The sequence below is a fragment of the Pelobates fuscus genome, chromosome 11 (genome assembly GCF_036172605.1).
Source record: "Pelobates fuscus isolate aPelFus1 chromosome 11, aPelFus1.pri, whole genome shotgun sequence".
NCBI classification, from domain to species: domain Eukaryota; kingdom Metazoa; phylum Chordata; class Amphibia; order Anura; family Pelobatidae; genus Pelobates; species Pelobates fuscus.
In genome coordinates, this window is record NC_086327.1 from 32,623,917 (window position 1) to 32,768,095 (window position 144,179).

At 43.9% G+C, this 144,179-nt stretch overlaps 1 protein-coding gene and 2 pseudogenes across 1 annotated transcript; all 3 read right to left on the reverse strand.

Moving 5' to 3' along the window:
• Positions 1–11,055: 11,055 nt before the first annotated feature.
• LOC134577329 (puromycin-sensitive aminopeptidase-like) lies at positions 11,056–13,402 on the reverse strand (annotated as a pseudogene).
• Positions 13,403–16,081: 2,679 nt separating this feature from the next.
• On the reverse strand, positions 16,082–18,428 carry LOC134577804 (puromycin-sensitive aminopeptidase-like; annotated as a pseudogene).
• A 12,720-nt stretch (positions 18,429–31,148) lies between these two features.
• CBLC (Cbl proto-oncogene C) lies at positions 31,149–101,471 on the reverse strand. Its single transcript, XM_063436884.1, has 9 exons — positions 100,901–101,471; positions 51,995–52,141; positions 51,663–51,819; positions 47,876–47,997; positions 44,610–44,747; positions 44,178–44,265; positions 42,114–42,245; positions 38,780–38,869; positions 31,149–31,594 (listed from the first exon to the last, which is right to left on the reverse strand). The coding sequence occupies exons 1-9, from the start codon at positions 101,212–101,214 to the stop codon at positions 31,226–31,228; spliced, it is 1,557 nt and encodes a 518-aa protein (XP_063292954.1). The 5' UTR covers positions 101,215–101,471; the 3' UTR covers positions 31,149–31,225.
• Between the last annotated feature and the right edge of the window lie 42,708 nt (positions 101,472–144,179).

Here is a 144,179-nt window from a genome sequence, read left to right on the forward strand (position 1 = left end):
TGAGCACATGTGCAACTCTGGTATTCTTTCCATAGTGTCATATTTGCATGGGGTGTGCTTTGGGTGGATAAATGTAAATTGAAAAGAAAAATAAAATATTGAGAATTTAAAAATAGATAGCACAATCCCTTGCTAATATTGAAGACAGTTTTGCTGGAATCAAAATATATTTTAACCAGACAAAGCATATGGCCATGACAAGTTACTTATTAAACAATATTTAATTAAGGGCAACAGTCAATAAATAAAACGACATGAAGCTGATGGACAAATTCCAACGTGAAACAGCAGAACTATCCGTCAAACATTAATCATTAGCGACCAGTAAAACATGTTTTAATTCATGCAAACAAGCTAAAAAAATTAAAAAGCATGTGCAAGATAAAATAAAATAAATCATTCCCTTCATGACATGGGATTAGACAAATCTCATGGCAGTTCTGGCAAGTCGTCAATCATGAAGGGGTTAAGTTGATTTTTCTTTGATGTGCTTAAATACTTTTTCTAGTAAGAATTAACTATTGGTGCTCTGGAAAACAGTGATTACTCCACAAATTATGTTATGTGTAATAAAGGGAGAAAAAAACCTAATGCAAATAATTCATATGCAAAAACCAAGTCCTGCAAAATCTTCTGAGCAGAGACTGGGCCCCTTAAAACAGCATTAACACCCAGCACTCCCAAGCAACCAAGTCCTGCAAAATCTTCTGAGCAGAGGTATCATCTCTGGAAGATCTACTCAAGAATACCTGTATTCCTGTTTCCTTTAAACTCTTATTTCAAAATTTGTGTTCTATTCCATCTCCCTCCCTATACTATCACTTCTTAATTGATAACTAAATCTCCCATCCTGATCTTCTGTTTTTGTTTTTCTTAAAGCTGGTATGATCATGTCATTTTATGTTCATTCCCTAAGACTTGTTGTTAATTGTTTGTTTAGCTAGTGTTACTACTCTCACTGATAATCTAGTAAATTTATGTTCATGTTTTATGACTTTCACCTATCTGATCCTTCCTATCTTTTTATCCCAAATGTTCTCTCCTTTTAGTTTTTCATCTCTAATTAATTACCTCAATAGCCCCATGTCTCCCCACCCATAATAGTGTGTTTTTTTTTTTTCTTTTTTCTAACCTCAGACTTATATTTCAGACTGGGCCCCTTAAAACAGCATTAACACCCAGCACTCCCAAGCAACCAAGTCCTGCTGAATCTTCAGAGCAGAGGTATCATCTCTGGAAGATTGCCCACCCCATGGTCAACAACTTACTTATAGATAGTGCACATCAGCTGGTTTCCTTAACACACCAATCAAGTTACCAAACCTCTCCTCACCTGAATTCATTTAACACACTGCATACTTACACTGGTTTAAACACTCATTGATATTTGTGTGTGTTTGTATATATGATCTACATATCTATATAATACACATTTTCTCTAATGTTCTCCCTTCTATTTTTCACTTTAACACTAACTTCTCTGATCACTAAAATATCCCTATCCTTTCAGTCACCTGTCCCTGGCAACACAATCCTCATTACGTCCACCTTACTCCCCTCCCCTCTCTATTCATCCCATGCACTCTACACATACCTTTCCAGCCTATCTCCACCAACTCCTCCCAAATCTACATACATACCCTCCTACAAAACTTTCAAATCCTACTCCCACCTTCACTTCCTTTCTATCCTTCTGCTCCTAGCAGCTGGTGATGTATCTCCAAACCCCGGCCCCCTCTAAACAAACACAGCACATACTAACCCAAGGACCCACACTAATCTCATACCCATCTCATGTTCCTCTAGATCCTCCTTCAATACTGCCCTCTGGAACGCACGCTCTGTTTGCAATATAACTAAATCCACTGCTGTCCATGACTTCTTTATCTCTCGTTCAATAGATTTACTAGCCTTAACAGAAACCTGGCTCTCCCCCTCTGACACTGCCACCCCTGCATCTTTGTCCTTCGGTGGTCTCCAACTTACCCACAACTAAAGAAACTCTGAATGTAAAGGTGGTGGTGTTGGATTTCTCCTCTACCCTCACTGCTCTTTTAAACCTCTTCCCAACCCCCCTTCCCTCTCTTTCCCGTCATTTGAAATACACTCAATTCGCCTTTTCAAACCCATCTCCACTAACATTGCTGTTATATACCGTCCCCCTGGTTCCCCTCTTCTCTTCCTTGACCACTTTGCTGCCTGGCTACCCTATTTCCTCTCTTCTAACATTCCATCCCTAATTCTCGGGGACTTCAATATTCCTATAAACCCACCTTTGACCTCTGCAGCCACTAAACTACTTTCAATGACTTCCTCCCTCGGGCTATCGCAGTGGGCAAATTCTCCCACCCATGTAGCTGGCAATGCCCTTGACCTAATCTTCACTTATGCATTTACAGTAACTAATATCTGCAACACTCCATATCCACTCTCTGATCACCACCTCTTATCATTTGCTCTTGCGTACCCCCTCACCCAACAACCTCAGCCTAACCCCCCTCAACTCAGGAGGGACCTTAATTCTCTGGATCTCCAACAGTTGTCAGCTGACATTGATTCACAACTGCTGTCCATCCCTTCCCTCTCCTGTCCTTCACTGGCCATCTCCATATATAACTCTACTCTTACATCTGCCTTGAACACTGCAGCGCCACTCCAAACAAGCACCTCAAGGAGGACCCGCCCCCAACCATGGCATACTAAATCAACGTGCTACCTGCAAAGATGCTCCCGTTGTGCTGAACGCTCCTGGAGGAAGTCTCGTACCCAATCAGACTTTCTCCATTATAGATTCATATTGTGTTCATACAGTGCAGCCCTTGCCCTTGCCAAACAGTCCTATTTTTCCTCTCTCATTAGTTCATGTTCCCGCAACCCCAGGCGTCTCTTTGACACCTCTAATTCTCTTCTTCGCCCTAATGTGGCCACCCCCAAAACTAACCTTACTTCTGATAACTTTGCATGTTACTTCACTGACAAGATTGAACAGCTAAGGAAAGAATTCTCCCCTCCTTGCCTTTCTGTTTCTCAATCACACATAGATCATGCCTTTCCTACCCTTCAGACATTCTCCCCAGCTACTGACCAAGAAGTGGCTGCTCTTCTTTGCTCCTCTCGCCCCACCACTTGCCCGCTCGATCCTGTCCCATCTCACCTTATCAGATCTCTCTCCACTTGTCTCGTGCCTTCTCTAACACACATCTTCAACTGCTCGCTCTCTTCTGGCATCGTCCCTGCTGACCTTAAACATGCCACTGTAGTACCTATACTAAAAAAAACATCCCTCGACTCATCCACCCTCTCTAACTACCGTCCCATATCCCTGCTCCCTTTTTCCTCAAAGCTTCTGGAAAGGCTTGTCTTTACCCGTGTGTCTCATTTCCTCAATTCCAACTCTCTCCTTGACCCCCTTCAATCTGGCTTCCGCCCTCTCCACTCTACAGAGACTGCCCTTATCAAAGTCACTAACGACCTAATCGCAGCTAAATCCAAAGGCCACTACTCCATACTAATTCTTCTTGACCTCTCAGCGGCCTTTGACACCGTTGATCATGCTCTCCTTCTTCAAACTCTTCAATCACTTGGTCTCTGTGACTCTGTCCTCTCGTGGTTTTCCTCTTATCTCTCCCAACGCTCATTCAGTGTCTCCTTTTCTAATGATACCTCCTCCCCTCGCCCTGTCTCGGTTGGAGTTCCCCAAGGCTCCGTCCTTGGTCCACTTCTATTTTCTCTTTATACTGCCTCTCTTGGCAAACTTATTACCTCTTTTGGATTCCACTACCACCTGTACGCTGATGACACCCAGCTATATCTCTCCTCCCCGGACCTCTCCCCTGCCGTCCTGCAACGTGTCACTGCTTGCCTTTCTTCCATCTCTGACTGGATGTCCTCCCGCTTTCTGAAACTCAATCTCTCAAAAACTGAGCTCCTTGTCTTTCCTCCTCCTAATACTGATCCTCCTCTTTCGCTCTCCCTTCAAGTTTGTGGTACCAACATCAGTCCATCCTTGCAAGCGCGCTGTCTTGGCGTCATACTTGACTCTGGTCTCACCTTTGAGCCTCACATCCAGCATGTTGCCAAATCCTGTAGATTCCATCTTAAAAACATAGCCCGCATCCGCCCCTTTCTTGCACCAGATACTACCAAGGAGCTTGTCCATGCTCTGGTAATCTCCCGCATGGATTACTGTAACCCTCTCCTGATTGGTCTTCCCAAAAGCCGTACTGCACCTCTACAGTCCATAATGAACGCTGCTGCTAGACTGATTTTCCTCTCTAGTCGTTTCTCTCACACCTCACCCCTCTGCCAGTCCTTACATTGGCTTCCTGTATGCTATAGGAGTCAATTCAAGGTACTAACTCACACCTATAAAGCACTGAACAACTCTAGCCCCTCTTATATCTCCTCACAGATCCATAGGTATGTCCCTTCTCGGTCTCTCCGCTCTGCCCGTGACCACCTCCTGTCCGTTGTCCGCACTCGTACGGCCAACTCGCGCTTGCAGGACTTCTCGCGGGCGGCTCCCTTCCTATGGAATAGCCTGCCTACCGCCATCAGACTCTCCCCTAGTCTTGCATCTTTTAAGAAGTGCCTTAAAACTCATCTCTTTAGGAAAGCATATGGCCTCCAAGACTAACCCTTACCTCACATACCTGTCTCTTGCCCTCTCCTAAAGGGCAGTCCACCTTATTTGATTGCAAATTCCTGTCCTAATGTGTTTTACACCCACCTCCTATAGAATGTAAGCTCGATCGAGCAGGGTCCTCTTCAACCTATTGTTCCTGTAAGTTTATTTGTAATTGTCCTATCTATAGTTAAATCCCTTCTCATAATATTGTAAAGCGCTACGGAATCTGTTGGCGCTATATAAATTGCAATAATAATAATAATAATAAAAAACGTACTGCTTGAGTTGACACTTAGCTGCTACTTTATGGTGGCTCCTAATAAGTTCCTTACAGAAGACTGCAACAAAGGAACAAGAAATAAACAGAAACCTATAAAACAGAAAGAGGGATCGGGAACAATACAAATTCTCAAAGAATTGTCAGACTACGAATGCCACTGATGACATAAGGCAGTGTTCTGCTGACATAGGACAAGGATGTGTCCATGTTCTGTGTCCATCAGGACAATAGAAGACCATAAATAAAGAATTGTTGCTCCCGGCTCTACAAGAAGCTGTGCCTGGCTGACCCTAGGTAAGTTGTTAAACTATCCGTAAACATTGTGACTACTTATCCTGGCAGGGTTCCATGGCACTTCTGGCACCATAACCACAACACTGAGTTTAACCCCAAAAAAGTAAGATGGGACCACTGCTGGATTACTCTCCCCCAGTTTCCCATTACTTCCTACCATTATACATGAGCTGAGATAGGTGGGAGATTTCCATTTACTAACCAAATCAATCTAAAACAGAGATGGTTTGGGTGGGGTAAATATTCTTGTACATGAGTCCCCATGTGCAGGACTTTGTTGGTCAAGTGGCCAGGCATTAATTTAAAAAATTGTCTTGAAGGATAAGGAACAATTTGCTCTTCTATATAAAGTGTAGATAGTGATAAAGTATTCATGGAACAACGGGAAAAAAAAAGAACAAGAAAAAAGATTTCTATGGGATTGTAATTGAATCAACAAGGGATTACAGTGAAGATAAAAAGTATTCTTAACAAATTTATGGATACAACAATCTAAGAAGAATTTTATCTAGGTCATGGAAGGGCCAAATAAAGCAAATGTGATCAAATAACTGAGTAATAAATAAATATATTCTGAAGGATCAAGCAATGACTAAAATCAGCTGAAACCAAATCTATAAATAGTTATGTTTTACAAACTATTATATCTATAACAAAGTTATCACCAAGCACAACCAACCCTTACTCATAGAAGTTACAGTATAGTATGTCTGACTAACCTATTCTGGTTATACATTGAGGTTAAAGGTATACTGTAGGCTTTAAAACAACTTCAGTTTATTGAAGCAGTTTTGATGTACAGTATTTCACAAACGTGAGTACACCCCTCACATTTTTGCAAATATTTTATTATATCGTTTCATGTGAAAACACTGAAGAAATTACAATCTGCTACAATGTAAAGTGTACAGCCTGTATAACAGTGTACATTTGCTGTCCTCTCACGGGCATGGGCCACCCGATGGGCCCCCATAGTTTGCGGGCAGAGGGCAAACGGAGCAGCTGTCTCTGGCCCCCCAGCAGGGACATTCTACAAAAAGTGCTGATTTCTATAGAAAGTGATACTTTTATAAATTAACCTTGTCACACCCCCGTGGCTGTCAATCAGGCAACTGGTCCTGTTACTTCCTGGTTGTTTAGCTCAGTGAAGCTAAACTCATGAGGCAGGCAATTGCTCTGACCTGTAGGCTTTGCAAGCTGTTTTTAGATATTCCCCCAATAAAAAAATACATAATTAAATGTTTTCATTGGGTTTTTATTTAGTATATTTGCTAGTGTTGGGTTTTTATAGAGGTGGAGTGTCCCTTTAAGATTAAGGAAAAGGTTAGCTATACCAAAATGATGAGTCCGGAATAACTTCTAAGATCCCTTACAGTATATGCAATTTATTGTGTATCTCTCAGTGAGTACTGCACTCCTTTGTGCAATAAAAACTCTGTAGAGCTGCAATAGCCTGGCACCAACACCCACCCAGAGTGAAGATAAATCGCCTTAATGTAATGCAGAGGTCTCTGACACTGTCAAAATGTTTTACATTGTTTTAAACTACACCAAATTCCTGCAGCTGATTAATACAAGTAATACGATACAATTCTAAAGAGATGTATTAACATGCCATCAAATAACCACAGAGTGATCCTGCAACGCAGTCTACCCGCCACAACTATTCATTAAAAAAAAAAAAAAAACCTGAGTGCCAAGAAGCTAGCTCGTTATTGTAACAAAGCTAATTATGCTTTCAGTAAGTAGATGAACTTGTTTATGCATGTTTTTAGTTAAAGGGCTACAGTCATTCCTCTGGAATTTATACAGTTGAACAAAATATTGAAAATCACCTATAACTCGTGTTAACTTTTCATGATCTTTTTTTCCTTTTAAATTTATTTAAAAAATAATCAGCTCAGTGTAGGCACAGGCTGTGCAATAATTACAGATAAAAAAAGTAGAAATAGATAATGGACAGAGTTTGTAACAATGATTTTCTGTGTACCAAGATGGAGGTGCCCAATGCCCATATGTAGGATAAAAAGATGTGTATTTCTACATTTTATTTTATTTTTCACACTTCACTCATTTGTACTTGGCTGTAGAAAGAGATAAGTAAACATAATACTAAAATTCCAGGGTCATAACCGTTCCCGTTTAAATAAGGGAGTTTTCAGAATAAATTGACCCATATCTCCTTTATTTAGCATAAATATCTGTCTGTATGGTGTGTTAACTTTTTTTGTTTGTTTGTTTTTTTTAAACGGCTTAAGAATATTAAAGATGCTTTTGTTACAATACGTTTTAATATACCACAGGATGTTCTTTAGTAACAGCTGGAAAAATGCTTGTTGACTATCTCCCTGGCAGAGAAGAATGTAAGAACCAGTTGGCCAACCTACTCTCGTGGTCACTTTATTACATGCATCTGTTTGTTGATATAGAAAGTCAATCACTGTCAATCATGTGGTTGCAACAAGCTATACAGAAAATGCAGACATAGTCGAAAGATTTAGTTGTCATTCGGCCAAACAGTATAACAAGAACAATATATGGTCCAAGCAAGTTTGACATGACCCTCAGTGGCTCCAGTATCTCAGACAGTTGACCTCTTACAATTTTACGCTCCCTGGTTTTTACAATTTACAGAGCATGGTTTAATAAATAAAAAAAACAACCAATGACTGTCAATTTAGAGGCTTAAAAACACAGTGTCAGTGATAAAAGGTCAGAGGGTACCAGAAAGACTCATTCAAGTTGACATAAAGGCTACAAATTAACGAGTGAAGATTGTAAAAATGGCACCTGTTTTAAAAAAAACCTGTGACTTCTGTTGACACATTCAAGTGTAATGTCAAAGGCCAAAATAATCTGTGGTTCCATCCTACTTCACTTCTCTGGTATAGTTTTGGTGGTATAATGAGGAGGGTAGTATTTATTTGCAATGCATTAGACTTAATCTCTTTTAAGTTAACAGTGTACCTAAGTATTGCTGAAACCGTTATACATGCCTCTATGACCACAATTTAGTCATTTTGTGAGCACCATGATTATAGGACAACCCCATTGGAAAGCATTGAGTCGATGCTTTCCTTTTGGGTTTTAGCTGACGCTGGATGCCCTCATGCAGAGCGTGAGGACTTCCAGCGTCAGTTAGGCGACTAAAAGTTTCCCAACGACCCAGAAGTGCCTATAGTGGCTGTCTGGTAAGGTAAGCATTATTCATTCCTATGGAGTTGTTATGATACCCAGAGAGTTCCATAAAAAAAAAAAAACAATCATCATGGAAAATAAATCAATATAAATTAAATAACCAAAGAGGTCACAATAACCAAAGGGATATTTCCGGATATCTACGTTAATATTTTGTCTGCTCCCTACTTGATGGACTAAGAGAATGCAGTGCTTCACTTCACTTTGAATGCCATTTTTTTGTAGCTGGAAGATGCACTGGGAGTTAGGACAGATGACCACCTAATACTTACCTTTGATCCTGGAGACTGAGGTCTTGATGCTTTGTCTCCAGATTTTTTCACTGGCAGATTTCAGGTTCCTTCATTTCCAGTTTTTGTGTGGGGCCCAAAGAAGAATGATCTCCCATGCTGGTATAGAATGCTGGCATCTATGGCAGAGCAGTTGTTTGACTTGGATAAGTCGGCAACCGGAGAGACATTTGGAGTCCGCTATTATGTTGTAAGGGTACTTTGTTGGACTGGTGGAGGCAGTGCCGGTGCAAGGACCCCACTCCAAAAATGCGTCTTCACCTGTGTGTCCCTTAATTCCGCTTTTGAATTTATTACCCCTTTTTGTTATCTCTTTCTCCCCTTCCCCATCTCCTCTGTCTTTTTCTCTCAAGAGCTCCTCTGTGTCTCATTGTCCCCCCAGCCAATGTTTGTATCTTTTATCACTTCCCTAGCCCCTGTCTGTCTCTTTTGCCCCTTCCCCAGACCATCTGTATTTTTTTGTATCCCCCTGATCCCCAGACTGTCCCAGGCCCAATTTTACAGCCCCAAGAGACTTGATCGCTCGCTTCCAGGCTGGACAGGGCATGGCCGCATTGCTGGGCTCTCTCAGGGGACCATTTTGAGAACTCTCTTCTCACCTTCTATGCGGACCTCTCAGGTAGCACCCTAGCATGGCGGAAAATGATGCAGCCCTTCACCAAGTTTCTGTGAGCGCAGGGTATCACATACAGATGGAAAATGGCTCACACACTGATGGAAACCCAGAACGGTGCCTCCTACCCAGTCCACGACATCGAAGAAGAAGAGGCGACGCTGGTGAAGTCCTACAGGACTCACTCACAAACAGGCCAAAGCTTGTGGTGGCCCAACCCCACATCTGGGACCCAGCTGGCACAGCCCCATTCATACCCAGGAGGCCCCCAACGCGGCGGTCACCACGTGAACTCCCACTGCAGGTCTACAGCGCTAGACCATTCATACTATACTTACTATTAACTGGTTCCAGCTGAAGCCTCACTGGACATTGTTCTGTATTCCCTAAAGTTGATAACAAGATTATTTCAGTTTATGTTCTTTTGTTCAGCTAATATGTACACACTTGTATCCTGCGAATAACAAAAAAACAAGTAGAAAATGGCGCTGGCGTAATATATGCAGTACAATATAAATGAAATCTAAAGCAGCACTATATACTGTGAAAAAGCTCCACTCACATAAGATACAAAAACAAAACTAAAGTGCGCTGTTGCTTTAAGACCAAAAGCAATTGACAAATAGCCTATACAAGTGGATAATAATCATATAAACATCAAAAACTAAAGTGCACTGTGCATTTAAATCAATAGCTAAATAATATGACTATCACATACATGTATAATAGCAAACGTGACTAGTGCCAATACAAAAACAAAAGTGTTACAGTGCACTAGTGATATAACCCCCCCATAGATATGTGCAAAATAGGGTCAAAATATTAATACCTCACTTTTGAGAAAATTCTTGAAATTGCTTCTGCCAGAAGTTCTCAAAAGAAAAACAAAACAAAAAATTCATAGGGCAATATGCATAAACAATAAATATTGTGAATATAGATTATAAACACTCACAAGAGTAGAGCAATTAAGTCTGCTCTGGACTGTGTTGGCATCTCAGATAATGTATATAGAGGCTTGAGGCTGCGATGAAAATACAAATCCTTTATTAGACACTCCAATAATTAAAAGCAGTTGTCAGGCTTGTAAGTCCTCTTCACAATATGTACACACTTGTATCCTGCGCCTCACCACTAGACCTCTCACTCACACGGCTGCCACCACGGAGGGGATAGGGCAGGGGATGCGGGCACAGAGTTCGGGCCACATGTACCCAACCTAGTGCTCTCCACGCACACTACCCCCCCCCCACCAGAGGGACACGATTTATACATCAAGGGCAGCGCTCTTACGGGACAGGGGATAACTGGTCCTATATTAATAATCTGATGCATGAGCTCCCAGAAACCATACTGCCCTCCCCCACACTTTAGCCACACCATAACTTCACATTAGACATCCAACCAACAGCTCTTGCCAGCCCTCCTCACCACCCTTCCCCTCCCCTGAGACATACACCAGGGCCGGAACCTACACCTCCACCGCTGGTCGGTCAGAGACCACACAAACTAGTCGCTGATTGAGTAACCACACGCAGCTTATCTATTGAAACCCATTACCACGCACGTCAGGCACAAAGCTTTTGTTTAACCACAATATCTTGAACATTGTGCAACTGTTCATAGAAATACCTCTGACAATGTTTTTTTTTTTGTTTTTTTTTTTACATTACACACTCACATTGGTTTTATTAACACCAACTGGTTTGTTTTTTCCCAATTTTTACAAGTTGTATTTTTTTTTTCTTTTCTTCTTTTCATTTTCTTAAAAAAAATAGCACAAAAGAAGACTCTGATGAGCAAGTCTGCTTACCTAGGGCAACGGGCCCTCCCACTATGCCATTAGACTGCACAAACCCAGAATCTGGCTAACCTAGAAATTAATCTCGAACTAGGGTTGACGGGAAGGGAACTTTAATACAGCAGAACAATTTCAACATTTCTCTTCTTGTCTGTGTTGAAGAGGCGTGATCTACAGTAAAAGTTAGCCTTTCAGAACTAGACAGACTTCAAATAACAAGCCTTTTCAGTAATGATGGGGCTCTAGCTCAGGACATTTAAAGATACATAGTAACGAGGGAAGGAAGGTTAAGTGAGTACACATACGTGCAAACTTGTGTTGCGTTTAAGTTAAAATTATTCCAGAACAAGGGGTTAAACTCCCAAAACAACAGGCAACAAATGGTTACAGTATTCTAATGGTGGGAAAAACAGAAGAATAAGAATATTCTGGCTCAACTCAGCCATCCACTTACATGGCTAAATAACATACAAAGGAACTGTCTTGTTACTGCCCCCTTATCTATGGATAACCCTCTGCTCTGGTACCTTGGCCTCACAGGAACCAATAGGCAGTACAGCCCCTGGGGTACTCTCAGGAGTTCCTGCAGCTGAGGAGATTCAGTTTGCAGCTGTATGCTACAGCTATAAATCATATGTACACATTAGCTTAGCAATGGAATAAAATCCCTAAAGAGCTGACTGGAGATGTTAGGAACTGATAAGACGCGGCCCCACTTTCTTTTGTTGTACCTGCTCCCCAGTGGGTGCAGTTGGTTGGGTTAGGGAAGTAGAAAGAATGGGTACATAGCCTCCTTTACTGGAGACCTAAGGTCTAGCCTTTCAGGGTGGGGAGACAGCAGGTGGGGGACAGCTGTAGCTGTGCACAATCACACTGTCGAAGAGGGAGCATTGCGCAACAGTAGATATTGGTTTATGGCATCTGCATCACGTTTCAGCCAGGCAGAGTTGAGCAGGATGTTCTCGCAGCACAGTACGCTCTGCCGATGGAGCTGGATGAGCATCAAAAAAGGCCTTAATTTCTGTAGCCATTTTCTCACTTGCAAAGCCTTCAACTGACACCTTTACGAGCCTGGAAATGAGGAAGCCACCTTGGTAGCGGTTAAATAATTCCTCCCAGTTCTCCTTTACAAATTCCCAGGCAGATTTCCTCCCTGTTTTACTCCCACCAGCAACTCCACCAATTACTGAAACCGTGTCCTGAGGACGCACATCATCTGAAAGGGAGAAGGTCAGCACTTTTTGGATAAGTTCCTGGGAAGGAATGGGTCCTAAGACCTGTTCAATGCGATTCTTCTCTTCTTGCATGTCTGCTTGCTTATGGAGCTTAAGCATGGTGTCCAAAGTTGAGCTGTCACCGTGCTTCAAAATAGTCACATAAACAGGGCTTCTTAAGTCTGCATTCAATGTGTTCTTCCCATCCACATGGTCCTTGAACCATCATCTAGCTTCCTCAAGGGTGGGTTTGTGCCCAGCTTTACCCAGCTTTCCTAAAACCAGACCGCGAAGTAGAGCATCCAGATGTCCTTCCCCAGGCTTTGGGTCCCAGCCCAGCCGCTCACCAATAGGGAAAAATATATCTCTGATAAAGCCCTGGATCTCTTCATGGAAGTCTGTGTGGGAGAGAAGGGTGGACAGGACTCCTATGTTGCTGCTCAAGTCATTCCACACAGTATAATTAGGTTCATTCACAAAGGCCTCCATGACTTTCAATACTTCAACTGTGCTGGTCATCCCTGCATGGGCTAAGGAAAATAAATCATTCTGTAACCCCAGCCTATCCACAGGCTGCAAGGAGAGGTCTCTGATACCAGGTAACAGGCTTTTCAGCATGGTAGGGCTGTACTGAGTTCGATAAAATCCAACAGTGCCAGGATTAATCTTTACCCACTGGTCTGGTCTCACGCCCTCCAATACTATGGTCGTCTCTGGCTTGTCCATCAGGATCTTTAGTTTGGAAGAGGATGGGGCTTCACAGGTGCAGATATTGATCGGTACCATCCATTGTGGACAGTCCTCACAAGGTGCGGGCCACTGCCACAAAACTTCTTTTGAGACAATTTGAGTACTCTGGAGTCTTCATTCTGCTCTGAATCCACATATATTAGTGGGAATCCCATCTGCTTGGTCCAGGTGCTCATCACAGCAGCAAATGGCTTCCCACTGGCTTGCTCTAGAGACTCCCACAGGTCCTCTGTAGAAGCGTACTTTTCTTGGAATTTGGTGAGGTATTGGTTCATGCCCTTCCGGAAATCCTCATCACCAATATAATCGTGCAACATTCTGATCACAGAAGCTTCTTTGCTGACAATGTTTTTTTAAGCAATGACTTACTCTGCATACTGTTTATATACGTACCCAGAGAGTTCCATAAAAAAAAAAAAACAATCATCATGGAAAATAAATCAATATAAATTAAATAACCAAAGAGGTCACAATAACCAAAGGGATATTTCCGGATATCTACGTTAATATTTTGTCTGCTCCCTACTTGATGGACTAAGAGAATGCAGTGCTTCACTTCACTTTGAATGCCATTTTTTTGTAGCTGGAAGATGCACTGGGAGTTAGGACAGATGACCACCTAATACTTACCTTTGATCCTGGAGACTGAGGTCTTGATGCTTTGTCTCCAGATTTTTTCACTGGCAGATTTCAGGTTCCTTCATTTCCAGTTTTTGTGTGGGGCCCAAAGAAGAATGATCTCCCATGCTGGTATAGAATGCTGGCATCTATGGCAGAGCAGTTGTTTGACTTGGATAAGTCGGCAACCGGAGAGACATTTGGAGTCCGCTATTATGTTGTAAGGGTACTTTGTTGGACTGGTGGAGGCAGTGCCGGTGCAAGGACCCCACTCCAAAAATGCGTCTTCACCTGTGTGTCCCTTAATTCCGCTTTTGAATTTATTACCCCTTTTTGTTATCTCTTTCTCCCCTTCCCCATCTCCTCTGTCTTTTTCTCTCAAGAGCTCCTCTGTGTCTCATTGTCCCCCCAGCCAATGTTTGTATCTTTTATCACTTCCCTAGCCCCTGTCTGTCTCTTTTGCCCCTTCCCCAGACCATCTGTATTTTTTTGTATCCCCCTGATCCCCAGACTGTCCCAGGCCCAATTTTACAGCCCCAAGAGACTTGATCGCTCGCTTCCAGGCTGGACAGGGCATGGCCGCATTGCTGGGCTCTCTCAGGGGACCATTTTGAGAACTCTCTTCTCACCTTCTATGCGGACCTCTCAGGTAGCACCCTAGCATGGCGGAAAATGATGCAGCCCTTCACCAAGTTTCTGTGAGCGCAGGGTATCACATACAGATGGAAAATGGCTCACACACTGATGGAAACCCAGAACGGTGCCTCCTACCCAGTCCACGACATCGAAGAAGAAGAGGCGACGCTGGTGAAGTCCTACAGGACTCACTCACAAACAGGCCAAAGCTTGTGGTGGCCCAACCCCACATCTGGGACCCAGCTGGCACAGCCCCATTCATACCCAGGAGGCCCCCAACGCGGCGGTCACCACGTGAACTCCCACTGCAGGTCTACAGCGCTAGACCATTCATACTATACTTACTATTAACTGGTTCCAGCTGAAGCCTCACTGGACATTGTTCTGTATTCCCTAAAGTTGATAACAAGATTATTTCAGTTTATGTTCTTTTGTTCAGCTAATATGTACACACTTGTATCCTGCGAATAACAAAAAAACAAGTAGAAAATGGCGCTGGCGTAATATATGCAGTACAATATAAATGAAATCTAAAGCAGCACTATATACTGTGAAAAAGCTCCACTCACATAAGATACAAAAACAAAACTAAAGTGCGCTGTTGCTTTAAGACCAAAAGCAATTGACAAATAGCCTATACAAGTGGATAATAATCATATAAACATCAAAAACTAAAGTGCACTGTGCATTTAAATCAATAGCTAAATAATATGACTATCACATACATGTATAATAGCAAACGTGACTAGTGCCAATACAAAAACAAAAGTGTTACAGTGCACTAGTGATATAACCCCCCCATAGATATGTGCAAAATAGGGTCAAAATATTAATACCTCACTTTTGAGAAAATTCTTGAAATTGCTTCTGCCAGAAGTTCTCAAAAGAAAAACAAAACAAAAAATTCATAGGGCAATATGCATAAACAATAAATATTGTGAATATAGATTATAAACACTCACAAGAGTAGAGCAATTAAGTCTGCTCTGGACTGTGTTGGCATCTCAGATAATGTATATAGAGGCTTGAGGCTGCGATGAAAATACAAATCCTTTATTAGACACTCCAATAATTAAAAGCAGTTGTCAGGCTTGTAAGTCCTCTTCACAATATGTACACACTTGTATCCTGCGCCTCACCACTAGACCTCTCACTCACACGGCTGCCACCACGGAGGGGATAGGGCAGGGGATGCGGGCACAGAGTTCGGGCCACATGTACCCAACCTAGTGCTCTCCACGCACACTACCCCCCCCCCACCAGAGGGACACGATTTATACATCAAGGGCAGCGCTCTTACGGGACAGGGGATAACTGGTCCTATATTAATAATCTGATGCATGAGCTCCCAGAAACCATACTGCCCTCCCCCACACTTTAGCCACACCATAACTTCACATTAGACATCCAACCAACAGCTCTTGCCAGCCCTCCTCACCACCCTTCCCCTCCCCTGAGACATACACCAGGGCCGGAACCTACACCTCCACCGCTGGTCGGTCAGAGACCACACAAACTAGTCGCTGATTGAGTAACCACACGCAGCTTATCTATTGAAACCCATTACCACGCACGTCAGGCACAAAGCTTTTGTTTAACCACAATATCTTGAACATTGTGCAACTGTTCATAGAAATACCTCTGACAATGTTTTTTTTTTTGTTTTTTTTTTTACATTACACACTCACATTGGTTTTATTAACACCAACTGGTTTGTTTTTTCCCAATTTTTACAAGTTGTATTTTTTTTTTCTTTTCTTCTTTTCATTTTCTTAAAAAAAATAGCACAAAAGAAGACTCTGATGAGCAAGTCTGCTTACCTAGGGCAACGGGCCCTCCCACTATGCCATTAGACTGCACAAACCCAGAATCTGGCTAACCTAGAAATTAATCTCGAACTAGGGTTGACGGGAAGGGAACTTTAATACAGCAGAACAATTTCAACATTTCTCTTCTTGTCTGTGTTGAAGAGGCGTGATCTACAGTAAAAGTTAGCCTTTCAGAACTAGACAGACTTCAAATAACAAGCCTTTTCAGTAATGATGGGGCTCTAGCTCAGGACATTTAAAGATACATAGTAACGAGGGAAGGAAGGTTAAGTGAGTACACATACGTGCAAACTTGTGTTGCGTTTAAGTTAAAATTATTCCAGAACAAGGGGTTAAACTCCCAAAACAACAGGCAACAAATGGTTACAGTATTCTAATGGTGGGAAAAACAGAAGAATAAGAATATTCTGGCTCAACTCAGCCATCCACTTACATGGCTAAATAACATACAAAGGAACTGTCTTGTTACTGCCCCCTTATCTATGGATAACCCTCTGCTCTGGTACCTTGGCCTCACAGGAACCAATAGGCAGTACAGCCCCTGGGGTACTCTCAGGAGTTCCTGCAGCTGAGGAGATTCAGTTTGCAGCTGTATGCTACAGCTATAAATCATATGTACACATTAGCTTAGCAATGGAATAAAATCCCTAAAGAGCTGACTGGAGATGTTAGGAACTGATAAGACGCGGCCCCACTTTCTTTTGTTGTACCTGCTCCCCAGTGGGTGCAGTTGGTTGGGTTAGGGAAGTAGAAAGAATGGGTACATAGCCTCCTTTACTGGAGACCTAAGGTCTAGCCTTTCAGGGTGGGGAGACAGCAGGTGGGGGACAGCTGTAGCTGTGCACAATCACACTGTCGAAGAGGGAGCATTGCGCAACAGTAGATATTGGTTTATGGCATCTGCATCACGTTTCAGCCAGGCAGAGTTGAGCAGGATGTTCTCGCAGCACAGTACGCTCTGCCGATGGAGCTGGATGAGCATCAAAAAAGGCCTTAATTTCTGTAGCCATTTTCTCACTTGCAAAGCCTTCAACTGACACCTTTACGAGCCTGGAAATGAGGAAGCCACCTTGGTAGCGGTTAAATAATTCCTCCCAGTTCTCCTTTACAAATTCCCAGGCAGATTTCCTCCCTGTTTTACTCCCACCAGCAACTCCACCAATTACTGAAACCGTGTCCTGAGGACGCACATCATCTGAAAGGGAGAAGGTCAGCACTTTTTGGATAAGTTCCTGGGAAGGAATGGGTCCTAAGACCTGTTCAATGCGATTCTTCTCTTCTTGCATGTCTGCTTGCTTATGGAGCTTAAGCATGGTGTCCAAAGTTGAGCTGTCACCGTGCTTCAAAATAGTCACATAAACAGGGCTTCTTAAGTCTGCATTCAATGTGTTCTTCCCATCCACATGGTCCTTGAACCATCATCTAGCTTCCTCAAGGGTGGGTTTGTGCCCAGCTTTACCCAGCTTTCCTAAAACCAGACCGCGAAGTAGAGCATCCAGATGTCCTTCCCCAGGCTTTGGGTCCCAGCCCAGCCGCTCACCAATAGGGAAAAATATATCTCTGATAAAGCCCTGGATCTCTTCATGGAAGTCTGTGTGGGAGAGAAGGGTGGACAGGACTCCTATGTTGCTGCTCAAGTCATTCCACACAGTATAATTAGGTTCATTCACAAAGGCCTCCATGACTTTCAATACTTCAACTGTGCTGGTCATCCCTGCATGGGCTAAGGAAAATAAATCATTCTGTAACCCCAGCCTATCCACAGGCTGCAAGGAGAGGTCTCTGATACCAGGTAACAGGCTTTTCAGCATGGTAGGGCTGTACTGAGTTCGATAAAATCCAACAGTGCCAGGATTAATCTTTACCCACTGGTCTGGTCTCACGCCCTCCAATACTATGGTCGTCTCTGGCTTGTCCATCAGGATCTTTAGTTTGGAAGAGGATGGGGCTTCACAGGTGCAGATATTGATCGGTACCATCCATTGTGGACAGTCCTCACAAGGTGCGGGCCACTGCCACAAAACTTCTTTTGAGACAATTTGAGTACTCTGGAGTCTTCATTCTGCTCTGAATCCACATATATTAGTGGGAATCCCATCTGCTTGGTCCAGGTGCTCATCACAGCAGCAAATGGCTTCCCACTGGCTTGCTCTAGAGACTCCCACAGGTCCTCTGTAGAAGCGTACTTTTCTTGGAATTTGGTGAGGTATTGGTTCATGCCCTTCCGGAAATCCTCATCACCAATATAATCGTGCAACATTCTGATCACAGAAGCTTCTTTGCTGACAATGTTTTTTTAAGCAATGACTTACTCTGCATACTGTTTATATACGATGAGAAAATTGCTACATTATCTTGTTTTCAAAAATAAAAATAAAAATGTGCAACAAAATGTCACTGCATCAACTCATGTAACCTGTCATATGTCTTACCTCCAACATGCATCTGACAATGCGCTTCAAAAATAAAGAATAAAATAAATAAATAAAAAATAAATAAATGAGTGGCTGTATTCAGAACAAAATATGATAAAATGCTACATTGGGCAGATGTTCCTAATAAAAGTCTCAAAAGAAGTTTTGTGGCAGTGGCCCGCACCTTGTGAGGACTGTCCACAATGGATGGTACCGATCAATATCTGCACCTGTGAAGCCCCATCCTCTTCCAAACTAAAGATCCTGATGGACAAGCCAGAGACGACCATAGTATTGGAGGGCGTGAGAAATTGACGCTATTATGTTATAGTGTAAAATTAACAAATAGGTAAGAAAATGAACACTATTCTGGAAGGGATTATCCATCCATTTCTTCACCTGTGTGTTTAACCCCAAATAATTGCCTTTGTAAAAAATACTTTACTGTCGATCTCATTCATCCATAAACTGCAAAATTACTTTGTGTGTCATATGCAATAAATCATAGCCCATAACCTATAGCTTTCATATGTTTATTAGGTAGAGATACTCTTTTGCATTTGGAATTAGATTTTCTTGAATCTGTTCCTTATCCGTCCCCTTGAGATTTTTTTTTTTTTTTTTACTTGGTTGAATCAGACTTTCCATGCGGATTAATTGCTAGGCTAAAAGAAATCTAAATGCTAAATATACCAAAAAAAAAAAAACAAAAAAAAAAAAAAAAGGATAAACTTGTCTAAAAATAGATCTCAGGAATTCTAAAATGAAAGAAAAGTAAGTGACCGAAGTTTGGAAAAGTTGTAGTTTGCATTGCTGTTACAACCAGATACTGACCTGGATAAATCACCTTCAGTGGGCTGTCAACATGGAGTTGCAAAAACAAAAAGATTTCTGTATACACTTTACAAATTCTTTAATATAGTGAGATTGTTTTTATGTACAATATATTTTGTTTTTATGTATGATATATTTTGTGATATTTTTGGGGTAATGCATGTGAAAGGCTGCATGTGGGGTTGTGTGCATGTATGTGGATTGTTAGTGGTGTTGAGTTTGTGCGGAATGTGTGTATGTTTGTGTGTGGGCTGTTCGTATTATTTGTATGAGGGGAGGGTTATTCTGCATTTCTGTGTATACCTAGCAGTGGCCCTAGCAGCCTTAAATGCTGTGCAAAGACACCTCGAGTGCCATGCATGGCACACGTGCCATAGGCTGTCTACCCCTGAACTAGAGCCACTACTTTAATGGGAGACTATAGGCACCCAGACCACTCCAGCTCATTAAAGTGTCCCTCTCCCACTTAGTCCTGCAATGTAAACCATTTAAAGACTGCCTTCAGTGGCTGGCAGAAACAGTATACCCTGCAAGTTCCGCATGAATGCTCTGGCCTTCCACCAAAGAGGCGCTCCGTGTAAGGAATGGACACTGCTTGAGTGCAGGGTATACGGTTTCTGCCTTCAGTGTTTGTCTACCAGACACTGAGGTGCTACTGGGAGTTTACCAGTCTCTGGGTCGCCTAAATGACGCTGGACAATGCTTTCCTATGGGGAGGGTCTAATACACACACTATGCATGTGCATTTGGTCTCCCCGTCGAGAACGCAGCGCTTGAAGAGGCAGAGCTCCGAGGGATATCAGCGCTGGAATCTGGCAGGTAAATAAAAATGATGTTTAACCATTTATGTGCAATGGGGCTAGGGGGCGGAACCCCAGGGCACTATAGTAATAGGAATGCAGATTTGTTTTCCTAACACTATAGATATCCAATTAAACTATAGTGGTTCTGGTGACTATAGTGTTTCTTTAAACCAAGCATGTCAAACTCACGGCCCATGGACCGCATGCAACCCGCAATGAATATCTCTGCGGCCCGGTGAGCCGCGAGTTTGACATGCTTACTAAGGCAGAGTAAGCACCTGCTCTCCCCACATTGCAGGTGCCTACTCTGCTAAACCTTACCTGGCCGGGAAAGAGAGGTTGCTGGCGGCAGCGAGGGAGCTCAGTCATCCTACTCCTCACTGCGCGTGCGCCCTCTGTAGTGATGCCGGGTGCCAAAATATGACGTTATTCTGGCACCAGACATCGCGTGAGGGAGCAGTGAGTAGCCGGAAGACTGACCTCCCGAGAGAAGATCCCCACTTGACCCCAGGGAGAGGCCCCACACAGGCTCCCAAAGGTAGGGAGCAATAAAAAAAATTATTTGAGTATGTGCAAGAATGTGGAAATGTGTGTGTGTGTCAGTGAGTTGCCTGTCAGTGTGTGTGTGTCTGTCAGAGTGAGTGTGTGTGTGTGTGTGTCTGTCGGTGTCTGTGTTGGTCAGTGTTGTGATGGCCGTGGCTGGACAGTGGAGGAGCTGGAGGTACACAACGCCACGCCACGTCACATTCCGATGTGGCGTCAACGTGCTCCACCGTCACAGGTTTTCAAGGAGTAGCGGGAGGATCCGCTTTGGCACAGGGTGCGGACAGCGCCTTTTGTTTACACTGCAAAAAAAAAAAAAGTTGCAGAGGAGCTGAACTCAATGTTTTATTCCACGTCTTCTATTTTGATCTAAATTTCGCAGTTCAGTTGTCAATCTTCTACTCTTCTCTGTTTACTGAATCACTTTTAAAATTTTATTGTGAATTAATGTGCTTACAGTATTCCATTGTGGACAACAAGACACGTTCCACTCATTTTGGCCACATCATTATGTTATCTTCAATTTGCTATTAGTGAATTAATTGCTTTTCTACAACGTACAAACTGATTGTGTGGTGAGAGCTATTATTTTTACAGACATTTAGTGGACTGATCTAATGGCGTAAAGATGTTTTCTACTAATAAACGCAAACACATTTTGATATATCCATTAAAAGTGTTCAGTGCTACTTATGAACCCTTTGAGGGCCAGCACATTGGTTTGCAAAGCATTGGGCATGGATCCGGCAAAGTGTTAAAGCATCTATTGCACTTGTTTGCTTAAGTCATAAATCTTGAGAGCCTAGTGGGGGTTGCAGCAATCTAAAAGAGGGATTCATACATCTCAGAGAGTGAACATAAGTCACCAGATCCCACAAGTCTAAAGTTTCGTCCTTATTCCTGTCATTCTACAGCACAACTCTGTAAAGGTAAGACATGGGCCTAACAATAATACTAGATTACTAAAAAAAATAGTTATCGCCTGCCCCATATTGGATACACTCTTGCCTCTTCTTGATAAACTACTTACCCCTGATTCCTAATAGGACTATTTGTAGGTTTGAAAAAAGATGATCAAGTCAAAAAAATAATTTGGATAAAATCTTAATGTAAAAAACAACAACATAAAAACAAACAGAACAGTTACTGCTAAAAAGAAACTTGCGCGCCCGCAGTGACCGGCCGCCCAGCAGCACCACTGGACCCCAGGGAATCCCCTCAGCACTCCCAAAGGTAGAGAGGATGGGGGATGCAATAATAAAAAAAAAATATATATGAGTGTGTGTGTGTATATGTGTGTTAGTGGGTATGTGTTAATTTTTGTGTCAGTGAGTGTGTGTCTGTTACTGAGTGTGTGTCTGTTAGTGAATCTGTTTGGTGTCTGTTAGTGTGTGTTTGTCAGTGAGTGTATGTTTTGTAAGTGAGTGTGTATATGTGTCTGTCAGTGAGTGTGTATGTATGTCACTGAGTGTGTGTCTGTTAGCTAGTGTGTATGCGCGTGTTCGTGAGAGTGTGTGTGGTCAAAACCTCTTCAGCACTTACCTTTCTCCAGCGCCAGTGGGTTCATGGGGGAGTTTTAAAAATGTTATTGTATTAACACTTATCAGCAAGCATCTAACACATTACCAACAGGGCCGGCGCATCCTATAGACGACTTAGGCATTGCCTAGGGTGCCCAGGGCCGGGTTGGCGCAAGATTTGATTGACCCGGTAGCAGGGCCAGCGCATCCTATAGGCGACTAAGGCAGTCGCCTAGGGCGCCCCAGCCCAGGGGGGGCAAGATTTAAATGACCCAGCCTGAGGAAAGCACAATGCGCTCCCTCCTGCCAGTCACTAAGTGTAGCGTGACCAGGCGGCATGGGCCGCGGTACAGGAGCATCTGTTTCCTGTAACCAGCCAAAGTGAGCACTTCCTCTCAGTTTGGCCTGGTACAGGAAACAGAAGCCCCGCAACGCCCGGCCACGCTACAAAGAGGTAGGAGGCGGCACAGGGGGTGAGTGGGGGGCAAAAAGCCTTGCACCAGCCCTAATGATTAGTCCTAATGATGAAAAACCATATATGTGACTTTTACACTGGTGATCTTGTAATCTTTGGTTTCAATTTGGAATCATCTAGTTATAGTCTGACCTATCAAGTAACCATTCTGCATGTTAATTTAATGGTATTCCCACGACCCTGCCAAAAACCACATTCATCAATGTTTGGGAAGAGGAGAGACCACTAAGGGACAGATATGGGGGGAGAGAGACCACTGAGCGAAAGATGGGGGTGGGGGAGGGGAGAACTCTAAGGAACAGGGGGAGGGGCACTAAGGGTCAAGGGGCTGGGGAGAGCATTAAAAAGGGTCACTGGAGAGCATTGAGGGATAGGGAGAGCACTGAGGAACAAGAGGGGGCAGGGGAGAGCACTAAGGGACAAAGGGGCAGGGGAGAGCACTAAGGGACAGGGGGCAGGGGAGATCACTAAGGGGAAGGAGAGATCACTAAGGGACAGGAGGGGATGAGAGAGCACTAATGGATAGGAGGGTATGGGAGATCACTAAGGGATAGGAGGGGAGGGGAGACCTCCAAGGGACAGGAGGGGAGAAGAGGGGAAGAGACCACTAAGGGATAGGGTGAGTGAAAGAGATCATTAAGGGTCTCACACACAGACACACCGAAACATACAATGCATCCTACACTCACACAGAAACACACAATTCATCCCTTACATATACACAATGTATACCTCACACACACACACACAGCTTAATGTAGTGGTTCTGGTGTCTATAGCATGTCCCTGCAGGATTTTTAATGAAAAGACACTGTGTGCAGCACTGGCGTTTGGCTCATATGGCAGATCATATAGGTGGACATTGTGATGTCACATGGTGGGCAGAGCATATAGGGGGCGGCAAATTTTTGTTTGCCTCGGGTGGCAAAAATCCTTGCACCAGCCCTGATTACCAAGATTGGCTGCTAGAATTTCTGTTCGCATTAAAACTAGTTACAATTTGAAAAATAATACCAGCTGAAACTAATTGATATTTATTGACCATTTACAGCTGACAAAATGGAATCAAGGCCAGATTTTGATCATTTGAAAAGTTTCTGCAAAAGTATTGAGCTATATTTGAGAAATGGAAGGTAAGTCAGCCCTACTTACCCAACTTTGTTAGGTTTTTTTTACACCAGGTATCCGACTCCTGTAGATGAATCTACCTTCTGCATCTACTGAGGATTTTGCATCTGGACATGCACCTCCTGTTGATCCTGCAGGTGGACCTGCAACTTGTATGGAACCTGCAGCTGGTCTTGTACTTCATGGAGAAGTCTTGCTCTTCATGGAGAACCTACATCTGATCTTACACCTTATAGGAAACTGAAGTTGGTTGTAGACAAAAGTACATAAGCAGCGTATAGCAATTATGGGAGTTATGAGCAGGGCTATCTTGTGGTCTCCATAGCATTACCCTTTACCCCTCAGCACATAAGGAGAAGGATAGGGTAAGGTCCCCACATTTTTTTCCTTTGTTTTAATGTCCATTAATGAGCATGCCAGAGCACTCAAACATCAGTCCCGATCAAGTTGACACTCACATTATTGAAAATTTCTATTTTATAGTATGATTCACTTTCCTAGTAACTGGTCTAAAAACACAAAAGGATAGACCTTTCTCTAAATGCCTCATTGTAATCTTGCAAAAATACATTTAGAACACATATATGGTACTTTGAGTCCTGTTAATTCAGGACTAAAATATCCCTCTTTGTACTAGTGACAGGGAGTAAAAGGAAACATTTTTTACTGAAACTGAACAATATTTTCCTTTCCCAGTGATTGGCCATGGCAGCATTACTCAAGGGGAAGCTCCATCCCACGACTCCCATTGGACAGAAAAACATAAATAATCTATAAATACTTCCTCTCTGTGCCAGGCCACCCCAGTTCAGAACTAGCCACACGAATGGAGGGGGCATTGTGCAGTCATGGCCCATCACCAGGAAAGGAAAAAATTGGTAAGTATGAGGCAAATGTTCTCCTTTCCTGGCCAGATTCGATCTGCGAGGTGGAACCAGTGGGTGTGGTCGAACAGGTGGGAGTGGTGGTGGTGATGACTTTGAAACCCACAGCACTCTAGTTGACACTGGGTCAGCAGGAGCTGAGGGTTGTGAAGAAGTGGTCATGGAGGTACTCCCAGAAGGGGCTGAAAGGGATCTTCTTCTAATCCACTCTTCCTCCTCTATATCAACAGTACAGGGAGTGCAGAATTATTAGGCAAGTTGTATTTTTGAGGATTAATTTTATTATTGAACAACAACCATGTTCTCAATGAAACCAAAAAACTCAATATCAAAGCTGAATATTTTTGGAAGTAGTTTTTAGTTTGTTTTTAGTTATAGCTATTTTAGGGGGATATCTGTGTGTGCAGGTGACTATTACTGTGCATAATTAATAGGCAACTTAACAAAAAACAAATATATACCCATTTCAATTATTTATTTTTACCAGTGAAACCAATATAACATCTCAACATTCACAAATATACATTTCTGGCATTCAAAAAGAAAACAAAAACAAATCAGTGACCAATATAGCCACCTTTCTTTGCAAGGACACTCAAAAGCCTGCCATCCATGGATTCTGTCAGTGTTTTGATCTGTTCACCATCAACATTGCGTGCAGAAGCAACCACAGCCTCCCAGACACTGTTCAGAGAGGTGTACTGTTTTCCCTCCTTGTAAATCTCACATTTGATGATGGACCACAGGTTCTCAATGGGGTTCAGATCAGGTGAACAAGGAGGCCATGTCATTAGATTTTCTTCTTTTATACCCTTTCTTGCCAGCCACGCTGTGGAGTACTTGGACGCGTGTGATGGAGTAATGTCCTGCATGAAAATCATGCTTTTCTTGAAGGATGCAGACTTCTTCCTGTACCACTGCTTGAAGAAGGTGTCTTCCAGAAACTGGCAGTAGGACTGGGAGTTGAGCTTGACTCCATCCTCAACCCGAAAAGGCCCCACAAGCTCATCTTTGATGATACCAGCCAGGGCCGGTGCCACCTGTAAGGCGACCTAGGCAGCTGCCTAGGGCGCAACTTACCAGGGGGCGCCGGATCCCTGTCCCCGCTGCACCTCCTCATGCTGCGTCGCCTGAGCGCTTTAACAAGCCCCAGGCGGCGCAGCACTGCTGCATGGAGGGCGGCCGGGTTTCAGTGACTGGCATGAGGGAAGCACAGAGCGCTCCCTCCTGCCGGTCTCTCCATGTAGCGTGGCCGGGCGGCGCGGAACGCTGTACAGGAACCTCTGTTTCCTGTACCCGGCCGCCAGCGGACTGAAGGGAAGCGCTCACTGAGTGAGCACTTCCTGTCAGTCCGCCGGGTACAGGAAACAGAGGTTCCTGTCCCGGGTTCCGCGCCGCCCGGCCACGCTACATGGGCAGGATGGGAGGGTAAGGACCACTATGGGAGGGGGGGGATAACGGACCACTAGGGGAGTGGGGGGGGATAACGGACCACTAGGGGAGAGGGGGGGGAATAACGGACCACTAGGGGAGAGGGGGGGGAATAACGGACCACTAGGGGAGAGGGGGGGGGGGAATAACGGACCACTAGGGGAGAGGGGGGGGGAATAACGGACCACTAGGGGAGAGGGGGGGGGAATAACGGACCACTAGGGGAGAGGGGGGGGAATAACGGACCACTAGGGGAGAGGGGGGGGGAATAACGGACCACTAGGGGAGAGGGGGGGGGGAATAACGGACCACTAGGGGAGAGGGGGGGGGAATAACGGACCACTAGGGGAGAGGGGGGGGGAATAACGGACCACTAGGGGAGAGGGGGGGAATAACGGACCACTAGGGGAGGGGGGGGGGAATAACGGACCACTAGGGGAGGGGGGGGGAATAACGGACCACTAGGGGAGGGGGGAAAATAACGGACCACTAGGGGGGGGGAACAACGGACCACTAGGGGAGGGGGGGATAACGGACCACTAGGGGGGATAAGGACCACTGGGGGTGGGTAAGGACCACTGGGTTGTGGGTAACGACCACTGGGGGGTGGGTAACGACCACTGGGGGGTGGGTAACGACCACTGGGGGGGTAAGGACCACTAGGGGAGGGAGGGGGGGATAAGGACCACTAGGGGAGGGAGGGAGAGGGGGGGATAAGGACCACTAGGGGAGGGAGGGGGTGGATAAGGACCACTGGGGTGGGTAAGGACCACTGGGGGGGGGGGTAAGGACCATGAGGGGGCAGTAAGGACCACTAGCGGAGGGGAGGGAGGATAAGGACCACTAGGGGAGAGAGGGGGTGGATAAGGACCACTGGGGGTGGGTAAGGACCAGGGGGTAAGAACCACTGGGGGGAGGGGGGTAAGGACCACTAGGGGAGGGGAGAGTAAGGACCTCTAGAGGAGGGGGAGGAAGGACCACTAGGGGAGGGGAGGTTGGGTAAGGACTACTAGGGGAGGGGAGGAGGGAGGAAGGACCACTAGGGGAGGGGTGAGTCAGGACCACTGGGGGAGGGGGGTGAAGGAACACAGGGGGAACGGGGGTGGGAAGGTAAGGGCCACTGAGGGAGGAGGAGGGGAGGTCCACTGGGTGTTTGGGAGAGGGAGGACCACTAAGGGGGGGAAGGACCACCAAAGGGGGGTAAGGAGGGAGGACTACTAAGGAGAGGGAAGGAGGGTAAGGACCACTAAGGGGGTGGTGGGAGTAGGGGAAGGTCTACTAAGGGGTTTGGGAGAGGGAGGACCACTAAGGGGTTTGGGAGAGGGAGGACCACTAAGGGGGGAGAGGGGAGTGAGAAGACCACCAAGGGGGGACTGCAGAGGGACAGGGGGCCAAGGGAGAGCACTAAGTGACACACACACACACACAGAAACATACAATGCATTCCTACTCACACACAATACATCCCTTACGTTCTCTTACATAATTAATGCACCCCTTACAGACACACACTGCATTCAATTACATACACAGAAACAAACCTTGCACCCCTTACACACACACACACACAAATATACAATGCATTCCTTACACGCAAACACACACTACATCCCATATAAACACACTACATCCCTTACACAAATTGCACACATAAAAAATCACCAACTCATGGATGGGCCACGTAGGTGGATTTATGGGTGGGCATTGTAGGCGTATGCCCCCCTGGGGGCCCAGACCTTGAGCTGTGTAAGGGGCCCTAAAAAATTGAGCTGCTTCCTGTTCGTTAATTGTTGTGAGCACTGTTAAAAACAGTCTCCAGAGAGCCTCTTCTACACCAGACCTGTGGAGCCAGACTGAGCCCATCATCAGCCTCTTGTCCTCATCTGGTGGGAAGTAGGCAATCCAATATATTATTAGTGGCACTAATCTCTAATTTACCTCACATTAAATGGATACTATAGTCACCAGAAGCACTACAACATAATGTAGTGGTTCTGGTGTCTATAGCCTGTGCCTGTAGGCTTTTTAATGTAAACACACTGTCTTTTCAGATAAAATACACTTTGTGAAGACTGGCGTTGGCCCATATGGCAGAGCATATGGGCAGGGCATTATGATGTCACATGGTGGGCAGGACATGTGGGGGGGGGGGGCGCAATTTTTTTTTGCCTAGGGCGGCAAAAATCCTTGCACCGGCCCTGATACCAGCCCAAACCAGTACTCCACCTCCACCTTGCTGGCGTCTGAGTCGGACTGGAGCTCTCTGCCCTTTACCAATCCATCCATCTGGCCCATCAAGACTCACTCTCATTTCATCAGTCCATAAAACCTTAGAAAAATCAGTCTTGAGAGATTTCTTGGCCCAGTCTTGACGTTTCAGCTTGTGTGTCTTGTTCAGTGGTGGTCGTCTTTCAGCCTCTCTTACCTTGGCCATGTCTCTGAGTATTGCACACCTTGTGCTTTTGGGCACTCCAGTGATGTTGCAGCTCTGAAATATGGCCAAACTGGTGGCAAGTGGCATCTTGGCAGCTGCACGCTTGACTTTTCTCAGTTCATGGGCAGTTATTTTGCGCCTTGGTTTCTCCACACGCTTCTTGCGACCCTGTTGACTATTTTGAATGAAACGCTTGATTGTTCGATGATCACGCTTCAGAAGCTTTGCAATTTTAAGAGTGCTGCATCCCTCTGCAAGATATCTCACTATATTTGACTTTTCTGAGCCCGTCAAGTCCTTCTTTTGACCCATTTTGCCAAAGGAAAGGAAGTTGCCTAATAATTATGCACACCTGATATAGGGTGTTGATGTCATTAGACCACACCCCTTCTCATTACAGAGATGCACATCACCTAATATGCTTAATTGGTAGTAGGCTTTCGAGCCTATACAGCTTGGAGTAAGACAACATGCATAAAGAGGATGATGTGGTCAAAATACTCATTTGCCTAATAATTCTGCACTCCCTGTATGACTCAACTGCTGAGTGTCTGAACCACTTAAATTGTGATGAAGACGATGCTGATGATGTTGGTTGCTGGATAAAGGCAATGATAATGTGAGTGATATACAACTTGGTTCAGTGCAAGAGAGTAAGGGACAACAACCTCTACTAGACAGAAATGGATCAGCAAAGAAGCTAATTACTCCAGGGTCAGACCAAAGCTAACTCAACACAGGAAGGCAAAAGGGAAAAGAAACACGCACAACACTGTAACCCGAAAAACATTTCAAAACAGCAAGTGGAAAGTACTCATTCCCCACACTGTGAATCCCTTGAGGATCTAACTTCCTGTTGCCACTACCTACCAGCGATTTTAAGTTCTAAAACTGCCAAGCATAAGTTGTTGCAATGGCAACTGTCCGATAGCCGGAAGTACAACAGCCATGCGTCTACAGAGCACCAAATGCTGTCAAAGTGAAGACTGCACAAATCAGAAGCCAAACAACACTAAAATATGTAAGATCATAGCTGTCCAGACTTCTAATGCCTCTAATCATAAGGAACAAGCAATTCCCACACAGCAGGTACCTTATAAGTATTTACCCTTCACATAGGCTCTCAGCTACTACCCCAGGGTCACAGCAACACTCACCCCTGGTCGCTAAGGGGATACTGCAGGTGGTCATCCTTGGGGAGGTGTCATATACTCCAGCCTCGAGGGGAAGAAAGGCTGAACTCCCCCCAGGATTACTAAAAATCCCAAGCAGGCCATAAAATAAAAGTAAGCCATGAAAACATACAAATACAGTATTTAGCAGCCAACATTCAAAAGGTTCCGGGAAATATGAAACCTTTTTTTTTTATTAATAGGTAATAGCTTAGCTTTAAGACTATAATAGAATATATATTCATTGATTACTACATTAATTTATCTATTTTTAATATATTTATGAATTCAGGTTTCTTTTATACTCATAGTAATAGAGTCTTTATAAGAAACCATAATACTGAAATAATACTTTATTGGTGTCCTTGTGATAAAAAGGTCTGAGACCATATGTTAACCTCTTTGCCTAATCTAAAGGAAGTTCAGTGTGGATTATGGTCACATAAATTGTCCTGCAAAGAAAGCAACAATGAATTAAACATTACCAATCAATGCCACATGGGACCTTAATGGAGACTGTATTGCTCCTGACCTCCTGTAACACCAAATAATTTGTTTTGTATATTCGTTTGCATGCCTACTTCTTTAGCGAGCATTTCATTTATTCTACTCACACGCCCTCTTGTGGCTTATAGTAGGTACTGATTGATTTTTGTTTAAGGAACAGTTATACAGAGATAATAGAAGTGGCTTATGCGCTGTGATAGCATGTGCCTGCTTTCCTCCCTTCTCAATGAGCTGTGATACAAAAAAATCTGAATGAAAAAAATTTAGGCTACAATAATGGATTTAGAGACATTCGACAACTTGGTTACAGTCACTGCTTAGCATGGTTTGATTACATTGCGATTTCAGTTCACTAGAGTTTGGATTTTAGTGAACTACCCTGTAAGAACAGTTCTCCAATTCACATATAGTCACAGCTTGGCTACTTTTACCTAAAGTTGGCAATTTGCTTGAGGATATCCACCATATGCTTGAGGACATCCCGCATCATGTAAAGCCCAACAGGAAAGAATTACACATGCCGGAAGAGGGAGGAACGGTGGCGGACCCTGCACCATGGTGGATGGAAGTGGGGGGCACTATAGGGAGCTATAGTGCCAGGAATACATCTTTATTTTTCTGGCACAGAAGTTTTCCCTTTAATGAATAAACCTTGTAAGAGCATTACAACAGGAGGTCAGACACACTACAACACCAGTTCTTGTTTTAAAAATGAAAAGATTTATCATTGCTCAAGTACCAAATAGAATATGTAGCCAGGTACGCAAATATACATTGAAAAGTATAAATTCCATTTAATCATGAAAATTAGCTATTAATACATAACCAACAGCAATACACTTAGAGCAGAATGTGAAAGAGCAAAGTAGATTTTAATGATATATGTTGCTCATATTGTGGTTGTCCCTTACAGGACGGCAGTGAACCTTTCTATTGTGCCCACTGGGTTCTGTTTGATACTTGAACACCACTTGCAAAGCGTTGAGTCTCTTGGTTGGAACGGATTAAATCAGATGCTTGTAGATTCGATCTGCGAGGTGGAACTGGTGGAACCAGTGGGTGTGGTGGAACAGGTGGGAGTGGTGGTGGTGATGACTTTGAAACCCACAGAACTCTAGTTGACACTGGATCAGCAGGAGCTGAGGGTTGTGAAGAAGTGGTCATCGAGGTACTCCCAGGAGGGGCTGGAAGGGGTCTTCTTCTAATCCACTCTTCCTCCTCTATATCAACAGTATGACTCAACTGCTGAGTGTCTGAACCACTTGATTGTGCGGAAGACGATGCTGATAATGTTTGTTGCTGGATAAAAGCAATGATAATGTGAGTGATAGACAACTTGGTTCAGTGCAAGAGAGTAAGGGACAACAACCTCTACTAGACAGACATGGATCAGCAAAGAAGCTAATATAGAGGTAATCAGTCTTCAGGAGGACAAATACAATATTTCTAACATGACATATGACATTTTTTTTGGCCTTTAATTGGCAAGTCCTCTGTTCATTTTTTATTATTATTATTATTATTTTTTTTTAACTCCTGGTTTATTAATACAATAATATTGATAAAAATAAACTACAAAACAGATTGGCAAAATAGTTTAATTGTTTTATTCCATTGCCATTGGTGCTCACTTATTGCATCATGCTAGTTTTATCTCCTTAGTATCAATTTATGTGACATTTGACTATATAAACACCTCAATGACTTATTATTTATAATTTATTTCTCCACAATAGTCCAACTTTGAAACTGGGTGGATAAATAAAATAAAAGTTGTGATCAGTACCCCTTATTGACAATCTCAGAGTGCATACTCTGCTCAGTCATTGAGAGAACAATGTGAACAAAGTTGCTGACATGACTACACCCCACAGATAATGAGAATTTTTTTATTTTTCCAACAGTCATTGGTGGTATGTAGACTGCCTTGGCAATGAATCTTACAGAAATGTTTGAGGATCATCACACGATCCACTGGCGTACATATCGCAGACGCAGGGGTCGCAGTTGCGACCAGGCCCAGCCCACCAGGGGGCCCGGCTGCCCTGCGACCGGGTATGTAAGCCAGTTTGCCAGCCTCTTCTCCTGGGGGGCCCAGGAGCTGGTCACCTTTAGGGCCCCCTGAGGCTGGCAGTGCTGTCAACAGGCGCGCGCAGGAGCATTCTCCCCTGAGCGCTCTCTGCCCAACTACCTCGCACGTATCGCACTGATGCTGGAGCCGGAATGACGTCATTCCTGTTTCGGCATCAGCAAGCGAGGGAGCTGGGCAGAGAGCGCTCAGGGGAGAGGGCTCCCTTGCGTGCCCGCAGTGACCGGCTGCCCAACAGCACCACTGGACCCCAGGGAATCCCCTCAGCACTCCCAAAGGTAGGGTGGCTGGGGATGCAATTAAAAAAAAAAAAAAGTGTGTGTATATATATGTGTTAATTTTCGTGTTACTGAGTGTGTGTCTGATAGTGAGGGTCAGTGTGTGTTAGTGTGTGTCTGTGTCTGTTAGTGAGTCTGTTTGGTGTCTGTTAGTGAGAGTGTATGTATGTGTCACTGAGTGTGTGTTTGTCAGTAAACGTGTGTGTCTGTTAGCTAGTGTGTATGCGCCTGTTCGTGAGAGTGTGTGTGTGGTCAAAACCCCTTCAGCACTTACCTTTCTCCAGCGCCGGACTCCCTTGGCACTGGGGATCTCTCCACCCGATCCGCCTCTCAGCTCCGAATGTGCATTTGTGTGGCAAGAGCTGCGCGAGCATTCAAACCGCTCATAGGAAAGCATTACTCAATGCTTTCCTATGGACGTCCAGCATCTTCTCACTGTGATTATGTGAGATATGTGTTGTATTGTAAAGCGCTACGGAATTTGTTGGATAATAATAATAATAATAATAATAATAATAATAATAATAATAATAATGTTTGGCAGGTATGTGTGTATCAGAGCACCACACAGCAATTTAAAAAAAAAACTAATATTTTTTACTTACCGTAAATTTCTTTTTCCAGAAGATTAGAGGCAGTGCTTTACGACTGGGATATCACCTGGAGGGAAAAAACAGGCAGGCAATCTCCAAAACTTTTCAAGAACCTCCCCCAATTAAACGTTGGCCTTATAAATTGCTTCCTACCCAAGACATCCCCAGAAATTACAAAAGCCGAATAACCGTACCACTCAGACTATGAAAAAATTAGGGGGGGGGGGGGGGTGGAAAGTAAGCACTGCCTCTAATCTTTTACGGTAAGTAAAAGTTTTAGTTTTTCCCTTCAGATTAGAGGCAGTGCTTTGCGACTGGGATCTCCAATAGCAATCCCATAGGGCGGGACTCAAGTCTCACTGCAACAAATCTGCAACCAAAGTTGAATCTTCCGATATCAACAGACCAATGTGAGAGAAGAGATCACCTCGTGGCTGTTATGAAATAGAGAGAATGTATAGCAGAAGCCCTCAGGCAACCGATCTGAACATAACTGATCGAAGGAGCTTCAATGGAGATAGGTGTTAGTTGAGAAAAACTCTAACGAATGCAGACCTTTAAGGTAACGTAGACGAGAACTAAACGCCCAGGCAGTGGAATTAGAATTCCAAGACCCTAGAACTCTGTTGGGAAAAGTTAGAAAAATAACGTTAGATGGAAGGTTGAGAAGAATTAAAGAATCCAACTTAACTCCACTTTCTCCTGTTGAAAAACAGAAACTTGAAGTCCTTTCCAAAATATTTTGGGCGACTACCCCCAAAGACCTAGACTGAAGACTCAGATCAGCAGAGTAAAAAAAAAAAAAAAAAAAAAAACAACCCAAAAGAAGATTCCCTGACGAAAAGATTCCCTGAAGATAGTAACTAACCATGAAGGAGCCTAGCAGATTCTGGTGATTTGGAGACAAACCTCTGAAAATCAACTGACAACCGAAATTTGACCTTGAGGATCTCTGGCTTTAAACCAACCGCAAAGCCCATCCGAAGAAAAAAAATAAGAAGAGGTTAAAACTTTGAAGCGGATGCCTGTTTTTCTAAGAACCAATATCTTGAAAAACAACACCTTCCATACTTGGAATAAATCTTGGAACAAGATCCATTTATAGTAAAAGAAATTGTCAATAATTTCCTGAGACAAAACATTATCCTTCAGTATCTGGTATACAAAAACCAAGCCCTCAGCTTGAATTACAACAAATTTGAGAAGCGGTACCCTTGAGAATTCCAGGATGCCTATTTACAGTTAAGGTCGCCAAAGATTCCTCCGGAAAATGTTTGATGAACGGTGAAACAGCTACTTGCCACCAAGGGAGGAAGACTATCAATCTCACCTTTTCCCATCCTATAGGATCTTGGGGAATAGGGAACAAGGAGGAAACTATAGGTTAGACTGGAATTCCCAAGAAAGAAAAGGAAACCAAAGCTTATGGCTCTGTCCAAGCTTGTCCAATGAAACACTTCATGCTGTTTGATCTAGAAGTCCCAGTTCCATAACTGGAAAAATCAAACTCTTACTATCGTTTGGTTGAAGATAAAGGAGTATGAACCAATCTGCTTTGTATTAAATGTTGACTACTCAATGCTAAAGCTAAACAGAGGAATATTAAGTTCTATGCATAAGAGAAAAGACCTAAGAAAAACTAACCCAAGCAAATCCTGGAACAAGATTTTTTAAACAAGATGACCTTGTTTGTACATAATTGCTACCGATGTAGAACTATCTGACCAGATCTGGATAAGATAAAACTTTATCTGAAAGGCAAAGAGCTATCCAGATAGCCTTCGGTCCTATGTAGTTGGATACGTTTTTACAATTTATCTCAGCTAATTTCCCTTCATCCCTATGAGAACCTAGCTGAGACCTGAAGCATCAGTCGTAAAATTCTGAACGATCAATTTGAGAACTAGAACAAAAAGTAAGAACCGTCTGGCATCCTTTATTTCTGCCTGGTTCAGAAAGGAATGACCGAAGTATAGGATTTAACTGCAAAATCTTATTAGCAACTGTATCTGGCCACTGAAGGACCTGTAAACAGTGCTATACTTAAAGAAGCTGAAGAGACCAAGCAGGTTCTTACAAGACGGGAACCAATATAATTTCCAAAGTATCTTGTCTACTGAAGTAGAAGAGAGATTTCAGGTGATAATGACAGAGAGAACCACACATTTTTCTTCAGGGAATTACCATTCTCTGAGAGTCAAAAACCCTTGTCAAAATATTTACACCTGAACTGTTCCTTGACAAACATCAGAACTGCACACTCCCTGTAAAGGGAATTCTTTATCAGAAGATTGATTAGCATCCACCTGTATGCTGTAGAAACACCCTAACCTTTAGGGGCTGGTGTATAAAATATAATTAGATGCCCCTGAGGAAGCAGAATTGTAGAGATTCAACAAATTTATGGATGGCAATATTTTGCAAAGTGAGAGAATCTCAAGCGGCAATTGCCATAAGCATTTTCCTAAAAGAAAACTGCAGACAAACCTAGGCAGTAAACCATCCCAGGCATATCGTATCTATTCGCAGGAAACAAACCGAACCTGGTGGAATTACACCATGATCAATAGGCTTGCAGCTGTACTAGAATTTGCTTCAAGCCCAGTAACATGAGGAAGATATAATTTTCCATGAAGACTAGTTCATACAGATTACCATCTTTATTGGCAGAAGCGAGACTGACTACATAGATATACAGTCAGCATAAGACAATACCCATGATCCAGGCCTTCCTTAGCCGTATTTGGGAAGCAGAGGCTAGAGCAGACAGAATATCTGCAAACTGCATTTCAAAAACCTGTTTGATGCAGACTCTGCAGGAATCAATAGCAAAAGTAATTCCAACCAACAGCCTTACCTGCTATAGGCTTTCACTAGCCATATTTGGGAAGCAGAGGCTAGAGCAGACAAAATATCTGCATTGCAAAACCTGTTTGATGCGGACTCTGCCGGAATCAATATCCGAAGCAATTCTTTAAAATTGCAATTCCAACCAACAGCCTTACCTGATAGAGGCTTTCCTTAGCTGTATATAGGAAGCAGAGGCTAGAGCAGACAGAATATCTGCAACTGCATTACAAAACCTGTTTGATGCAAACTCTGCTGGAATCAATAGCAGAAGTAATTCTTAAAATTGAAATTCCAACTAACAGCCTTACCTGATAGAGGCTTTCCTTAGCCGTATTTGGGAAACAGAGGCTAGAGCAGACAGAATAGCTGCAACTGCATTTAAAACCGGTTTGATGCAAACTCTGCAGGATCCAAATTTAGGAAGCATTATCTTGAATTTTCCATTCCAACAGTCAGTTAGCGCAAACCTGACAACATAGGACTTGGAATTTAAGATAAAACATAAAATGTGCAACCATGGAGTGAAGCACAGGAAAAGTTCTGCCCCAGCTGAAAAACAGGCTGCCTTTTTAGAAACTGATATCAGGTGAAACTAGTTGAGGTGGTGAGAATGCTAATTGCAACATAGCTTTGTCTACAGCAATTGCTAAAAGCCTACTGCATGTTTAATAAAAGAAAAAAACAGCAGCTAGGATCCTGGCATTTAAAGAATCCATCTGCTACAACCGTATATTAACTTAACCAAAACCAGATTTTAAATATCAGCCTCCTAAGCATAACATACCGAGGATAATCCTCCAATAGTCATACGGGTCATACTCTTGTGAATATATTCCACCAAACACTTCACTTTAATTGCTGACCCTGTTGCAGCAATTAGTGATTATTGAAACCCATATTAACTAATCACCGAGTAGCAGCTAATTTGAGCCAGAAGGGAAACTTAAAGTTTCCCAATAGAATTATGTAAACGTAAATGCTAATACCCTTTATAGGCTTTACTCAAAGAATAATCTATTTTGGACCCGATCTACTAAGTGATTACCCCTTCAAAGCACTATATGTTTTAAGACTTTAGTAATAATCCTTAAAGGGAAACTCCAGTGCCAGGAAAACGATCCGTTTTCCTGGCACTGGAGGGTCCCTCTCCCTCCCACCCCCCAATCCCCGGTTACTGAAGGGGTGAAAACCTCTTCAGTGACTTACCTGAGGCGGCGGCGATGTCCCTCGCCGCTGTCTCCGCCTCTTCATTGCGTCGGCCGGTGGGCGAGACTGATCTCGCCCACCGGCCGAGGGGGCCTAATGCGCATGCGCGGCAATGCCGCGCATGCGCATTACGTCTCCCCATAGGAAAGGATTGAAAAATCATTTCAATGCTTTCCTATGGGGTTTTGGGCGACGCTGGAGGTCCTCACACAGCGTGAGGATGTCCAGCGACGCTCTAGCACAGGTTTCCTGTGCTAGAACCCAGGAAGTGACCTCTAGTGGCTGTCTAATAGACAGCCACTAGAGGTGGAGTTAACCCTGCAATGTAATTATTGCAGTTTATAAAAAAACTGCAATAATTACACTTGCAGGGTTAAGAGTAGTGGGAGTTGGCACCCAGACCACTCGAATGAGCAGAAGTGGTCTGGGTGCCTAGAGTGTCCCTTTAACCCCTGAAGGACACATGCCATGTCATGATTCCCTTTTATTCCAGAAGTTTGGTCCTTAAGGGGTTAAGTGAAGATAAGTTAAAAACTCTCCTACTTAGAAACATTTGTTATCTACCTTTAACTTATTCAGGCTAGAGTAATTTAAGATAAATCAAAAAGGCTTACCTTAAATGTCATCAGAGTGTGTTGGAGGTTGGTGAGAGCACACGTGCAACAGATTCTGAGTGCACCTGGCAACAGTTAGTTGCTGCTGGGTAAACAGCCTCTCTAAGTCCTGGAAACCAATATCTTGACCCCGGAGAGAAAACACAAAGATATTGGCGCCTGAATTTAAAATCACATTACGCATGTCCTGCATTTCGCGATTTCACGGTGGAAATAAACATAACCTGTACGAGTGTTCCACCGCCAGGACTTCCCGGCTCGTGCCCAAATGCGCACTATTGTCTGCCCGGCACCTGGCTCGGTATAGACGGAATTAATACAACCCGGGGAGATACAGCCGTCTGGAGTATTAACCCTGGCTGATCTCTGAAAAATGTATTTAAAAGAAGTAGAGCCTCCAGAGCCTCCAGAGCCTCAGCCCTCTCACCATACTTCTAGGAGAAAACCTGACCTCTGCCGGAGAAAACACCCTCCTCTGCCGGAGGCAGGCAAAGAACGGGGGATGTCTTGGGTAGGAAGCAATTTATAAGGCCAAAGGTTAATTGGGGGAGGTTCTTGAAAAAAGTTTTGGAGATTGCCTGCCTGTTTTTTCCCTCTAGGTGATATCCCAGTGGTAAAGCACTGCCTCTAATCTGAAGGGAAAAAATGACATTGATATTTCTAATTGATGTGCTATCCCTCTTTTTAGCGTATATTGCTTGTTCAGCCATATCTGCTATTTCTGTTTTTGTATTTCTAATTAGTATCTGCAGAAATGAAACTCACGATAATGTGGATTTCCACTGCTGTGTGTATATATAAATATTTGCCTAATTAGCATTTGGAAATGTTCAAATGTATATAGTAGTACCTACCTCTACAGGCTCTTCTTTGGGAGTAATGCGTATGTCTTCTTTGCCTTTGATTTCACAGCGACAAAAAGGACAGGTGAGACCATCAGATTTCTGCAGTGAAAATGTTTTTACAATAAATGAAACACTTTAGTTTCGTGCAAAGCAAATTTAGTCCATTTGCTCGTTCGTTTTAGGACAAAATTCAGCCATTATTTTTGTTTTGGAAGTTTATTCAGATGATTCTGATCCGTGCTGCAGTTGCATCTTGCAGCGGTTTAGCAGATAACTCCCTAAATTGGTAGCCTTGTGCGATGACCATATTTAAGAATACCAAATTAGGGAGCTGTTCAGTAGACAGATCCTTTTTAATATCCTTATGGCAATCCCACATGAGGATTAGATAGCCATCTACTAAGAAGCTGAAAGTCCCAAATTACAAAAAGCCCTTCCTTTTTTTAATTTTGGTATTTCAGCCAATTTTATAAATACTAAGTAAAAAATACTTGGTATTCGTAAATAAGAGAGATAACATCCTCTCTCATGCCCCTACCAGCTATGCCGAAAGTCTGGGCATGTCTACTAAACAGCACACAGCCAGGGGCTGCTCAATGTTATAAAAAAAGACCCTCAACCAATAAAGGGGGACCTAACACATGTCCCTATTGAGTGGTACCTAATAAATTAACTGGGGGGATAGAGTGTCCCCCCAGACTGCAACCAGTGGTGGCACCCCTAAGGGGGAGGTGGATCTATAGACCCCCCTCCCCCACAGTCCCCATCCATTGACTTAAGTCAACCTATCACAGCACTCTGACCCAAAGTAAACGCCATGGGAAATTCTTTATAAAGTCTGCATAGAGTCCTTGATGGGTGAAGATGGTGTTTTTTTTCATTGTGTTTTTTTTTTTGCAATCAGGTCCTTTTTATATTTTAAAATTTTGATGCCACCTTATGGATTTTTATTTTGCCTTTTTGGGGACTGAAGAAATAAAGAAAACATCTAATGGCAAGTAAGATTTATTTTTTTAATTTTACAGGTATTTAGTTTATTGGCCTCCCTTACTAGTATTAGGGTTAGGGGGTTAGGTGTTGGCCTTGGGGTCCCCTAGTCCCTGGAAGGGGGGCAGGGGGGGGGGGATTATTTTTATTACTAGCACCCACCACAGACAATGGGTGGTGGCTGGGGGGGACAAGAGACAGTGTAGTCCCTTAATATTTAGGGCCACAACCCACTACTAATGGGTCGTGGCTGTGGGGGAGACTAGGTCTCTACCACCCACATTTAATTTAATAGATTTGTTGCTAGTCTTTTTGTAGGACAGCGAGCAGTCTGCTCAGTATACATGCCCCTACTAGCTGCCCAGCGGGTCTGTGCAGAAGGAAGGATTTTATCTCACTCATACTAACATGGGGTTCATATCTACCCCTGTAAGACTATACTGAAGGGGGGCATAAAAAGATTTCCGATTCCTATTTTTAAATATTACAAGGAGGGAACTGCATGCTGGTAGCTCCATCCTTGTACTAACTAAAACAAACAAAAGAATGAATTGCACAAACAAAATTTTGTCCAACAAGCAAATTATACTTTGTTTAATTCGTAGGAAATTGCATTCGTCCTTTTGAAGAATGGACAAATTGCTGAATAAACAAAAATGTTTTCGTCCACGTCTAATAGGCAACAAGGCCACCATCATACTCCCACTGTGCCTATATATAGTAAGTACCGCAATATATATATATATATATATATATGTCCCTGAGGCACTGCTGGCATGCATAGTGAAGAGGGAGGCCAGGAGACCCCGGCTTACAAATCTGGGAGGTCCCTACACAAGTCCCGAAAGTGACCGAATTGCCATAGGTTACCACAGCAACTCTCCGACACACATGCAGGGGCTTGTGAGAGAGGGAGGGGCCTGCCGCCTGCCAGTGGTGCAAGCTGGAGTTTCCCGGGCCCGATCTTCACTGTGCAAGCAAGCTGAACTTGAACAGTGCCACTGGACCACCAGGGAATTTAGTGCCCCCCCCCCCCTGTTCAATTAATATAATTAAAACAAAAAATTAGATTTAAAAAAACAAAAAAAAAGGCTCACCCCTGGCCCCCATCTTACCACACATATTTACACATAAACAGACACCGCCTGCATTCACTGTACACACACACACTCTGCACCCACTATACACACACACACACACACACTCTTTATCCATTACACTCTGCATCCATTACACACACACACACACACACACTCTGCATCCATTACACACACACACTGCATCCATTACACACACACTGCATCCATTACACACACACTGCATCCATTACACACACTCTGCATCCATTACACACACACACACTCTGCATCCATTACACACACACACACTTTGCATCCATTACACACACACACACTTTGCATCCATTACACACACACACACTTTGCATCCATTACACACACACACACTTTGCATCCATTACACACACACTCTGCATCCATTACACACACACTCTGCATCCATTACACACACACTCTGCATCCATTACACACACACTCTGCATCCATTACACACACACTCTGCATCCATTACACACACACTCTGCATCCATTACACACACACTCTGCATCCATTACACACACACTCTGCATCCATTACACACACACTCTGCATCCATTACACACACACACACACACACACACACTTTGCATCCTTGTAGGTGGACTCTGGAGTGGGCCCTGTGGGCAGGCAGGCCTTTAGTTGTGTAAGAGGCTCCAAAAGTTTGGTTGGCAACCCTGGCGGGCAAACACTGTACACATGGTTGCATGAGCATTGGAATGTATACGTTTATTCCTGTGAATTTTTGAAAACCCACATTGTGTAGTAATACCCAATCACATGATGTCAGAAAGATTTATTTTCTTTCTTTTCAATGAACTTGCAATAAACATATAAAATGTTTTTAGTGTTGGTATTGATTCTTAATCCATTAAGGGCTGTTTATAGTCTTTGCTACAACCATACTCCGGCCCTTAGAAAGTCAGTGGAATTTAGGATATTCTCCAAATGTAGAATGTTGGCAGGGTTCTAGGCTAAATAGGTGGACATTCCATGCTGTACAAGGTAATTAAAGACTAAATTACTACAGTGGTGGCATAGAAGATCTAAATATAAATATATTTTGTCTCATGTTTAGCATGTCTTAGTTGTAAAATGTTCTCTATTACTGGGCATATTCTAGTTACTAAGCAAAATTAAAGAGATATCTATAAGACTTTCGTTTTTTTTTTTTTGGGGGGGCCCGAAAGGGGTGGGGAAGAGTTCTTCTCCTTGTGTCTACTAGCAATGTATCACGTACCTGCCAAGCAGACAGACATTGGTCACACATTAAATGCCCGCATGGCTGTAACCGAACATTCTTCTCGTTGTCTGCACAGATTTTGCACATTTCAAATGTGGAATCCATGTCGGAATATAACTCCCATTGCTCCTGCAATAAGGAAAAGGAAAGACAGAAAATGAGACAAAACAAGACAAAAGAAAGGGTATAAAACAATAAAAAGTATGTTAACCAAAAGCATAAAAAAATTAAATGCAATAAAAAATGATTTCTCCTTATATTTTGTAATCATCTTTCTTACAAGGACTCTCCAGCCAAGCCTTTTTACTCACCTGATTCCAGTGCCGGGAGCCTCGTGAAGCCACGCCCCCTATTTCGGCAAAATGACGAAATAGGCGGGCGCGAGCAGTGAGCAGACACTTCTATTTGGAAGCGTCATTGCTCCCTTGTGCGCATGCGCAGCTTCGCCACACATGCGCACATACTTCATAGGGCGGCATGAATGAAGTCCTGAGCGCACTACCGCGCATGTGCGCAGCCACAAGCTGAGCTGACTGACAGCTCAGCTCGCGGTCTTTGCCCGCCCCCTCTCCTCTCTGACAGGCTGGAGAGAGAAGGCGCGCACACAGTGCCTTCTCTCTCCTGCACACGTCAGACGTAATTTAATACATTTTTAGGGCCCTGCATGATAGGAAGTCCCTCTGGTGGCTGTCTGAGTGACGGCCACTGGAGGTATTCCTATCAATGTAAACACTGTTTTTCTCTGAAAATACAGTGTTTACATTAGATTGCCTGCAGGGAGCTATAGATCTTACCTGAACAATTACATTAAGCTATAGTTGTTCAGGTGACTATAGTGATCCCTTCTTGATCTTAATAAGATTCTTGATCCATAAATTTAGCACCAAATGTAGCTATATTAGTCTACCGTTAATCTTTTTTCCCAATATGTTAATCTATACAGGATGTAGCAGGACTGTCAAGAAGGGATTAACCAACTGAATAAAAGTACCGTACTTGGAATCAGTTCTCAAAATCCAAGAACATTTTCAGGCAGTTACCTAAACGATACTAAATAATAATCCATTTGTTTTCACCAGTACCAATTTACATCAGAAAATTGAGCATCACCAACTAACTATTTTTCAATCCTCAAACAATGTCTCTTATTATCTATGCATATCTTTGTTGTGTCTCTTTTCCCTTCTTTTACATTGCCCGGTGATTGATTAAATAATACAATATGGTAGCATACTCAAGTGGTTTGTAAAGTAGTATGTTAGCTGGACAGAAATGTGATCTGAAATCAACATGTGACGTACTGAGAGCACTTGTTGCTCCTCTTCAAATGTGCACAAGATCTGGTTTCTGTCAGTACATCTTGCTCGTACCTTATATGTGACTAAGATGACTCATGTGCATTGTATGTAACTCTAAGAATAATTTAGAAACCTTCTAAGCCATGCTAATGCAGGTGCAGTCACTGCAAGGGAATGGAGAATGAGGAAAATGATGATGTGGACAAGTAGATTGAAAGCTCACAGACAATCCTGCTAAGCACTCTGTATAAAAGCGCTTCAATGGCTAGATATCAGCTTATTGGCAGGGTTCTCTCTACCTTTTGTATTTGTCTGTGTATATAGTACGTCCTTCACTAATTGTACAGCGCTGCGGAATCTGTTGCCGCTTTATAAATACCAGTAATAAATAAATAAGTAAACCTGGCCAGCACCTGAGTTCTGTAACAAAATTACTCTAAACACCTACATCTCTAACGTCCAGTCAACAATCAACATACAAAAGTCTTTGGTAACGACGTATCATTGATTCCGATCAGCTTTGATCTATCGCTCTATAGATGAGTAATTCAGCTTTCACTTCTTTCCCCCAAACATGCACAAATACATGTTTCTTTAAAGAGTCTCATCCCCCAGAAGCCTTTGCACTTTTAAAGGCAAAACATACATTTAAGAGAAGGGTGATGACAAATGCTGTACAACACTACCAAAATTAAATACAGCACAGAAAGACCAGCCGAACAGATAAAAGCAATAGTTATGTCGTTGTGCGGAAGGTACACACCTGTGTCACCTGAATTGCTATGTTTGGTGATGGGTTGGAGAGCTGGGATAAATCAGGGTTTGTGGTCAAGCCATTAGGGTACAGGTATCTGAAATCAGAAATTCACTGTGGTTATTAAATGCAGCAGATATGCCATTATTCACACGGTCTTAGCTTACTTGAAGAAAAAATATTTTGTATATATGTTACATAGCATAAATATAGCACATACCTATTCTCTCATTCTGGTAGGTATGCCTAGAACCTCTGATACACACTGATCATCAGCTGTTTTCAACTGTTTGGATTTCTGGATTTTTCCAGAAGGATTCTCATTTTCAGACATAAGAGTGGCTAAATGGATTTGTTTTTGTTTTTTTCTATTCTATTATTTTGTCAAGGTACATCAGTTATCAGTATTGAAATTCTTGTAGTATTTTCCATAACACTTACAGTCCTTCTTTCTCTCCTTCTTGCAGTGCTTGATATAGGGATTTGTTATGTGGAATGGTTTGAAGAATGGTGCCACTAGATGTCACATAGCCAATTGCCCATTGTCCAAGATGTGTGCAGCTCAACCTGAAAATATAACTACAAGAAAAAATAATAATGATAGAGTGCATGATAAAAATATTATGAAAAATGTGTATATGTAAAATTAATATTTATATCATGGTGTATATCAGTAAACTCTCTTTTTATTTTTATAGCGAACGTTTCATGTGACCAATGGCAGAACGGTTGCAGCTGCGACCGGGCCAGTCACTTCAGGGGGCCTGACCACCCTGCAACCGCGGTGCCTGCTGAGATTGTGGTTCGGTCCCGGCCGCGTGCAATAACTGCGGGGGGTGCATTGAAGGGGCCCATCGGATGGCCCATGCTCTTTGGGCCACCCGATGGCAATAAATTACCTGGGGCCCTGGTCAACACTGGGGAGCTTTCATAGCGCGAACGTGCCCCAGTGATGATGTCAGAGTGCCTACTGGGGCTGGGAGAAAGCAGTCACTTCCTCTCAGCTAAGAGTTTATGGAGAGCACCGGGGAGGAGAGGAGGGAGTCAGAGTGGGAGCTCTAATTCCCATCAGCCGAAGACAGCCACTGGACCTAAAGGTAGGAAACAGGAAGGCGACTAAAATTTATATCAGTTTGTGTGTGTGTGTGTGTGTGTGTGAATGTCTGCATGTGTGTATGTCTTTGTCTGCATGTGTGTCTATATGTGTATCATTGTCTGTATCTGTCTGTATGTGTATATGTTTGTAAGTATGGATATAAGAATGTCTGTATGTGTATCGGTTTGCATGTGCGTCAGTGTGTGCCCATAGGTATCTGTATGTGCGTCATTCTGTGTATCTGAATGTTTGTCAATAAGTGTGTGTATCTGCATTTGTGTCTGCATGTTCTGTATGTCTGTATGTGTATATGTTTGTCTGCACGTGTCTGTATGTGTATCTGTTTGTCTGCATATGTGTCTGTATGTGTATCTTTTTCTGCATGTGTCTGTATGTGTATCGGTTTGTCTGCACGAGTGTCAGTGTGTGCCCCTAAGTATCTGTTCAAGATAATGCAGTTGATTCTAGAGCTATCATCCATCATTTATTATTTAACCGCTTAAAGACCAATGATGGTTTATCTTGTATAACAAATTGTTATTTAAAAGATCATCCAAAACTGAAACATCAGCTCAATAAAATAATGCAGGTCTGTGTGTAGCCATCAATGTTCAGTAAGTTGGGCAGTGGGCATACCATGTGGGCATCACTTATTACCAGACTAAGATAACTTAGAGGTCCAATTCCAAAGATAGTAAACAAAGTAGTGACTGATACCACTTCTGGGGTACATTGGAAGGGATTTTTAGTCCATTAGGAGTATTCAAAACCCAAAGGCTTCACAATGTGGTGCAATATAATAGTTTAAATTGGGATCGGTAGAACAAAATAATATACAATGTTTTGGCCTCAAGCCTTAGTCATGTATACAGAGTAATATACAATAGAAAAATATATAAACACCTGTGCCCAAACATCTGTATCAATATGGTCATATGATGGGAGGGCTCATGGTGTAATAGGTTGTCATAGAAACCAGACAACAACTTCAAAATAGTCATGTGCAGCAGACTAAAACACAATGGTATACCCAGTAACACAAAGTAAGGAAAGTGTTAATACTGTTCAAAGGAAGAGATAATATATACTCACAATGAAACTAGAGGCAGCTGGCCTTTAGTCAGAAGATCTGCGTAATTGCTCACAGGGCAGACCTTGCACAAAACACTTTTTCAATGGTTCCTGCAGGGCCTTAGTGCCTCAAACATAATGCAAGCACTCATGCTATGATTGTTGGGGACAGTTCCCTGATGTCCCCAGAAGCACGACAATAGAAAACTAAGGCGGGACAGAATCTAAAAATCGGGACTGTTGGAAGGCATGATAGAAAGTTATTCACACAAGCAAATTCAAAGTGAATTTCAAATTTAAAGTCAAAACAGCTGTGCTTTCAATTTGGCTACTCTGGCCTTAAATTTGAAGTTCTCTTTGAATTCTCACTTTAGTGAAGAACTCTGATAGAGTTGTATTGACCAGAGAAGCAACCAACCATTCTCCAAAATAAACTCAAGCATACCCTTCACACATTTCCAACCTCCTGTAACAGCACCTAGAGTAGTAGTTTTCAACCAGTGTTCCCAGGGTCACCTCAAAGTGTTCCATGACCATATTGCCTTTAGGGCTGTAGTAGTCTGAATGCAATTCCTTAAATGTTTTTTTTTTGTTTTGTTTTTTGTTTTTTGTTTTTTGGGGGGGGGTTCAGACAGGTGTCAGCATTGAAAGGCCTATCCTCACCTGGCAATCAATTAAAGCTGATAAGTCAGTTCGGCTAGAGATATGCGTATCTTTCTAATAAGGTTTCAATAAATGTGATATTTATGAAATGGCAATATCCTGGAACTGTCCATCTCTTTGAAGTGTCCCGTGGTGAAAATAAAAAAAAATAAAAAGTTTGGAAACCACAGATCTAGAACAGGAATCTCATTTACCAGATGGAAGCTAGCATCAGTCTGACTCATGGTTTCATCAAGTCTATAAATGATCCAGATGGGTGGCTCCAAACCAATAAATAAATACAGAGTAATCTGTCCATGTGATGTGTGTCATGTACGCTGTTCCTTTACAGAAACTCTGCGTTTGGGTTTCCCAAAACAATCAAGAAGATACACCTAACCTACCAGAATTACAGGTTCTATCTAATGCAGCAATTGATTCCATAAGGTTTAAAGACATGCACCAAAAGGTCAGATGAGTAACTGAAGATTAACAAAGGTGAAACTATTAACATTCAAACATCGACTATATAACTAGGACTAGGTGGTTTGTGGCATTTACACGTATGGCACCAAATAGTCACACTTTATAGATGAACATCAATTCACTCCTTATACATGCAATGAGACTTTGATGACTGCATATATCATCGGGGGTTTTAAGTATGAAATATGTCTTAATAAAATAAAAATAAAAAAACGTCTGTTTAGCAATGAAAAATTAGAAAAAGGTATAACTAAAACACAAGAAAGGTGATAACAGTACATACAACCAAACATAGTGCAGTATTGCTTGGCATTCTGGCTTGTTTTTTAGGTCTTCATCGATACATTTTCCCTACAATGAAATAATTGTCACAATTGAAATAATTTAATATAGTTAACAATAAAAAACATACCTCCCAGGTTTATGTATGCTTCCTTGCAGGTGATCTCTAACCTCATCATATGTTTGGAAGGCCATATATCCAGGGTGTGTGACTGCCAGCAACATCCAATTCTGCAATAAAGTGTCCCAAGGCTGGGTACAAAAAAAAAAAATAAATTAAGGGAAAGGGGCGTTGAATCATAGATGGGAAATCAATGAATGAGTACTATTACTAGATGTATCTAGCTGTAGGGTTTAAGTTAAACTTCAGCTTAATTAAGTACTTTTTGTGTATAGGACGTGCCTCTGCAGTCTCACTGCTTAATTCTCCACCATTTAGAAGTTAAATCACTATAGTTTCTGATTATGCCATCCTAGCCACACCTCCCATGGCTGTGATTGACACAGCCACTTGAAAAAAAAAAAGAGAGGTTAACTTGCTTTTGAAGTTTTAATCTCTGTAGTTTTAATCTCTTTAAGCTCTGTAGACTGAATTTTAATCACGCACAGCAGGCTCCTCCAGAGTCTAGCATGCTATTAATGGTGCAGGAGATAAGAAATTCTAAATTAAACAGACTGTGCAATAAAGGAAGTTTAAACACTAGATCGCTCTTTACAGGAAGTGTTTAGGAATGCTTATGAAAGTCACATGCATGGAGGGGTTAGTAGGGCTGTATAAACAAAGTGATTTAACTCCTTAATGACAGATAATTTAGCAGTGAGACTGCAGGGGCATGATCTATACATCAAAACTTCTTCATTAAGCAAAACTTGTTTTGATCCCAGATCAGAAAAATCAGTATGTTTTCATTACATTAAACATGACCCTAAAATACTGTAGGATATGAGAGAGTCAGCTCCAGACTCTGTGACCCTGAGAATATGATCAATTATCATTAGATAATGAGCTTGGGGTAAACCATGAAATCCAGATTCACGTGTTGAAAATTCCTTCATATGGGCATAACAAAATTAAAACTTTCTACCTTAATCAGATATAAATAACTAAAATAATCACTATGACTTCAATATATAATGAAGCTGAACCAGTTTTATCCCAAGTTATGTCAAGTTTGGTTGGAACACAGCACAGACAAAGAAGGAGAAATTTTGTGAGTATTTTAGATCCACAAAACATAGGTCTTCAGAGAGCTGGACCGAATAGAGCTTTATTTAAAAATGATCATTTTATGGGTTTAACAACAACTGGTGTTTCGAAGACATAGGGTTTTCAATTACGATACCATTGTAACAACGTATGTAAAGAGCCAGTGGGTTCACACGCATCCCAGTTGTTCAAGTTGCAGCTCAACTCCCAACAATGACCTTTAACTAAGACAGAATACTAAACTATGTATAACATTTGATTGCAACTACATCAATAATAAACATCAGTGGTTTAAGTTTAAATGCCACTAAAAACTTTCAAATTAATAAAAAAAAATTCAAGCTGTTAAATGTAGACTATAGTTTAATAAAGGACCAGAAAAAAGTTGTTTGGGGATAATTTTGGGGGAATTACAGCCTGAAGAAAACAGACGTATACAGTATCACATGCGATACAAGCTACTTAGTGATATAGCGCCTGCCACCAGAAATTAACCGTAGATGTATCATAACGCCAAGAAATGTAACGCCAGTTAAGCAGCAGATATCGTTATACTCAGGCTGTCGTGGAATGAGTTCCTCTCACTGGTCCACTGAAAGCCACTCAGGCTTAGCATTTGGTAAATGGTACTCTGTTTGGATCTTCTGTATATGATGCACATGAAAATCTCTCATGAAGGTGAGATGGTTGGAAGAAAGTGCATGCATACAAGTCATTTTGCTAGTATTCTTAGCACAGTATAAACATAGGACAAACCTGTATTTCAAGGTGATTATGTGAGGTTAGATGTAGTATAAAGTATAGATTGTTTTTTGTTTGTTTTGTTTTCTAAAGTTTATTTAAAAACATGTAAACGTGGAGTCTGGGGTTATAGATGATTGATGCTGTAAAGGTACAAAATACAAACTCAGCAGAATGTTGCAAGCCAAGCTTCAATCCAATCAAGTCTTTCCATGTAGGCTTCCGCCTGCAGATATTACCAGTTAATTCCCACCTAATGACAGATTTATGTTGATCTTCTCGCTGAAGAAGTACAATATATGTATTACAGTGCTACATTGAAACGTTGACAAAAATGACTTCCTGGGCTATTCACTAAATTGAGAAGTCAAAGTGAATTTAAAATTTGAAGACAAAGTAGGCAAACTTTAAAACATACCTGATTTAGATAACTTTTCCAATTTAGATATTTTGTCCAAATTGTAAATTGACTTTGAATTCTCACATTAGTGAATAACCCTGCATGCTTTAAAGCTTTATGTTCTAGATGTGTTTATCAGACGAAAACATTAATATTCATTCATCCTTACTATCCAACATATGCTTGTAAACCTATATCTCACAACATCTCGCTACACCACTCAACGCCATGTTAAAGTGAAACAGTCTCATCCCCGGAAATGTAATATTATGCTTCCTTATCCCTTATCGTTTACAAATATTTATTTATGAGGTGTTAAAAAAAAAAAATTAAGCAATCTACACCTCTTTAGCCGTAATTGTGAGTCTCCATCTTATTTATTTATAAAATATTTTACCAGGAAAGATACATTGCGATTTCTCTCGTTTTCAAATATGTCCCACAAATCATTGCATTGTTACAGTTAGGGTACAATAAAATACAAAAACAATATTAATACACAATAAATACAACATTTAACAGAACAGGTAGGACATATATAATCAACCATGACAGGTGCATTCTGTTTTGAGGTATGTAGAGAGGGATCTCTTAAAGGACTTTAGGCTTAGGGAAGATTTTAAATTGTGCGGGAGGTCGTTCCACAATTGCGGCGCTCTGTAGGAGAAGGATGATCGGGCTGCTTTCTTTTTGTATTGAGGTAGACTAAGTAAAGTGTTGGTACTGGATCAGAGGTTATAGGAAGTGGGGAAATCATTGTGTTCAGGTAGGGTGGGAGTTTCCCAGAAAAGCTCTTAAACACAAGGCTGGAAAGATGACGGGTGCGCCTGGATTCCAATGTTATAAGGTTTCTACTTTGCATTCTGGCGTAAAAAAAAAAAAATTATATTTCTTATCCTCATTTGCAATTAGTGCCCTGGCTGTGCCTGACCTGAACTGGAGTGGTAAGTTACTTGCTAAATCCAGAATATAAATGTAAAAGAAAACAAAATAGAACGTGAAAAAAGGTTAACAGAAGTTAGAGTTGAATTTCAATGTTTAAAACAATAGTGTGAATTTCAGAAGTGGCAGTACTTCAACTGACCAGTTCTGTGAATACTTACCTGGCCTGTTTATCTTGGATTTATCTGTATAACATCATTACATGGGCTGAAAAGAGACTTTCAGACTTTCTCACAAATGTTTTTGCTGTTTATCCAAAAGAAGGCAAAAAACCCAGTTTGAAGCACTTTCTAATTTTGCAACAAACTAGGAAAAAAATCCTTCTTGACCCCAGAATGGCAGTTAGATCTCTCCGTGTATTAAGAAGCTGTTACCCCACATATTAAAAAAAATATATATATATCCCTGAATATTATATTTTTGCAAGTATTCATCCAGTTGCTGTTCGATCATCTGTTAAGCATAGAGGCTGATAAAACCACCTGTTCAAGCACAGAATGCCACATCCTTATTGTTCGTATTTTTTTATATTACTTTAGCATAAATAAAGACATAACAGTTATTTAAAAAAATAAATACTATTTAATGAATAAATAAAGATTGCTAAATTATTTGGGAAGTCTTTACCTGGAAAAGCCGTGTGAAGATGTCAAACTCAAATACCGAGATGCAGTCATTACAGGTGAGGTCAATAGTGCTGCGTAGTGCAGATTCAAGGGGTCCGTCGCCTACCGGGTGTACAGTGTTAAGTCCTGCTTTAAATTCACTCCACTTCACCAAGCACCTGTTATAATTTAAAAAAAGGATAACAATAACTTTGTAATATAGGGTGAACATTAAACCCTGAAATTGGGTTTGTATGGCAATATGTAAGTAAGGAATTAATGAAAAATATGTAAGTAAGGCATTAATGAATTAATGAAAAATCATATTGCTCATCTTGTACTTTGTTTACTTACCTTGTTGCAAATTTTTGAGTCCAGAATTTAGCAGCCTCTTGTTTAACAACTCGATATGAATTTCCTTGAAATTGTCCCCCCGGAAAAAAAGCTTTAAGCTCAGACAAAATGTGACTGAAGATTAATGACATCTTGGTGAGATTCCGCCTATTGGAAAATTTGATGGAGAGATATTACTTCACCAGAATGAAACGTAGTGCATTTCTTAGATCAAATATGACCCAGATAGTAAGCATAGCCTAGAACATGTCTATATTTTGTAAACAATTGCATAATGTTAAATAGTCATATACGATAGGTTGAGAAAAAAAAAAAAAGACAAATAGTTCCAAATTCAGCATTTGGCATTTCTATTTCTGATATTGATCAAAAAGAAGTTGAAAACTCCAGTTTGAAATGGTTTCCTGTTGTGCCATAATATTAAAATTCAATTATTTTCTGAGTCCAATATGACAATCACATTCTTTGTATATGAACTATAATTTTAAACAATCTTTTTTTTCCAAAAAAATAATAAAATGTATAAGATTTTTTTTAATAGCAAAATATGATACAAAGACAATTTAAAGAACATTTTCTTCTATTGTAACCTCAATAAATGTCCGATTTTCCTTTGTACACTCCTGCTAATGAACAGTTTTTAGAGACACCACTTTTTCCTTCCCATGATATTCTTGTTACAACAGGTGCTCAGAAGAATACTATTAATTCAAAGTGGGGTCTTAACATGTATTTCAACGTATACACATTAAATCTCATCTACTACTTTGGTGCTCAGTCCTGTAAAAAAACAAATGCACAAGTGGCATTCTACCAGACTACCACGACTTCCGATGCTTAGTGCAAGATCATTAGATAAAAAAGAAGTGGGCCCAGTACAGAAGCTGGACTCAGTACATCATTAATTATTATTTTTTTTATCCCATTTGAAAAAGGCTTAGTGGCGAAATGCGTTATGGTTATTTTAATTGTGCAATTTTCTTAATAAAAGTTTTTTTTGGTTACAAGATTGCGCCAATCATCTTTTTTTTTTTTTTAATTCTTTATTTTTGTTTGTGCAAGATTTGAACAGTTTGGCTTGCTACGCCACAACAGCTGTAGGAAGCCTTTCAATAGCAAAACATTACATGGCATGAGAAAAAACTGTGCACATTTTTTAAAGGTTTGAAGCCCATGGAACAGTGAAACAGGGGAGTGGGCCTTGACAAGGCCAGGAAGTAGGCAGGTGGAAAGGTTTGGGATGTTCAGGGCGGGGCTAAGTAGGGGAGGAGTCAGGTAGTGTAAATAGGCGGCCATCTTAAGTGAGGAGCCAGTTAATCTGAATTGCACTGACCTGTCACTTGTGGCTGGTCGGCGGAGTTCTTTTTTCTTTTTCTCCCTCTGCAGGTAATGGCGTCCCTAGAGGAGATTCTGGACGGAGTTCGGGCGGCGGTTCGTGATCGAGGGCTGGCGTGGCTGCATGAACAGATCGGGGCTGCTACCACCCACGCGGAGGGACCGGAGAGGAGGTCGGCGCGGAGGACCAGGCCGCCACAGAGGTTGAGCCCGGGAGAGGCCCCAGCGGCCCGGCGGCGGAGGAGCCCTTCAGCGGTCGGCGGTTCGGAGGCCGGACCGAGCACGGCGGCGGCGGAGGGAATGCGGCAGGCGCCTTCGGGCGGACCCGCCGGGCAGGCGACTGTGGGCGCAAAACGGAGGCCACGAAGTCAGAAGGCGCCCCGCGTAATGGCGGCCGGCGGGACAGCGGAAAGAGGGACTGCGGCACCTCCAGTGGACCATGCGGCTGCGGATGGGTTCACCCACGCGGCCAGTGGGCAACGGACTGAGCGTCCCGGTGAGTCAACCTCCAGCGGTATCACTGAGGGGCAAGGTGGGAATACTAGTCGGGTTACTACAGCACCAGCGGTCCGCCAGGCAGTGCGGGGAGACCAGGCCAGCAAGGGATCCGAAGGGGCGGCCGGAGGGAGGGCCAGGACTGAGATCAGTAGACTAGGAGTAGAGGACAGCGGAGCGGGTCGGGCGGCTCAGAGGGTCTCTGGAGCTAGGAAAGCGACAGGCGGCCTATCCTTAGGGGCTAGGGCAGGGTCAGACGGGGCGGCCGGTGGGGGGCCAGGCGCAGCGGCTGTGGGAGAGCCTGTGGTGTCAGCACGATACCGGGGAACTAGAGATGGCAGTATAGAGCGGGGGGGCCCATCCGGCTGCCCTCAGGTACGGCCTAGTGAAAAGGAAGCGGCAGCAAAGGGCCGGGGCGGCCAGCGGCGCAGCAGCGGCGCCAGGTGCAGCAGTGACAGGAGCTGGTCGGGAGGACGGGACAGCAGGGACAGGAGCCATTCACGGCTAGGCCGCAGTGAGTCCAGGTTCAGCGTCAGGGAGAGGAGAAGGAGGTCCAGGTCAGAGGAGGGGAGGCGGAGCAGAAGGCACAGTGGATCGAGATCTTCAGAGAGGAGCTTCAGGGAGCAGCGACGGGGAGAGCTCAGCAAGGGAGGTCGGAAAGAGCAGTGGAGAGGATCCAGGGCAGTCGGAGAAGAGCGTAGGGAGGAAGGGCGGGTAGGGAGCTACTCGGGCAGACTACCCAGGATGTCTTCTCCTTACAGGTCGCGGAGTAACTCACCAGCGGTTCCGAGGAGGGACCAGGCGGGCAGGAGTCGGCGTCTACTGGGAGCTCCAGTGTCAGAAATGGCGGATGGAGGGACAGCAACCCCGCGGCCTGCGGCGGCCAGGGGCATCAGCGGTGAGTCTACCTCTACACCACACCCGGGGACATTCATACATTGTTTGAAATCATTTATAGATTCGTGGTCAGAGGATAGGGAGCCACTTAGGTTTGATAGGGTTTGGTCAGCAGGTGAAGGCAGTGGGTCGGGGTTGGTGGGGGTATCCTCAGGAGTGACAGGTGGTACTAGGGAGGAAACGCGTCCCACTGATAAGCCTGACGGATCATCGGTGGGGGACGGGGTACTCGACGTGACGGGGGGGGACATTACGGAGGCAGCACGTCAGAATGTACATGTGTCCTTCGCGGGGCCGTTGGGTTGCCATTTGAAGGGGGAGGTGAAGGAGAAGATTGCGAAAGGGGAATTCGTGGAAATATTTTCCCTTCTTCCCCTGGAGGAATTCTTAGATTTAAAAGAGGAGGACAAAAAAGACGCCAAGAAGGAGGAGGAGGAGAAAAGGCGAAGGTATCGCAAGATACCGAAAACCTTCGGCAACTGGCTGCGAGCCTTTTGCATTTTGGCCAGTGTTATTGGGGAGAAGCGGCCGGAGTGCTGCTCCCAGTTGTTTTGTTACTTGGACGGAATCGGGGACGCATACCGCACCTATGGTGGGTTGGCATGGTGGAGGTATGACGAGCAGTTCCGCCAGCGACTGGCGGCCAACCCTTCCATGCGCTGGGACCAAATGGACCTGCCGCTTTGGATGCGGTTAATGATGGCGCAAAATAGTGCGCCCTTTCCAGGGACTGCCGGCACCGCTCCCGGGGGGGCGGTGGCGGCAGGTCAAAAGAAAGGTGCCTGCTGGGCCTTCAACGAAGGACAGTGTAAGTGGGGATCCGCTTGTAGATTCCGGCACGAATGCTCAGGGTGCGGCGGGAACCACGGGGTCAACAGGTGCTTCAAGAAAGGTAAGTCGGCCACAGGGGGAGGAGCAGCGGGAGCGGCCGCTCCCACAGCTCCCGCTGGGGGTGTCACCAGTGAAGGTAGGCGCGATGTTGCCTTGGCTAAGGCAATACGCTGATCAGGCTGTGGCAGAATTCCTTCGGGCGGGATTTGCCGAGGGTTTCAAAATTCCCTTCAAAGCCACGGGGCCGGGGGCACCTTGTGAGAACCTCAGGTCGGTCAGGGAACACCCGGGGGTTGTGCGGGAGAAGTTGGCCAAGGAGGTGCAAGCTGGGAGGATGGCAGGGCCATTTCCGGCTCCGCCCTTGGCGAATTTGAGGTTGTCACCATTGGGGGTGGTTCCCAAGAAGGAAGAGGGAAAGTTTCGTCTGATTCATCATTTATCGCACCCGAAAGGGTCTTCGGTGAATGATGACATCGACGCCGACCTATGCTCGGTCTCCTACACGTCATTCGACAAAGCCGTCGAGCTGGTTAGGAGAGCGGGGCGTGGGGCGCTGATGGCCAAGGTGGACGTGGAGGCGGCTTTTCGGCTGCTGCCCATACACCCGGACTGTCACCACCTGTTGGGGTGTCACTTTGAGGGTGCAATCTTCGTGGACTTGTGTCTGCCTATGGGTTGTTCCATCTCTTGTGCTTACTTCGAGAAGTTTAGTACCTTCTTGGAATGGGTGGTGCGCACGGAATCGGCAGGGGGTGCTGTAGTGCACTACCTGGATGATTTTCTGTGTGTCGGCCCACGGGACTCTGAGCGGTGTGCTCAGGTACTGAGGGTTTTTCAGCGGGTGGCGCATACCTTTGGGGTGCCGTTGGCGGGGGACAAGACGGTGGGCCCCACCACGTGCCTTAGCTTCTTGGGTCTCGAAATTGATTCGGAGCTCGGGGAATGCAGGCTGCCTAGGGATAAGCTGCGGCATCTGCGACAGCTAGTGGACGTGGTCAAGGGGGCAAGGAAGGTGACCTTGCGGGGGCTCCAGTCCCTCGTGGGGAGCCTTAATTTTGCGTGCAGGGTGATCCCCATGGGGAGGATATTTTGCCGGACGTTGGCGCAGGCAACGAGTGGGGTGCGGCGGCCGTCGCACTACATTCGGGTGTCGGCCGAGATGAAGGACGATTTGGGGGTTTGGGAACAGTTTTTGGGCAACTTTAACGGGACAGTGTTCTTTCGGGAACCGACGGTGTCGTCGGCAGCAATGAAGTTGTTTACAGACGCTTCCGGCAGTGTTGGTTTTGGGGCCTACTTGGCAGGTAAGTGGTGCGCGGAGGCGTGGCCGGAACCGTGGAAGGTGAGTCCTCTGATTAAGAACTTGGCGTTCTTGGAGTTGTTTCCCATCGTTGTAGCGGTGGTACTCTGGGGTACGGAGTTGGCTGACAAAAAGGTGGTATTCTATTCCGATAACATGGCGGTAGTGCAAGCGATCAATAGCTTGACCGCCTCGTCGCCCCCGGTAGTACGCCTGCTTCGACAATTAGTACTTAGTTGTATGTCATTCAACATAGTGTTCAGGGCTAGGCACATCCCGGGGCTCCAGAACGTGGTGGCTGACTCACTGTCTCGTTTTCAGTGGGAACGCTTCCGGGAGGCTGCGCCGGACGCGCTGGCCCAGGGTCAGGAGTGCCCGGGTGTGATGTGGCAACTCGGGACGGCCTGCTTGGAGACTGTGTGAGGAGGTCACTGGCGCCGAGCACGTGGGCGTCCTACGTAAAGGTTTGGAAACTGTGGGACGAGACGGTGGCTCAGGTGAGTAGCGCCCCTACGGAGGGGCAACGCTTGGATGCACTTTTGTGGTTACTCTGTCGACTGTTCGCGGCTCAGGCGTCGCCTGCCATGGTGGATAGGCATCTCTCTGCCTTGGCTTTCCTGTTTAAGTTCAATGGCTGGGTTGATGATACCAAACACTTCCTGGTCCGTCAGGCAGTGAAGGGATTCAAGAGGGGGAAGAAAACGGTTGACTCGCGTAGACCAGTGTCCTTTGAATTGTTGCGGGAGCTGGTGGGCGTTCTTCCGGGTATTTGCAGCTCCACATTTGAGGTGTCGTTGTTCACGGTGGCATTTGTGTGGGCTTTTTTCGGGGCTTTTCGGATCGGGGAGTTGGTGAGCGCAAACAAGAAGGGCCTTGGGGGTCTTCAGCTCACAGATGTGGAGGTTCGCGAGGACAGGGTGCGAATTCAGTTACGCCGTTCGAAGACGGACATTTTTGGCAAAGGTTGCGCAGTGGTGCTGTTCGGGTTGCCTGGGTCAGGGGTGTGCCCAGTTGAAAAGGGGTCGGAGTACCGGGCATTGCGCCCGGGGGGTGATGGTTGCTTCTTGGTGCACCAGGATGGCTCGGCCCTGTCGCGCTTCCAGTTCGCGAGGGTGTTTAGGATGGGGGTAAGTAAGCTGGGCCTAGAGCCAGGGCAATTTGGGACTCACTCCTTTAGAATTGGGGCGGCAACTGAGGCCGCACGGCTGGGACTGGGGGACGAGAGGATTAAACGCATAGGGAGGTGGGAATCCTTGCGTTTTAGATCATACGTTAGACCAGATAGGCTGGTGTGAGCAGGGCGATGGGATGCTGTGATGGAAGTGGAATCCATCTGTTTTGGTATTAACGTGTTTTTCTTTGCAGGATGGAAAGTGTGGATCTGGGGCCACTCGTATGTCTATTGGGCTCAGAAGAGGGCTGCTGTTCGGAGAAGTGGAGCACAGCTGGGTTTTACTCAAGGAGAAGTGTCGATTTCTTGGTTTGGCTTTAGGGGGTTTAGCTGGCAAAGCCTTAGTAGTTTGTTGTTTAGCAGGTTGGCCGGGGGGTCTGCTCCAGACATAGTTTTATTACACGGGGGTGGGAATGATTTGGGTCTGATTCCGCAAAGGGAGTTGGTTAGACGGATGAAGAGAGACGTGGATCGGCTGTTGGACCTGGTCCCTGGCGTGGTGGTGGTGTGGTCGGAAATGGTCCCCCGTTTCACGTGGCGGCACGCCAGGGATCCAGCTGCAGTGGCTCGATGCAGGGGCAAGGTTAACAGGGCAATGGCGAGTTTTGTGCGGCGATTGGGGGGTATTGTAGTTCGGCATAGGGAACTGGAGGACATGCTTCCGGGCTATTTTAGGAGAGACGGGGTACACTTGTCAGACGTGGGTTGTGACTTGCTCAATCTAGGCTTTCAGGAAGGGATTAGCTTGGCCCTGTTTCAGGGTGGTGGGGGGCGCACATGTCCTTAAGGGATCAAGTCATGTGCTATGGCGGAACAGGGCGTGTTAAAGCCAGGAGTTAGATGGAATTGGGAATGGACAGGCCAAGGCCTAGGCTGGAGTAGGCCAGATGGATTAGATGTTGGTAGGTTCAAGCTCTTCGGTGGCTACGAACCTAGGGGGTAGGGGTGTCTGGGTACACCCCTACAGTTAACAGATGGTTTTGGGGCCTCTCTGGTAGGCCGTGTGTTTCTGGTTATATGTTAAGTGAATGTTAATTATTGTTCAAAAGATAGGGTCATTGTCAGGGGTATTGTACGGGGGGATAGTAATATAATGTTAGATGGACAATGACCCTAAATTGTTAATTTATTTATTTACATATTTAATAATTAATAAAGCTGTGGACGTTATAATCCAACAGATAAATTCGGTGTCAGTGTTTTATTAAAGGTAAACTAAAATGGCACCTGCCGAATAACGACGGTGCATATGTCATGAAGCCCATGGAACAGTGAAACAGGGGAGTGGGCCTTGACAAGGCCAGGAAGTAGGCAGGTGGAAAGGTTTGGGATGTTCAGGGCGGGGCTAAGTAGGGGAGGAGTCAGGTAGTGTAAATAGGCGGCCATCTTAAGTGAGGAGCCAGTTAATCTGAATTGCACTGACCTGTCACTTGTCCCACCCTCCCTCCCTATAGTTGAGTTTTGATCCCGTTTGGTCACAGCGGCGGGAACAGGGCGTGTTAAAGCCAGGAGTTAGATGGAATTGGGAATGGACAGGCCAAGGCCTAGGCTGGAGTAGGCCAGATGGATTAGATGTTGGTAGGTTCAAGCTCTTCGGTGGCTACGAACCTAGGGGGTAGGGGTGTCTGGGTACACCCCTACAGTTAACAGATGGTTTTGGGGCCTCTCTGGTAGGCCGTGTGTTTCTGGTTATATGTTAAGTGAATGTTAATTATTGTTCAAAAGATAGGGTCATTGTCAGGGGTATTGTACGGGGGGATAGTAATATAATGTTAGATGGACAATGACCCTAAATTGTTAATTTATTTATTTACATATTTAATAATTAATAAAGCTGTGGACGTTATAATCCAACAGATAAATTCGGTGTCAGTGTTTTATTTAAGGTAAACTAAAATGGCACCTGCCGAATAACGACGGTGCATATGTCAAGAGGAAACTAGATTTTCTTAGATTAACATATCTATATGAATAAGCTTATTCGTGGGTTGATGCTAGCAGGGTAATTTCTTACAGAGGTACTACGCTGTTGTTTTGAGCGTGTTAGGGAGGGAGATGAACGGGATTCTTAACTACGCTTTATGAAGGAACAGTGGAAACAGATTGGCAGTAGCTTGATAAGTTCTGGATCCGTGTAGCCTGTTCGCTAAATTGGCAGCCTGTCGTCCCAGTAATAGGGAGGGCAGATTTAGGGTGCTCGGGTATGTTGTAGAATTCTAAGCATGCTGACGGGTATTATAAGTGTAAAAGCTCAACACTATGGGGACCTTCACCTAGTAGGTGGGCACAGGTTAAAGACAGTTCGCTTAAACAATACTAGCAATGCAGGTGTGCACAAAATTCACCCAGGGGGTCACTGGATCACACAGTTGTACTGTGGCACAAATCTTCAGCAAGGCATGGATCGTGATAAGTGCCAGGGGAGTAGTAATTTAAGAATATCAGCAATGTACAAGTCCCCTGGGGAGTATACTACACATCTCGCTAGCTGTAACATGCTCTTAGTTTGCAGTGTAGGGCATGTCTGCCGTGAGGCTCAGCTTTGGGTGCTTCAGCCGATGCCCAGTGCTGGGATTTCCCTGATTTTGGCGTTAGGAGCCCCCTCGATGGTGTCTCTGCGGTGGGATTTAGCTTCATCGTTATGCTGTGGGGTGGGCCCTTGTGTTGCGACCCGGTTGGATGCTGTGATCATAAGGGGCAGAAGTGTGCCGTGCTGGTCTCTGGAGTTTGGATCCGGTGAGGTGCGTGTGTGTGGGGCTTGTGTAGGGTTCCAGCGGGTGTGGGAGCTGGTGCTTATGCCTGAGCATCTTGGCGCCTTTTCCCGCTTTGTCGATCGCTGGCTTCTGCGTAGCCGGATAGCTGCTCTGGGAGCATGAGGTAGGGGATCATAGTGGCGGCGTCGAGCAACAGGGCGGATCCATTTGGACACTGCTCTCACCGCTTGACGCCGAGTCATTCCTTGGGTGCCGAGTGTCTTCCAAAAGCTTATACATAGCTGGTCAAAAGCCTCCATGGGCTGCACTGGCGGCTGGGTGCATGTGTTGTTTGGTTTAGGCCTTTGCTGGGTTGCCATCTTAGCTGCGTCTCGTTGGGGTAGTACCCCTGCAGGCTGCACAACCGGTGAATCCGTCAGCGGGCTCAGAGTGGTCAGTGGGGACCGGGATAACCCCCACCCGTCCAAGGGCGGGGGGTATGGAGCTTGCCGAGTCGCCCAGGAGGTCCGTGGTCGGGGAGAGCGGCCGTCTCACCCCGATACCAGCTCTGGTAGGCTGCACCTGGCATTCAGTGCCCCCGGTCTCGGCGGGCGTCGGAGTTGTATCCCTCGCTTCTGTGGTGCACTCCTAACGTGGGTAGTGCACCTTCGTGAGTCTTTGGGCTTCAAAGCCGATGTTATTTCACCGATTTTTGCCCGCCGGGCCGGAGCTCATGGAATCGGCGTCCACCTCGCTTGGCGGTCAGGCTCCGCCCCCATGCCAATCATCTTTTAATTACACATTTTTATATTTGGAATTTTTTGCCTGGCTTCTTTTACCTGCTTTTACCTTAGTTTGACTCCAAGTATATCCTGAGGTGGGGATCATACCACCCACGCTGATACCATAGTGCAGTTTGCCTGCACTCCACTTGTGAGTACAATTTTACTTATGTTTATTGCATTTTTATTTTACTGAGAGCACGATTAGTGGTCTTTTTATTTTTTCCTCTCCTGAGTGTTGGACATCACCCCTCTGGAGGACTCCTATTACATATTCTTTAAGGGGGGGTTATACCACTGCATGCTCTTCACACCCGAGCTGGATATAGCTCTTACAAATGTGAGTTGAACTTACTTATCCATTTATTTTATCTTCACTTGTCAATACATAGTGCACCATAGGTTTTTTCCATTCTTGTTTTACATACGAGCAAGAAGGCTGAACAACTTGAGGACACTACACCCAAAATTTAGCACTCCATAAAGACATGTACCTCTGTGTGAGACTATATTTTGGCTTTTATTTCATCTTTTTGGTGATTTTATTAGAACTTTAGTCCCACTGAGTTAGTGAGACTATACTAATTATATTGTCTTGGGACTATTGTATATACTAATATTACTACTTTTATTATTAATACCTACCTCTTGGCGCAGCCCTTCTTCTGTTTTTTTTGTGTCACATGTTTTATCTTCAGAGGGTTTGAGGGTTACCCTTTGTTGGGCCGCTGCCTTTATTGTATTTATACTAGCGCTGACCCTTCTCCCACTCTTTTTATTACATCATTAACCCGTTTTTCTCCGACGCGATAATTTGTATAAAATTACTGCAAGACCACTTTTTCCACCTCCCACATAGTATGCAAATTTTAATTAGAACATTTATACATTATAAAAATTATAGCGGGGGAGGGCTCAATGTCAATCAGTATATTACATTGATTATTTGTAAAGTCTTCTGGAATTTTTCACCCTTGCATCTTCTATATATGGGCATTTTGTTCATGTACAGACCTTTTTTTTTTTTTTACATTCTGTTGTCGTTTTATGAAGTTACAGTGCTACAGATTACATAATTCCCCTTAATAGTGCCCTCAAGCAAGAAATTTGATTTTTTTAAATTATTTGTTATACCTGTGTGTGTTGTGTTGATTCCCTTGATGTATTTAAAGGTTTCTATCATATCCCCCCTGTCTCGTCTTTCCTCCAAGCTATACATGTTAAGATCCTTTAACCTTTCCTTGTAAGTTTTATCCTGCAATCCATGAACCAGTTTAGTAGCCCTTCTCTGAACGCTCTCCAAAGTATCAATATCCTTCTGAACATACGATCTCCAGTACTGCGTACAATACTCCAAGTTAGGTCTCACCAGTGTTCTGTACAATCCCATATAATATTAAAAATTATTCTGACAATATTTTCGGAACGATCGACAAATACATAAAAAAAAATTAAATTGTGGGTCTTTTTTTTTTTTAAATATATCTCTAAACAGTAATTCTTAGATTTCCAATAAATGGTTAAATAATTTTCAAATAAAAATGACTCAGCAGTGAAGGCCCAAAATTGATCTCTAAATATTGTTCTTAAATACACGGACAAAATGGTTTCAGTGACATTACAAACAAAGTCCAAATTACTTAAAGCAAATAATCTCCCACTTAAGCATGAACACAAAGTCAAATACAAACCTGGCCACAGTTAAAATATATATATATTGGTATGTTGTTAGATTCCTCTGTATACTTATTTATTTTACCAGATCTCCAGGTAGAAAAACGACTATCTAAACATAGTCTAAAAATAAGCAATTTGCTCACAAACAAAACCTGTCTATGTCTCATATGTCACTTATGAAAACTGGTGGAACCCAAATGTTAATATCGGTCATAGGCTACTGAGGTGTAGTTTATTTTTCTGTACTTCAATCCCATCTAAATAAACCAAGCACTCTGTAGGTTTATTTTACAGCTTTTCTTAATCCCTTCATGTTAAAGCGGCACTGTCATGCCGAACTTACCTTTCCTCAATCTCTTCCTCTTCTCCCCCTCTCTCAGGATTTGTTATTCTTTTCTTCCTGTCTTCTTTAGTTTTCTTTAAAACCATAAGTCAAAGTAGGGACTGCCTTATGGAGGATTCCTCCGCTTGACCAGCTCTGACCAGCGGAGGAGCAAAGTGTGCTTCATTTCCGCTGGTCAGATCAATTTTCCCATAATCCTTACCTTTCCTCTGTGTTCCCGCGATGCTTCCTGTCATTTTAGACTATACTGCCGAATTGCGTTCTAACTCAATGAGAACAGTATGTTCGTTTCTTTTAGAACGCAATTCGGCACTTTGTTCGTGTCGGAATTTCATTAGAATGAATGAAACTCCAATCCTATTTGTGCTGTGGCTGCATCTTGCAGCCGCTTAGTAGATAACTCCCTAATTCCCACGGTATCAGGGAGCTGTCTTTCAGCCACATTTACTAATACTAAGTAAAGATTACTTAGTATTAGTAAATAATATGCCCCTACTCGCTATACCGCGGGTAGGGGCATGTCTAGTAAGCAGCCTGTGGCTGCTCACTGTAAAAAAACAAAATAAAACAAAAAAACCTAATAATCGCCTTGCGCGGCTGGTGGGGGCCCATAAATAACAATAAGGTAAGGGGTGGGGGGTGGAGGACAGTAGGTCCCCCACCTACTGTCCTCCACCCCCCACCCCTTACCATTTGACGTCTTCTTTTTTCTAAAATCTTCATTTTTTTAGCCCCAAAAAAGGCCAAATAAAAAGCCATCACACCCATCGAACTTAAAATAAAATTAAAAAAACAAGCGCAAAAAAATAAATCCTGACGAAAAATAAAAAATCAGACACTAAAAAACCATAATCCATCTTCACCCTTCAAGGGCCCGCCACATAAAAAAATGTGTCATTTTACACAGCGTGGGAAAATTCCAAAACACTTTCCCACGCTGTGTAAAATGACACAGAGCACTGTGATTGGATGGCTAGAAATCCATCCAATCACAGTGCTCTGTGTCATTTTACACAGTGTGGGAAAGTTCTCTGGAATTTTCCCACGCTGTGTAAAATGACACAGAGCACTGTGATTGGATGGCTAGAAATCCATCCAATCACAGTGCTCTGTGTCATTTTACACAGTGTGGGAAAGTTCTCTGGAATTTTCCCACGCTGTGTAAAAAGACACATAGCACTGTGATTGGATGGCTTGAAATCCATCCAATCACAGTCAAATGGTAAGGGGTGGGGGGTGGAGGACAGTAGGTAAAATGACACAGAGCACTGTGATTGGATTGATTTCAAGCCATCCAATCACAGTGCTCTGTGTCATTTTACACAGCGTGGGAAAATTCCAAAGAACTTTCCCACGCTGTGTAAAATGACACAGAGCACTCTGATTGGCTTAAACCCACCAATCAGAGTGTTCTTAGCCTAATTGCAGGGTGGGGCAAGGCTTTATAAGCCTTCCCTCGCCCTGCGTAGCTCAGTCTGCGCGGAGCCCTCCATGGGTGAAGATGGATTATTTTTTTGCGCTCGGGTTATTTCTTTTTCATCAGGTTTTTTTTTTTTGCTCTCGGGTTTTTTATTTTATTTTAAGTTCGACGGGTATGATGGCTTTTATTTGGCCTTTTTTGGGGCTGAAAAATTAAGATTTTAGAAAAAAGAAGACGTCAAACGGTAAGTTAATTTTTTTTTACAGGTTAGTTATTTTATTCCCCCTTCACTATTTTTACAGTGAGGGGGGTAGGTAGGGGATAGTTTGATTTGGGTGGAGGGGGTGACTAGAGGCTTGGGACCCCTATTCACCTTGATTGGGGGGGGGATTTTAATTTAGGGCCCCCACCCACCGCTCAGGGGTGGCGGCCGGGGGGGGGGGGGACAGTAGGGACCCCCCTTATTGTTTTTTTAGGGACCCCACCCACCGCTCAGGGGTGGGGGCCAGGGGGGAGGACGGTAGGTCCCCTCCCACCATTCTTATCTAGGGGTCCCACCCACCGCTCAGGGGTGGGGGCCGGGGGGAGGACAGTAGGTCCCCCCCTAATCTTTATTTAGGGCCCCCACCCACCGCTCAGTGGTGGGGGCCAGCGGGGGAGGACAGATGGTCCCCCCCCTCATTATCATTATGGCCCCCACCCGCCGCACAGAGGTGGGGGAAGGACAGTAGGTTCCCCCCCCCCTCATTATCATTATGGCCCCCACCCGCCACTCAGGGGTGGGGGCCTGGGGGGAGGACAGTAGGTCCCCCCCATTAACTTCATGGCCCCCACCCGCCACTCAGGGCTGGATTGGAGGTTAACCCTGCTTACTGAATAGCAATTCCACCATTGAAGTCAGATACAAACACAAAAATAGGTCCGCACTGATAAACAGGTAGTTAAAGGGACACTATAGTCACCCAGACCACTTCAGCTCAATGAAGTGGTCTGGGTGCAATGTCCCTCTGGTTTTAACCTTTCTGATGAAAACATTGCAGTTTCTTAGAAACTGCCATGTTTACATTGCAGGGTTAAGCCAGCCTCTAGTGGCTGTCTTCTGGACAGGCACTAGAGGCGCATCTGCAACGCTGGAGGCATATTATGCCTCCAGCACGCAGAGCGTCCATAGTAAAGCATTGAAAAATGCTTTCCTATTGACAGCTTGAATGCGCGAGCGGCACTTGCCACGCATGCGCATTCAGCTCCGCTGACATCGGCAGAGGGGGTGACATCGGTGGGGGAGGAGAGGTCACCAGCACCGAGGGAGCCCGGCGCTGGAATAAGGTAAGCTGCTAAAGGGGTTTTAACCCCTTCAGCGCCACGGGAGGGGGACCCTGAGGGTGGGGGCACCCTCAGTGCACTATAGTGTCAGGAAAACCACTATGTTTTCCTGATACAATAGTGATCCTTTAAAGAAGTCCGAGAGTGCTGATCATTATCTACAAATATATGTTTTTCCCTGGATTTCAAGCACCCGGCCAACACCAGCTACAAAGCGTGAGTGCAAGGATACTCTGAATATCTACACACACACACACACACATATATATAAAAATGATGAGGAAAAAAAAAAAAAAAAGTGGAAAATAAATCGTCCCAATCAAGGAGATAGAATGTCTCACATAAAGAGGAACCCTTTGTCCAGCTCTAATAAATATGAGTTTAATATCATCTACTATGATTTTACTCATAGTTTAACTGAGAAGCGAGCAAAAGAGGAAAAAGGAGAGCAGTATATATAAAAAAAAAAAATTCTAGATTTGCATGTTCTATACTTAATAATCATATATTATACACTGATCAGCGACAACATTAAAACCACTGACAGGTGAAGTGAATAACATTACTTATATCATTACAATGGCACCTGCCAAGTTGTGTGAACCGTCATTTTTTGAATGTCATATGTTGTAAGCAGTTAAAATTGACAAGCAAAAAATCTGGGTGACTTTGACAAGGGCCAAATAGTGATGGCTAGATGACAAGATCAGAGCATCTCCAAAACAGCAAGTCTTGTGGGGTGTTTCTTGTATGCAATGGTTAGTACTTGCCAATCAACAGGAACATGAGCATCAGAATTGGGCCACGGAGCAATATAATAAGATTGATTGGTCTGATTAATCACTTTTTTTAGTTCAGGTGGATGGCTGGGTGTGTGTGCATCGTTTACCTGAGGATGCACTATGGGAAGAAGGCACGCTGAGAGAGGCAATGTTATGCTCTGGGCAATGTTCTACTGGGTCCTGGCGTTCCTGTGGATGTTACTTGGAGTCCTTCATGACAATGGTGTTCCCCGATGGCAATGGCCACTTTTAGAAGGTTAATGCACCCTGCCAAACTTCATAAAATTGTTTAGGGATGGTTTGAAGAACATGACAGATTTAAGGTCCAGCCTTGGCCTTCAAACCCCAGATCTCAATCTGCTTGAGAATCCGTGGGATGTGCTGACAACAAATTGATCAACTGTGTGCACACACCGGCAACTTGCAGGACTTAAATGATCTGCTGCTAACGTCATGGTGCCAGATGCCACAGGACACATTCAGAGGTTGTGTGGAGTCCATGCCTTTACACATCGAGCTCTTATGGCAGCACGAGGGGGGACCTACATGATATAACGCAAGTGGTTTTAATGTGGCTGATCATTGTATGTTTACCAACTATATAATTGAATATTTCTTTTACAGCTCTTCCCTGTGAACCAAATGCAAGAAAATTCTCCCATCAATGTACTGCAAATTATATACATATTATATTATGGATATATTTTGTAACATGTTGACTGGCCCATTTTTCCTTTTTTGGTGGGGTGGAGGGGTTGGGTTACAGTCTTATTTTGAGGCAACATTTGACGGAGCTGAATCAATATCCCAATGTATTTTGGTTGTACCCAAAAACGTTCTACCTTTGGGAAAAAAAAAAATTGATGTGGCATAACCAACATTTCTCACCATGCACAAGTCTAAAAAATGTATCCCACATGTTCACAAGTATAAAGTGATATTGGGGTTATCTTGCTGCTTACATTACCAGGTTAACTCACAAAAGGCCAATTGGAATAGGTATAAAATCTACTAAGGCTTTTTTTGATCACCTTATAACAAAGACACAATAAAGTAGACCTCATCTAACACATTGCAATAGGATAAGTACTATAAGGTAAGCGTTTTATACAAAGATTCAGTTTTTAATTTAAGTGCCTCAATTTTAAAAGAATAGTAAATCCCTACATTCTTATTAATAATTTACTTTCTTGTCTCAGAGAATCCTGTGCAGGATTTGTACTTCAAAAGCTGCCAGATCAAGGATTTTCGCGGTCACCAGAAAAATAAACATGCTACGTTAAAGGAAAACTACTTTTCTGCACATGAGCACATATGGGCACACTATGAATGCAACTTAAACACAATCCAATTACAACACCTATCACAGCACAAAAGGACGTTATAGGTACCATAACCACTACATCATATTGAGGAGGCTATGGAATGAAGAGACACCAAGCTCTATCCAACTGTAAGTAGTCTAACCATTTTCAAACAGTCTGATCTTTGCCCGCAGTCTATCGCATTCTTATATTATCACGAATATGGAAGTTCCCACTTCTTCATTAATGACATCAATTTCGCCAGTCTTTGGTGATTGAGTAGGGATTGATGTCACTAATGCAGAAGTGGAAACTTCTGCTTAGAAATTTCAGTAGTCTTAAAGGGACACTGTAGGCACCCAGACCACTTCAGCTCATTGAAGTGGTCTGGGTGCAATGTCCCATGTCCCTTAACTCTACAGTGGTAATTATTGCAGTTTCAGAGAAACTGCAATAATTACCTCTAAAGGTTAACTCCTACTCTAGTTGCCGTCTACCAGACTGCCACTAGAGGGACTTCCAGAATCGAAACTGACCTTTGGTCTGTTATCTGACGCTGGACGTCCTCACGCTCTGCATGAGGACCTCCAGTGTCAGATTTGTCCCCATAGGAAAGTATACTGAATAATGCTTTCCTATGGGGAAATCCTAATGCAAGCGCCGCCATTGCCGTGCATGCACATTAGGTCTGCCCCACCGGCTGACGTCGGCGTGGGAAGAGCGTTGGCAGAGCCTGAACCAGCGCCGAGGGACATCAGTCGGACTCCGGTTTTTAACCCCTTCAGCAATGCGGGAGGGGGGCACTGCAGGAGCCTATAGTGCCAGGAAAACAGGTTTGTTTTCCTGGCACTACAGAATCTATTTAAACGATCCTGACAAGTGTCAAACCTTTTGACTATTCACCATGGGACAACACACAGGGCCTTCTGCTACCATAACTATGCTATCCGAGAAATCACAGGAGTTGCTGGGGAGAGGCTTTGAGGGCTGAAGCGTTGGGTGTGGTACTCTTCAGTCCCAGATCTCTACTGGTAGTGGAATGGGCAGGAGCATCATGGCATATTGTTTATTATTATAAAATTATGACTTTTACTCAAATAGCTGCCTAATATAAAAAGAAAGGTAACCAGTATAAGCACACTGCAAGGTCTCTGTCGGGAGGGGGTGCTTAGGAACAGAACTTTGCCGCATGCCCCTCTACCAGTTAGGTAGCGTAGCGAAATTCAATTAAATGGCTATGCTTTCATTGGTATCATAAAGTGTATAAGAAGCTCGCTGGCCATTTTGTAGATAGGAGGAGGAATGAAATATGCAGAAGGGATATATCAGGACTTACCCCCATCTGTCTGTCAGAGTAGGGGTTATCAACTTTTGCTTTGGGTTCAAGCCCCAGGGTTTTTTGTAACCTGGTAGTGCCCCTGAGATTGACTATTATGGACACGAGAAATATTTTTCTGCTTTTAAATTATTTTTTTAACTTTCAAAAAAATATAAAATGCAAAAAATCCCCTACCCAATAGAGTGAATATTTTGGTGTTTTTCAGATGCTTGCGGCAACATTCCAGTTTTCACCTTTTTTTTCATTTCATTTATTTGAAACAACTCATGTGACTGTTAAAAAAACCAAATCATTCCACTTCCTCACTGCTAGCACAAAGTTACACAACTACAACAAGAAAAATATACATATAGCTATACAAGTCTAACAGGTTCCTTCCTCCTACATAGAGAAAAATAGGAATGGGGGGGGGGGGGCACACCCATAACACGCATTTGATAATGGCGCAGCTAAAATTACCTCAAATAGATATAAAATTATGGAAACTGGCATCAAATACAAACACAAAACTAAACACTTTCACTTCATGAAATTGATGGAATCCTCAGGTATTACCGAGGCTAGGCTGAATGACCACCCACAAACCTTACGTCCCGAATGACTCCCCAAGTCCCAACATTTCCCTTAGTGGCTAAACTGAATGGTTATGAGATTCTTAGGAAATTTCATCTTTCACAATCGCTGAGCCAGTATTTGATGTGATGCAATGTACCAAGTTATACAATGTTTACTTTACACAAAACGCTCTGTTGGTGACCATTTGTATCTCAAAGTACTAGCAAGTGTCAGCATTTACAAAAAATAATGAAACCAGTGGCGTACACATAATCCATGGGCCCTCCTTCCCCCTCCCTCTTACCCCCTCTAACCTACCCCCCCCCCCCCAACAGACACACGACACATACAGAGACACATCACATACATACAAAGACACATACAAACAGACACACACATACACAGTCAGACACATATACATACAAAGACACATACATACAAACAGACAGGCACATAGACACATACACACACACACACACACATAATATTTAAGTCACCCTCCTGTTCCCTGACTTTTAGGTGCAGGATGGTGACTTTTTTGGGGGGGTCCAGTGGTGGCTCAGATTGATGGAGTCAGAGATCCCACTCCGACTTCCTCTGCTTCCACCCGTGCGGGCTCTCACTGATAGCTGGGAGGAGTGACAGGCAGTCACTTCCTCCCAGCTTGTGATCTCATCACAGTGGGCCCGATCGTGCTGTTAAAGTGCCCAGCGCTGACCGGGCCCCCTGACAATCCGTCTCCATCGGGTGGCCCTGACAGCATGGGCCACCCGATGGGCAACTTAAAATGTGGCCCTGGTGGTTTGCCACGCGGGCCGGGGGCCGCAAATGATGATGGCGCCAGTGAATGAAACAGTTGTTTAGATTAAACATTTAGGGTCTTCAATAGAATTATCCATCTCTATGGAAATATAGGGTATTTGTTGCAACGCCTGGACATGCTGGGTTAAGCCGATCACTACATAAAAATAGCCAGATATTGGACGGTCCTAACATAATTCACCATAAACGAACCGTTAATTATTAAAGGGACACTCCAGACTCTTAAAGCACTTAAGCTTGCTGAAAACCTTTATGTCTGTGCCCTACTTTTAAAAAAAAATTAAAAAATTAAAAAGGGCAGATTTCGATAGAAATTGACACTTTTATAAATGAACCTGATTATATCCCCTTATCTTTTTAAGCAGACAATAGGTCCTGTTACTTCCTGGTTTAGTTAGTTGAACTTAACTGAACTTAATTGCCCAGAGCACCTACCTGACTTCTCATTGAGCTGTATTGGGAATTCTGTGATAGGACAGTCACAGAAAGCCTGAGCGGAGTGAGAAAAGAGGGCATGCAAAGGCAGCACACAAGATCTGCAGTTTTTGTAAGTTGTTTTTAGATATATCCCCAATGGGAAAAAAAAAAAAAATCACAATTAAATGCATTCAATGGTATATCTACCTAACAGTGATTTTTATTTTGTATTTGAGCAGTGGAGTGTCCCTCTAAAGTGCTCTCTTACTTCAGTTTTATAAATTACAGAATGCTCCTTTTATATAAAACATTGGTGCACGTATGGTTTATATAATTGGTAGGGAATTTCCAGACAACAAGTGTAGACTCTGGATTTTATAGCCGTTATACCTAATGGATTAAGACTGCTGATTTGCAATTTATTTATTAATTGTATTGACAATTCAGCATGTTAAGGAGATAAGGGACAGAGTAAGTAAGTGTTAATTCTAGGGTTTTTTTTTTACAAAATTTTTATTTATGTATTCCTGTCATAGACTAGCTGTAACGGATCACCTGGCACCCCGACTTGGTACCTCCGTTAATGGATGCTCCTAGTGCTTCCTGAGGACTCCAAGCACTCTGGCAGACACCACAATCACCGAATCCGAGAAACCTTTTAAATTCTCCCAAGCATATGAATGCTGTAGACCATTGAATAGGAACCATACGAATAGGCTTGTACTCCTAGCAGTCAACTGGAACAGCATGCAATAAATCCTTCCCCCAATAATGAGACGACACATCACTTTGAGGGTTAAACAGGAACTCTGGACTGGCTCCTCCAGCCTGGCTTTTATTTCCAACTCACACATACAGGCCACACCCAGGGGGAGGCATAAAAGAACCAATGACATAGATGTTACCTCCCACACATCCCCTCCCCTTAGTGTGACACATAATCCCATTATGCATACAGTGTAAAATATACTTTTACACAACTTTCATAACTTTAAAACCATACATCACATTCACATAAAAATACATATCCACAATCAATCCATTCAGGGGAACAACATATTAAAAAAAATGGCATGAATCCGACCAGGGGTTCAAAAGTTACTAAAAGTATATTTTGTTCCTTTCTGGCTGGCAGAAAAACATCCCCACAATGCACCCTGGTTTCCTCCCTTCTGCCCTGGAGTTAATTGGAGAAGTAATCCAATTACCCAGGACTAAAGGCAGACTCCATTAACCACATGGTTGCAAAACAACATAAAACACTTTAAAATACATAAAGTCACATTTACACATAACACACAGACATTTCACCTATCCCCAGATAGCTGGGATCTGCACGCACAAAACTACCGAATAGCGCACAGATCCTACTCACACAGTACAATTGCCATGGAGCTAAAGTCTTTCCCATAGTCTTTCATTATATGAATAGGCTCCATGGTATGGCTATCTGGGGTATCACATTCCCATAAAGTCTGGTCCATAGTCCAAAGGCAAGAGGCGGGCAATAAGCCCCCTCCAAGGACACGTGGCGAGGTCGGTTTCGCCACACTAGCCTTTCAAAATGTGTTAACCATCCTCCTGTCTTAAAAGGACACTTTAACCGTTTAATCTAATTGAAGTGGTTATAGTGTCTGGAGTCCCCTGTTACCCTTTTTCCATTCTGCATTAAACCATTTTTTAATACTGAACAAGAGTTCCCAGCAACCCATCCCCTATGTACTGCTTGGGCTAAGCAGAACACATATAGATAGATGAGGGCAGAGGCGTAACTAGAAACCACAGGGCTCGGTGCAAAAATTGACCTGTGGCCCTCCATACATCTACGTCTCACCCCATACGTGACTGACTGACTGACTGACTGACACACACACACACACACACACACACACACCTCATATTTTTTAAATTTAAAAAATGTCCACCCAGCCTCCCTACCTGGAGAGCTGGCGTGGATCTGTCCCTGTGGTCCAGTGGGGCTTAAGTGATGCGCGTGGCTGTGTTCCCAGCAGAGATGGCGAGGGAGCTGTGATCTCCCTGCTCTGCTCCCTCGTGCCGCGCGGGCAGTCTGATGCAGGGATCAAGAATATGATGCTATATTTCAGTTCCAGACATCAGCAAACGGCGTGCGAGGGAGCAGAGCATGGAGATCACGGTTCCGTCGCACCTCTGCTGGGAACACAGCTGCCCGTCGGGGGGTCCATTAAGTGGGCCCCCCTATGACAGATGACAGGAGGAAAACAGGGGGCTGCATCCAGGTCTGACAGGAAGTGCTCTCTTAGTGAGCACTTCCTGACAGACCGCTCGGCCACGATACACACAGGCAGGAGGGGAGCAGCACAGCTCCCCCCTCCTGCCGGTCACCCTGTGCACCGGCCCAGAAGTCCGCCCCGAGTACCACTCACTAGGGGGGTGCCCAGGGGTAACTTTTGCAGGGGCAGCATTTTGTCGCCCCTGTGTCTTATGTAAAGGGACCGGCTGCTTATGAAATTATCCACGCGATTTCCCATCCAGCAGCAGTAGGTCCTCTGTTCTCGCGATCCACGAGAGCGTTGCTGCGGATCGCGAGAACAAAAAGGACCCTGCTGCTGCTGCTGGATGGGAAACGAGCACGCAGAGTTCTGGGCCCCTCTTCACTGCCCATCTATGCGGTGCCACCGGACCACCAGTCAAAGAGGATGGGACGGGAGGGACAGGTAAGTGGCAGCACTTATTCCACACTGCATCTGCACACACTATACACACACTGCATACACTACACACACTATATACACTATACAAACACACTGCACACACTATATACACACACTATACACTGCACACACTATACACACAAGCTGCATCCACTATACACACACTGCATCCACTATACACACACTGCATCCACTATACACACACTGCATCCACTATACACACACTGCATCCACTATACAAGCGCACACACTGCATCCACTACACAAGCACACACTTATACATGTGTATCTGTATGTCTGTGTATCTGTAGGTGTGTGTGTTTGTTTCGGTGTTCAGTGCCAAATACATTTAAAAAAATTGCAGTTGTCTTTTACATTTCAAAGTTGGGGGGGCGCCAAATAAAGGATCCGCCCCGGGCGCCAAATGCTCCAGGTACGCCCCTTCTCTCAGGGAGGGACAGGAGGGACAGGTAAGTGGCAGCACTTATTCCACACTGCATACTCTACACACACTGCATACACTATACACACTATACATACACTGCATACATACACACTGCATACACACAATACACACTATATAGTGTGGGGTGGGGGATGGGGGGGGGGGGGGGGGAAGGTGCCAAATAAAGGATTTGCCCCGGGTGCCAAATGCTCCAAGTACGCTCCTGCTCTCAGCCAATAAGTGGAGTCCTGAATCGGCCAGGCTTTACTCTGCTTTTACATTGGACTCATGCTGCAAGCATTTAGGATCCAAAGTTGTCAAATCATTCTAAAAAAAAAAGTTTTTACAATTTACCGTGCTCTGTAGCCAGGGCATTCCTAGCACTATAGTGGGCTGAAGTTGTTATGTTTCATTGTGTTTGTGCAACATCTTTTACGAAGCAACTAAAAACACAGTGGCCAGAAACAAAGGATACATGGAAAGCTATAAATACACTACATTAAAAAAAACAAAAAAAAAAAAACGTGTCCATTGGTTTATTTTTCATTTAAATATTGCTGTCACAAGAGATACGCATTATCTGATGATCAAAAATCTATTTCCCTGTAGAGGACAAGAGGACAAAGGGAGAACTGCGAGTCAGTTAAGAGTTATACATTTACCTCTTGTAAGGAACTGGTGACGCAAGCATGCTCCACAAGCTCGGTCTTCTAGATTTTCTTACATTCCTGCCAAAAATGGCACACAAAACTAAAAAAACTAAGACTTTTCCTAGTTCGGGAACCAAATACATTGGACCAAAATGGCAGTGCAGCCTGAAGCAAGTAAGATTTCATTCCAATTAAAGTTTCCAGTTTAGCAGACGACGATTTAGATAATCTGACATCAAATTGATATATCCCGGAATTACTACAAAATAACCGAAATCTCTTTAATGCCGATTTGGCTGTACAAGATGCTAGTCGGGGAATGAATGTCAGAAATATGTCACCGAAAGCACGGATATTTAGCAACGCCCTCATTGTATTAGGTGTGTTTTGGTGACTGAGTTTATTTGCTGACTGAGCACATTTTTCCAGTTCGGCTATTTTCAGCTTAAATTTTAAATCCACTTTGAATTCACCTTGGCGAATAACTCTGAACAGACTACCTTGTAACGCTTTTCATTATTGCTCTTTTGAAATATGATTATTGTACATGTTAAAAAAAAAACATTCTTTCTGAATGATACACTGTGTACACAACCTTGCATACTCCGTTCAATTTACGTCTTCTTTCACTGCAAATAAAAGGGCTCGTCGTCGTCTTATTCAGTTAATTTGTAATTGTGTAATATCTTGTGTCACTACATTAGATTTTTAGTTAAATATTTTCTTTAACTGTGCTAGAATCTTGATTGTGTTTAACCAATTAAAATGGAATGCACACATTTGTCCTTATAGTGTAAATGTATTAACCTGTTCTGGCCTTAAATAACTCTTGTAAAAAGAACACTATCTTTCCTAATTTTTCTCCTTTGGAAGTTAAGTGGTTGATTTTTTTTTTCCTTAGTCAACTTCCTGCTTGAACCTTCAAAATACACATTCATAACTTCCTCTAAGCAAAGTCCAGGTTTCGAAGCACCTTGCCTAATCTCAGTCACATTCATAAACGTCCCATTTTTTCCAATGAGCTAAAAATATATTCATAACATTCATCTTACGAAACTTTCACTTAAAGGAACATTCCAGGCACCATAACTTAAATGAATAAAGTTGTTATGGAGCAAGGAGGTCGAGGGCACCGGCTTACCTCCAGGTGTTAAATCATTAGCAAATGGTTTAACTCCACAGTCCTCAGTCCAGCACCTCCACTTCTCTTTGATTGTGACGCTTCAATCAGGAAGCTTCAGATTTGGTGCTGCTGGTAGTCTGCATGAAATGGTTATGGTGCCCAGAAAATCCCTTTCACTTTCAAAATCTATAACTAGCAATATTTCAATTTTTTGCTTCCTAGCTACCATATTGATTTTGTATTCTGTCGAAAGAACAATTTCGCAACTCATCTCACCATTACCTCCTTTATTTGAATTTTAGCACAACGGCCAATATTCCAGTGGATTTCAGTCATAAACCGGATGCAGTCCTTGCATTTCTGTTTATTTAATATGCATCTCCTTTAAACTTGGGATTCCCTTCTTGCAAACAATGCTGATTTCGCTGAGAGCTAGTAGGTCAATTTAGCCAGAAGTACACATACCGCTCAGCTAAGGCTCCAACAAAATGGGACATTTGTACATGTTCTGTATGAATGTTCTGTCACTGAAGTGCCCACTGATCCAAAAAGAGATGGGAACTACAGCCCTTTCCTGCTCATTGAGCCAAAACGTCCGGCTATAGGGTTTGATTAGATACATACCCAAGGTTTTATTTGGAAAGGAATTCTCATGAAAGGCCATAGGACAACTGGTGTCCTATGCCAAAAAGGGATGATGTCCTAGCATAAACCCATGTTTCTCCTAATCCTTTAGGAACCGTGACCTCCTGATGATATGAAGGTTAATGGTAAAAATAAAAAAAAACTAAGTGCTACAGCAAATTTATATACAGTCTAATCCCACAAGCAGACATTAATAATAACTTGTCACAATGCCCCATGTTTGTTTGAGGCAAGGTCTCCTATTGACTGTTACTATACAAATAAATGAGGGATCTGTTATCTAAAAGATATATCCTATGAATAATAGAAGGTTGTTTCCATTGTTTTAAAACTGTCTGACCAGGTGGGTAAAAAAAAAAAAAATAAGTATAACGTCACCCCTCTTCAAAGATTGTGTGTGCGGCCGACGCTCAGATTTTTAGATCCAAGAATAGTGTGTAATTTGCAGTGACGTGTCCCCATCTCTTTGATCTCTGTCTTTTTTTGTCTCTGTATCAGGTCACATTATCCCCTTTGCAGTTGTATTTTCCTTCCCCCTCTGCCTTGCCTTAAATCTATTCCCCATCTCCCAGTCTCTCTTTAGCCTCTGAATACCTGACACTGCCAGTTGTGTACTTTCCTCTATTTGTTTGACTCGTATGACCTAGCAGAAAATTATAGGACCAAATAGCAGACTTGGGGAATTTTTACAATTGGGCTATTTGGCCTAACATTTCAAATTAACTTTAAATGCCTACCAAATCACATAAGTAGAGCATGATATAGATCCAATGTGATCTGTGTTATATATAAGGGAGCCCAAATTGTTATTTCAAGTGCACTTGGAGGAGCGTGAATCTAGACGCGAGACACATCTTGGTAATCAAAATAAGCCTCTGTCGTTTATTTTGTCAGTTGTGTTTTAATACATTAAAAAGTAAGTGCTTACGTGCAAATACTCAGGACAGTAGAAATGGAGTGAAAGGGTGAAAGGAGTACAGATAAGATATTGGGATGAATGTAATGTACATATAACAGATAGGTTCAGAAAAAGAGAACGAACAGACTGATTTAGGAGAGACAGCTCAGGTGGGGACTATCTGCTCCCGGAACTAGACATATATGCTCTTAAGTGTCGTTTTAAGCATTAAGCATTTCCTGAGTCCAAGTTAGCCAATTTTAATATAGGATATCTGATATGGCACCTATAAGCTTGAACCTTGGAATCAAAGTAAATTATTTCACAAACACAACACAATGCACATGAAAGCAAGCTACACAGGTATCTCTTGGATCTCGGATCTATTTAGGAAAGACCGGTTTTGTGCCCTAATCCCTCTGTCCCTGTTTTGTATCTTAAGGTCTCTCTTTACTAAGATCTCTGCCTTTTGGTTTGTCAGAGCATATAAAAAAGATTCACAGCAAAAAGTATTGCAATAATGTGTCTTTAAACAACAATCAGTGATCAACCAGTTTAAATAACATATACTCTTAAATCATTTACCTCCTTTTTTTGTCTGCAGTCTTCGAACTCTAACCTAGTCTATTTTAAACCACCTTAAGTTGGTTGCACAACCAAAATAGAGAACTGCCTTTCAGGTTTCTTGTCAAAGGGCAAGTGGCGTACTAAGGGGGGTAGGGTGGCGGTCCAGGTGAGAAGTGGTGCATAGTGAACCCCCTTCACTAGAGGAGGCACCTACATGCCTGCATTTTGCTTGTGGGAATGCCGCATGGTGGGTTCCTGCTCTGCGGTTGTGCTGTGGGTCCTTTGGATGCTGAGGGAGCTGCTGAGATCACTCTGCACTTGTGCACCGTGTACTGTTGCTGGAGTCAGGATATGATCCCAGTCATTCCAGGCCCAGCAACAGTGCAGAGCATCAGAGAGATGGAAAATCCATGCACAGAAACTGGTCCCAGAAGCACTCAACCGGACCACAGGCATGAGGTTCCACTCCAGGTTTTCCGGTCAATGTAAGAGCAGGTAGGCTGGGAGGACCTTAGTGTAAGTAAAAATGAAATAAAATAAAAATACTGTTATTTTTTTTTTAAATAAAGATTGTTTGTATGGTTGACATTATGAGTGTGCATTCGAATGTCTGTGCTTGAGTCTGTGTGTGGCTGTGTGCAGTGGTGTATGTAGTCAAAGGCAAACTAGGCATTTGCCTTGGGCGGCACTAACAAGGTTAAAAAATGCCGCCCCCAAACTTCCACTCGGGCGTCCCCAGTGTTCTCCCGGTCATGGGGGTCTTAGGGCAGGCCTGCTGACCACCTTAATGGACCCTCCCCCGACATACGGCTGTGTGAGAATCACAGGCAGCGAGGGAGCTGTGATCTCCCTGCTCTGCTCCCTAGCGCGCCATTTGCTGATGCCGCAGGAGCCAGAATCTGATGTCATATTCCGGTTCCAGTAGACGGACCGCGAGGTGCAAGGGAGATCATAGCTCCCTCTCTACCTTGGATGCCAATATAGCATCCCGCCTCACTGCATCCCCCCTGGACCCTCAACGACAGGTAGGAAGGCTGGGTAAAAAAAAATATTATAATACTATTAGGAATTAGTGTGTTTTTCTGTGAGTGCATGAGTGTCTGTGTGTGTATGAGTGTGACTGAGTATGTGTATGAGTATGTGTGTGTGTGTCTGTCAAATCAGTGAGAGTCTGTTTTTAAATCTTTCTTTTATTATGGCATATGCGTCATGGGGTACAGAAGAAAAAGAGGAGGCATTGTGGGATAACATGAGTAAATAATATCAAGATGGTGTGTAATGCACCTCAAAGAAAGATTGCCATGGATTTTGTTTTTTGTGAAACAAACATGTAAACAGAGTGGTACAAGCTTGGTTGAGAAGCCAAAGTAATAAAGTTAAGCTTCATATACAAGTCTGGTGGTCATAGCTAAACAAGATATTTTTGTTTTATAACGACATAGGAACAACATAGTAATACAGGCCTGGTAGTATTTGCGGGTCATAGGAACACACAGAGGATTATTAAGGCTCAACTGAGCTGGTATAGTGGGCAGAGTTGTCCACGCTAAAACATTCTGTTTGAGAGTGACCCTGATTGCAATTACTGGGCAGTTTTAATTCTCAGGGTTGGGTACACTAAATACTATCGTGTTCTGGCATAAACTTTTTACAATGCACAATTTTTGTTTTAAGTGACTCTTGAAAGATACAATGCACATTCAGTAAAGATATAGATCAAAGGCGAGAGCTGCTAAGATTTAAACGGTTAAAGAATCAATTCCTGTAAGTTATCTAGGATTTTCTGTTGTTTCAGACCCACCGGGGCAACGGTACTCTGGCCTGCACTAGTGATTACTCATAGGGCAGGCCGGTTCTACTATTATAGGTATGAGCAAGGGAATAGACAATAATAACGTTGTTCAGACAATGCAAAAACATAAACTTGTAACAGCATCGCTTCTTGCTTTTAGAGTACTAAGCTAGTATGCTATGTCAGGTGCTAGTCAGATGTGCACCGGGATCCCGGTCTGGTTCAAGATGTTATAAATAAAAATGTTGCTTTATGACCATGTAAGACATATTAACAAAGCTCTGGAAGTACCTGGAAGTGGTATATGTAGGTCCAATATGGGTAAATGTAACGTTTGAAAATGGGAAAGTGGGTCAATGCAGGTTATGACTGGTCTGTGAGAGCCTAATAATGTTGCACACATTCCAGATAAGCCCATATTAGTGGGATGGCGGGGGCATGGTTGTTTCACGCCATTCTGGCTAGGTGCTATATGACAGCAGTAATGTGTAGCATGGCTGGCAATGTAAGTCCAAAAGGTTGGACAGTCAAGAGGTTTAGCCTGGTGGCCAGATTGCTTTGCGGGGTCATGTAAAGTGGCGGGGTGACTACTTTTATGATTGACGCCCCACGTGGGCACGGGCTGTTTCGCTATGCCCTCCTAGTCGGAGCAAGTGAGGTATGGGCCTTTTGCTGAGCATTATGGGCATATATACATGTAGTTCAGAGAGCTTAATGGGCGTAAGTTTAGAACTTAGTTATGTACTAAGAAATAATTAACGTCTAGTGTAGTCAGCTAGATGGCACCAGATAGTTGCCTTAAGTGCGATGCGTGGAGCCCCAGCAAGTAGATGTAAAAGCCGATGACCTAATAACTACACAATATGACTACTTCTAGTACTGTACCGGCAGTGCATGGTTCTATTAGTTGTCCCCAGTAAGAAATGCAATTCAACAAGGCCTTAAGTGCTACAGTGGGCGCATGCATCAATTAAGAGGCGTTGTCCAGTACAGAACACCCACAGAACACCTTTCAAATTATAAAATTTTAACATGTAGCACAACCAAAAAAAAAAAAAAAAGTAAAATATGTACGTGTCCTTTGTGTCGAAGGAAAAATAATAAGTTCAAGGGCTCTTGTGGGCCTCGCGAGTTCTCTTCTGGGTGGCAATAGCATAAGCCCCTTGAGACTAGGCAATCTCACGCAAGACCGTGTAGTGGACCCATGGCCCGGTCTGGCGGGTTTCCCTGCACCTCTATGTCGTGACTGCTGAGTATGCATCCGGCGTGGAATTTTGAGGGATGAATGGTGCAATTCTGTCTGGGTCCCATGTGTGGGTGCGGTTGGGGGAGCTGTTGTTGTCCCCGGTGGTCTCTTCATTCGGAGGCAGCAGGTCGTGAGGTAGTTCCAGGAGCCGGAGGAGGGTCGGGGCATCACTGATGTCTTGGATGCTGTGTGTGGTTGTTCCTCGTTGGACCGTCAATGTCCTGGATGCCCGCCAGCGGTAATCGATTTTGCGGGTGCGTAGAATGGAGGTAAGTGGCCGTAACGACCTACGCCAGGCCAGGGTGCCATTGGACAGGTCTGGGTAAAGTGTGAGGTCCATATTGTCCAGGCAGAGGGGGGTCTTGCCCCGGAGGGCTGATAAAATCGCTGCCTTATGACCGCTGTTGCGTAGTATCAGGATGACATCTCTCGTCGCATTAGGTGGGGCGTTTGCCGGTTTTGGGACTCTGAAGGCCCGCTCCGGGGCGATTGTTTGCTGCTGACCACGAGGTAAGATTGCCTGTATCATGCGCTGCATCAGAGAAGGCAGTTCGGCCTCTGCAACGTCCTCCCGGACCCCTCTGATTTTAATATTAGCGGCCCGCCTGGCGTCTTCGAGTGCCGCAAGGCGATGTTCGAATTGCCTGTTTTGCCGTTCCAGGGTATGTACTGCGTGTTGCAGTGCGGCAGCCTCTTGGGCCTGAGATTGTGAGGAGCTCTCTAGTTTGGAGATGCGGCCTGTCAGGCCTGACAGATCTGTGCGGAGCGCTGTAATGTCCTCATGGAAGCTCTGCTTCAGGTCCGCCAGTAACGTCTTCATGTCCGCCAATGTGAGCGGTTCAGTGTCTTTCTCCTTGTCGCCTCGCTGAGCCCTTTGAGATGGGTTAGGAGGCTGTAATAGTCCCCTCTCTTCCTCGTCGGACAAGTCGTCAGAGAAGTCTGAGCAACCGCCGTGCTGGGCCGCCATGATGGAGTCTGAGGCTCCGCGTGTCTGCCTCCATAAATCTCCGATAGTAAGTCCCGATGTGGGCTTGTGAGGCATCACTTTTTTCCCCTTTCTCCCCATTAGTGTTTAGGATGGGTGCTTGTCGGTTGAGGTGTGAAGGGAGGGAATATTTCACGCTTTTTCTCGTGTTGGACTCGGAGCCCTCTTAATGTGCGTCTGTTCGCTGCTGCAGTCAACCGGAAGTCCAGTGAGAGTCTGTTTGTCATCGAGTCTGTGTTTCTTTCAATGAGTATCTGTCAGTGTGCATTTGTGTGTCTGTCAACGAATGAGTGTGTGTCAGATAAGCAAGTCTGTGTCTGTCAGTGACGTCTGTGTGTATGTGTCTGTGTGTGTGCTTAAAGGGACACTATAGACACTTGGGGATACTGGGAGACATGGGGGCACTTGTGGATACAGACATGGGGACACAGACATGGAGACACTGGGAGACATGGGGCCACAGACATTTGCGTACACTGGGAGAAATGGGGTCACAGACACTAGGGGCACAGAGACCTGGAGACGCAGACAATGGGAGACATTGGGACACAGAGACACTAGGGACACTGGCTGGGAGACATGGGGACACTGGAAGACATGGGGACAATGGGAGACATGGGGACAATGGGAGACATGGGGACACAGACATTTGGGGACACTGGGAGCCATGGAGACACTGAGACACTAGGGACACTGGGAGCCATGGGGACACTGAGACACTAGGGACACTGGCTGGGAGGCATGGGGACACTGGGAGACATGGAGGCACTGTGTCCCTAGTATCTCCGTGTCCCAATGTGTCTACCCATTGTCTCACAGCATCCCCATGTGTCTCAGTGTCCCCATGTGTCTCAGTGTCCCCACGTCTCCCAGTGTCCCCTAGTGTCTCAGTGCCACCTTGTGTCCCCTAGTGTCTCAGTGTCCCCATGTCTCCCTGCTGCCTTTCCCCTCATCCCTCACTTCCCTGAGCTGTAGTCTGTCTCTGCAGGCTGGGAGCTGCTGTCTGAACGCTCTGTGCTGTGTAGCTGCTCCTCCGCGGATCAGTGAGTAGAGAGAGGCAGGGAGGTATATGCTGCAACTTCCTATCCCTGTCTCTCTCCATACACAGTGACCCCTACTGGTCGGTGCTGGTGTTGCAGAGTAATCTCCGTGTATACTGAGAAAAATGTTTGCATTTGTATTGCTGGTATTACTGCAATATTACTGCAATACCATCATGGCCAAGCAGCCTCAAATACAGGCTGTGCCTTAAAATACCAGTCAGATGGCAAACCTAAGAGTAGTGTGTTAAAAAAAAAAGTAAAAAAAATTATTATATATATTTTTTTTAATGGGCCTATTCCATGGGCCTGGGCCTGGGCCTGGAGCTGCAGCTCCATCAGCCCCTATGTTAATCCGGCCCTGCAAACACAACATGACTAAAACCAACCTTATTACACAATACCACACCACAATCAGCTCACTCTACACACAGGCAATACCACAAGCAGGCTTCAAACACATGCACAATACTCTTTCCTGGCATTTTTGTCTCCTGGTATCCCATTTATAGAGACACCAGAGACAAGTTGCAAGGAAACACAGTGCAAGCAGGTTATTAAATTTGCTTGCGCTGTGCAGCAAATACAGGGCTTTTTTCTCATGCTAGAGCTCTTCAGCAGAGCTCTGTGCATGGTCTGCCCTGGAAGAGCATTGAACCAACATGCTCACTTTGAGAGGGGACGTGCTTGTCATTGGTGATGACAAAACAAACCTTTGCCCCGCCCCCTTCTTAGTGGGCCGCTGTGATAAAAAAATGCCCGGGCTGAATTGTTCTCCCAGTCCGGCCCTGCATGTTGCAATACATTTTATTGAATGACTGACGTGTCTGGTGTTCTCATCCGGGATCTAGATAATTTTTCATGTTTTTAGTAAAATAAATATCATTATCAATACTCAGTGGGTTTAGTTTTTATTTTTGGAGATTAAATATTATCCAGAAGTATCCTAAACGGTCTCCTTTCCCCTGACGATAAAAAGGTCAAACAAACGGGATAATTCATTAAACTATGAATTGGTGAGGGAATTGCAAATTGTAGGTCAATATAGCCAAATTATGCTCAAGATAGCAAATTTTTCAGGTTGTTTTATCTAATGTACACTATTTACAATTCATATATAACTGTGAATTTAAACTGCATCTCCACAGAAAACAACTATCAAGAATGTAAACAACTACATTCTGGAATGCCAGATTAATTTATGAACAACTGTGTGTAAACATGGCTATTAACTAAAGTGAGAACAAGGGTGTTGCAAGGTTTTTTGGCTACACCGGCAAAGATGCATTTTACCACCCCCCCAAAAAAAATGCATATCTTTGCGCCTGTGTGTCTCTTAACCCCTCTTGAATTTCTTACCCACTTTTGTGTTTCTCAACCCCTTTTTTTAATGTCTTAACCCCTTTAAGGGTATCTTATCCCCCCTTGTATGTCTCTTACTTCCCCCTGCCCCTTTTGTATGTCTCTTTATCACCTTCCCCAGCCCTTCTGTGTCTCCACCCCAGCGACGTTTGTCTGCTTCTTTCTCCTTCTCTACCCCTTTTGTTTGTCTCTTTCTCCCCTTCTATGTGTTTTTTCCCCCCAATATTGTATCTCTTTCTCCCCCCCCACAGGTCAATTGATGGTCTCCTCCCTACTCTCCCCTTCTGTGTCTGCTCACCTTCTTGTAGCATGGCTGCGCAGAACGCAGTAGAGGATCTTCTGTATTCTCTACCCGGTCTGATGTGAAGCTGTTCATTGCTCCCTTCCTGTCAGACCGAAGAGGATAAAGAAGAAGAAGATCCTCTACCGCCGTCCACGCTACATGAGGAGGGGGAGCATTGTGCTATGGGCTCCCCTCCTGCTGGTCACACTGGCATTGCGCCCCTGGGGCAGTGCATCTTTAGGTGGTTGCCTGTAACGCAAGCCCTGACTGAGAATTTAAATTGAATTAAAATGTAATTTTAAACTCAATGTAAAAATAGTGTGGTGGAATCTCGGTAAAAATAAATTTAGTAGGCCGAGATTACCACGTGGCATGTGTACGTGCATATGCTGACGTATCAATCAGTAGTGTACGGAGCATGTGCAAGAATACAGGATGTAGTATTCCCCTCCTCCATTGTGCTGGACAGGCCATGCGGTCAAGCAGGAAGTAAATTCTTATTTGTATTGATTGGTCAAGAGAATGTGCGGGTGGAGCTTAATATGGGAGGAGTTATGTGCCTATATAAGGAGCCTGCACTATTGTCCGGGGCTCAGAACTTGTTGTATTTTGGTGACATTAGTCCCTCTGAGTCCCGATCAGTGAACCGAATAAAGAATCTCTTCCTTCCTGAAGAAACCTGTGTCCATCTCTCTGTGCTTGGCTTCCGTCAGTTTCTCCGGTATCATTTGGTGCATTGGCCGGGAAGCTCATCGTTCAACGGTAGCTGAGTGGCAGAGGCGTGAGACGGTCTATCTTTGCCCACGTTCTCTACGGCTGCACCCCTGAACTTCTGCGTGGACCTCCCTTCGTCTCGGCGCCACTGGTCTGTTGTCCAGGAGATCATCGGCCTCTACGTAAGAAGTGCTGGGGTGTCCCCGTCGATGAGTGTGAACTCAGGTTCAGGAACGAGGAGGTAAGACGACCGCTGTTTTAGACGGCGGACCCACTAGGGGTATACCGATTGTGCGGTAGGCCCATAAGGGGTTAAATCTGTGTATGGAATCTGCCCCCTCTGTCGGAGGGAAGGAGCGAAGGCGCACCGCTCAATTGAACGCTCTTTAGTAAGACCGTTTGATTTGGTTTGGAGTCAGGCGGGGTCCTGTGTAAATAGCCCTAGCCGGACACCGGTGTCTTGTCTAGACTAGCGTTCTAGGGTGTATATTTTGTTCGCTAGGTCGGAGGGACCGGGAGACTAAGCGGCGCCTGTGTAAATTCGGTTCGCTAGATCTCAACCTATCTTGGCTAAGTGGGAAGGCGTGTAAATTTGGAACCCACTAGACCTTTGATAGAGTAGAAAGACTAAAAGGGTTCTGTTGTAAATTCCGCCCTCTAGTTCGCTATATGTGGTGCATGGGCAGTGTGGCTAACCAAAACGGATGTAGAAAGTTTTAGGTAGTCCATTCAAGGTACTGGCCAATAGTTTAGTTGGGATTGTATATGTGTTAAAGATTGTTAGTAAAGTGTATATCTTGTTAGATAGCGCGAGCTCAGCCGTCTAGCGAGAGTGTTAATAGTGTGTTGCTGTATCATAGTGCACGGTACCATAACCCTGTATATTTACTGACACTGTATATAAGTACTAATCATTGTCGTCTATTGCATGTTTAACACCATAACCACTAATAATTGTATTGTGACCTTAAATTGTGCTTTGACCTATGCTAACCGTACTGTAACCGCTATTGGTAAAAGACAATGTTACTGGGGTGTGTTATAGACGGGTAATTCATATATAGAGAATTATAGCGTGGGTGACTGTATAGTTTCGCCAAAGGGCATAATATTGATTATTTAGTGACTGGTGTAACAGCTGTGTGTGTACGGGAATTCCCTGAGTGTTTATTGTGTTATTGTGTACGTTTCACTTGGTAACCGTACCACGTGGTGCTGTTGCCGGAAGAAACGGGTGTGACTGTTGAATAGAACGTGTGCATAGTATTCGTTGTCAACGACGCTCCATTGATAAGTATGGGCGCGTCGGAGTCGACGATTTTGGATCCCTTAGGTTGTATGGTAAAGCATTTTAAAAAGGGATTTAAAACATGTGATTTTGGGGTTAAAATGTCCCCTGTACGTTTGGTCAATTTGTGCACTAGGGAGTGGCCTACTTTGGTTGCGGCATGGCCGCCACGTGGCAGTTTGGATCCAACTCTGGTACAGCGTGTACACGTGGCTGTATCAGGTAGGCCTGAACTTTACGGACAGTTTCCATATATTGATTGTTGGAGACAGGCCGTAAACGACTCGCCAAGATGGATTCGAATATGCCACGAGGAGCAATGTCGCCTCATGGTGGCCAGGACTTGTTTGTCCACTAGGACTATGGTTAGGCCCATTTTGGACACGCCCCCTGAGTCCGAGATCCCTTTGCCGCCCCCTTACTTCCCTTTAGGAGGAAATGGTACGAGTGCAGGAAGTTCTACACCCCTTCCCCCATTGCCCCCATCCACTTCCGCTTCCTCCTCCAGTGCAGAATCCACCCCCCCTCGTATTAAACCTCCCCTTCCGGAACCAGAACCAACCCCCGTTAGATCTGAATATCCTGATTTGGCGCCACTTCAAACTTCCGGTCAAGCTTCTTCTAGCTCGGCTCGGAGTATTCTATTCACCGACTTTTCCCAAAATCAAGCTCCCACATCCTCATGCTTTATTACCCCCCGACTGGAACCTCTAACCGACGCCCCTCCACGTAGCCCTATACTAACCCGACAACTGACCGGTACCCAACAACTCAAACATTACCAGATGGCTCTTAGGCTGAATCCTGGGTCAGCCTATCTCGATGCCGCAGGTCAAATGGCTTATGCTGACCCAGTCTTCGTATATGTCCCGTTCACGACTACCGATCTCTTGAATTGGAAGACCCACAACTCCTCGTACACTGAGAAACCACAAGCTATGACCGATCTGTTCACCTCGATAGTTCAGACACATAATCCGACATGGGCTGATTGCCAGCAGTTATTAATGACATTGTTCAATAATGAGGAAAGGACTAGGATTAACCAAGCGGCCATTAAAGCACTGGAGGATGAAGCCCGTGCTTTAAATCAAGCCAATCCAGCAGCATGGGCCGCAACACGTTATCCTAACACTGATCCCGATTGGAATGTTAATGGCGCAGATATGGTTCAACTGAAAGCCTATAGAGACGCTATAATTGCTGGCATGAAAGCCGGAGGGAAGAAAGCTATTAATATGTCGAAGACAGTTGAGGTGATTCAGAAAAGTGATGAAGCGCCCAGTGTCTTTTATGACCGATTATTGGAGGCATACCGCTTGTATACCCCCTTTAATCTGGAAGACGCTGATAATTCCCGAATGGTAAACTCCGCCTTTGTCAGCCAAGCTTACGGAGATATTAAGCGCAAGCTACAAAAGTTAGAAGGGTTTGCAGGTATGTCTATCACACAACTAATGGAGGTAGCAAATAAGGTGTACATGAACAGGGAAACAGAAAGTAAGAAAGAGGAAGAGCGCAAGATGCGTAAAAAGGCTGATATGCTAGCGGTAGCAATCGCAGGCGTAGATAGACGGGGTCCAGATAGAGGCGATAGTAGGTGGAATAGGGAGCCCTTGAGTAGGAATCAGTGCGCGTATTGCAGAGAAGAAGGGCATTGGAGAAGCGAGTGTCCGCAAAGAGAGCAGTACGAGAGAGACCTACCCAGGGCAGGTTATGGAAACTTTAGAGGCAGAGCGAGAGGTAGAGGAGGCCCCGGAGGGAGCAATGGTAATAGAGGAAGTAATGGGAACAGAGGAAGTGTAAGGGAAGATAGGTACTATCCAGTAGCGCAAAGGTCCCGCGATAGAGAAGGTAGGGACTTTGTAGGATTGGCTGACACGGTCATGGAGGACTATTGATACCGACCGGGCTCCATCCCCCTTGGTCGAGCGGAGCCTATGGTCGATGTATCAATAGGGGGAAAAAGGAGTGCGTTCATGATCGACACTGGTGACTAACCTAGTTGCTCCTCCATCTGGAAGAACTATTACTGTAATAGGAGCAACTGGAAGAAGTGCTGCAAAACCGGTTCTTAAAAGTCGACTCTGTACATTGGGAGGCCACGTAGTAAAACATCAATTCCTTTACATGCCTGAATGTCCAGTCCAATTGCTGGGACGTGATATGCTATCCAAATTACAAGCGCAGATTACGTTCCTACCAAATGGAACAACATCCTTAAAGTTTAATGGACCTTCAGGTATTATGACATTATCTGTACCAAAGGAAGAAGAGTGGCGACTTTATACAGCGTTGACTAGCCAAAACCCTAGGAGTGATGAATCCTTATTCAACATACCAGGAGTTTGGGCAGAGAACAACCCACCAGGACTGGCCCGCAATATTCCACCTATTAAAATCGAACTAAAACTTGGGGTTTATCCAGTGAGCCTACGGCAATATCACATCCCGCAGAAGGCTAAGAAGAACATCCAATCTTATCTGGATAAGTTCATACGGTATGGTATCCGAAAATTCTGTACTTCCCCCTGGAACACCCCATTGCTGCCTGTTCAAAAGCCCGGTACAGATGAGTATCGACCTGTGCAGGACTTGAGAGCAGTCAATGATGCGGTTGTTAGTATACATCCAGTTGTGCCCAATCCATATAACCTGCTTGCTTTAATTCCGGGCGGGGCTACTTATTTTACAGTCTTAGACCTCAAAGATGCCTTCTTTTGCCTCCAAATTGCCGCAGAAAGCCAATGTATCTTCGCTTTCCAATGGGAAAACGCTGTGACGGGCTCAAAATGCCAAATGACCTGGACAAGACTGCCCCAAGGGTTTAAAAATTCACCTACCCTATTTGGTTCAGCTCTAAGTCAAGATCTACTGGATTTCGAGTCCATCCCAGGAGAGTGTGTATTGTTACAATATGTAGATGACTTGTTGATAGCAGCAGTTACAAAGGAAATATGTCAGCAAGCAACGCATGATCTACTACACATTCTCTGGAAGGCATTATACAAGGTGTCTAGAAAGAAGGCTCAGTTGTGTTTGCCAACTGTCAAATATCTGGGATTCCAGATCTCTGAAGGTCAAAGAATTATGGGGCCAGAGAGAAAAGAAGCTGTATGTCAAATACCGATACCCAAGAATAGAAGACAAGTGCGAGAATTCTTGGGGGCAGCAGGCTTCTGTAGGATATGGATTCCCAGCTACGCGATACTGGCAAAACCTCTGTATGCAGCTATCAAAGGTACAGAGCACGACCCCTTCTTATGGACTCAAGAACAGCAAACGGCATTTGAAGATGTGAAGAAGGCTTTGATGAGTGCCCCAGCATTAGGTCTACCTGATCACACACGACCATTCTACCTGTATGTACATGAGCAAAGAAGAATGGCTGTGGGAGTATTGACACAGTACTTGGGATCATGGCAAAGACCTGTTGCCTACATGTCTAAGCAACTGGATACAGTGGCCAGCGGACTTCCACCTTGTCTAAGAGCCGTAGCTGCAGCTGCCCTGCTAGTAGCTGAAGCCGATAAACTCACTCTGGGTCAAGAACTTTATGTACGAGTCCCACATGCAGTACAGACGTTGTTGGATTACAAAGGAAATCATTGGTTTAGTAACAGCCGTATGACCAAGTATCAAGCAATGTTGTGTGAAAACCCAAGAGTGCATTTAGAGACTGTAAACACCTTAAATCCAGCTACCCTTTTGCCACAACCTACTGAAAGTCAACATGATTGTTTGGAAGTGATGGATGAAGTATTTTCAAGTAGACCAGATCTTCGTGATTTTCCCATCCAGAACCCCGATGTTCAATATTACACCGACGGCAGTAGTTATGTGAAAGAAGGGATCCGCTATGCAGGATATGCAGTAACAACGATAGACAAGGTGATAGAAGCTCGGCCACTGGCAAAAGGAACATCAGCACAAAAGGCAGAATTGATAGCACTGACACGAGCGTTACAATTGGCTGAAGGTTTAAGAGTGAACATCTACACGGACTCCAAGTATGCGTTTTTGACCACTCATGCCCACAGAGCTTTGTATAAAGAAAGAGGACTATTGAATTCAGAAGGCAAAGAAATCAAGTACGCAGCTGAAATCCTACAACTATAGGAAGCAGTGTGGGAGCCGAAAGAAGTCGGTATTATACATTGTCGAGCGCATCTGAGAGGAGATGGTAATGTAACCAAAGGAAATCGGATGGCAAATAGTGCATCTAAGCGTGCCGCTGAATCGGGAAGACAGGAATATGTGGAGCATATAGCTGCTCTTATACCAACTCCACTGTCTCAATGGACTCCGGTTTATACAGCTCAAGAAGAGGAGTGGTTAAAGACTGAACCTGGAAAGTATTTGGAGAACAAATGGTATCAGTTAGAAGATGGAAGAATAGTCATTACAGCATCACTAGCGGTAGAAATTGTCCAAAACTATCACAACGGGACACATTCTGGGAGAGATAGTACAGAAGAATCTCTCAGAAAACATTTCTACATACCAAGATTGTCCAACTTGACTCAGGCCATTGTACGAAGATGTGTAACGTGTGCTAAAAATAATGCAAGGCAAGGACCAGTAAAGCCACCAGGAGTCCAGTTTATGGGGGGACTCCCCATGTCCGATCTACAAATTGACTATACAGTAATGCCTAAATCTGGTGAACATCGTTACCTACTGGTAGTTGTGTGCACCTATTCAGGCTGGGTAGAAGCATGTCCTACTCGTACGGAGAAAGCAGGAGAAGTTGTGAGATTCCTGCTACGAGAAATAACACCCCGATATGGACTACCCTGCTCTATAGGATCGGACAATGGTCCAGCTTTTGTTCATCAGTGCCTACAACAACTGACTCATATGCTTGGTATAAAGTGGAGGCTTCATACGGCATATAGACCCCAAAGTTCTGGTAAGGTAGAGAGAATGAATAGAACTATTAAGAATCAGTTGGCTAAAATGTGTCAGGAAACCCAACTTAAGTGGAACGTTCTCTTGCCCATAGCTCTATTGCGAATCCGCAGTACACCTACCAGAAGGATGGGCCTCTCTCCTTTTGAAATCATGTATGGGCGACCACCTCCCGTACTTGGTAACTTAAGGGGGGATTTGAGTCAGTTGGGAGAAGGAATTACCCGGCAGCAGGTTGTAGAGTTGGGTAAGACTATGGAGGAGGTACAGAAATGGGTACAAGATAGATTACCTGTGAATATTTATCCCCCAGTTCATAGTTACCACCCAGGAGACCAAGTGTGGATTAAAGAGTGGAATAATGTACCGTTAGGGCCCAAGTGGAGAGGTCCTTATGTTGTTCTTTTATCTACCCCTACAGCGATAAAAGTAGCCAAAGTGACTCCGTGGATACATCACTCCAGGGTTAAACCAGCAGCAGTCGATTCTTGGCAAGCTACAGCAGATCCAGAGAATCCCTGCAAGATCCGGTTAAAGCGCACGACTCAGTCGGAGTGACGAGGAACCTTGTGGATTACAAATTTTATTGTTTCAGAGATTTGGTAAGTGAGTGAGAAGGCCATAATAAAGCCTGTCCGCTCACCAACGAGTGTATAAGTCAGGAAAAGTCTCGAAGGGACCCCTGTGAAGATGTGCAGAACTCCATTCCCTGCAGCCCTTACATCCTGGAAGCTGAGGTGCCTTCGCACGGACGAAGACTGAGGATGACGACGAAAGATGTGTTTCTAATAATGTTTTTATATGTGTATTTTTATATTCAGGAAGGTAGAGGTACCGACACTCCTAGCTGTGAGGTATGCATTAAGACTACAAGAACAGGTAACCATATTTCCCAGACCCTAATTTGGCATTCGCAATACGAGTGTAAAGGAGATGTATCAAGATGTAGATACTTAAATATAGAATATAGTGTGTGCCATTTAGGAGTAGGAGAACCTAAGTGCTTCAGTCCAGAGTATCAACCCCGTACAATTTGGTTGACTCTCAGGAATGGAGATCCTCAGGGGACCCTAATTAACAAAACGGTATTAAAATCCGTATATTCTTCAGGTGTTCTGCTATTTGATGCGTGTAAAGCGATATCAAGTGGTAGGAAGCCGTGGAATGTATGTGGGGATCTTAGATGGGAGAGAACGTATGGGTCTAACGATAAATATATTTGTCCCAGTAGTAAAAATAAGTATGTGAGTCCTAGATGCCCAAATAGAGATTATAACTTTTGCCCATATTGGTCTTGTGTGGGGTGGGCAACTTGGGGACAGACAGTAGACAAGGACATGATTGTGACTAAGTTGCCTACCAATCCATATTGTAAGTCTATGGAATGCAATCCCATCCATATACTTATAAATAACCCTGACAAGTTCTTAGATAAATATGGTAATTTATTTGGGTTCCAAATATATGGGACGGGTTTAGACCCTGGGACAGTATTGTTTATAGATTCATTGATTTAGCTGAAAGTATTGCCGGTAGTCTTAATGTTACCAACTGCTATGTGTGTGGAGGTACTAACATGGGAGACCAATGGCCTTGGGAAGCAAAGGAGGTAATGTCCGGTTCTGAGGCAGTTGAACAATCAATATCTTCACAAGCCGATTATCATATGAGTGTTAGAGGTAAATCTGAGTGGAGATTAAAGACCTCCATCATAGGTTATGTTTGCATAGCGAGGAAAGGAATGATGTATAATACTTCTGTAGGAGAGTTAACTTGTCTAGGGCAAAAAGCTTATGATGATAATACAAAGAATACAACTTGGTGGTCGGCTTCAAATGTCTCAGAACCATCTAACCCGTTTGCTAGATACACCAATTTAAAGGATGTGTGGTTTGATCTATCCATCACATCTAATTGGAGAGCCCCAGCAAATTTGTACTGGATCTGTGGTAAGAAAGCCTATTCGGAGTTGCCACAGGACTGGGAAGGGGCATGTGTGTTGGGTATGCTCAAACCATCCTTCTTCTTGTTACCTATCGAAACAGGTGAGACTTTAGGTGTTAAAGTCTATGATGTGAATCATAGGAAGAAAAGGGGACCCATAGAGATAGGTACCTGGGAAGATAATGAATGGCCTCCCCAGCGTATTATAGATTACTATGGGCCAGCCACGTGGGCAGAGGATGGTACCTTTGGTTATAGAACCCCAATTTATATGCTCAACCGTATTATAAGATTACAGGCAGTGGTTGAGATTATTACTAATGAGACCTCACAAGCGCTCAATCTTCTAGCGAAGCACAATACCAGGATGAGGACAGCAGTATACCAAAATAGATTAGCCTTGGATTACCTTTTGGCAGTAGAGTAAGGTGTATGTGGGAAGTTTAACCTGAGCAATTGCTGTCTTCAAATAGATGACGAAGGGCAAGCAATAGCTGAGCTTACTAGCCATATGGTTAAACTAGCGCATGTGCCTACTCAGGTATGGAAAGGGTATAATCCAAGTAGTTGGTTTGGTAGCTGGTATGAGTGGTTTGGAGGGCTTAAGGCATTGGTAGGTGGAGTCCTACTGATTTTAATGTTGTGTTTACTCCTGCCATGTCTTATACCCTTAGTAGTTAGGTCTGTGCAAAGCCTGATAGAAAATATAGCAGAGAGGAAGGCTGCTGCACAGATAATGGCAATTTATAAATGCAAGGCTCTAGATCAGGGAGAACCAATGCAGAAAGATGAGTGTTGAAGATTCACATCATAGATAAGTCTGGTCTGGTTCATGGTAACTTGCGGTGTATGCAAACCAAGGTTAAGTGATGCCTCAAGTAATTGTGAAATATCAAGAGGCATCAAAGGGGGGAATGTGGTGGAATCTCGGTAAAACTAAATTTAGTAGGCCGAGATTACCACGTGGCATGTGTACGTGCATATGCTGACGTATCAATCAGTAGTGTACGGAGCATGTGCAAGAATACAGGATGTAGTATTCCCCTCCTCCATTGTGCTGGACAGGCCATGCGGTCAAGCAGGAAGTAAATTCTTATTTGTATTGATTGGTCAAGAGAATGTGTGGGTGGAGCTTAATATGGGAGGAGTTATGTGCCTATATAAGGAGCCTGCACTATTGTCCGGGGCTCAGAACTTGTTGTATTTTGGTGACATTAGTCCCTCTGAGTCCCGATCGGTGAACCGAATAAAGAATCTCTTCCTTCCTGAAGAAACCTGTGTCCATCTCTCTGTGCTTCGCTTCCGTCAGTTTCTCCGGTATCAATAGCAGAAAACTGAAAGCATTCGCTAAGTTAGCTATGCTTCCAATTCTGCTGTTTTGACCTTAAGTTTGAAATTCACTGTGGAATCTTTCTTTAATGAATTACCCTGATTGTTTTATCCATTAAACTCTAAATCATAGCAAGCAGAAGCTGAGATAGTCATGCCGAAACTGTAGATGAGAAGGATCATTTTTCCAGACCAACTCTTTCATCCTGAATAGGACTAATCGGATTCCAATTAAATTATCAAACCATTTTCAAATGATTTGACAACTTACCTTTAGAGAGCGCCACTGCACTCCAGGCACCATAACCACAACAGCATGCTGGAGCAGTTATCGTGCTCGTAGTTTTCCTTTACACTTTGATTCTTGACTATAGGAAAAAATTTAATTCAAGATGATTCCTAAATAAGATAGGTGACTGTTTTGGCTGCTGCTTCACAAATCGTTAGGTTAAAAGTAAGAATTGACAGCATCATTACTGCGTCCCAAGCAATTTCATCAGTGGTTGTCAGTCAGACAGATAGATAGGAGGCAGTCTCTCAAAGTGAGAGAGGGATTAGATATTAGATAAAAATCACAACAGAGGCCCTTGTTAGAATCTCATCAAATGAATCAAGAGCAAAAACAGGTTTCCCACTTCAGGAAGAACTGCATAACTGCCAGATCCTGAACAGCCTGCATGCTTTGCATTGAAGCCTGAGGACTTCTAGCTTACAAGGCATAACATGGCAAAGAAAACTAGCCGTGGTCTCTTAACTTGATCAAGTAAACTCCTTCTCTTATAAGAATAACATAAGATAGGAAAGAAGCCTGGTGCATGCTGGGATATAGTGTGTTCCCTGAGCGAGATATGGAGTTTTCATACGTGACAGATTTGTATGTTCTATTGATTAATGTTGGGAATTTCTGGGTGACAACCTCTTAAAACAACATGCAATTCTATTTAAATCAATATATAATTCAATGTGTTTTGTTTACTATTTATATAATCATTTGTGCAATATTGTATGGCAAACAAGAACAAAATATATGTAGGGCAAAAAACAAACTGACTATTTTCATCTAGTAACATACTTAATAAATACATATAGATAGTCCTATAGTGCGATATCAAATGAAAATATGGTGGGGGTTTTTCCACATTGAAGCTATCATTTATTTTACAACGTATCATACCTTAGTAGGTATGGTCTGAATAATATAAATTCATCCCATAATGCATTGCCTACCGTAGGCTATAAACATGCACAAGATGCATAGCACAAACACTAACGTTTTCTGCAGTAGTCACTACATCGATTAAAAAAATATACATACAACGGGGGGCAGGGCATGACAGCAATGGCGACTGGATGTGTTTACACTGAGCTCCACCTGTATACGTCGATTTTGGCCAGTCGCCCTTGCCATCTACACTTTACTCTGAGCAATCTAAGACTCCTTGCCAACCTACATTGTTGACCGGCTCGGGGTTGCCTCATGCGGTCACGGACAACTGTTTTTTACCGATTGAGTGCGAGGCCTGGCAGGCGCAGCAGTAGGGAGAGACGGAAGATCTTCCGACCTGACGTGTGCCGACTCTAAGTACCAAGGAGCTGGTGCCCTGCTACCCCCCTTTGGACCGGTGGGGGTGATCCCGGTACTCACCATGTGGACCCGTACACTCTAGGGGAGACAAGTGGCCCTGCCTTACTCAGCTATCAACCGTCTGGGTTACCTATCATGGCGGATGTTGCGTGTCCCCTAACATGCCAGAGCAAGTGGTCTGGGTTCCAGTCCCGGCTGGACGCCCTCTTCTACAGGTTCTGGAGGAGGCTACATGCCAACTTCCTCACCTGCAAGGGTGGTCTGGCAGCCCTGTGGCAGACGAGCAGCTTTGGGCCCAATTACGATGACGCAAACTGCAACGGCTGCACCAGAAGCAAACACTGTATGGCCCACCACAGAAGCAGGGCAAACGCAGACCACGATCAGTAATCTGCGAGAGAGCTGCAGAGCAGTGGGAAGCGCTGCACGTACCGCATGGACTGACTGCTCATCATGCCACCGGTCTCTGAAGCACTCTGCTGGCCATACAGCATCACACTGTATCCTGCCCCAAACAGGTATCGGCTGAAGAGTGATCAGTGGAACCTCAATGCGGTTCTCTAAATGCCCAGCATAACTACCCTGAAGAGAACTGTTGGTGTACTGGCTACCCTTTTTCTTGTTGGCATATAGTATCCTAATGTTCTATTATGCCTTTCCATTAAACTTCAATGCTATAGCTCGTGTGTCCTGTGTTTTGGACTTTCCCACCCAGAAAGAGGGTTCAATGGGGCGGTATTCTTATGCTGCTGACCAGATCAGATAGTCTAGCTTATCTCATTAACTACACACACATACAGATGGTACCTACTACGTACGGATATACACATACATACACACACAAAATATTACTGCTCCTCCCTTCCCCCCCCCCCTCTATTGCCCGTTTCTCAGTTTATCTGTGAATAAAGTCACCATTTAGTAAATGTCCCCTAGCCATATATTATCTCTTATTTTTTGGGAACATAGATCAAATTCAATATTATGAAACAAAACTAACATTCTCGGCAATTGCACCGTTCGGTTGGTCATGATTCAGGAACATTTCGGCTTGGATCAATAATCTGATTGGCCCAAAATCGGACAAACTGCAGTTTGGACAAAAACAAATCTTAAAGTCTTACGCAATTTACTTTGGTTATGGATGGTTATGTCACATTTGTAATTGGGGAACATCATTCTGGCTGACACGCACACCAGGATGGCAAGCTGTCTGTCAAGATAATTAGCTAGTGCTACCCATAAGCAGAGCACTTCTGAAGCGATCAGTTATGGCATGCTTTGGAATTACTTCACCCAGACTGTAAACCGTTTTATCAATGTGCTCACCCCAGACCTTTCTCTAAAGTCCCAGAACCAAGACATCAGCATATAAAACATGGATGACAGGTCAGGTCCAAAAATCTGGACTGTCTATATGGATTCATGATGGTTTCTACTAATGAAAACACTGTTAAAGGGACATTCAACTGCCTAAATAAAAAAAATTGAAAACATGCATTCAACTGTGCATGTTTTTTTTTCTATTTGGAAAGATCTCACCTGCACCCTTAGCAAGTCCTCCTCTTCTAGCCCAGCTTATTCTGTGGCTGTCCAATCACAGACATCTCAATGCAGCTCAATGAGAAGTCTTTGCAAGGCAGGTGCTCTAAGCAATTACCAGTCTCTTGAGTTTAGCTCCACTGAGGAAGTAACAGGACTGGTTATCTGATTGACATCAAGCGGGTGTAAAAATATAAAAATTTTAAATGTGCCAATAATCGCAACAATAATAGCAAAGAAAAGGGACATTTCCATGGTGATAGGTGCCTGTTGTACACAATCAAGAAGTACCAATAAAGATAGAACACCAACATATGCTGCAGCATTGTACAGAGTATATACATTTATATATAAATAAGTGATGACCAACAACATAATGACAGAAGCATCAGCTGTTGAGGGCCCTGCTCTACTGAGCATGCCATCTAACTTTGCATACCATTGCCAAGCAAAAAATCCTGTTTTGCTACTTGTGGTCCCTAAATTGCCTCCATTAAATCACGGCTTTCATTCAGAACTTTAGCACAGTAGCACACAGTATAGACACAGTGTATCCCCAGCATTCCTGTATAATCAGCATTCTACTCCTGGACTAGAGAGCATGTACCCTCAGCACTCTACTCCTGGACTAGAGAACATGTATCCTCAGCACTCTACTCCTGGACTAGAGAACATGTATCCTCAGCACTCTACTCCTGGACTAGAGAACATGTATCCTCAGCACTCTACTCCTGGACTAGAGAACATGTATCCTCAGCACTCTACTCCTGGACTAGACAGCATGTATCCTCAGCACTCTACTCCTGGACTAGACAGCATGTATCCTCAGCACTCTACTCCTGGACTAGAGAGCATGTATCCTCAGCACTCTACTCCTGGACTAGAGAGCATGTATCCTCAGCACTCTACTCCTGGACTAGAGAGCATGTATCCTCAGCACTCTACTCCTGGACTAGAGAGCATGTATCCTCAGCACTCTACTCCTGGACTAGAGAGCATGTATCCTCAGCACTCTACTCCTGGACTAGAGAGCATGTATCCTCAGCACTCTACTCCTGGACTAGAGAGCATGTATCCTCAGCACTCTACTCCTGGACTAGAGAGCATGTATCCTCAGCACTCTACTCCTGGACTAGAGAGCATGTATCCTCAGCACTCTACTCCTGGACTAGAGAGCATGTATCCTCAGCACTCTACTCCTGGACTAGAGAGCATGTATCCTCAGCACCCTACTCCTGGACTAGAGAGCATGTATCCTCAGCACCCTACTCCTGGACTAGAGAGCATGTATCCTCAGCACCCTACTCCTGGACTAGAGAGCATGTATCCTCAGCACCCTACTCCTGGACTAGAGAGCATGTATCCTCAGCACCCTACTCCTGGACTAGAGAGCATGTATCCTCAGCACCCTACTCCTGGACTAGAGAGCATGTATCCTCAGCACCCTACTCCTGGACTAGAGAGCATGTATCCTCAGCACCCTACTCCTGGACTAGAGAGCATGTATCCTCAGCACCCTACTCCTGGACTAGAGAGCATGTATCCTCAGCACCCTACTCCTGGACTAGAGAGCATGTATCCTCAGCACCCTACTCCTGGACTAGAGAGCATGTATCCTCAGCACCCTACTCCTGGACTAGAGAGCATGTACCCTCAGCACCCTACTCCTGGACTAGAGAGCATGTATCCTCAGCACTCTACTCCTGGACTAGAGAACATGTATCCTCAGCACTCTACTCCTGGACTAGAGCACATGTATCCTCAGCACCCTACTCCTGGACTAGAGAGCATGTATCCTCAGCACTCTACTCCTGGACTAGAGAGCATGTATCCTCAGCACTCTACTCGTGGACTAGAGAGCATGTATCCTCAGCACTCTACTCGTGGACTAGAGAGCATGTATCCTCAGCACTCTACTCGTGGACTAGAGAACATGTATCCTCAGCACTCTACTCCTGGACTAGAGAACATGTATCCTCAGCGCTCTACACGTGGACTAGAGAACATGTATCCTCAGCACTCTACTCGTGGACTAGAGAACATGTATCCTCAGCACTCTACTCCTGGACTAGGCAACATGTATCCTCAGCACTCTACTCCTGGACTAGGCAACATGTATCCTCAGCACTCTACTCCTGGACTAGGCAACATGTATCCTCAGCACTCTACTCCTGGACTAGGCAACATGTATCCTCAGCACTCTACTCCTGGACTAGGCAACATGTAGATTGCCGCAACCTCTGGTCTACCCCCACCTCCACCCTTCTCAGTCTGTCCACTGGCTGAGCATGGTGGGTAGTGCAGTCCACTGAAAGCACTTGAGGGACGGTAGGTCTTACAAAAACTGCTCAATTAGTTTGTTCTGTGGTTTCACTCACCTGGATGAAGGCCCGTTCATGTGAGGAGCTGCACTGCCTCCCCTCAGTAGGTTAGCACAGTGCCCAGCCTTGCGAGTAAGGCTTTGCAGGGTGACCTGAAGGTAAGCACTGTTCCCCAGCTCATTCCAATGGTTTTGCTTGATAATTTGGCGTATGAGCTCCTTTATATCCTGGGCGATATCCGGCAGGTAGGGATGACTTCTGTGGAGTTGAGCGTCCCCTCTGAACTTAATGAGGCCATCCAGCTCCCGGAGAGTCCTGTCCACCATCTTCCTGTCCAGGCGAGAACTCCATAGTCCATGTGTGGAGGACATGTGTTAAGTGGGGTGGGACAAATGGGGCAGAGGGCAGCGGAAGAGTAGACAGCAAGTACGAAGGAAGAAAAATATAGGAAGCTGTTGGCTTTAGGCACAGAATGGAGAAGACAGGTGATCTAGGATGGTGGAGAATAGAGAAGCTGGGGAGGTACCCTCATAGAGTGACAAAAGTTGTTGTCTGGATCTAATTGGAAATCCAGGGTCTCTTCTGGTTGTGGCTGCCGTTCAGAGTGACAGCTCAGCTGTGCAGTCTCTTCCTGTTTGTGAAATAGAGACACACCTACTGCATGTTAGGTGCACCTGCCGGACAGGTAGAGTCTGTGCTAGGAGCGTGCAGGTACCTGGACTGTGTGTTCTGGATCAGTATAAAGCATTGTACTCTCTGGGTTCAGTACATGCAGTCATTTGGCACACTGTACTAGTAAATAACTGCAGTTTTTTGAGCTAGTATACTAGAATTACAGTGGCTGCACATTATACAGGTAGCACAGTGCATCCAATGGGATCTGTACATGCAGCTAAGGGCATAGAGTACAGTATAGGTACACTGCCTGCACTCAACTAATGGCACTGAGTACAGTTCTGGTTCACTGGCTATGCAACCAGAACATAGCAAAGAGGAGGCAGAAAAGCACAAAAACTTTTATTACAGCATGAAAAAAAAAATGTGTAATGAATACATGATTTGTTGGTTTATTCACTAAACACTGAAGTGCAGCAAATTGAAAAAACGAATTTCCAAAAAATGGTCAACATTGAAATTGACAAATCTCCAGTATTCCTACAGTAACAGCTTGCCTACTTTATCCAAAAAAAATTTCAACTTAACTTATTCACTACAATTTGGGGTTATGTGAATAAACCCCCATACAGTGTAAGAAGAGCTCGGATTTAGATTTCCTTTGTGTTATATTTTTTTTTTTTACTATAATCAACCAATTTAGGAAATGTATTGGCTATGTTTGACATTTTCAAAAATTTTGGCCAGAATTTAAAAATTGTGGTTGTCAATTCTCTGCAACAACAAGAAATGCACTAGAACATTGCAGCAATTAGATCATTTTAAATTAGATACAGTGGTACCTCGGTTTGCAAACGCCTCGGTTAATATAATTTTCGGCTTACAAATGAAAATCCATTGAAAAGAATGCCTCGGTTTACAAATGTTTTTACGCAATACAAAGCAAGATGCCCCAGGAGGCATTGCGCCTGGGATGTTTGTACCGCCGCTCCCGTGCATGCATCAGGTTTTGGAGCCATCCTGGAAATTTTTTGCAGCGGTTTTGGGACTTTTTGGAACTTTTTGGGTGCATTTCTCAAGCCGAGGAAAGGTAGGGGAGCTGAGCTTTGTCATTTGCATGGCTTGTACTGTGTGTTCTGCATTGTGGGTTGGTTTCCATGCCAGCTCATTTTGACTTTTTTTTGTGACGTTCAGAACGTATTAATTGGTTTTCAAAGAATTCCCAAGGGAAACCGCGTTTTGGTTTACATATTTTTCACACTAAGAAACGTCCCGGAGAACGCATTAAAGGAACACTGTAGTCACCTAAATTACTTTAGCTAAATAAAGCAGTTTTAGTGTATAGATCATTCCCCTGCAATTTCACTGCTCAATTCACTGTCATTTAGGAGTTAAATCACTTTGTTTCTGTTTATGCAGCCCTAGCCACACCTCCCCTGGCTATGACTGACAGAGCCTGCATGAAAAAAAAAAAATCTGGTTTAACTTTCAAACAGATGTAATTTACCTTAAATAATTGTATCCCAATCTCTAAATTGAACTTTAATCACATACAGGAGGCTCTTGCAGGGTCTAGCAAGCTATTAACATAGCAGAGGATAAGAAAATCTTAATTAAACAGAACTTGCAATAAAGAAAGCCTAAATAGGGCTCTCTTTACAGGCTGTGCAAGTCACATGCAGGGAGGTGTGACTAGGGTTCATAAACAATTAAATTCCTAAATGGCAGAGGAATGAGCAGTGAGGCTGCGGGGCATGTTCTATTCACCAAAACTGCTTCATTAAGCTAAAGTTGTTCAGGTGACTATAGTGTCCCTTTAAATTTGTAAACCGAGACACCACTGTACAAAAAAAAGGCTATGAATGGTTCATGCAGGAGAGATCATTATCCCTGGTTATTAATTCACAATTTTCAAGTTTTTAGAAATTATATTTTGCAATTTCCCTGCTCTGAGTTTTTTTTTTTTTTTAAATTTTTAAAGAGAGGCAGGCCCAAGAGATGAGGAGCAGTTGTTAATGTTAGAATGTCCTTTAAACTGACAAATGTCTAGTGGATCACAATGATCCCAGACCAAAGGGAGAATGTAAAGATCATTGATCCTGATTTACTATCCTATCAAGTGGCTAGCAGCACCAGAGATATTCTATAGCATGGCCTGGCGGTATTGTTATTGGCATTGTGTAGTATGACTGTTCCTGTGCGCAGGTTGTGTGTGATAGGGGTCTGGCATTACATTACATTATATCACCTCTTTTTACACAACCCTATACAAGAGTAAAGAAAGTTACCTGGCAGAAGAGATTTTTGCCTGCAAGGTCTACATAACCATGCTTTCTGGCAGGGAGGGAGGGCAGCTGATTAGGAGCTAACACTCCTACTCTTGGCCCCTTAACCCCTTAAGGACACATGTCATAATTCCCTTTTATTCCAGAAGTTTGGTCCTTAAGGGGTTAAAGGAACATTCCAGGCTCCATAACAACTTATTTGGAATTAAGTTGGTATGAGGCCAGGAGGCCCTTGGTGCGAACTTAACATTAGAAATGAAGCCGCTCCAGAGTGTCTGAGTGCCTCTTCTTTCTGACTTGTGTCCTTCCGCTGCTCAGAATCCTAAAAAAATAACCATCGTCATTACTTCCACCTTACTCCCCTCCCCTCTCTATTCATCCCATGCATCCTCTACGTACATACCCTCCTACAAAACTTTCAAATCCTACTCCCACCTTCACTTCGTTTCTATCCGTCTGCTCAGCTGGTGATGTCTCTCCAAACCCCGGTCCCCTCTCAGCAAACTCACCACATACTAACCCAAGGATCCACACCAATCTCATACCCATCTCATGTTCCCCTAAATCCTCCTTCAATATTGCCTTCTGGAACGCACGCTCTGTTAGCAATATTACTAAATCCACTGCTGTCCATGACTTCTTCATCTCTCGTTCAATAGATTTACTAGCCTTAACAGAAACCTGGCTCTCCCCCTCTGACACTGCTACCCCTGCATCTTTGTCATTCGGTGGCCTCCAACTTACCCACAACCCAAGAAACTCTGAATGTAAAGGTGGTGGTGTTGGGTTTCTCATCTACCCTCACTGCTCCTTTAAACCTCTACCCACCCCCCCCCCCCTTCCCTCTCTTTCCCATCATTTGAAATACATTCAATTCGCCTTTTCAAACCCTTCTCTGCTAACATTGCTGTTATTTATCGTCCCCCTGGTTCCCCTCTTCTATTCCTTGACCACTTTGCTGCCTGGCTACCCTAGTTCCTCTCTTCTAACATTCCATCCCTAATTCTCGGGGGCCTCCAATATTCCTATTAACCCACCTTTGACCTCTGCAGCCTCTAAACTACTTTCAGTTACTTCCTCCCAAGGGCTATCACAGTGGGCTAATTCTCCCACCCATGTAGCTGGCAATACCCTTGACCTAATCTTCACTTATGCATGTACAGTATCTAATATCTGCAACACTCCATTTCCTCTCTCTGATCACCACCTCTTATCATTTGCTCTCGTGTACCCCCTCACCCAACAACCTCAACCCCCTCTAACTTTCGTCCCATATCCCTGCACCCTTTTTCCTCATAGCTTCTGGAAAGACTTGTCTTTACCCATGTGTCTCATTTCCTCAATTCCAACGCTCTCCTTGACCCCCTTCAATCTGGCTTCCGCCCTCTCCACTCTACAGAGACTGCGCTTATGAAAGTTAATAACGACCTAATTGCAGCTAAATCCAAAGGCCACTAGTCCATACTAATTCTTCTTGACCTCTCAGCGGCCTTTGACACCGTTGATCATGCTCTCCTTCTTCAAACTCTTCAATTGCTTGGTCTCTGTGACTCTGTCCTCTCATGGTTTACCTCTTATCTCTTCCAATGCTCATTCAGTGTCTCTTTTTCTAATGATACCTCCTCCCCTCATCCTGTTTCAGTTGGAGTCCCCCAAGGCTCTGTGCTTGGTCCCCTTCTATTTTCTCTTTATACTGCCTCTCTTGGCAAACGTATTACCTCTTTTGGATTCCACTACCACCTATACGCTGATGACACCCAGTTACATCTCTCCTCCCCAGACCTCTCCCCTACCGTCCTGCAACATGTCACTGCTTGCTTTTCTTCCATCTCTGACTGGATGTACTCCCGCTTGCTGAAACTCAATCTCTCTAAAACTGAGCTCCTTGTCTTTCCTCCTCCTAATACTGATCCTCCTCTTTCGCTCTCCCTTCAAGTTTGTGTTACCCACATCAGTCCATCCTTGCAAGCGCGCTGCCTTGGCGTCATACTTGACTCTGGTCTCAACTTTGAGCCTCACATCCAGCATGTTGCCAAATCCTGTAGATTCCATCTTAAAAACATAGCCCGCATCCGCCCCTTTCTTGCACCAGATACTACCAAGGAGCTTGTCCATGCTCTAGTAATTTCCTGCATGGATTATTGTAACCCTCTCCTGATTGGTCTTCCCAAAAGCCGTACTGCACCCCTACAGTCCATAATGAACACTGCTGCTAGACTGATTTTCCTCTCTAGTCGTTTCTCTAACACCTCACCCCTCTGCTAGTCCTTACATTGGCTTCCTGTATGCTATCAGAGTCAATTCAAGGTACTAACTCACACCTATAAAGCACTGAACAACTCTAGCCCCTCTTATATCTCCTCACTGATCCATAGGTATGTCCCTTCTCGGTCTCTCCGCTCTGCCCGTGACCACCTCCTGTCCGTTGTCCGCACCCGTACAGCCAACTCACGCTTGCAGGACTTCTCGCGGGCAGCTCCCTTCCTATGGAATAGCCTGCCTACCGCCATCAGACTCTCCCCTAGTCTTGCATCTTTTAAGAAGTGCCTTAAAACCCATCTCTTTAGGAAAGTTTATGGCCTCCAAGACTAACCTCTACCTCACATACCTGTCTCTTGCCCTCTCCTAAAGGGCAGCCCACCTTATTTGGCTGCAAATTCCTGTCCTAATGTGTATTACACCCCACCTCCTATAGAATGTAAGCTCAATTGAGCAGGGTCCTCTTCAACCTAATGTTCCCGTAAGTTTATTTGTAATTGTCCTATTTATAGTTAAATCCCCTCTCATAATAATGTAAAGCGCTACGGAATTTGTTGGCGCTATAAAAATGGCAATAACAATAATCATAATAATAATAAAGCATTGGACAGGGGCGCCGCTGATTGGCTAAGTGCATCAGCTGACACTCTAAGAAAATCAGTGGCTCCCAATTCACGAAAAAGCTTGTACATATATTTCTCAAACCATTTGTGAATGGAGAGCTACTGATTGGCTTAGAGCGACAGCTAACGCTCTTAAAATATCTGTAGCGCCCCTGTCGGAGGCTTTCACTATCATGTATGTGAGCAGAGAAAGGACAGGGGCAGAGCGATTACGTGCTAGATACCAGACTTGGGGTTAAATTGTTCCAGTAAAGTTGTTATGGTTTCTAGAATGTTCCTTTAACAATTATTTTGCTAACCCTACACCTAATTCTCCCATCTATAATCATCTCAACTCTAAATTATGGAGTCTGGTTAGTTCCTAACCATAAATCTCATAATCCTTACCCTAATTTTAAATCCCGAAACTAGAAAGTTCGATGTTTTTCTTTAAACATCCCATTATTATAAACAGTGCTGCAATATTACTCTTTTAAATGGGGTGCTGCACTGAACCTGTGAATGCCCTATGATTTTTATGCCATGACTGAACTGAAGCAGAACTAGTGCCAACTCCTGAGATAACTGGAGCCTCAAACAACTTGATTTATTGCTCAAGACTTTTTGCTGTTTTCTGGTTTTGACTTTCCCTTTTTGAACTGCGTAGTGCAGTGGTTCCCAAACATTTTAGGTTCAAGGCACCCTTAATATTTTAGCACTCTGTAGTGGTTATGGTGCCAGGAGTGCCGTGGTGCCCTCCCAGAGTAAGTAGTCAAACGGTTTAAGTACAGCTTGACAACTTACCTGGGGTCTGCCAGGATATGGGCTGTAGTAGGGGATAGGGACAGTAGTGTGTGTGTGTGTTAGGGGTGCAATGTATGCGTGTGTGAGGGATGCAATGTATGCTTGTGTGAGGGGTGCAATGTATGTGTGTGTGAAGGGTGCAATGTATGTGTGTGAGGGGTGCAAAATGTGTGAGGTGCATTGTGTAAGGGTTGCATTGTGTGTGTATTGTGGGCAGTGTGTGCATGAGGCATACCGTGTGTATAGGGGGCGGTGTCTGTGTATTGGGGGAAGAGTGTGTGTGTGTAGGGGGAGTTATTAAAGGTGTAGGAGTGCAGATTATTAAATATATATGCTTATTTTTTAATTTAAAAAAAATAATTTTCTTATTCCTCCTCTCTTCTTACCTTACTAAACCCTGGTGGTCCAATCGGGGAGCCCTTGTGGTCCAAGTGGTGAGAGTGAATTCTAGCACCTCCTGAGAGCTGCTAGAATTCACTCTCGCAATATTCGGAGCATTGCCATGGTAACCACGGCAATGCTCCGAGCTCACAAGATGAGCTGCAAGTTAGAACTCCCCCGGGTCCTCTCTCCCTCCCCTGCCTTACAGTGCTAGCAGGCCGGTGAGGGAGATCTCTGATCTATCCTCTGGTCCTGCAGGGGAGAGCGAGGCACGCAACAGTTATTTTCTCGGGAAAGAGGAGGAGGGGGTTGGCCACTCTTCCTGGTGCTATGATTATAGCACCGGGGAAACATTTTGCAGCGGCCCTGTGTGCCTGTGCCGCAGCACACAGTCTGGAAATCGCTGGATTAGTGTATGGACCTCCTGACCTCCATTATCATTGATTTCTGCGAGTCCTTCGCGTTTTTCTACAATCCTTGCTTTGTGATCTTGCTTACATAGTTTCTATCAGCACTTTAGTTCTTACCTCCCTGGAGCATTTTCCATTAAATGTCTGGTGGTGACACATTTGACGCTTTAGAACGAGCCCTATGTTTGTGAGTTCTGTCATTAGCTGCTCTAGACAGATACACAGTGTTTGGAGAGAAGGAGTTAATAATTCCCAGTCAATTTAATTCACTGCAGTTAATTCACTATTAAATTACTGTATGTATAAATTTCCCTTTTTTTTGTACACATTTCCTGGTTTTTAATGTCATGTTGACATAAATACATCCAGGGATTTCCCCACAGCTTACTGTTGCCATGCTGATATTTCCCTATTATCTCTTTTTGATTAACTCCTATTTTTTCTGTTTCCCATGAAATATCTTACTTTGTATCAACCTATACATATTGTAAATAAATAAAAAGTGAGCCAGTAATGGTTAGAGAGAACAAGAAGAAAAAAAAAAAAACAGATGGATGAGTGAGACATATGAGTTTTTTTCTGTTGCGCATACATTTTGAATGTTTGCACAGTTAAATTGAGTATTGCGTCAAAAATTTAAATCCCCTTTGAATTCTCACTTTAGTGAATAACCCTGAAAGTTTATTTACTAAACAACAATTATAGATTTTATATCTGAATTGCAAAACGTAGGCTAAAATAGCCTAGCCATAATTATTGGTGAGCTGGAAAAAATATTTATATTTTTTGCCCAGATTTTGCATTACAGATTTCGATTTGCTACAATTCGGAGTTTAGTAAATACATTCTACAGATTCCAGCTCTTTGAGAAATCTATAGTATTTAATTAGATTTCTTGGATATTTCGTAGACTCCGCAGGCATCCGGGAGCCGCAATTAAAATGTGGGAACGCCCGGGAGATTTGGGATTTCTGGTGTTAGAAAGTACATGTTGAACTTAACTTGCCTTTCCTACCTAGATCAAGAAGATTAACTAGCAATAAATACAGATAGCGAGACACTTACAGCTGTTCCTTATCGCAGAGAATAGTTATTTCCTCATACTAATTTTGGAAAGCTAGCTGTATTATGCAGATAGATAGATAGATAGATAGATCCGAGCCTTTTGGATTCTTTGACCTCATAAATGTTATGATTCAACAATACCTCTGCTTTACCCCACTTTGTACTATTTAGCCACAGGATAGCCTTACGTAACTGCCAGTGTTCGTAAAGCAGGAAATTCCAAACTGCCATAAAGTCTTTCAAATCTAGATTGAGATGAGAGCAAATAATGTAATTGGTCTTTAAGGGGTTAATGATTTCTCGGATACGTCTCGAATAAACAAAGGTCAAGTGCCCCTTTAGGAGTAGTGCTTAAAACATCTCAATTCCAGGATGACTTACAGAATATAGAAAACACAGGAAGACGGGAAAGTACCTTGATTCTTGTAATAAAAGCTTTATTTTTAAACTGTTTTCTGACATAGTTTATGACATGTAATAAAGACAGAACTTATATGTTTATAGGTTGACTTTTCATGATACGTCCAGAACATTCAGGTGTAAAGTATCTCCTGTCCAGAAGTTCTTGGAGGGGGCAGCATATTACCACACTAGATGGGAATGGTGTGCAGTTCTAACTTGACAAGTCCTTAGCTAATTTGCCCATTTTCTTTTAAGAAACTTTTGTAACTGAACTGAACTGATAATTTAGGCAGTTAACGGGTGAGATGAGGTGAGATAATGGCTTTGGTTTATACAGGGAATTGTAAAGCTATTTATATTGAAGTAGCATGGCTCCCAATTGTCCTGCTTTTGGCAGAGCAGTCCCAATTTCAGGGGGCCTGTCCTGATTCATTATGCTGGTGTCTAACCCCCGGGAACACTGTTGGGGTAAAAAGCACTCCATAAATGTATTGAGGTTCCAAAATAATGAACATTTCCACATGCTAAGAGGTCTTTGTTAAAGGACCACTATAGTGTCAGAAAAAACAACTTGTTTTCCTGGCGCTATATAGTCCTTTCAACCCCAACAGTACCAGACTTGGGGTTAAACTGTTCCAGTAAAGTTGTTATGGTTCCTAGAATGTTCCCTCAGGCCCCCCCCCCCCCCCCCCCCCCCCCGCTGGGCTGAAGGGGTTAAAACCCCTTTAGCCACTTACCTTAATCCAGCGCCGGGCTCCCTCGGTGTTGGTGACCTCTCCTCCCCCTCCAGAGCCGTGCGCGCATTCAAACCGACCATAGGAAAGCATTACTCAATGGACGTTCTGCGTGCTCAATGCAATTTTCGCATTGAGCGTTGGGGAAGCGTCTCTAGCGGCTGTCAGGAAGACTGTGGATCTGATTGGTTCTAACCAGCCTTTGACCCCAAAGGCAGTTAGCAGGTTCCTATTTGCATAATTGCTGCTCAGCACAAACCCTCCTGTGGATTGATTGCTGCTCGACACAACTTTTCTGTCAGGACAGTAATGTTGCTCGGCACAACTTCTCCTGTCAGAACAGTAAATACCATTAATCAAATTTTTATGTGCAGATGAATACGTGACAATTCTCTCCTTATCAGGTTTTTGAAGAGCAATCTACAAACTGCAAATGTGTAAATCTATCAGGCACACCCAGTGCACTTTTACAGCATTCCTAGGGATAGGCTACTGATTGGTTAGATTAGTGTCTCCCCTGGAGTAGGTGTGGAAGGCATGAGAGAGAAGAAGCAGGTAAACATGAAGAAAAAACATATTTACCTGCTTATTGTTAGCCTGCAGAATGAGGCAACAGCCTCATTCAAAGCTAAATCTTTTGAACGAGACAGTTGTCTCAAAGTTATGAATGTCCCTTTAAGTAAAAGTATTTACTTCTAGGCTATGCATACAAGATAAGCAAACATGTCAAGCGTTCTAGATTTAACTATTCTACCATATAAGATTGCAATTAAAGTCATCCTGCATCGTATCGTATCGCAGTCTGGATCGTGATAAGCTCAGAGTATATAAGGACTGGCTTGCACCCCTTGAAAACAATTTCATGAGGGTTTGTTTAGAGAGGGATATTTGTGGAGAATTTTTCCAGTAAAATAGTTTTGGCATTACATTTGAAATTAACTTTAAATCTTTACTTAAGAAATCTGGATAATTTTAATGCCTAAATACCACGTTTGCTAAATATGAGATATAAGTGGGTCGTCAAACTGCTTTAAAAATAAAGAAACTATTTGAAAAATGCAGCTCTAAAGTGGTACAGCAACATTCAATCCTTGCACTGAAACTATTATACAGATCACGTATTAGTAAAGCACCAGAAGAAAATTAGAATATATAGAAAAGTAATAATTAACCTTGTTGAAAATGGATATTTAGTACTTCTGTCTGTCCTTTGACGTTTTTTTTTTATTTTTTATCCTCTACTTTACACTTTTCCTCCTTTCTGGTTGAAAAAAAAAGCATCTGGGAGAATTAAGGAAATTGATACTACAGATCATATTGTTACAATACAGTGTATTGTTACACAGTAGTGTGTTCCGCTGTACATGTTACTTCCTGTTAACATTTGAACTGTAAGATCTCCTGAGAAATCTAGTGGTGGTTTACACTAACATTTATTTTTAAAATAGTTAGAGGTAAGATGAAATCTTAACACATTTACGCACAGTAAATTACGAAGACTGAATTGTATAATTAAGACCAAATTAGGCAAGTTGTTGTTTTGGGTAGTCATTGCAGCCTCTCTGTCCTGTGGTTTTGCAATTTCAAGGGACACTATAGTCACCTGAACAACTTCAGCTTAATGATGTTGTTCAGGTGAGAACGATAGATCCTATGGGGAAGCACTGTGATTGGATCAGGCTACCACATGTCAGCAGACTGCTTGTTTTTCTGAGTCTAACAGCATGCAGATTTACAGCTTCAGGCTTGAATACAATAAGATGGTGGTGTTTAGGGTTAGGAATATATGTTTGTGTTCTTTTAACACTCTCTCTCTAGTAAATACATTTATTAGTTTAGGCAAAAATAGCTGAAAATAATTCTCAAACTTGCACAGATTGAAATGTTTCTCGCTACCTAGTTTTTAAGCCTATATTTAGCAAACTGGTTGACAACTAAGTGCAATTGACTGTTTAGTAAATAGATGAGATTCCACAGTGTTTAACCCCTTTAGATATACCAGATTCAATGATAGATTAAAGCTAACTATCACAAAAGCAAACACTCCAATACAAAGTTGTCACCCCAACTTAATACTGAGTTAACTAATAATGGCGGATGCAAGGAGCTTCTCCAGGGGGCTTTCCCATGCCATTACCCCAGATACAAATATAAAGAATACTAGCTTGGCAGGGATACAACTCAACCTACAATAGTGTGTTACCGTTAGACACAAAATATGCCAACAATACAAAAGCACGCACAAATATAGATGGTTGATAGCACCTTAGAGTGTCTACCCCAATGACCTGTGGGTCAAGTTTCCCCAACGAACAGTAGACCACAGGATCTTCACACCTCTTATTTGTAAGGAATTCCAACAAGAACCAAGATACGAATACATTTTATTAGCTCTAAATAAGATCAATAAAATCTGTCTGAATTCCTAATTCTTTATATTAGAATATATTAGAATATTGTACAAAGTTCTAAGCAGTGGCTAATTCATAGGGGATCTTGGGGCAGCACCCCACCAGTTTTTTTTTTGTTTTTTTTTTGTAGGGAAAATTGTATTTGCAGTAGTTTATAAAAAATATCGTTCTTTTTCTGGAGGGGACGATGATAAACCAAAAAATATGGAACAAATTAGTGCCTCTCTAAGTGTGTAATAGGTTTGAGTTCTGCATGACCCCTCTCCCCTCACTGATTGGGCTAGAATTAGGGTTAGGGACTAATTTAGCCTCTCTCATTTCTTATTCAAACTCTGGAAGAAAGGTTAAAATTATCCCTGGACATAATCCATAATTATAATTTTTTTCTCACAGGTATCAGTAGTCTGTAAATAAAATAAAACTCCCTAAATCTAACCCTAACTTTAACCCTCACCTTACCCCTAAATTTCCAATATCCAAGTGTTGGAGTGAAGCCCTTAACTATAAGCTGAGAGTGACAGTTCCTATACTTTCCATTAAGGACCTCGTCGAGCAGCCTTTTCAGACACAAGGATCCCGAGAATATATATATTGAATTCTGAATTTAATTGTAGTTTTACTACATTAATCTGTGATGATTTAATCAACGTTTTGATAAGAACCAGCAGAAGGTTACCACAGTTAATGTATGTATATATCGTATTTATCTTCACCTTCCATTTCTCTCCCTTAGTAACTCTCTTAATCTTTTTTGTTGTTCTCCTCTGTTTTTAGTTTATGGCTTTTATCCCACCACTCCTTCTTCTTCGTTTACCAACTTCAAATATCCCTTTAGCTGTTTGCTTGCCACATGTCTCGGCCTCATTTCATCGAGCCCAGCATTTATTGCTTCCTCCGTGGGACCCAGTCTAAACCTCCTGGCTCCAAGGTACGGTCTGCTTATATCCGCTCTCAGCACTTCCCTGTTTCACTCATCCACCTCCAGTACCACGATGTAGCTTCCTCGCCCTCTTCAATTTAGAGTATCAGCTCAAACATATGAGACTCTCGATATCTCCTGCTCATCGAATCAGTAAGGCTCGATGCTCAAGCAGCGAGCGTGCAGCGTCGTCACGTGACTCTGCACATCATCACACCTGTAGCCATCACTATTTGACCCATGTCAAAGTCACTCAAATATCTTCACTTGCCCATTTTTTCTGATTCCAACACATGTTATTCAAGAACTGACTGTTCACTTGCTGCCTAATATATCTCACCCGTTTACAGGAGCAAATGTAATGCTATAGCCAATGTTATTCAATTTACCTGTCAGTGGTTTTAATGTTGTGGGTGATCCGTGTGTGTGTGTGTATATATATATATATATATATATATATATATATATATAATTATAAGTAGAGCAGTATTAAATGTGCAATATACATTGTACACAACCATATTTGTTAGTCCTCCAATAGGTGGCGCTTGATAAATGTACATAGATCATGTAAAGAGAAAAAAGGGAAAAATCCAAATAGTATAGACTGTTTTAATAATATGCAATTCTCCTGTCATTCACATAATGTGTAGAACTAGAGCTGCATAAAAGTTATAGAGCTCCTTATATAACAATTATCCTTTCAAAATTGTATATATATACAAGGAGTGATTACTACTATATAGAATAGGTGATATAGATATTAAGACATGATTTTATTATGTATAGAGTGCAGACATAAATGATAAAACAATAAAAACACTGCCTCTGACGAGAACAGGTAGTGAGTAGATGTGGCATATACCGCTGCTCACTAATCCGGCTCAATTCAGTGGGGCTGCAAGCGTCTCTATGTGCAGGAGAAAGTCCTCGCGTACTGCTGACAGCGTTTTACCGTGTCCTTGTAACAGCTTGGCCTTTCAATTCTCGCCGTGCAGTTTCGGATCCGCAAGCTCCTCCCCCTCGGGATGACATCAACGCGTTTCGCCATTTAGTTGCAGCTTCCTCAGGACATGCTGGTGACTTTTTGCACATTTCATCGGGCTTTGGCATTGCAAAGTCCAACCTTGTGTTGCCTATATATTGAACTCACAAATTGTACAATGATATACTTCATACAATTATAAAATATAAATGATCATATACACTAAATATTATGCATTTGTAGTAATCTTTTAAAAATGTGTGTGTGTATATATATATATGTGTGTGCATGCAATATCCAATATTTTACATTAAAATAGACCAATGTCCTAATTAAACATATTACTATATTTTAAACAACCAATTTAAACATAAGCCATATTTCACCTTTCCTAAAACAGACCCTCCTTTAGTAATATTACCTAAAGAATGGGCCCTCTCCAAAAAAAGGATAATCATATATAAAGAGTGTTGTGGTCGTGACTTAAATATGAATATTAATCTCTTAATACATAATAATTAAGCAATACGGAACAACATTAATATTTTTATAGTTCATGGTATTATGGTTGAATATGTGGATCGAAAATACACAAAACGTTGTAATATTAAAAGTATATTTAAAGGACCACTCTAGTGCCAGGAAAACATACTCGTTTTCCTGGCACTAGAGTGCCCTGAGGGTGCCCCCACCCTCAGGGACCCCCTCCCGCCCGGCTCTGGAAAGGGGAAAAGGGGTAAAACTTACCTTTTTCCAGCGCTGGGCGGGGAGCTCTCCTCCTCCTCTCCGCCTCCTCTCCGCCCCATCGGCTGAATGCGCACGCGCGGCAAGAGCTGCGCGCGCATTCAGCCGGTCGCATAGGAAAGCATTTACAATGCTTTCCTATGGACGCTTGCGTGCTCTCACTGTGATTTTCACAGTGAGAATCACGCAAGCGCCTCTAGCGGCTGTCAATGAGACAGCCACTAGAGGATTAGGGGGAAGGCGTAACCAATTTATAAACATAGCAGTTTCTCTGAAACTGCTATGTTTATAAAAAATTGGGTTAACCCTAGCTGGACCTGGCACCCAGACCACTTCATTAAGCTGAAGTGGTCTGGGTGCCTGGAGTGGTCCTTTAATATAACTATAATAAATAAACAGATGCTAGCAGAATGCCAATTTACCACAATAATTATACAATACAAAACTACAACATATTACTTACAAAAGGTTGCTAAATGTTATAATGGATTCATATTACTTACAAGGCCCCAGCCCTTTGACTGGGGCTAAGTCAGAGCTGGTACTACATCTTAGGTTCAGTCAGGTACAGGCAAAGAGTTTCTCCTACATCTGGTTTTTATTCAGTGTAAGTAGGCTGGCCTGGGATGTCACTGCCAGAAGCACATGTCTTCCTACACACTGCCCCTAGTGGTGCCTCCAAAGCATTACACTAAATATGCTTTCTTTATGATGTAAAGTCATTAATTAATAGATACCACTACAAACCACCCTTTGACTTATGTCATAAAACAAGCATTTATAAAACCAGTACATTTTGAATCTTCTACATTTTAACACTACCTGCCCTACAACAAAACCCACCTTTTGAAGAATGATACCCATTTACCCATTAATTATTACCCATTCACATTTTATTGCTTATATAAATGTTCACCATTGAGCACATGCATTACCAGTTGGGAAACCTTGGCCTAAAGTAGGCACATACCCACCCTTATAATAATGAACAACTCAAACCATGTTTTCTTAGATTAACCAATGATATTGTGTTCATGTGAGGATGTGTTTTGGTGCTTAATATAGCATTAGGCACGACAAACCTATAACACCTGTGAATCATGACACAGATGGACTTTGTGCCAATTATCACAAGTATTATTTGACTGTGGTGTCTTAACTATATTTACCCTATGGCGTTAGGTACACACCTCCTGAGAATTCTCTCTTCACATGCAGCGCACTCCTGATTCACAGATAAACACAATATCACTGTCGTATTTAACCAATTTAACCTAAACACCCACCAAAACAAAATACATTCCAATTTACCACCCTTCTATTTAAACATGTATAGATAACCCTAAATGCGTACTTTCTCTTATCCCTCTTATTACTCTTCCGTCCACTCATGCACTTTACAGAGACACAAATCAAGCACCTACTGGACAATGGGGTTCCCTCGTTGGAGCCCTCCCACCCCAGTTCTGTTTACACAAATACCCCCTGGTCCCTATGGGTTAATTCCCCCTTTCTCAGGCAAGCATACATACATACATACAACAACAACACACAGGGCCGTCTTTAACATTGATTGGACCCTGGGCATGCATTTGTTTGGGCCCCTTGGATCCTGCCCTCCCTCCCCCCCCCACACTTTCTCTCTCTGGCATGCAATCACGCCCTCCACCCCAACACAGTGGCAGAACTAATGTAGACAGGGCCCTGGTGCAAGACATTGATTTGAGCCTGCTATGCCAGCTGGGGAATATACCATTTGGCCATTCTTGCAGGGCTGTATTTGTGAGCAGTGTTTGTGCATTTGAATGTGAGCATGTTGTTGTATACAGTATGTGTGTGCATGTAGGGTGTAGTATTGGTGTTTAAGTGTAGGGATGTGTTTCTATATACTTTTTGAGTTTGAATTCAGGGGTGTGTTTGTATGTAATGTTTGCAGCGGTGTGTTTGCATGTTGTGTTTGATTGCCGACATGCTTTCACAGATATACATACACATTAGCACACTGATACATGCACACATCTGGACACATGCACACACTGACAAAGACTGGCGTATACACACACAGACACATACATAAATACACTTGCACACACAGAGATAAAACACTGGCACATCCACACACAGAGATACACACTTACACACACTGACACAGATATGTACACACACAAACACAGGTACACATGCAGGGGTGTATTTGTGTGCAGTGTTGGCGTAGGAATGCTGGAATGTATGCATTGTCACACAGATGCACACTTACACAAACACTGAGATACACATGCAGTGATGTATTTGTGTGCAATGTTAATGTTGGAATGCAGGGGTGTATTTGTGTGCAATGTTAGATGGGATGTATGCATTGCCACACGCAGATACACATAAACACTGACACAAACACAGTGAGATACACACACCCACAGTGAGGTATACACACACACACACAGTCAAATATACACACACACAGTGAGATATACACACACCCACAGTGAGGTATACACACACACAGTCAAATATACACACACACAGTGAGATATACACACACACAGTAAGATACACACACACATAGTTAGATATACACACACACACAGTCAGATATACACACACACACAGTCAGATACACACACACACACACACACAGTCAGACACACACACACACACACACACAGTCAGACACACAAACAGTCAGACACACAGTCAGATATACACACATACAGTCAGATGCACACACAGTCAAATACACACACACACACACAGTCAGATACACACACACACACAGTGAGATACACACACACACACACACACATAGTTAGATATACACACACAGTCAGATACACACACACACACACACACATAGTTAGATATACACACACACAGTCAGATACACACACACAGTCAGATACACACATACAGTCAGATACACACACACAGTGAGATACACACACACAGTGAGATACACACACACACACACACACACATAGTTAGATATACACACACACAGTCAGATACACACACACACAGTCAGATACACACACACAGTCAGATACACACATACAGTCAGATACACACAGTCAGATACACACACATACAGTCAGATACACACACATACAGTCAGATACACACACAGTCAGATACACACACATACAGTCAGATACACACACACATATCAATTTATATAGTTAAGCCATCCTCCTTACCTTGATAGAAGTGTGGCTTCCCTGGAGTCCAGTGGGAGCTGGATGGCTGAGATTGATGGGAGTCTTCTTCTTCTTCTTGGTCTGTACCTTCTCTCCTGGTCACCTTCTCTCCATGTATGTCTAATCCTCCCCAGCGGCACTCAGTTAATTGGGAGGAAGTGACCTCACAACACTTCCTCCCAGCAGGCAGGAAGACAGAGGCCCGGTATGGAGCTCTCTTAAAGGGCCGGGGGCCTCTGATTACCTCACCTGCTGAAGCCCACCGGAATATTTCTTAGTATCTCGGTGGGCTGTTCAGACCTGGCTGCGGGCAGGGGGCCCACAGGGCAGCTGCTTTGGGCCCCCCAGGAGCAACAGGGCCTGGGACAGCTGCCCCGTTTGCCCCTTGTTAAAGACGGCCCTGACAACACAAAGTTTTCAATTGCAATACAATCATTAAAAATAAGAGAATGGTATGCACAAAATCATAGCATAGACATGTTAAATAGACACAATAAAATAAAACACATTCAATAGCTAATCACAGGTCAACATTTAAACACTGGTCTCCATCTGGTATTCTATCTGTGATTCAATGTCCACCCCTGGTTTCTGCTATATCTGAAAAAGGTAAGAAAAGCGATTAGGATTACTTTTCCTAGTCACTTATAGCGTATAATGCCAAATCCTTTACTTAGCATATATACATTTATACACATATATACATATATAAATACATTCCTTCAACTTTTCATTTTATAAACAATTTGTTCAACAAGGTAACTTTCTTAACCCCTTCAGGACGGAGTCAATAGTGCACGTTCTGATCAAAACAAAACGTAAACAAAAACTGGAATTTGCGCTATATGTCTGTTCAACCGTAATTCACCGCTGTCACATTAAGTGCACCCACACTTATTATATATCATTTTGTTCAGGAGAAACAGGGCTTTAATTTATCAATAACTATTCATATATGGAACATAATTTATTATGAATAAAATTTTAAAAAATGGGAGAAAATAAGATTTTTTTTTTAATTTGTATTTCCATCTGCCATTTTAGCTGTGAATGTCATAATACTGTTAGGTTTTACTGCAAAAAAAATGCACATATTTGTAATCAGCGATGTCTCACTAGTAGAACAGTACCCCCCAATAACAGGTTTTATGGTGTTTTGGAAAGTTACAGGGTCAATTATAGAATGTTCCATTTTCAAATTGAAATTTGCCAGATTAGTAATGTTACCTTTGAGACGGTGTGGTAGCCCAGGAATGAGAATTACCCCCATAATGGTATACCATTTGAAAAAGTAGACAAGCCAAGGTATTGAAAGGGGGGTATGTTTAGTCTTTTTTAGTAGCCACTTAGTCACAAACTCTGGCCGAAGTTAGCATTCATATTTGATTTTGTGTGAAAAAAGCAAAAAAACTAATATTTGGCCAGTGTTTGTGACTAAGTGGCTACTAAGAAAGACTGGACATACCCCACTTGCAATACCTTGGGTTGTCTACTTTTGCAAATGGTATGCCATCATGGGGGTAATTCTCATTCCTGGGCTACCATACGCTCTCAAAGGCAACATAACTGAAATGCAAGCCTTATATGTGACTCTCTAACTTTCCAAAACACGATAAAACCTGTACATGGGGGGTACTGTTATTCTCGGTAGACTTCACTAAACACAAATATTAGTGTTTTAAATCAGTAAAACATATTACAACAATAATATAGTCCATAAAAGTGCCGTTCGTTCGTAAAAAATGCAAAAAAAAATCACTTTTACTTAAAATATCATCATTGTAATACAATTTACAAGTTTGAAACACTAATATTTGAGTTACCCCCTATGTACAGGTTTTATGGTGTCTTGGAGAGTTACAGGGTCAAATATAGTGCTTGCGAATCAAATTCTCTGCACTTTCTCCCTGTGTTGTCAGGCATGTCAATCAAATTTTAATTAAATCAAATCACATAATTATGTTAAAAGATTACTTAAATATACATGTAGAATTTTAATATATATATATATATATATAATTTTAATATATATACATATACTGTATATGTATTTACATATATATGTATGTCAACGAGTAAAACAGTACCCCCTATGTACAGGTTTTATGGTGTCTTGGAGAGTTACAGGGTCAAATATAGTGCTTGCGAATCAAATTTTATCACATGACAGGAGGCTTCGTATTTTGCATAACTTTCTTTACTTTATGCCTCCAGCAGCACAAGTCAATCAGAAAACCAATCAGTAACAGGCATCACATCCATATATAAAGCCCTGACAGTCACATGATTTCCTCTTTCTTTGCTGCTTCCAGCCAAGGCACAGGTCAGAGTATTAAGCTCTCAACTGTTTTTCTATATATAATGCAAATTGATCTTGTGGTCCCTTTAACTTGTTTTGATATTGTACCTTTTCTTTTCTTCCCCCTGTCTGGGGCCTCCCTTTTCATCTGCCTCCTCTATTTCCCCTGCTAAATCCATCCTTATCCCTGGACTGTTAGGTGGGTTTTTTCCCACTGTGTTTCCCCTGCTGGGATCTGTTACTGTCTGCTTGCTTGCCTGTTTGTCCCTCGCGATTCGCGGCATTTTACTGCGATCGCGCGGGACCACCAGGCTCCTCTAAGGGTCCCAGGGTACCGAGGGGTGGGTAGGGGGGCGCGAGGGGGTGCAGACCGAGTCCGTCGGACCGCAATTGCGGGCCGCGGTCGCGGACTGCGCGGCAAATTTGCGCGCGAACGGCGGCCATCTTGGATCTCGCGATACCGCGAGATCCTCGGCGGCCATCTTAGTTTCGCCAGTTCGTGATTCCCACGAACTGGCACAGATTTTCTGCTTCTATTAACGTTTTTATGTGCCATTAAAGTATTACAGTATGTGTGCCATCACAGGTACACCACTTGATTGAAAGAGCAAAAAATTATGATTGCTTTACACTGAAGCTGACAAAATATTCTGTCATGTACACTGAGAAGTTTTGTTGTTTATCCTATTATTTGAATTAATTCTTCATGCTCACATTATATAATGTGTAACTAAACACATTCCTCACTGCAGGTAATCCCTGCAACTCAGTGCTAAAGGGCCACTGCAGATAAGTTACCAGTAGGATGGTATTACACCACACCAGGAACAACTCCCATCAGGCTCAGCACTCTTCTCACTGCAGTTAACCCCTGCAACTCTGTGCTAAAGGCCACTACAGATAACTTACCAGTAGGATGGTATAACACCAAACCAGGAACAACTCCCATCAGGCTAAGCACTCTTCTCACTGCAGTTAACCCCTGCAACGCTGTGCTAAAGGGCCACTGCAGATAACTTACCGTGAGGATGGTATTGCACCAAACCAGGAACAACTCCCATCAGGCTAAGCACACTCCTCACTGCAGTTAACTCCTACAGCCCTGTGCTAAAGGACCACTGCAGGTAACTCACCGTTGGGATTGTATTACACCAAACCAGGAACAACTCCCATCAGGCTCAGGCTGCACTGCCCAATTAGATGAACAAACTGTCAGGATGGCCGAGTGGTCTAAGGCGCCAGACTCAACTCAGAAGGCAATGATGATTGTTACAAAGCACTGAAGAACTACCCAGAAATCACTACAAACAAACAATCAACAACAACAATTTGTTGTACAAGGGTGACCACCACGCCCAATCAAGGGCTTATAACGAAGTACACACAATCCACAATGGCGAAATTTCCACAAAATTTCATACACAAGGGTGACTCCTTACAAAAGCGTACTGAGGTCTTCGATACCTCACATTACCGGGCTTACGTCCCGACCATTACCGGGCTCCGTCCCGACCATTACCGGGCTCCGTCCCGACCATTACCGGGCTTCGTCCCGACCATTACCGGGCTCCGTCCCGACCATTACCGGGCTCCGTCCCGACCATTACCGGGCTCCGTCCCGACCATTACCGGGCTCTGTCCCGACCATTACCGGGCTCCGTCCCGACCATTACCGGGCTCCGTCCCGACCATTACCGGGCTCCGTCCCAATATTAAAGACCGTTCACCCCGGTCGATAAGAGGGTGACCCCTCTTCAGACCACTAGTCAACTCCTAGTGGTACTGATTACTTGGTACCTGGGTGCCCCCCAGTTGTACGTGGAAGCCACTGTGTAGACACATACGCACTGACATATACTCTGTCTCCCCACAGACGGCAAGACATACCTCAGGAAGTCAGAGAACCCAACCAAGACCCGGAAGGGCCAAGGACATATAGATATTGGGGTCTAATCCCCACGCCCTAGGACGGGCTGATAACCATGGAGTACGATCTGTTACTGTATGCCAGATCGGAACACAATGGATACATGTATGTCGACAGCACCAAGAAAGGAGAGCTCACGGTGCTGCCAAAGCTCCACAGTACTATACCCAATAAGGGTGACCCCTTGGATAATTTGGAGACTACCGTACCTCCCCATACGGGCTTACGTCCAGACATTCCTGACCGTTCAGCCCGGTCTTATTGAGGGCTACCCCCTCCTCAGACCACTCCAGGAAATCTCTAAGCGGTACTGATGGAAACAGTTCCCGGAGAACCCCAGCGGTATGTGGAGACCCACTAGTGGCAATAAGTGTATTACCGTACCTGACACCTGTCTCGGTACCGCACAGACCGGAAGAGGGTCCCAACATGACCCCAGGATAGTCTTACCCGGTGCTAGTGGCATAGGTACGAAGGGGTGACCACCGCGCCCTTGTCCAGGGTTTCTACCTTCAGAATATGCTCTGGCATTGCATGCACAGACCAGGGCACACTACATGCATGCGTTCCGACACCTCTATGCCCCAATTGGAGGACCCGTACGCCCTTCCCTTAACCGAGAAGGAGAACTCACTATACCGCCAAACTCCACAACTCTAGGACATATAAGGATGAACCATTAGATTATACATAGGGACACTTTCACGTCTCCCATAACAGGGTACATCCCGGTCCTACGGAGGGTGTCCTCATTCTCAGACCACTACCCAGATCCTGCGAAAGTGGTACCGATTAATCGAAATGCTGGGGGACCCCGGTTATACACAGAGACACACTGAGGGGCAATAAGCGTACTGTTGTACAATCCTGACTCCACAGACCGAAAGGGTGTGAACCAACAGGTCAGATTTCCCTCAATTCACCGACCGAATTTCCAGGTGAAGATTAAGCCGCCAGGGCAGCTCTGGGGGAAAGAAGCCCTCTCCAAGAGGCTGGCTAACAAGTCGGACACCTTACCACCTAAACACCATGGGAAGGGCCCAACGCGACTTCCCCAAAGGGGAAAGAGAACACCCCGACTTAGTGGAACCGTCTCTAAGAACGTCCTGCACATCGAACATCTCAGACCCCTTCATCAGGGTACGAGGACTCCATTCTTCCCCTTCTCTGGAGATCATAAGAGAACGGAGAGTCTCCATCGGAAGAGGAAAAGTCAGAACCCGTCTGGCAAGAAAAGTTCCTTTTGGCACACTGGAAAACCTCGGTTGACTCGCGTACCACCAGACACCCAGGATCATCCGAAAAGGGCTTTTGCCGAAGCACCGGGCACACCTTGCAAACCTCCGGCTTCGGGGAAAAGAAGTACGAAACAAGCTCAGGATGGAGTACCCATGTCATCTAGGAACGAACAAGATAATCCTCAACAGTGAGCTCGGTGTCACTAAAGGGATATCCATGCCCCGATCAGACCGAGGTCCACGTAAAGTAGTAAAGAAGAAGACAGGAGACTCTCACCGTCATCAACATAGGCCAACCCAATGGTTTTGGGGACGTACCGACATCTCAAGAAGGAAGGTATACATCTATTAGGAGACCTACTCCTCGAAAAGGTTCTTTTGCAAGGTTAGATTTGAAAGGACACTTACCTACTGGCTCACATAGTCCCTCAAGAAGTTTTGGAAGCTGGTCAGGACGCACTGAAGAACAAAGGGTATCCGCCGTAACACTTGCTGACCCTCGGCAAGCCCAATTCCTAACTGCGTAGACAAACAAGATTTATTGTCACAGTTCCTGGAATTGTTGGGATTCATAGTGATCAGAGCGGAGTCGGTTCGATTCCAGTTCCGAGTAACTACATATCTACTTCGGAATAGATGCCACATTGGACGGATTGCACCTTTCCCCACATCATCGATAACGACTTTCGTAAGGAAATTTGACGGATATGACGGAAAGGCTCCATAGTACCTTGACTACTTCCCAGGACCACTTCACTGACGGGCCAGACATCGGCTGAAAGCTCACTGCATGAGATCCGGGCACACCTACGAAATTGGGATCAGAACGGCAAGGACTTCGATAGTACTCGTTACAGAGGTAAAGGAGCTAAGCGGGACTTCTAGAATGATTGTCTTTAATTGGGATCATCCTCTGCTTCTTCAGTTTTAACTTGCCTTCAGGCAGATCAAAGGGAGAACATCATCGATTGTTAACGCAGGAGCGGCTAGAGTTGGTGGATTGGTGTCTTCCAAGGGAGACGGGTATGTCAAGGGACTATCGCAACCAACTAGAGTCATGGGACTCATGGACAACAGGTATTCCCCGAAATGATTTATCCACATGGAACACTTGGAAGTCACGGGGGTATGGAAAGGGACTACGATCCTTTTATTACCCCTATCTACCTCGATATTGAATCTTGCCCATAATTTTTCACGACGGGCCGATCGGAACGATTCGACCGCTCCATTAACGGGATACGTTCCGTTATTTCGACAGCGCATAGTACGATTCACGACACTCCGGTCGATCAAGAACCTTTGATAGACCGTTTTTTCCGCGGGGTAGCATACGGTCCAAAACCATGAGTTAAAGTATCACTGTTGTGAGACTTTGATTGGGTTTGTTTCGGAACTAGTCAGATAACACGAACCTATCCCGCCGTCAGTCATAATCACATTATGTTGGATTTTCGTCGGATATCAGATCTTCTGGAGTTCGACGTATATGGTTTTTCGGTATCACCTGAAGGAAGGACCTCTACGGTTCTCGTAGAACTAAATCTTTTTCGCGTCCGTGTTTTACCCTGTTCCCTGCGTTTTTTTCCCAGTCTTTGTGCATTTATACCGGTGTTTGGTTTTTGGAGATCCCGACAACACTTAGATTGACACATTAAGACATCGGTGGGGTTTATAACAACCATACAAGCCAGTTACCATGAACACTCCGTCTAGATGGGTTCACTGGTTGTCATCGTTAACGTGGGAGGAGACGTGCTTTAGGTACTCATTCGGTACGAGGTACGGCTGCTTCTCAGGCCTTCACGAGGGGCCTCTATATTTTTTACAGGCGGCGAATTGGACATGGCGAGACAACTTCCGTATATTTATTTCGTCAACCGCACACGCATCCTTTCGATCATACCACAGCTTTAAAAATGCAAAATACGAAGCCTCCTGTCATGTGATAAAATTGTAGATTATGCTAACGTAGTGTACCTATAATCTTAATTTTAATAATGACAGGAGGCGAGTATTTTCCCTCCCTGTTTCCCTCCCTATACTCTGGGAAATTCTAATTTTTCTGGTTATCATTTTCAGTCTAATTATAAGATTTTGGGATATTTCAGTATATTTATGGGATGCTTATATAGTTGACGGATGTTACAGCCGTGGCGATTATTATAGTAAACCATGGTTGTTTAATGTTACAATTTTTTAACGTAATATAAATATAGATGCATATAGTACTGTTTTTTTAATGTGGACATCAGTTGGGTTCCATCACCTTTCACGTATTTCTGTTCTTTTCAGAGTAACCATCATAAAGATAAAGATCAAGATAAAGCTGGAAGGTTTCAAGTCTCGTTCCAAGTTATGTTCTACACGTTACTCAGGACTGTTATTTGAATTCCCTGACGTTATAATGGACAGTTTTTCGCATCAAAGAAAGAGGAAATCATGTGACTGTCAGGGCTTTATATATGGATGTGATGCCTGTTACTGATTGGTTTTCTGATTGACTTGTGCTGCTGGAGGCATAAAGTAAAGAAAGTTATGCAAAATACTCGCCTCCTGTCATTATTAAAATTAAGATTATAGGTACACTACGTTAGCATAATCTACAATTCTCTGCACTTTCTCCCTGTGTTGTCAGGCATGTCAATCAAATTTTAATTAAATCAAATCACATAATTATGTTAAAAGATTACTTAAATATACATGTAGAATTTTAATATATATACATATATATGTATTTAAATTCTACGTGTATACTAATGTAATCTTTTATGTAATTATATGTATAGATAGATATATATATATATATATATATATATATATATATATATATATTTGCGGTTATTTGTATTTTATATATTAGAGAAAATGTATTGATACTTACCGTAATTTTCTTTTCCTGGCTATTATTCATGGCAGCATTTAACATATGGGTTTAGCTCCTCCCTCTAACCCTCAGGACAGGAAACACAAACAATTAAACAATTAAGCCTACCTTCCCCTAGTATATAAGGTACCCCAGTATCCTCCACACCTCAGTCCAGTAACAAGACAAATAAACCAAGATAGGGTGGGAGACCAAATGCTGCCATGAATAATAGCCAGGAAAAGAAAATTACGGTAAGTATCAATAAATTTTCTCTATTCCTGGCTAATCATGGCAGCATTTAACATATGGGATTCCCAAAGCAATAACCACTCAGGGAGGGTAAGTCATGCTACAAAAATTGTTTAATATCCACTTAAGGCTTAAAAGTGTTCAAGACCGACAGGCCAAACTCTGAATCTAAATGAGAAGAGACATCCACTCTGTAGTGACGTACAAAGGTCCTCAACGATGACCAATTGGCAGCTTTACAGATGCTCTCTGCAGGAACTCCTGACTCTGCAGCCCATGAAGTAGCAATGGACCTTGTGGAATGTGCCTTGATGTCCTTGGGAACTGGAACCTGTTTCGCTCTGTAAGCTCTAGAAATAGCCTGAACCGTCCAGGAACGAAGGGTAGCTACAGAGGCTGCTTCACCTTTACGAGAACCCCAAGGTATCACAAACAATTGGGGAGACTTCCTCCAATTAGCTGAGCGACCAATATATGTGGAAAGACATCTCCTCAGGTCTAGCGTATGGCATCTTTCTTCTTCAGGAGAAGATGGCTCCTGAAAATACCCCGGCAGGACAATCTCTTGATTCAGGTGGAAGGATGTAACAACCTTAGGAAGGAACTCAGGTCTAGGCCGTAGCACAACTCTATCATCGAAGAAGGTAGTGAACGGTTCCTCAGATGACAGTGCTCTAATATCTGACATTCTCCTAGCAGATACCAAGGCCAGCAACAACAGGGTCTTCAGAGAAAGAACCTGCATAGGGACCTCATCAATAGGTTCGAAGGGATGTTCTGTCAAGGCCTGCAGAACCAGAGGCAGATTCCAAGGAGCCGAGAATCCCTTGATAGGAGGTCTAATCCTAATGACTGCTTTGAAGAATCGAATCACCATAGGATTTAATGCCCAACGAACACCAGAAAGAGCTGAAAGAGCCGAGCAGTGCACTTTAAGCGTGTTAAGTTGAAGGCCTCTCTCCAGGCCTGCTTGTAGGAAACCCAAAACCTGAGATACGGAAGGGGAACTTAAATCTTGAACCGTGGAATTACCCCATCGTGCAAAGGCTTCCCATACTTAATGGTACGTAGAAGAAGTAGAAGGATTCCTGGAACATAACAGGGTTGAGATAACCTGGTCCGAAAGGCCATGTTCAACTAGAGACTTCCTCTCAATAGCCATGCATGGAGCCTGAATTTGTGAGGCTCCGGATGAAACACTGGTCCCTGAAACAGCAGGTCTTCTGATACTGGAAGTTCCCAAGGCAGGTCCATCGATAACCTCTGTAACAGGGGAAACCAAGGGCGACGAGGCCAGAAGGGAAGGACCGCTATCACCTTGCAATGTTCCTTGGAGATCTTTCTCAGAACAGCGTGTATGAGGGGAATCGGAGGAAAGACATAAGCCAGATTGAACACCCAATTGATGGATAGAGCATCTTGAGCAACCGCCTTTGGATGGTATCTCCTCGACACAAAGCATGGTACCTGCGCATTCCGAATGGTCGCCATGAGGTCCACTTGGGGAAGACCCCACTTCTGGACCAACTGGGTGAAGATCCTCCTGGAAAGTTGCCATTCTGAAGCTTCTATCAGGTGTCTGCTGAGGAAATCCGCTAATACATTCTCCTTCCCTGGAAGATAGGTGGCACACAGGCCCTCCACATGATTCTGAGCCCAGGTCATAATGGGAACGATTTCTCTCATCAGGGCTACACTCCTTGTTCCGCCTTGATGGTTTATGTAGGCAGCAGCTGCTTTGTTGTCCACTCTCAACTTGAAGAAGGGCCAGGAAAGTAGCTCTTAGTTCTCTGATGTTGGAAGGTAAGCATTGAGTTTTCGGAGGCCATTTTGCTTGAAAAAAATCGATTGCCTAAATGCGCCCCCCAACCTGTCAGACTGGCATCCGTCGTAATGACCACCCCGCAAGGGGAACCCTCGGGAGATATTTTCCCACGACATCCACCAAAGGAGCTTCTGTTTCAGAACCAAAGGAATGCGAATCAGCATCTCCCAATCTCTTGAGCTGGTCCTGAAATTTTCCAGAAAAAATTGCTGAAGAGGGCGAAGGTTCCACTGAGCCCACCGGACAAGCTCCATTGTGGAGGAAAGAGTCCCCAGGAGCCTCATAAACTCTCTTGCCGAGGTTGAAATCTTGAGTCTGAAGTCCCTTATCCGATCTTGCTGTACGATCTTTCTGTCGTGTGCGAGGGATACAATCGCCATATCTGTATTGAAATTTGCTCCCAGGAATATCAGTTCTCTTGAAGGATGCAAGTGACTCTTCTCGTAATTGATGAGCCAGCCGAAATGAGAGAGAGTGTCGAGGACTAGTCGTCTGTGTTGAAATATTAATCCTCGGTCCGGGGCCACTACCAGGATGTCATCCAGGTAGTGGAACACCGCTACACCTTCTTTTCTGAGCAAGGCAATGATGGTGACCAGAACCTTTGAGAAGGTCCTTGGGGCCGTACTTATACCAAACGGAAGGGCCTGAAATTGAAAGTGTTCTTTCCGGACACAAAATCTGAGAAACTTTTGATGGGCGATCGTGATTGGGACATGAAAATAGGCATCCCTGAGATCTATAGATATCATCCAATCTTGGTGATGAACAACAGGAATGATGGAGCGAATGGATTCCATGCGAAATCTTCTGACTCTTAGATAAAGGTTGAGCTGGTGGAGGTATAGAATAGGTCTCCATTTTCCTTCCGGCTTCTTGACCAAAAACAGGGGAGAATAATAACCCTGGAATCTTTCTCTTATGGGAACAGGCACGATGGCTTTTTCCATAAGCAGATTGTAGACATAAAGATTCAGAATCTCTCTTTTTTGGATGTTGGCAGGAAGCCTTGTGCGAATAAACCTTGGTGGAGGCGGATATTCTTCGAATTCCAGATGATAACCTCCGCTGATAATGGATCTCACCCAAGCATCTGGAATGGTTTCCCAGGCCCTCTGAAAGAATGAAAGACGTGCTCCCACTCGAGGAGCCTGGAGTAAGCCACCTTCAGAACTGCTTGTTGGGGCGAAAGGAAGAAGTCTGCATCTTGCCCCTAGAGGATTTTACATTCTGGCCGCTCTTCCAATTGGAATGCCTCGAGAATTCTCTGCCCGGTCTGTAGGTCTTACTTTCCCTAAAGTAGCCTTGATCCCTAAAAGGTCTGCGGTCCAAATGAGGTCTCTTAGGACGTCTATCTTGTGGCAGCATAACCTGTTTAACCTAGTCCGCTTTTTTAATAGCTTCATCCAGCGGTTTTCCAAAAAGCACTTCCCCCATAAAGGGAAGTGAGCATAAATTATTCTTAGAGGGAAGGTCTGCCCCCCAGGACCTCAGCCAAAGCGCCCTTCTAGCGGTGACTGAATGAGCCATAACCTTAGAAAGAATTCTAATGAGGTCAGTGGAGGATTCCAAAAGCCAGTCACTGGCAAGTTTGATATCTCTTAAGGATTCAGCCATCTGACGTCTACTAACACCTTTATCAAGTCAAGCAACCAGGAACGCATGGCTCTAGACACCGTAGTCCACATTCTGGAATCCTCCTCTTTGATCGGATATAACTTCGAAAGCCTTCCTTGACTAGTAATCCTCTTGCTGGGAATTTTCCACTCGTTCTTCATCAGTTCTTTAATAGAGCTGTGAACTGGGAAGGAAGGTCTTTTCTTATGCAAATCACCAAAGTGTCTGTCAGAAGCTGAACATTCTTTGGCCTCTTCCGGCAAATCCAATGTTCTTCTAACAGCCATAATCAAATGATCCACAGTTTTGGAGTCCAAGGAGCAAGGTTGTTCCATATACTCCTCTTCACTGGAAGAGATTTGCTCTAAATCCAGGTAAGCTGAAGCATACAGGCTGTCTGTATTCATCTTCAGACTGATCTGAATCAATGCCGAAGGTCTCACCTCTTGATCTCTTATTCTTGTGAGATTCAGCAATTCCCTCCACCACCGCTTGTTTAATCCAGTAAGCCATATCTTTGGCTGAGGAGGTAGAGGCTTGCGGTGACTTCTGGCGATCAGATTCTCCTGCGACCATGGCTAAGCATCTTCTGCAGAGCCTGCAGTTATCCATAGGCCTTGCTCCACATCCAGGGCAGGCTGCCGGTTTCTCCCTTCTCCTCGATGGGGATCTGGGACAGGACCGGTCACGAGGGCTGTAAGATACAGAAGTCATAAGACTGTACCCTCTATGCACTCTTTTTAGTAACGTGAAGAAAATTATAAAATAAAAATAAAAATGTTGCTCACCTATGACCTATTGCAGATCTCGTTGATTTTGCAGAAGGGGATGATGGATCCATACTGACTGTAGGGCTAAGAACATTAAAAAAAAAATAATGTATTTGTGGCGGAACCCGCCTCGCCACTGGGCATTGGAGAGGCCTGGCTGCCCGCCTCCTACCTGCTGACTATGGCCCCTGGTAAAGTTGTACTTTTGAATGCAATATTTGGGCATATTGTATTTTATTGTGCGGCTACTGGCCCTTTAAGCACAGTGAATGGACTTTTATTGTACTGTGCTGGCCTTTTAAAAACAGTGTATGGACATACTGAAACTTTTTGGACAATTCCTCTTCCCCTCCCCCGGATCCATTGTTCTCCAGCAGGGTGTTGTCCCAGGGACAAGGAAAAGCCATGCTTGCAAGTGAAAAAGGACTTCGACCTAACTGTTAAACCCCTGAACCTATTCAAGTGAATTTTGGATATGTTTGTCCCCAAGTTATACTGGTTAAAATGATATAAGTTTTATGTATGTACGATGTTAACTCACAAAGTTATAAAAATGTATAAAAAGTGTAACTTTTCAGCTTGGAGATAATTGAGTAGATACAGTAATTGACTCAATTATCTCCTAAGCAGAGGGGAGGAATATGCTGGGTGTGTTTCTATTGTCCCATTGTGTCTGATTGGCTGCTGTACTTGCATTGTATGTGTTGTAATGTGTTTATTGGTTGTTCTGCAAAACCCTGTGGGCAGTACTATGTTTTGTGGATTGTGAATAAAAGAGGCTGTATGTGCCAGTACAGGGAGTTCCTGTTTTACCCTCAAAGTGAAGTGTCGTCTCATTATTGGGGGAAGGATTTATTGCATGCTGTTCCAGTTGACTGCTAGGAGTGTAAGCCTATTCGTATGGTTCCTATTCAACGGTCTACAGCATTCAGAGGCTTGAGAAGATTCATATGCTTCTCCGATACGGTGATTGTGGTGTCTGTCAGAGTGCTTGGAGTCCTCAGGAAGCGCTAGGAGCATCCATTAACGGAGGTACTCAGTCGGGGTGCCAGGCGATCCGTTACAGTATTCTCAGCCCAATATTATGAAGCTTTGTAAAAAAAAGTAATTCACTTACCTGCAGAGCTTTAATAACAGCCTACTAGAGCACTGTATCTTTGAAGGGAACGAAAACGAGCGTTTTTTAGTCTAAATACCGCCATTTCAAATTTCCCGCTCTGCCCCTTTAAAGGATCGCACATGCGCACTTGGTCGCAAGATCGCGAAACCGCCATTTTGGATATGGGCAAAATTCACTCTGAGTCCGGTCGGACGCATTGCGCATGCGCGAGCGTCTTACCTTCATGCTGATCGTCTGATCGAGGTCTGCATCACACACAGGACGCCAGAGGATTCCCACAGCCTGTGGAACTAACCACCCAGGCTCCCAGGGGTTCCCAACTCCGTGGAGAATGGGCTACATGTGCCTGGGCTTCCTGAGGAGGGAGGCTGACCTCCACAGGGACAAGACCATATCAAACATGGTCAGGTGAGCAAAAAAAAAAAATATCCAGACAAAACTGAAAAAATAAATAAATAAACTGTCCTAGGGCTAGGAGGACAGGAAAAGACTGAGGTGTGGAGGATACTGGGGTACCTTATATACTAGGGGAAGGTAGGCTTAATTGTTTAATTGTTTGTGTTTCCTGTCCTGAGGGTTAGAGGGAGGAGCTAAACCCATATGTTAAATGCTGCCATGATTAGCCAGGAAAGATAGATATATATATAGAATGTCATTCTAAGTGTATTTTGTTACCAATATATATATATTAATAACAAAATACAGTTAGAATGAAATTACATATGGATATATAATTTATATGAAATTTTGTTTGAATATTTTATTTATTTTATTATTTTATTTATTTACTATTTTAATTATACGTATATATATATATATATATATATATATAATATATATGTAGATCTATTATATACATATTATATATATATGTAACGTCATTCTAAGTGTATTTTAATACTAATATATGTACTTATATTAGTATTAAAATACACTTTGTATGACGTTACATATATATAATATGTATATATATATATATATATATATATATATATATATATATATATATATATATAAATACTTTTAATTTATTTTTACACGTTTAATGATATTTTTTTTATTCTTCCCACCAGCAGGGGGACTGTCTGATATTTCAGACAGCCCCCATGCTGGCAGATCCATAGCCAGCTATAGGGGGCTATGTGATCGCTCTTTGAGAGCGATCACATGGCCCCCGGGGTCCTCATTTGCTTCGGGAGGGCTGCCTGGGCTGTCAGGCAGCCCTCCAGAAGAGGATCGTGGCGGAGGTAAGTAAATCATACCTCCTGGGGGCTGCAGGCGTTACGGCGTTCCATGCCGCCGCAACGGCTTTAAAGCCCATTTAAAGCGCGACGGCATGGAACGCCGTAACGGCGTTAAGGGGTTAATTTTCTACTCGGCTCTTAAAATAAACAATCAGCTAATAGCTGCTTTCTGCATCTTCCTTGCAATTCAGGAGTACACAAAACCAATTTCTAGACAACTTAAACATATTTAATAACTCTCCACCCTTTGGATAAATTATAGAGGAGTGAACCACAACACCTCTTCCGCCTCTGATGAAAGACTATAGGTCAATATGTCTCAAAGTTCAACACTTCTGACAGCTATGAGTGACTCCCTATTAATTTTTAGCCTTTCCACGGACATGTCTTCACCTCCCGGCTAAGGGCCTGCACAACTATCCACCCTGTGGTGGCAGTGGCTTTCCGCATGGGGGTGACCGCCCCCGCAAAATTATAGAGTTGCAAACATACAGCAACCTCTTTTCCGGCTCGATTAAAGGTTATGGGCCAATATGTCTGCAATTTTTTTTTTTTTTTTTTTATTCTTTATTGTTGTTGCGCAGGAGGGTACATAAGCATTGATAAACGCCACAACAGCGTACAAGCAGATTCAAACCGGCTAAACTGTGGCATAGATAGTAGCGCATTTTTAGTTTATAGATACAGGCTTTTTTGCAGATAGGCATACAACATTAACAGGTTCAGGCTTAGACAATAGGCATTGCATGTTTGAGCTTTTATATAATGTAGTCGTGTTTAAACTATAGAGACATATTCGTTTAGCTATCCTGCACATTGTTAGTGGCCTTAACTGATGTCTAGTGAGGCTTTATGCAGAGAGTGGGTGCGTGAGTGGATGCTTAGGCTAGCGGTGAAATTTCAAGAGATTCAAAGTGGTGCAGAAGTCATGCTAAAGATTTTGCTACTTTCTGTAGTTGTTACATGTCTATCTAAGCTGCTACTCTGTCATAGTATGTTCTAGTAGGCTAGGTGTCGTGCATGCATGTGTAGATGTGTCTACGGCCTATCTCTGGATATACAATACACACGTAAGTTATGGTTAGCTAAACATGTTAGACTAGAAGCTAGTTAGCATAAGATGCATCACAGAGTAAATATTCACTGTGGTCTGGGGACCTCTTGAGTGCTCTGCTGCCCGTAACAGTCCATGATTTTGGTAAATGGCGTGGCATGGACGAGGCTGTGTTATGTCCGGTTTGCAGCTCAATTAGGATGCCTCGGATGTTGTCTCCGTCATCCGACGCCCTCTCTCAGGAGGTGGCTGGGGTTCGCCAGTGGATCTCTGCATTCTTCCGCCATGTAGAGTGTAATTGCTTGTGGGTTATTCGACGTGGCAGTCTTGCTTCTGTCTTGTTTTGAGCCCAGCATCTTGCCTTTGTGTGCTCGATGACCCCAGGAGGCTTGTGATCTTCTTTGCCACTGTCTTTCGCCAGGGTTTCGTTGCATGGTGGGAGTTGCATGGCGTTGTGCAAATGGGGGGTCCCCTCCGCCCCGGGACTGCTTTGGAGCTGGTGCCCTCCTTCCACTGACCTGGGGTCCAATGAGGTGCTGGGTCATCCCTTTCGGGATATAGCGGTGAGCGATGTTGCTCTGCTTGGTTCGCCGCTTGGTAGCTCTCCGCCGGTGTGGTCGGCACTTGTGGGGTGTTCCACTTGTTGCTCCCAGCCCGGGAGGGCCCATTTTATGGGGGTTCGTAGCTTGGGACTTCTTCGTGCCCTGAGGTGGAGGCCCAGGCTTCTTCCCACCATAGACTCTGTCTTGTGTGGGCATTATGGAGAGAGTATTCACTGGTTTCAGTCGCTCCATCCATTTAGCCCAGAAGCGGTCAAAGAGTTCAGAGATGGGGTCTCTAGCTTGGTTGTAGGTGCCTGGGGTGAAGCAATGTTGTCGCGGGTCTCGCGTGGCTGGGTCGTTCTGCGCCGCCATCTTGGAGGCCTTCGCCACCTCTTTACTTGGGGGGCTTGCAGGGGCCATCGCTTGGCATGGCGTGCGGGATCTCCCGTCTGGCGGGGACCGGGATATCCCCCACCGGTCCACGGGGGGGGGGGAAGCCTTTTCCCTTCGCTTGTGGGTCGCAGAGTTGGGCGGGAAGGCGGCCGTCCTTCCCCCTCACCTCACCCAAGCCAGCCACGGCGGTTCCCGGGCATTCCGGGTCTCGATTTGGGTATCGCCGGGTGCACAGACGCTGCATCTTTCCGATGGGCTTGGTTTCGGGTGAATCGCGTCGTTGTGCCCCGAGTTATTGGCTCAGTTAAGCCCCCGCAGCCGAGCTCATGGTATATGTGACTTGCTGGTTTGCCTGCTCGGCTCCGCCCCCCAATATGTCTGCAATTTAACCAGTACACTCACGTATCACTTATTGTATATTTCCTGGTCTCTCAGGAATTTCTATTAAATAGCTTATCCCCTTCCCAGGCAATATACAATGAAAACTAGTCACCAAGGGTCTCTATGGTCATGATAGGCCACCCTACCACTAGTGTAATACGTCCTTATTTTATATATTTCCTGGTCTCTCAGAGATTTTGCATATCCCTTTCCCAGAGCAATATATATAAACTATTACTAATAAGTTACAAAAGGCTACTTATAAGTAATACAGGATTTCAAATACAGGATAGAACTGCACAACAACTATTGGGTATGCTCCCCCTTCTCCGGACACGTATATTCATAGGATGGAAATATTAAAATCAGTTATATAGATGGCTTCTAAAAGAATATAAATCTCAATCTGAGCCCATACGCTTACTTTGTTAAAAATGCTAACTTGTTAAAATATTCTTACCAGACCAAATAGGACAACAAGGAATTATTTTACCATTTTTGTCTGTTCATTTGTTACCACTTCCTGAATACATATCCTGTAATTCCTTATTCCTGGATATGAAAGCTGAAAAACACTCCACAAATTGATTCGTTTAGGCAATTACATTTACAAAACAATGCATCCTTTACTATGCAGTTTATTTTCTCATACAGGTAAGACTACCCGCCCCCAACCAGGACAAATTCTCCCCCAGCTGTAGCTGAAAAGGATTCTAAAGGGCGCTACACGCCGCGCACAGAGTAGCTCCGCAACACCACGTCGTATGAATGGACGTGTATATATCTTGTGTTTGGCCACAATTACGACAGGTAACGTATAGGGCAGCGCATTTGTGCAACAAAAACAGTTTCTTTGCGTCCATGTTGGTGTTGCACTCGGCGCACACGGTCGTCGAACAACACTGTAATATACATTTGCGGTGAGTGTCCTTGCCGCACACCAAACAACAGGGGTGAGGGGTCACGGTTGCCTTTGCCTCGTCCGTATCGCTGTCGATGTACGACACGGCGCAGATGCGCCTAAACAACTTGGTACATCTGTGACCGGTGGGGACGAGCGGGAGATGAAGTCCCAAATCGGGGGTTAATTGTAGACCAAAAAAACGCACCAGCGTCTCTTCATAGTTCCCAGCCATCGTGAGTGACGCACAACAAAATCATAACATAAGGTATATGTATATTCTACACCAATCCCAAAAGACTCAAATATCTAGTAGAGAATACACCGCTCTCGTTACATTTGATCATGGGGACTATTAGCAGACCGCCGTGTTGTCAATTGGAATGTGCTTTGTCTCTGAGACCGTGTCCGGTTTACCGAGTCCCGGGCGGTTATTTATACTACGCCAAAGAGGGTATTGGTAAAATAAACGACTCGAGCGTGGAACACTGTCCCATTCACAGAGGCCGCACCGCGTCTGATATCGTAGGACAGTTTGTCCTGCGCAGCGAACCAGTTCCCCTCCTCGACCGGGCGCTGTTTGAGGAGGTGACCGACATACATATGCCGTTAAGAGCCCAACACCCCTGGCTGCGCACCGCGTTGCAATGGTGTCAGCAGCTAACCTTACAGTTGCCTGTGTCTACGAGTTATACCGTGCGCTGTCTGTTTAACAACACGAGCGAGTTGCCGGCCGGCATTTACCACTGTAGAAAGGACCAGGTGGTGAACTGCAAGCTCATGGGCAACAACCAACCGTTTAAGAATGTATGTTTGAGCGTCTTCCCTCGCACGGGGGTCTGGCATGTTTTGTGTGTGACAAAAACCAAATTGGAGAACGCGGTGATATTTATGAATGACCATTTATTTTTTACTTTATTAGCTTTACAGATCCCTCATGGCGCCGCTCGTTGCACGGTACCCTGTATTAATTTACAAACAGACTCTCACATAGTGTATAGAGATCAGCACAGAACAATTCGCTGGCTGAGATACGTGGACTATGTTAATGCATGAGGAATTATGCATGAGGAAACTAAAATCCTTCAAGGAAACCACAACATATTGGATCTGGCCCAAAAACAATTATCACTTTGAAAATACTCTCTTGAGACATTTGTTTACAAGTGAAACCATACACCTTCCTGCATTGGCTGAGCTTTCCACCAAAGATCCTGTCATCATCAGTAACAGCTATGGTTCCTCCCCAGTATCATTTGGAGGAGTTCTCACAGCAGCAGTCTGTTCTAGTTCACAGCAGCAGCAGCAGCAGCAACAAGGACACAAATCAGACACAGGCTTGAAACTTCTTAATAGCTCTGTGTACCACAATGGCTTCTAAGAGATCCAGAGGCAAGGTGTTACCTCCACCATCATCATCATCATCATCATCATCATCCTCTTCCTCATCATCCTCATCATCATCCTCGGGCTCAGACTCTGAGTCCTCAACTCATTCTGATGATAGGACCAAGAGAAGGCGCCCGCGCCCGCACAAGATACGCAGATTATCAACTTCATCATCAAATTCATATACTCCAAGCGTGCCTGGTTCATCACCATCATCACCAAATGAATTATTGTTAATAGAAACAGAGGAGTTGATACCATCATCACCACCAAGTGCTTCAGAATTATTGTTAATAGAAACAGAGGAGTTGATACCACCACCACCACTACCACCGCCGTCGCAGTCGTCGTCATCATCATCCAATTCAACCCCAATACGAAATGCCTATAAGATGCTTATGGCTAATGTGACGCAATACCCGGCCAATACAGAAGCCTTGTTTAGCGTTTACAAAACTACAGTGCTCAACCATTTACAGCATCGACCAAGGCCACAATGGGGTGGTGGTCATCAACAGCAGCAGCAGCAGCAGCAGCAGCAGCAACAAGCCGGCTCAGACAATTCACCGAATGAAGTATTGGACAAGTTGCACGAATTGCTGTCGGGGTCTGTGGTCGTACCGAATTGGCTAGAAAAACTCAATCCGGCGTATGGCTCCCACGTATCAAAACACAGAATACGCACCAAAAAGTTAGTAAAATCGTTTCAGCCGCAAAGCATTTACAACATAGGATTTTGTGACTATTGGATCACAGAATCCACCGATCACACTACTTATTTGGTTATGTGGAGCCTGGAGAAATATTCTTACAATAAGGTGATGAGCGCCATAATGGGTCCGTGTGAGTTGTATACGCTGGGTGGTAAAATAATGGACCGCAAGATTGGCATAGTGATGGTTGGGTACACTAGCGCCTCTGGCGCGGACAATGTAAGAAGACTGTGCGACCCCAACAGTCCCGCCAAGGATCTACTGCAGAATCTCTATGTTGGCATTGTACGGCGCCCATCAGAAATGACACTCAAGAATTGGATAACGGCAAAAATAGAAACCACGTACATTAGAAATATTTTATCACAAAAACATTTATTGGCACTGAGAAACATTGTACATCAATATCATTTGTCAACATGGGTATCGCTATATGGTATCGCAGCATCGCTAACCACAAACAACAATTTCAAAGATTGTCCACATTGTACAGTGCAGGGAAGAAACTTACAAACACAACACAGCATTATACATAGAAAACTCACAATTATTTTAACTGCTTTTCTGGACTCTGATTTAGCTATAACCCACTGTGTGGTACCAATTGTACCATAATGTCCATTCATCATGTCAGTTTACGTTTTCTTCGTTGTGTGGGGTCTGTTGAAATTATTATTGTCTGTGATTTTTGTAACAATTGTTTCTAAAATCAGTTCTTTTGTTGGTTTAGTTACTTTCTTTGAAAAAAATAAAACAGAAGCATATTGCTTTATTTCATCAACCGTGTGTGGTCTATTTGCCATGGCTCTCAAGTCCTTACATATTGTGTGCATTTGTTGCCATCGGTTATCAGTGGTAATGGAGTTATCAAGAATGGCTTTGGTGGTCTCTCTGGCCAATGTCATGTCTGGGTTCTGGGTACCAAAACTAAAACTTAAATGTGCGGGGGCCTGGGGTTCTTTACAGGTTGCAAGATGATTGAGCGACACATTATTGTGACCCAACATGTGTCCTGTATAATAAAACATCACTTTGGTTAACAACATCACAACATCTTGGTGCACAGGGTGGTACACGGACATCACTGTTTGTTTCAAGCTGTACGACGCCACGGTGGCGCAAGCTGAGGTCACTTTACCCACAGGAAAAGTATAAAACATACCACAGTACTTTAGCCACTCGTTCTTTAGGGTTTTGATGGTTTGTTGCTGAAAAGATGACATTTGCATGGTACAATAGTAGCGAGGAAACTCGAGGGGGAATTCGAGTGGAAACCAAGGTAAGAACCACATACGGTGCTGGCGCACATGGTCCCAAAAAGCATCCAGCCGCTTGGTGGTTTCTTCTTGTTTGTGAGAGGAATCGACAAAGGCAGTGGGACTCAATATCAACAAGTATTGGGGTTTGTGCTTGTGTCCACTGTCGCGTGTGTTCAGTTCAGTTTGTATGGTGTCGTAAGTGGTCTGATCATCGAATTCGATATAGGGAACCGACACGCCGGTCGTTGGGTGGTTAATGAGGTTTTGCCACTGCATAGCTGTGTTTCGGATCCTGGGGGTAGGATGAAAATAGATTTTGCCATCCGTCGTGTGTCTAAATTGAGGGTCGTCTCTTATGGTAGAGTGGAACAGTAGAAACATTTGTTCAGGGGTCAGTTGCATATCAAACATTTGAGCGGGTATCACCACGACGGGTGGCATGGTGAAAGGGGCCGATGCCTGGGTTGGTGCTTGTAGTGGTGATGGTGGTGGTGGTGTATAGGCGTAATGAGGTTCGGGGTCTGTATAATGATGTTGTTGGGGTTCAACGTACCCTCCCAACGATTCACAATGAGGATATGGCGGGTAGACTTGTAAGACCTGTGTAGCTTGTAGCATACTGAGTGCAGAAGCAGACACCGTAGGGACATCTTGGAACGGGTTGGGGGACGATTTGTTTCATCGATTCTGCCATTATATCAGTGGACGTGGTCATGTCGATATAATTTGACAATTCAGACACCGAAGCTGCCTCGGTGAAACCAACATTGATGTCGAGTCCCATTTCGTCATCCTGGAGTTCTGTTGGTAAAGGATCTGTGTATCGTATGGGTGAGGCGCATGTTGGCGGCGTCGGACACAGGCTGTGGGGATGCCGCCGCCGCCACTGCCGCCGACCCAATGACATCCTTATAAATGTCTATGTCCATCTCTAGGTTATCAAAATCAGTTATACATTTCTGTAATGCTTTCAACGGCGGATTGGTATCATCATTGTCTTCTTCTTCTAGCTCCTCTGACACCGGCGAAGCGGGTATGCGCGGTACAACATACAGCGCTTCGTCATCAGCATCGCTATCGGTGTCTACCAGCGGCCCAAAGATGTCATACGGAGCCTTGTGAGGAGGCAGAGGTACAATTAGCGGTTCGTCGTCATCATCATCATCATCATCCTCTTTATCCACCTCTTCATCCTCCTCTTCATCCACCTCACCCCCCTCCTCATTCTCCTCCTCATCATCATCATCATTATAGGACAAGGCGCGCACACGTTTGCGTGGCGTTGCGAGAGTATCCTCATCACTATCGGTGGTATCGCTGTCAGTATAAATTAACTGATCGTACAGTCGTTTCAGCGGTTGTTCAATTGTAGAACTGATGGTATTGTCTTGATCGTCTATTGGGGGGGTGAGGGACTGTGCGTTTTGGATGTTTTATGAAAAGTATTATGGCGTCGGTGACGAGATCGAATAGACATGTCTATAGTTCAATATCAACTTTGCTCAATAACTGTGTGTACAGACTGATAATTGAAATCTAGTGTGTAAGAATTTCTATGAAGTTAAACACTCCCCCTCCTCCTACAAATGGAAACATCATATTTGGTTATACAAAAAAATAAAAGTCCCTCTGTGGTTACTAACCCAACATCCTCTTTTCTTGTAATTACTATATCAAAGAGCACGAATGTTCCATGCCCAACACCTGTTATTAGAATTATTTTCTTGTATTTACTATAGATTATAATTCCCATGTGGTTGCCAACTCAACCCAATCCAACACCTGTTATTATCACAAATGTCCCATGTGGTTTGTTACGGCACTCACCGCCAGGGGAACGAAGCCGCCGTTTAGTGAATAATCCCCTTTCTCCAGAAATGCAGTTTTAATCCAGCCGACCGTCAAACTCTCGAATGGAGCATACGAATGCGGCAACTCCCGATCAGCAATTCAGTCGAACTCCTTCCACAGCTAGAAATAAACGAAAGCGCTGTCCCAATAATAAATCCCTCCACAAACGAGACCAAGCTCCGTCTTGAAGGTCAAACAGGAATCTGTTTAATGGGGGCTACCTGCCCGGTATTTATGCAGGTCTCCACCAGGTAGACACTCCCCTAGGGGACCTGGTGGAAGACTGTAAGACATATTGTACAGTAGCCAATCGCAGTGGCTTCAACATAAGCCCTTCCCATTTTACCCATAATTCCTTCTTCCCTATCCCGGAGATAATTAGGAGGAAACCTAATTATCTCCCAGGATAGAGACAATCGCCATCTTGAAATACAGTAATAAAAATACAATAAAATACATAAATGCAGAATTACTGAATTAAAAGGGTTCGTGCAACGTATCCCCAGATAGCCTGGATCTGAGTGCATATTCCTACCGAATAGCGCTCAGATCCAATGTACCTAGTTCAATCGCCATGGAGTCAAAGTCTTTCACAAGTTCTTCGGTATACGAATGACTCCATGGGACGGTTATCTGGGTAAAGTCCATACGAAGGCTATAAAACTCCCGAACGGACCGGTGTTCGTACGCCTCGACGAAATAGAAGGCGGGCGGCAACTTTCAGCGGTGTTTGGTAGATAAAGTGTCCGTTTTTAGTTCCATAGGATTTGCACCGAACACCGCTGATTCTCCTCGTGTCCCAAAATGGCAGCCGCCTCGTGGTCGGCATACGAACGATGACCACCCGTACGAATGGAATGGAGAGGTGTTTGCAGTTAACCACAACGTTCTAATTGTGGTCAAGGTGTTAACAAGCCGCACACTCCTCTCCTGGGTGGCCGTTGGTTCGGTAGTTCCAATCGGTACTAGGGAAAACATACGAACAAGGGCATACGGACAGGAAATCCACGAACTCAAGGCAAACAGACGAACCAGCAATACAGGTCTATACAGAAGGGTTCGTCACACCGGGGCTGGTTGTTAGACCCCTGAGGACGTGGAGGTCCTGGGGGTACTGGAGCCCGAAATTCTGTGTGTGCAGCGTAGATTGGGGTGCATGCCTCTGTTCTAGGTGCTGGTCATGTGGTACCTTGGCTCACCTTCCTTGTTTCTGCGTATTCATCCGCTAGTCGTGCTGCCTCAGTTAAGTTGGCAGGGTGGCGATCTCTCACCCAGTCCTGTATATCCGCAGCCAGATCTTGGAAGAAATGTTCCATCAAGAACAACTGTAACACTTCTTCTCCGGTGTTAGCATTGCACCCTCGCACCCAATGTGATGCCACCCTTTGTATCTTGTTTGCCCATTCCATGTGGGAGTCCACTGCCCTCTTTTTGGACTCCTGGGTGACGGCGTATCGGGTGAGTAGTGCAGCTTTCACCCGTTGGTACTGCGCTATATCCTCTGCAGTAAGTGCTCGAAAAGCCTCATTTGCTTTTCCAGATAGTTTTACAGCCAGAATAGTGACCCATTGGTCTGGTGGTACCTGGTGTAGTGAGCACTGCCTCTCAAAATCAGCCAAATATCCGTCAATTTCTTCCTCACTTTCCACAAAAGCTTTAAACGCAGTGAACGGTATTTTCTTCCCTGTAGCAGCGGGTGAGGGAGTAGGAACTGCATGTGTAATGGGCTGTCTAGCTCTTACCAGTTCTGTTTCTTGTTCCCTCTTAGTTTGTATCTCCTCCCTTGCTTCCCGGAACAGCTGGTTTATTAGTTCCGCTGACGTTGCTGGATACAAGGCTAATCTCCACTGTACAATAGCCGTAAGTACATCGTCCTCGCTGACAGGTG

Bases quoted from the DNA above. Each gene is read 5' to 3' on its own strand.
- CBLC (XM_063436884.1), bottom strand. From the start codon at position 101,214: ATGTCCTCCACACATGGACTATGGAGTTCTCGCCTGGACAGGAAGATG. The intron at 51,820-51,994 runs GTAAGTAAACAA...AAATTATAACAG, and splicing joins ACTCAAAAATTTGCAACAAG to GTGCTTGGTGAAGTGGAGTG. The intron at 44,266-44,609 runs GTAAGTGTTATG...TTCTGATTTCAG, and splicing joins GAAGGAGAGAAAGAAGGACT to ATACCTGTACCCTAATGGCT.